The sequence below is a fragment of the Polistes fuscatus genome, unplaced genomic scaffold (genome assembly GCF_010416935.1).
Source record: "Polistes fuscatus isolate 324 unplaced genomic scaffold, CU_Pfus_HIC Scaffold26, whole genome shotgun sequence".
In the NCBI taxonomy this organism is placed as follows: Eukaryota; Metazoa; Arthropoda; class Insecta; order Hymenoptera; family Vespidae; genus Polistes; species Polistes fuscatus.
The window spans coordinates 2,202,863-2,347,041 of record NW_025113103.1 but is presented as its reverse complement, the minus strand read 5'-3'; the positions used below and the strand labels follow the sequence as shown (position 1 = coordinate 2,347,041).

The window sequence follows — 144,179 nt, the reverse complement described above, 5'->3', positions numbered from 1 at the left end:
ATAAGGTTTATAGTGCATATTGTCTTTATTCTTTTCGTTATTTTTTAAATATTAACGAGATACGTGTACATTAAATAGAATAATAGCATAAATTTTTATTTATTTAATAAATAAATTATCATATCAAGCTTGACTAGAGTGGTCATGAAGAAAGGCGAGTTATGTATGTGTGCGTGAAATACATTTCTATATGGTAAGGGAATTCTGATTGGTCACTTTACGTCCAAAATGGAAGACCAAAGATAATTAGCGAATCAGCGCTCTTTTTCGTTTTGGGCCGTCGTGGAGATCGCACGGATACTTCGTCGTCCCGTTAATCTCAGGTAATTAAAAAAATTTTCTAACGTAAATAATTTACCTATATACTAATAGATTCTTCTAGCAAATGACTTCCAAATGATATAATCGAAAAATTACGATAATGTCGAGGATAAAGAATATTTGCGTAGAAAAAAATTCCATGTACATTGGTATGCATTTTTCACGCAATATATATAGATCTTGTTTTACGATATCATTTCTATCGACTCGAACACTATCGATATCGACTTATAATGATTAATTTTAATTGTTTGGATTAATAAAGTATATATTTCGACAATTGTTATGTTCCTACATCCTATTTTTAAATATTCGATATTTTTCTATAATAGATTGAAAAAATGCAAAATCTCAAGTAGCCATTGGTCAACGGATTTCGCTACTTTTTTGAAAGTGGACTACCGCGCATACTACCGCGCGCAGCAGATGCGCAGCAGAGGCAACGCAGTGGCAACGGCAGGGGGCGCAGGGGAAAGGTAGAGGAAACGCCATTTTCTGTCAGCTGTATATGTTCCAACGTACTACGTCATTCCGTTTAATCCAGGTAATTAAAAAATAGTTCACACCTTCCTGTTATATATCAAACGATAGCTAAATACAAGATTTTCATACATGAGTGTTTTCAAAACGAAATATTGAAAAGTTCGATAGATATATGTGAAAATATAACATCGATATATCTCGGCGTCCCGCCAATTTCACCAATGTTACTTAACAATATTTCTTCTAATTTCCAGCTTTTTTCACGGTATCGATAATTACTACCTTCTCTAATGATGCTCTAATTAATTATCTTTCATAATTATGTCTTCAAAGATAATATTTCGTATTAAATAAATACACACACACATACAGGCATATATACATAAGTTAGGTTAACCACTCGTACACATACACTCATGTATTTGATTTTCTTTATATTATACTAATGTAATCTTTTTTTTTTCCTTTTTTAGGTTATCGACGACATTGGAAGTGCCCAACAGGAATACATATAATCAGTCTAACAGTTGTGTTTACTCTTTTTTATCTTCATATTCATCGAGGTAAGCGTTATTCTTTTTTAAGCTATATAAAAATGTACAGAAAGAGTAAGAACGAGAGTGAGAAAGAGAGAGAGAGAGAAAAAGAAAACAAAACATTCACCTACAAGAAACTATGAATGTGTATGTATATTTGTAGAAATTTCTCGAGGTGACAACAGAAGAATAACCGTCGAAACGAAACGTAAACAGTGGAGCACCGAGCATTCGATACCTCTACGAGATATACGCAGGAGATCTCCATTCCCCTTCCGTCCTTCAACGAGTTATGATCTAACGAACGCGTGACGTATTAAACTATTTATTGATTTTATTTCTAATGTTATCTAATTACAACATTCGACAACTGCTGATTAGACAACTTTTTAATATCTAGCATTGATTTTTTATGATAGAATATTTTTTAAAGTGTGCAATGCCTTCAGGAATGATTTCAGGGAATATTGTAATATTTAATTGTATGTAATATAATTTTTAGTATGTTTCAGCTTTTCAGAGATTTATTTAATTTTATTTTATTCATCGTCATCCTAAGGGTAGGATACCCATCCTGCAGTCATCAATGAAGACTAAAAGTAAGTATATTTTGTATCAAACATTTCTATGATAACTCTAATGGATTTTTATTATAACGATGATATTAATTGTTCTTTTTCTTTTTCTGTTTCAGAACATCATTGCAATCGAGCGCGTAGGCAATGAAGTACTCGTGTGTTGCATCGATAAAATAAAATATAAAAAATTCGGAAAGTAAAGTCAGTGTTGTACGCCGTATGTAAAAGTTTCGTTTGTCGGTAAAGAAACTCCGCAAGTTTTCTTTTATTCGGTTAAAACGTGTGCCCATCGTCATCCTAAGGGTAGGAGACCCATCATGCATTCATCACTGAAGGATAAACGTAAGTCAATTTTTATATTAAACATTTTCTCAATACTTATGATAATGTTTTTATATCAATGGTCTATATAATCTTGTTTTTATTTTTGTTTCAGATCATCGTTGGAATAGTGTTATAATTTATTAATTAAATTCATTTGGAAATTCGTTTAACACTAGATATTTTCATTATTGTTTTATTTACTATTTTTTAAAGACTTACAAAAATTGTTTGCATAAAGAAATGGATAGAGGGGAGGAATTAATATTTACATATATTTCATTAGGTATTGAAAATCAACGTATATTTAAAAAAAATAATAATAAAATTTTATATATATATAGCATATGTAGCAAAGAAATTTGATATGAGTCAAATTAGTTTATTGTTAATCCATTAATCTAGTGTTAATTGAATTAACTGCATGTAATGCAGTTGTAGAATCAGTGTTGGTGCATTGTCATCGTCATCGTCATCCTAAGGGTAGGAGACCCATCGTGCATTCATCGCTGGAGATACAAAGTGAGTATATTTTTGTATTTAATAATTCAACAAACATTTTAATTGTTTTCAGTAAGTAATGATATTAATAGTATTGTTTTTTATTTCTTTTTCAGATTGCAATCGTGCGCGAAGCAATATACGGGAGTGTTGCAATCGATTAAATATAATTAAAATCACGGATTAGAAGCACGTTCGTTCGCTCACTTCAATTCGTTCGTGTTACGCGATTGTATTAGAAATTTTTTATATTAAATTAACTGCGACCAAAGCAGTAATTGCATTAGAGCTTGTTCGAGTAAAGTTGTATTTTATCTTTAAACAGTCGCACAGACTGTTCGCGTATTAGAGGCAGTGCATCAATGAAGATTTTTCTATTTGAAGTGACTGTGTGCAAAGCAGTCTTTGAATTAGTTGTGTAGAATCAGTGATCGGGCGTAAAACAAATTAAAATCAAACGCGAATTAGAATCAGTGTTGTTCGCCGTATAATAAAATTTCGGTTTCGCGATAAGAAACTCTTCTATAGTTTCTTATTTTCGTTTATACCGCGTTTTTAGATTCACGCGAGGTGCATCGCCATGGTGCAATGGAATTTCATCCCATTGGAATGCATTGTAAGTATCTATTTTTATTTACATTTTATTCGATTTTATTTTATATGATTTTGGATTATATTGCAAATAACTTATCATTTTGTTCTATTTTATTTTACAGATATGACGACTGACTTTCTACCTTATCAAAGATGTGGGATGGATTCTTCGATGGATCTTCGATGGATCTTCGATGGATCTTCGATGGATCTTCGATGGATCTTCGATGGATCTTCGATGGATCTTCGATGGATCTTCGGTGGATCTTCCATGGATCTTCGATACTCGCATTTTACAATACTTGCTGCGAAGTAGGAGTGTTTTGGAGCCATCGTAGAACTTCTTATGCCGTGAGTTAAAATTTAAAGTCCCTCCGGTGCTCAATCATGTCGAGGATGAAAGGTCCTAATCGGCACGAGTTACTGGTTGTAATTATTCCAATAAATTAGTGACGAGCACATGAGTAATTCCTTTCGAGAAGTTACTCATGAAAATTATATATTGTATTGTATATTGTATTGTATATATTATATTAGTTCAGGATAGGTTTTCTTGTCTCACCGGTTAAATTCATTTAATTAATAATGCAATTAATAAATGCACTTTCTTTTTTATTACGTGTTTTGTTCGTGGTTAGTAGTGGTGAAATCGAGCATTTATTTACTCGTTTTCGTCCAGAAAAGCATGTAACAAATGTCTTACATGCATTGCTTCGTACTTAGTTTATCTAATCGCGATTAATTTTGATATATCGATACTTCGATATTATAAATAAATGAGCAAGAAGACAAACTCATTCGCGACGGATAGATTCTAGCAGTTAAGTGGTGGCTCGAAGCCCAGTTCTTTTATTAGAACAGCCAACTTAATGAAAGGAGTCGTCCGAGGTTTCTTTTTATATATTAATTAAAAGATATTAAAAGTTATATTAAAATTTAATAAAAGTTTTTATTTATCAAATAAATTGTAGAGTCCTTAGCCGCTTAGATGAATTTTTATAAAAATGTATTTATGTCTTATGTATATATGTGTTTTTAATCATATTTTTTAGATCAGGATTTTCAGCTTCTAATATACTAATCTCCCGTTTCTCCCCCCCATACTTTCTGCGTTCTCATCTATGCGTGTGCCCAGGTGTTACACGTATGGGTGAGAAACAGTTAGTGTGGGTTTAGTTTTAAGTTTTTCCCCTATTGGCGGCTGTTATTGTGCTAGTGGTTGCACGATGTACTTTACACCTGTGTGTGCGTATTAGGTAGTGTGTACTGTACATCGTTTCGCGATATTTTTTAATTATTACATCATTTAATACTGAGAGCACTACTTCTACATATCACGTGTGATATGAAAATACGCGTGTATATCTGTATTTTTATTTATATTAAATTTTTCTAATTTTTTTTTCATAATAAAATCGTTTTGAATAGTAGAGTTACCGCATTTATTTGTGGAAACTAAGATATACTCGTATATAACTAGTATGCAATATATACTAGTGTATACTTGTATTTTTGCATTAGTCATATTTGCAATAATCATTAGCCTTGACAGTCGATTACAGCATTGGTACGTACTCCCATAAGTTTAGAAAAACGCGTTTGAACTAGGGTGTCGGAGGTGCCCCGGGGCATGCTCTCTAGTTTAGGCTTTTGCACCCTGGTGGTATGTGAGAGAATCGTGGAGTGAGAGGGTGGGTACGTATGTGTATTTGCTCTTTTTAAATATGGGTAATTGGCAGGCAGGTAGCATACTTCTTTGAGCGAATGTGAAAACTTTAATTTTAAGTAGGTAGGATCCAGGAAAGGCACTAGGCTTGCTTCCACTCCGGAGTGGAAATTCCGCCTCCTGGTTTATACAGAACTGTTACAAAATTATATCATTTCATTCCATTATGCTTGTTTTGTAAATTTATTTTGTGACTTTTCTGTAATCTTTATTATGTATCATGATTCAAAGGAATTTGCAACGATTTGGAATATTCATTTCTATTTCGATTCTATCTCGAACGAGATTGAATCGAACAAATTCGCAAATACTTTGATGAATTTGATACTTAGTTTTAAGCATTATAATATTAGCACTTCGCACAATCGCGATTTTTTCAATTAGATATATAACGAATGAATGAAATTAAAATATTGCAAGAAAATACATAACATTTATTGCATTATTTATTTCAATTCTATTTTATTACTTGAAATTACAAGTGCGACGTGTTTTTAGGTCATCGATAATTATCTGCTTGGACATTCTTTTAATTGTGCTCGTGTATATGTCAATGAACTCTAAGTTCATTCATGGCCCACGAGCTTTAATATAACTAAAGGAAAATGTAAATTAATTTTTTAATAATCAAGTACTAGAATTATCAAACAAAATACGAGTTAATTTGCAATAAAAGTGTGTGAGATCTTATCTTGTTCGCATGTAGAAAATATGTCCAATGCAGTTTTCAGGGATGAAGAAAGAAGAGGCTAAATGCCGAAGAGGCTAATTGCCGAAGAGGCCCCCACTTAATTGTGGCTGAAGAGGGCAACTACTATTGAACTACTGAGTTATTTTCAAAGGTTCAACAATAAGTTCGAACTTTTCGAAAATAGCTCTTTAGTCATATTTAATATTCTTATATTATTTGCTCGTCAGTAATTTGTAATTGTAATTGGAGATGATGGATCATTCCATCTCCTTGGCACATCTAATCTGTGTCTAAATCGTCCAAAAGGTGCATCAGTTTTTAGTTAGTTAGAGTCAAAAATATTAGAATTCTCGTATTATTTAATTTTGAATTTTGATTAACGTTCAGTAAATATTACAGTCATTTCTTTTTCCTTGCTTCGCCTTTAAGATTTTTTAATGTGATTGTATATTATTAAATTTGCAATTTTTTTTTTGTATATAACGTAGTTCAAAAATATATATTTTTTAATAGTTAATAGATATTATTTTTATTAGTAACTTATTATAATACTTCTACTTTTCTTGTTTCTTAATTAATTATATTTTTTAATGTAAAATCACGCGTTTAAATTTAATTTTATTTTACAAACGGTAAATAGAGATTTGATAAAAATAAATAGGGAATTAAAATGAAAAGTGCATCTGTGAATTGGACCACTTATATGTTAGGCTATTGTATGACTTGATTCTATGATTAATATAGTCTTCTTTTTGTTTCAGGTTATCATCGTGGGACTTATCACCTACTCGCTATGATTTTCTTCTATTTGAACTTTTATAATAATTACATCTTTATAAAATATTTATTTGTAATGGCATTCCTGAAGGCACACACATAAAAACTAAATATTACATTGTTATATAAAACTTTATATCAATTATAGCTTTAAATATTTGGGAAAATACATCTTTTTTTTTTAAATTATATTCACACACAGACATTCGTTTTGCTAGTAGCAAACGGTTTTTTGGTACCGTTAGGAACATAATAAATTTATTACACCGTGTGTTCGCAAATAAAACCTAAGTTTTACATTGAAAATTACGACTCTCTTTAGACGATAATAGTTAAGATTAGAAAGAATATGCTAAGCTTTCCTTTTTTGAGATATATATATACATAATTGATGTAAAAATTTTCGATACACACGATTATTTATCTCTCTTACTTATATAATTTTAGTAAACTATCATTCTTTGAATATAAGTCGAATGATATTATTTTGAATTCATTAAAAATACGTACTCTTCTTATCTCTTGTCTCATTTAATTTTTTACCCTGTATTTCTTTCTCATTCCATCGAAAGATTATGTATAATCCAACAGGATATCGTCGTGTAGTTAGAAAATCTAAACTAGTCAATTAATATCTTAATAACTCGATAAGATTATCTAAAGAAGCAATTATCGGATCCACAAAAAAAGAAAAAAAGAAAGAGGGAAAAAGAGTGAGAGAGAGAGAGAAAATTACTTGATCAAGACATTGGTATTGATGTTCCTGAGTAAGAACTGAGATCTAACCCGTCCGAGGGGATAGCAAGTGGTAACCTTGAACGACCTCCTATCGCAAATACAACGCCTGAGGCGTCGAGAAGCGGGTTCGCGCTATCGTGCATTGACATGTGTATGTATGTGTGTGCCTGCCGACTAAAGATAGGCAGAGTTTATGGGTGCTGCTCGGTAGCCGGCAAGTGCGAACACGGTCCTCGAAACGCGGAAGTCCTTTTACCGGCAAGGCCCGTGCGGACACGAGCCTTTTATCGTTTTCTCTCTTTCTCTCTTTCTTTCTCTTTCATTCTTTCATTCTATCTTTTTCCTTTTCGAAGCTTAGTGTTTAGAAAATCATCTTCTTTAACTCTTTCTTACGATTTCCTTTTCCCTCTTCTCTATCATATATATTAACGAATATACATAAATAATGTAATTGCACGTGAATGTATTAATTAATAAATATTTCTTACGGAAAGAAATCTTATAATTAAAATACATGTCAATTATCTACTCGTATACGTATTCTATTAACACTTTAAACCTCGCGTCTAACGGAAAAGAGAAATTTACTATTTTTCATTGATATCTCGTATTTTCGAAAAATGGGAAACGGTTACGCTTATTTAATTAGAGAATGATTTTTATACTTTTCTTATATTTATGTTGAATAATGCAATAATGCGTTTATGTTAATGCAACGTGTTAATACAAATATTTTATTAATTATCATTTATATCTATGAAAATATTTTATTTTATATATTATTCTTTTTAATTTTGTAACATAGTCATGAAAATAGAAAAAAAAAGAAAAAAGAGAGAGAGAGAGAGAGGGAAAGAGAAAAGTAAGAAGAAATTCCATTGGTCGTCGGATGATTGCGTGTCGAACAAAGAAATAAAAGGAAGAAAAGATGGCGGACGTTGGTAGTAGCGGGTGGTACCACCCACTTCCGGTAGTCCTTAGGCCATCAGTTACCTATAAACATACACACACACATATACATGCACGCGTGTATCGACTTTTACACGGTTCTCGATCTCATGTTCATACCAACACGTTTAACTTTGGAGTCCTCTTCGTGCGTCTATTCGCTTCGCGTGACCAAACATTTTCTTTTGTTATATTTTCTTTCCTCGAACGTCCGCTGGGGCTCCGATGGAAAACTTGCTGAGATCCTTAACCCCGTTGAAAGAAAAAAAGAGAGAGAGAGAGAAAGATAGAAAGAAAGAGAACATTCTCAGAAGAGAAATTAAATAATAGCAACCGAGAGTTGAGGATTTTTCAAGAGCAGATTCTCGAACGGAGATACCTACTACTCTCCAACTTTATCTCTTACTCTTTCTACCTTTCATTTCTTGCTTTCTTTCTTTCTTTCTTTCTTTCTCAAGGGATCGAGTTTCAAACTTATTCCAGGACGATTCAGTTATTATTACGATACTCCAAGCAGAGCAGAGCAGAGGAGAGTAGAGTAGAGCAGAAGAAGTAGAAGAAAAAGATGAAGAAAAAAGTAAAGGAGAAAAGAAAAGAAAAAATGATAAAAAAAAGAAAAGAAATGAAAGAAAAACGTAAGAAGTTAATGTACGAACCGAGAGGATAGCGCGTATCCTGGAAGTCCTAACGACCGGTCGAGGGTCGAAAGAAACGCGCATCGCCTCGTTTAGCAGCGTTTTACACCGTGCTCTGACCGCAAAACGAGTCTCTCCCTTCACGCTTCCTCTTTCTCTCTTTCTCTCTCTCTCTCTGGACTAATGTCCGCTTCTGGCAATGCTCTTGGTCCATCGGGCTCGTTACAATTTTTACATTCTCTTTCATCATTTTCCTCATACCTTTTTATCATATTTACGTTTAAGAAGAAAACAAAAAAAAACAGTCGCATAGAAGTTAACAATCGTCACGTATATATGTAATAAGTATTAATAGTAATATTAAAATCGTTTAATAATGTTGAATAAATCACGATTAGGTTTGTTAATCCTTAATGTATTAAAGGGAAGTACAAGATGGTTTTTTCTTTTTTTATTTATTTTTCTTTTTAAAGGGACGACCAGGTCTACGTGTATAATATCTCTAACGTTGGTAATACATACATATTACTATATATATACATACATATATACATATATATATATATATATATCCGGTTATATTGCTCGATAACGAATCGTCCGATGTAATTTAAAGCGGCCGCGCAAACGACTCTGTGTTTACCAGCTGACCCGTAACATTACATTTAAACGTGCGCCGACATTTTTCACGTTATCACGGCGAGTATATATCGCCGTTATGCTCGCGGAAAGACTCGAGTGCTCAAGCACAAGCCGATGTTCCGAAGGAAATTCAAGGATTTTGATCCGCTTCGTTGGGCACCACCACCACCACCACCACGTTGTTGCACCTCCCCGTGCTAGCGAATCAACGAACGAGCGAGTTCGTTTCATCGTTCCATCGTTCCTTCTTTCCTACCTTCCTTCCTTCCTTCGTATATTCGTTTATTCGTTCGTTTATTCGTTTCTACACGTGCGCGTGCACAAACGCGTCTGACCAAATCGAATAAGTTTTAACCAGGTTGGTAATAAACTATCGTTAATACGCCCGCCGATCGAATACATTATCGCCTTAACGATTTGGAATGTAGAACGCTCAAGGGTTAATCGGGACATAAATCCTGAAACACGTAAAAGACGATACCTTTTAAAGGAAGACGTTTTATTCGTGACAGCTGGATGGAAATGATTTTTCCTAGAAAAGTATACCTACTTTTTCTTTTTTTATTATTATTATTTATTCGTTTTCTTTTTTTGTTCATCTTTTTTATCTTCATCTTCTTTTCCTTTCCGATGAAATTTTTTTACATAACTTATCAAACCTTTTCAATATTCGTAATCTCGATATAACGGTATTATAACACCAACATCATGACACCTAACATGGTACCACCGATATACCACATAGTAATAATAATATTTTTCCAAATGAAACACGTTGAAAGATTCTACCTGTAATTCGCCAAGTTTTAAATCTAAATGATCGTCGATTACTACGCACTTTCGATCAACGTAGTACACACGTTTGACTCTCATTATTCGCCAATTCTCCTTTCACGCCTCGAACATTTCTCTCTCTCTCTCCGAACAATAATGTTCTTCGAATGAAAGAAATAAAGAAAGAGAAAAAGAGAATTCATATTTATTCTCAGGAGCAATATACCTATGGTGTATATACGGATATATCTCGAAGCCTGAGGGCGGTTACGCAAGGATAATAATTATCCTTCCAGCATAGCTAGAGAGAGAAAGAGAGAGAGAAACTCATGAGCGGCAGTAATCAAACGGGTCTGCACCGAACGAGTCGTCGAGACCAGCAGCAGCAGCAACAGCAGCAGCAACAGCAGCAGCCACCACCACCACCACCAGGACCCGTCGAGAGAAAAGAAGTCAATGTGGGAAGGGGGGCGATAGGGGGAGGCCAGGGGGGAAGAGAAAAGAGAAAAACGGAGCCCGAGGGTCCGTGAAAGAAACGCGAGACTAACAACACCTGCCACGGTGGGACCCTTAAAGGTCCTCGAGGTCACGACACGCGGATCGATGAAAGAGAAAAAAGGACAGAGTGGGTTGGGGGATTCTTTTCTTCCTCTTTCGACTCCTCCCAAAATGTCCTCCTTAACGAACGAAAGATCAGAAAGGGGTAACGATAAGAATGATTCAAAAAAATTTCAACCTCGATGGTTACTTTTTGGTTGTTTTTTTTATTTTTTATATTCACGTTCGTAATAATTAGATGATTATTATGTTTCGTATTTAATGCGAGATTCTATTAGCTGATTTTTGATAATTGTTTTTTTTTTTTTTTCCCCTAAGTAATTTTCACTAATCCACGTTTGTAAGATTAGTTTTGAATTTGTAACTCTTACGAGAGATAAGGCTAGCAAAGTTTTAGAAAGGGGAAACGAAAAAATTCGTTAGCACACGGTGTGTATAATCTTCTCACCAAAAGCTACTCGCGTAGGCAGATAATTGCTAATAGGTAACCGAAGACAGAAGAACCTGGTGGTGGTGGTGGTGGTAGCAATGCATGAGAGAGAGAGACTCTCCTCTCTTATTCGTTATTTCTCGTGGGAACGAAGATTATTCTCTCGGTAGAAACTTCTCGCGTCATCTTGGCTCCTTCGTCCTTGGCCTTGGGATATCCGCGGTATACTGCTGCTGCTGTTGCTGCTGTTGCTGTTGCTGATGCTGGCCGCAAAGTCGGAAGCCAATGCTTATCACTCGATGAACTCGCGAGCGTGGAAAAGCAAAGTTTCTCTTCTTCCGTTTGTGTATCTTGTGTATGTACATATGTGCATATGCACGTATATATGTTTTTTAAACGTGTATGTAAAGTTTGTATTTACTTGAACGTGTTTGTACGCTTTGAAACCTGGATGCAGATGGATGCACGATTAAAAACGTCTCTCTTTCGTTTAGACGTTCGCCTGGCAATTAATGTCCATTGGTTAGAATATAATAAGAAATCCTTCGATAGTGTTTGATTTATACGTAGTGTGATAGTAGTTCTACACAATTCCAACGAGTACTCGACAAGTATATGCGATCAATGTTCAATTCGATAGGTAAAGAGAAAAATAAATGTTTCTGCTTATTGTATCGGAAGTATACTTAAAATTGATTAATAATAATAATTATATTACAATGAAATCATGTTTAGGATTATATAATAAAGATCTATCGGATATGATAAAAGGAAACGTCTATTTTATCGCACGAGTCTTTTTTTTTTTTTTTTTTTCTTCTTTTTATTACTTCCCACGATTACGGATCATCATCCGGTATTGATGAAAAGGGAAGGAAGAGAGGATCGTGAAGTAAAATGATCGAAATAAATAATCAAACTGTCCGAGAAAGTAAACGACATCGACAGGTTGCCATATCATTTTTTAAAATACACGACAAAACGTATTCTGCTAACATAAGTGAGAAACGCGATGACGAAAATAAAGGGACAACATCGTTTGTCTCGTTTGTCCGGAGGATAAAACTCGACCTACTTTATTTTTTTTCAATAAAACAGGAAGGGGGCGGGAATCGAGAACATTTTTATCGATATCCTTTTGTTACTTTTTTTCAATCGTTCGATTTGAAACATTCGTAACTTATTTTGTTGTCGTAGTGAACTAACGTAACGAATCTGATATACCTATTTCTACCGAACCAATCAAAATGACTGATCTTTAAAAAAGTGCTTAGTGAGGTAAAATTAACAATAGCAAAAAATATATTTGTTCATAAAACTGATTCTTTAGTTATAGCTACAAAAGTCATGATATCATTACGGAAAGAAAATATTACATGCAGTAGGAATTTTCAATTGAAATTGCAAGATCAGTCAAAATGATTGGTCTGGTAAATCTAGTGTTAAAGAGAATAATTTTCTAGTTTCCTAAAATTTTTCTTCCAACACGTCATATGTACGCATAATTCTCGCACAATTTTGTATATCGCTAAAAAGAAAAAAGAACAAAATTAAAAACAAAGTTAAAGATTTTCGAAGGGCCTACCTACGTAGGTGGGCATGTACCTATAATACGTAGGAGCTTGATCGTCTTAGCAATATCGGAAACTTTCTTACGAGGTCTGCGTCCAAGATATCGACGAATAGTCGTTCTCTCTTTCTTTCAAAAAAAGAAAAAAAATAAGAGAAAGAGAAAGAGAATCGAGGTGTGGACAGGGGCTCCGATCTACATGAGAATACCATGCGAGACTCACCATAACGAGAGAACGTGTAACGCCCACGCAATCGCTCTGCTATCCGCCACTCCAAGACTTACAGGACTCATATACGATCGTCTATAACACTACCACCTTCACCTTCACCTCCACCTCCACCTCCACCTCGTCATTCCCCTATCCCTTTTCTTCTTCTTCTTCTTCTTCCTTTTCTTTCTCTTTCATCTTCCCATTCTACCACCCCAGATCTTCCTTCTTTTTCCTTGTACCAAGAATGATGATGAAGAGGACAACCTACAGGGCGGATAAGAGGATCCGTCCTAACGAACATAGCCCAACGAGATTTATGTCGCCGTTTATCAAATACAGAATGAAAACGTAAGCGATCCATATACACCGAACGTTCGATAGCTTGGACGAGATCTCTGGACAAAGGGACAACGAGGAAGAAATTCGAATTTATTTATATATATATATATATATATATATATATATATATATATTGGTAGAAAACGAATTCCACTCGTATCTTCTCTTTTCTTCATAGTTGTCTAACTTCTTTAACTCTATCATGGTAGTAGTCTGAACAGTGGTAACTGAGGTAGCTCATTCTCATCGTTGAGGATGATACACCAGCTGGTGGGCTACCTATCTTACGTACTTGTGCGCTCTCGACCGCGAACCTAAGAAGAAAACGACGAATGAAAGAGTGAAAGAGTGAAAGAGTGAGTGAAAGAGAGAGAGAGAAAGGGATAGTGAGATGCTCGGAAGCCGTCCCACGAGTTTACATCGTTTCGAGCTCAACGATCGCACTACGAGGACGAGGAGGGACGTACCCTCACCACCATAGGTATCGTAATTATGGTTCATGTAGGTAAGGAAGGGACTCTCATTCGCATGATAACGCAACAATTTCTTTCTTCATTTTATTTCGTTTATTTTCTTTTTCCCGATCGAGAGAGAGAGAGAGAGAAAAGGTAATGAAACAGCACACGTGGCTCGAGTTTCCTGGTAGAAATTATGAAAAAAAGCGTGTACTACATCTTCATCAATTAGAGAGAAAACGGCGAAAGGGACTGGTAGAAAAGGGACGTGAAGGAAGGTGTATTACTTCTCGATTTAATCGTACTTTGATACCAGGAACTCGACCGGTCGTTTTGCAGCTCGTTGTTGAGCTTGCGGCTCGGACTTCTCTTAGATGGAACGATGAGAAATCGAGAAAACCTCCCCCGAGGGGAAACAGGGACGACGAATCAGGATTCCTTTGACCATTTTCAGAAGATCGTGTACGGTATCGAGAGATTTCATTTCTCGAAAGTGCACCACCCCTCTTTCTTTAGGACTTACTCGAGTACCAACGTTCCTTACGACGAAAACGGGAGAAGAAACCACTGGTCATTGGTTGCTGGTGTAATGCGAGACCATAGTAAGCATGATCTTATTCGATGAATTACGGTATTGGCCAGAGAGATGTAGAATTTACTTAATGGATTACTGCATTCCCTTTATTCTTTTGACTCTGATTTTATCCAACCGAGTTAAGTTGTTTCTTTAAAGCAAAAGATAAATATCTTTTTCTTGTGTGTTATTCTTTTCTTTTTATTATCTCACATTTCTTATTTTTCTTATTTAAATCATATGATTTTACGATCGTGCTCGATATAAAATATCGAATTCAAATAAAATTATAATAACAATCGTTATATCAGTAATTAATCAAAGACTTCAACTAATGACTATACTCTTCGTGAAACGTACAAGAGATAAATGTATAAATTCCTCTTTGTCCGTGACACCTTCATTACCATTACGTCTACTGGTTCTCGTACTTTTGCGGTATTTTCCAGCTTGGGTCCTGACGAACCGCACAAATACGTGTTGCTCGTTAACTTTACAAGAATACGCGGAGAATACTTGCGAATGATCGACGTGGTGGTTGTAATAGTAGTGGTAGGGAATAAAACTTATTACTAAAGCTCGAAACACCGTTGATAAAAATGTTTTCATTCGAGACGAGGATGCATCGGGATTATTAAGAATTATCGTAATAAATGCAATATCATTTGCAAAAAAACATTATTGTCAAAAAATTCTTTACGGATAATCATACGAATAATTGAAAATATAAGGGAACGGAGGGAGGAGGAGGAGGAGGAGGTGGAAAGGGGGTGGTGGTGGTAGAGGGGGGACACTTAACGTGTTGTTATCGTGTTTTTCATTTGGTATATTTTACGATTTTATTTACGTTAGACGTTAGAGATGCATTTTATTTGCAATAAGACGAGTCTTCGGGAGTTACTTCGATTGGATATCGAGAATCGATCGTACGCTTCCGGATGTCAGCAATGGACGTTACCAGACTCGTAGGGAACATCTTCTTGCGGCTCGTATCTGCTGAAAGATATGACGTTGATTGCTCGTCGTGAAGGACCTTAGGATGAACCGTGCAAGTCGACGACCTCGGGAACGGTCGACCCTTTACACAAGGGAATACGAGAAAGGGACGGAGAGAGAGATGAGTACGCATGAAGAAACAACAAAAAAAAGAAAAGAAAAGGATAAAAAGGGAAAAAAAAAAGGGGAAAGGAGTAGGATGAGAGAATATGGTGCCGGGACGAAATGAACTTTGACTCGCTGAAACGACACCTTTGCTTCTAGGTACCTATATAATACTATGAAAAAGAGAGAGAGAGAGAGAGAACTATAGAAAGATATGAACCAGGTATAATGTAAGAGAATGCGAAAGAATCTTAATGATTCTATTGTATAATTGTAAATTTTTGATAATCATTTCCTCTTTGGTATCCTCGAAAGAGGATGCGTGTAATATTCGTCGATATAATAGACGGGTGAATACCTCGATGACGTGGAAAATCACAACAAAGAAACAAAAGTCTTTATTATACATTAGATTTTTTTTTTTTTACTTACTTTCTTTTTAACGTTAAGAAAAATCGAATACAAATTGATCGGTTTAAGAGGTACGATTTTAACCGTTAGATAAAATTCGTATAGATTTAAAAGATAATATGAATATATTTGTCCCCGTAAGATCGAAAAGTATCTAATTTACACGTGGAAAGAATAAAAAAGGAAAAAAAAAAAAAAGAAGAAACACGGAAGGTGGAAAACACTTTAGAGATAATCGACGTTTCATGAATCTTTACCGAGTTTCGGTCGGCACGGATATTCATTTTAAGATGAGAAAGGGAACGAAAAGAGGTAGGAGGAAGAAGTAGAAAATACAAAAAAGAAAAAAAAGAAAGGTGAGGACGTAAACACGTTGTAGGTGCCTACTTCAGTAAGTTAAGAGAGGATCGGTCGTATTCGAATTAAATAAAAATACAAAAAATTAAAATACATCGGAGCTGTTCTTTTTTTTTCACGGTTGACTAGAGAGAGAAAGAAAGAGAGAGAGAAAGATAAGGACGGCACTTCTCGGGCACGAAAGACATCGTAAAAATTAGGATAGAAGGTAAAGGGACACCGCGGATTCACTGCTTAAAAATCGAGAGCCGACGTTTTAGTTTTATTTACGAGCTAGGTGACGGCAAAGCCGGTGGATGCTGCCGTAGACGAGATAACATTTTCTCACAGGAGAAGAGTGAGTGAAATGAATGTGAAAGAGTGAAAGAAAGAAAGAGAGAGAGAGAAGGAACGATCAAGATAAAAAAATAGATAAAGAGGTTTCGGAAGGAAAGAGAAAGAGAAAGAGAAAGATGCATTTTCGGTGAAGTAAAAGAGGCATAGAAAGAAGAGGAATGAAGGTAGTGTATACCCTTATATACATTTCGGGGCCTCTACTTTCAAGGTGAATTTGTCGATAAGGTCCCACGCCTACTCGTCCATATAATAATTAATCACCTGTTCCCGATGAGCTCTGACGTACCGTTAGAGGAAGCTTGCCTTCGGGGTATCCCCCGATCCACTCTCTTCTTCTTCTTCTTCTTCTTCTTTTGCTTCTTCTTCTTCTTCTCTAGCGGATGAAAAACAATTTTAAAACGTGTAATGGAGCCGCAACAAGAGAGGAATAATAAACTTGGATTATAATCTGGTAATACAGCCAACGTCATTAATCATGCGATTCGTAGAAGGGCGACTTTGTGGGTACCTCGTTTTACAATTTCTTTTTTTTTTTTTCTCTCTCTCTTTCTCTTTATATATTTCTATTATAATTATATTAACTTTTTTATTCTTTTCTTTTGTTTTTCTACTTTTAATTATCAAACAAATAAAACAGAAACAAATAGGTACACTAAACTTTGGTATTTCGTAAAGAACAAATCCACGAATTTTCTTTACACGCTTGTAGAGGCTTCTTGATTTTTTTTCAAACAAATTAATCGACTGTAAAAATGTTCATCTCTCTTTCTCTCTTTCTCTTTCTAGAGAGAGGTAAAATGAAGTAAAGTGAATTTCGTGGAATCTACCTTACCAAGGTAGAGACTATAAACTCTTGTGTTCTATAGACCGTAACTCCGAAGTATGTAAGAAGAACTCATGGGTAACTTGATATCACCGAATTTTAGCGGGAATTTTTATGAGTCCGCTTAATGGCGTTTTAATTGCGTTGGTTCGCCGCCTTGGCTGATTAAGCAGTAAATTCGCGTATTCATAAAACACCGTGGTTTACGAATGCGTACCCTAAATATACAATACACGTAAAAAGAGAAAGAAAAAGATATTTCTCTCTCTCTCTCTCTCTCGGTGTTTTTCTCTTGAATTGGGCGCACAATAATTTCTTTTCTTTTTTTTTTGTATCTTTCCTTCCTTCTCTCTCTCTCTCTTTCGTTTTGCCTTTTTTCTTTATCTTCTTTTTCTCGTACAATCGAAAAACGTCGGCTTACTTTTTTTCAGATTCTTTGAGAAAAAGGGGAGGGGGAGGGAGGGAGAGGGAGGGAAATCGTTTCGTTCCTTTCAAGATACGTCGCGAGTAATCGAGGAATATCGTCGTCTTATATTTTATTGCAGGATACGCGAACGGTGACATACTTCGACCACTAAAATCCATTCTAAATGTCGCTTATAAAAATTATTTGGTAGCAGAAGTGTCTTGTCTTCTCAAACGAGAGAAAAAGATAGGAAGAAAGGTAAAAAAGAAATTCGGGATAAGTAGTAGGTGGAATTAAATTAAACAACAGTATTAACGATACGGGATTGAACGTTTAGATCGTTATAAAATTGAGAATTCGTTTATGATGGTTTCAACATTTTCTTCTTCTTCTTCTTCTCTCAAAAAAAATTATATTCAACTCGATAACAATATTTCAGGCAAAGAAACATAACTATTAATTATCATTACGATTACTATTATTTAATATATTACAAAATAATACAATTTAACGTGTAAAATAATAGTATTTTTATTTTTAAATAATGACACAAAATATATCAATATTTCAGAAAACTTATATGTTTAGGTGATATATAATTGTTCGCATATTTTCCAAAGATAAAACGAGAAAAGATGGTAAAACAAAGTGGGAAAATGGAAATGAAGGAAAAGAAATATAAGAGTGACAGAATAAAAATTAAATAAAAAAAAAGAAAAAAACATAACAAAAAACGATAGAAGACGATCGAAAAAAGAGTATGGTCGATAACGAAGAAGAAGAAGAAGAAGAAGAAGAATAAGAAAGAGATGAGATGAAGCAAGAGTAAAAGAGGGCTGAGGAGGGGGTGTGTCCGAGACTCGGCTACCTGCAAAACCACTCTCGAGCGAGCTATATATCGCAGGTCCCTCCCCCGCGCAGGATATCGCTTTAATTTTAAATTAAAATTCATGAACGGTTTATTACCTTTTTGTCGGATCGAGTTACGCGCTTCTTTGGAGGCTCCACCATTGGATCCCACCTTCTCTCCCTTTGATTTCAGCCCTGCGTACCTTCTTCTTCTTCTTCTTTTTCTCCTCCTTCTTCTTCTTCTTCTTCATGCAACGAGTAATCTCAAGGACTTCTTTTATAGTCTTATAAATAAGCGTAATAATATTATTAGTTCTCGATATCGTCGAGAGCACGTTAACGATTACGAAAAGGATCACTTAAAAACCTTTCATGCTTTTGTCTCTCATTTTTTTCTTCTATATATGCATGTGTGTGTGTGTGTGTGTGTTCAGTCGGTAAATGCTTTTGTTGAAATGAGACCCTTCTGAAATGACATAGAAAGAGTTATACTTTACCAAGAAGCAATGTCAATCTGTGGTGAGTCAACGAGTGCTTTGCTAAAACGATCGATCGTTTTCACGTTAAAAGGTACCTTCGTTCAACGAAGGACAACGTTTTAAAACTTGCTAGGAGGCCTTGCTTTTCGAATTGCTCGAAAATTATTGTTCTCCAAAGATGAAACGTTCACGAATGCCAAGGACGCTTTTAACGCTAGTGAAGAGACCCTTTTTAAACGGGAGGTGTGTAACCCAATATTACAGTAGAGACATTACCGAAACGATCTTTCGAACACCTAGAATTATATACCTAGTTTCACTCTCTCTCTCTCTTTTAATATTTAAAAGCATTCTTAAATTTGTAACAACGTAAGCAAAGAATATTTTCAATGTTAGAAAGAAAGATATATATGTGTGTGTTCTTTATACAGGTATAAAAGAAAAAACATATATATATATTCAGGTTATTGCATTAGTGTAAAAAAATAAATCCACAATGGTGAATAAAAGTTACAAACAAGGTCGTTTCGTTTCTCTGCTCAGAAGAGTTCTGTATTTAAGCGAGATGAAGAAGAAGAAGAAGAAGGGTTACCATTACCACCACCATAACCACCACCACCACAACCACCACGTCATTAATTAGGTGCGCGCTCGCATCCCCACATCTTAGGATTCATTTGGTCCTGGTAATGGAACTCGAGCAACACGCAATCTCTCTCTTTCTCTTTCTTTCTCTCTCTCTTTGCTTGGCAAAGAGAGTAATCCCTGTCGAGGCATAAATAAAGCTAAGTAAAGTGACGCGAGATCGATATAGAAGTACCTACAACTAAAACATGCTTAATATTTTTCTACAGAAATGGTTTCGATGTACGTACGTAGGAAATACATATGTATGCATATAAAATATAACGATTCTATCGTTTATATTATTTTTCTTATCTTATGCGTGTGTTGTTTCATTCGAATAATATTTTTGTTTGTTTGTCTATCCAACGTTAGCTGGCTAAAAAATAAAATAATTTAAAAAAACTCGCATTTAATTTTAATTAAAATTTAAATTTAATTTAATTTAATTTATTTAATTTAAAAATATTATTTAATTTAAAGATATTATTCAATTTAAAATATTAAATGATTAAATTAATTTTTATTTAATTTAAAAAAAAAAGAAAAAAGAAACTAAGTTAAGAAGAAAATAAGAATGAAATTTATTTCATTTCATTTGATAGTTGATATCAAACGTAACGGAGATAGATAACTGAATGGAGTTAGATGAATCCGAATAAAAGCTAGCAAAGCGAATGAACTCTGGCCAATGCCAATTTACGATGACCATTACTTACTTGTACATTTTGTCGTATAGTCGAGTGGTATTCTTCTCCTAGTATGCGTCAAGGACGTTGTGAAAGCCACTACATTATCCTTAAATCCGATTTAACTTAGCCGGTTTCACCTTATTATTGTCCTGGAACATTATTACCCAATTAACTTCGCCTTATATCATCGAGCTCGCGCAAAACGTTCAATTCAATTTCACAATTCCATTCTATCCTTCCTCTATCTTTCTCTCATTTTTCTTTTCGCTCTTTCTGTTTCTCTTATTCTCTTTTTCTTTCATTCTTTAACATTGCTAGCACACCGGTGGACGTTTCAAACCGATAAGAACGATATATAACTCGTTTCCACGTTGTTCGTTAAAAAAAAAAAAGGCAAAAAAAAAGTAGAATACGAAGAAGAAGGAGGAAGAGGTGGAGGAGGAGGAGGAGGAGGAGATCGACGAAAATCCGGTAAGAATCGCCCACGCATAATTCTAAGCGTGTTTCTATTATACACCATAGAGAGATAACTTGCTTAGATTTAGTTGTCCTGCGTTGTAAATCGTAAACGGGGATTGAAATAGAAAATCAAAGGTGGAAAAGGAAGGGGGAATGGGTTGGGGTGGGTTTGGAGAAAAAAAATATAAAGTAAACGCATATCTAACGATTAAAGAGTAATTTTACGAAATATATGGTGGACACTTCTCAACGTGTATCCGCATAATACAGATGCCACAAAGTGAAACTACTAGTGGCACGCGAGAGAGTACTTTTAGAAAGAATGGAAGAGAAATAAAGAAACGGAAAGGGATAGAAATAGAAATAAAGAATAAGAAAGCAAGAAAGAAAGAAAGAAACATGAAAACTCGTTTTCATCTTGGAACCGGTGCGTGGGCGTGCGTAACGCAGCGTAACGTAAGCGTTCCTCCTCTCTTAGCATCGTGGTACCTGAGAAAAGAGAAGTAGAATGAGGCGAATATCAAGCAGCCCAGGTATTTCCAGATAATGAGTGGCACTTAGGCTCGTGTGGGTGGTTGAATGGTTCCGATGGAAGGAATGGCCTTACGCTTCTTTCGATCTCACGTTGACCCTCTCTCTCGTTCTCTCGTGAGAAGGAGGAGGAGGAGGAGAAGGTGGAGGTGGTGGTGGTGGAAGCCCGTAATTCGAGCCTCGGTCAGGTGCACCAGCTCTCGATTACCTTAATTCTCCAAACTCGTTCTCCTTTCGATTTACAACAGCACGATGAGGAAGAAGCAAAATAAAATCAAATAAAATAAAAGAGTATACACCGTATAGGTATCGAGAGGTATGCGCCACAACCACCATCACCATCACCACCACCCTCGTGTGTCTGCTTGTCCATTCTACTCCTCCTCCTCCTCCTCCTTCCCTCCCCTCTTTTACCTTTCCATCAACGTGACATCTTACCGAACTGCTATTCTTTTTCTTTTTATTTTTATTTTTTCGTCCAACGACAGAATAATACATCAACTTTCTATCATATATTTTGTAACATCGTGATTGGTGGAAAATAAAAAAAAATATATATATATATGTATCGTATATAATTGATGATAATATAAAGATTTAATTAAAGATGAGATAAATGATGGAGAAAGATGAAAGAAGAAGATGGAAGAAAAAAGATAATGAGAATGTATACCTAGATGAAAGATAATCTCCTAATAAATATCTATTGAATACTCGCGCGCGCGCACGTCTCTCTCTCTCTCTCTCTCTCTCTCTTTATTTTATTTTATTTTATTTTATTTAAGGGAATAGAAAAGATAAAAGCGAATTAATGGCGAAGGGCGATAATTACTTTTAACGATTCATCGCTATTCGTTTTTTTCTTTCCTTCTATCTATTGCGAAAGGAGGGTGGGAGGAGGGAGGGAGGGAGGGAGTACATCGACGATCAACGAAGGTCTCTTCTTCTTATCTCGAGAAGCAAAGCAAGGTAGAAGGGAATGAAAGTCGAAGGTATATAAAAGGTAGTAGGGCTTATTCCCAAGAGTCTTAAAAGAGTAGGGGGGCGGGGTGGTGGGGGGGAGTGCTTGTTAAAACTTTAGTTAATCACGACTCGAACATCGGTCACACGTTGTCGCGCTTAATTCGCAATGTGCACTATCTTTCTTTCTTTCTTTCTTTCTTTCTCTTTCACGCACGACACAAACGTACACGAATGCATACTCACACATATATACATATATACACTCCATATCATCGTCTCCGAATCCTTCGCACAAGCCTTCCTCACGTTCCAATAACACAACATTCTACATAGATGTATCTTGGTCTCCGTATCGCGAAGCTGAAAACTCAATTACAGCTTAATGAATTGGCGTTGGATGGAAAGAAAAAGAAGAAGAAGAAGAAGAAGAAGAAAAATAAATACAAATAAAAAGATCACACGGTGGTGGAAGACAAAGACCAGTTGAACGTAGTAAGATAAAAAGAGAAAGAAGATGAGAACCGGAGGGCCAAGGGACCTTTCGAAGGATCCCTCCCTTTCCTTCTCTCTCTCTCTCTCCCTTCCCCTCCCCTTTTTATTTTGCACACCCCTGCTTTCTTTCTCTATCTTTCTTCTTTCTTTCTCTCTTTCTTTCTCTCTTTCTCGTGGGAAAGAGAAACAGGCGGTAACGAGACTGGCACGTACACTTCGAGATACGAGATTCGAGATACGGAGATCTCGATAATCGATTTTCTTCCCGGCGCTGATAGTCCTATAAGTCTCACACATCGATGATAAGCGATTATCGTTTAGGTTGCGAAGAACGACTGATAGATTGAGTACGCATTAATACATTTCAAATATGCAGGATTATTTTCACGTGAGTTTTAATTCATGCCACGTGGGTCATTGATGATTCCACGTTGTTGCGTTAATTGTTAATTTTATTTAATAGTTCGGTAAATTTAATTATTATTAAGTTATTTCCTGTTATTTAGAATACTTAGAGAATTTTTAGATAACGTTAAAACTAGTTTAAACAATCTTAAATATTTGTAAAGTATATTACAATGCACAATATACCTGAAATGATTGTTAATTAATCGAAGGAAACGTGTATTGTTCATTAGATGAAAATTATCAATTAAAAAACAACACTGCGCATGTACGTTAAAACAAAAAATACTTTAGTTTGAATAGATACATAAAAATTATAAGAATGTACAAAATAGAACGTTATAATCGTAAATTTTATTGATTAGATGGATTATTCACTTTATACACATGCGCAACGTTTAAGAAAAGTAACATAAACAAAATTTAATAAAAGCATTTTCATAGAGGACAATGCGCCAGTCTGAAGGGGAATTTCGAAGAGAACGGTACTCCGATCATATATAGGGTGTTTTTAAACAACAATACACGTTTCCTTTGATTAATTAACAATTATTTTAATAATCCAATGCACTTTTCTTATATTACAGAAAGATCTTACCTTTGAAATCATAACTTTGTTTAAAATAATTAGATAAAAATGAAAAAATGCTAAAATATAAACGTTATAATTTTATATTCTATTTATTACGAATATTATTTTCGTTATAGCCTTAGGGTAATCTTAAAAACGATAATCAATAATAGAATTTTTTACTAACATTTATAGATAACAATGAGCTAGTTCAACGATGAATTTCAAACAGAACAATACATCGAATTATACTGCTTGCTTCTAGATTACAATATACACTTCCACTCTATTAATTAACAATCATTTTGAAATATGTTGAACATTCTAATGTGCTCTAATAATATTTTGGATTGTTTAAACTTGTTTTAATATTTTTTCCCAGTGATGATTTTCAGTTGATAATTTTCATTTCATAAAATATTTGATCAAAATTATTTCATATTATAAGTATAATATATTAACAGATATGTAATTTTTAAACAAATTTACTTTATATTATTTTTTCTTCGAGATGATAGTATTCAATTGATTTTGGTATTAAAAAACATTGAAATAACAGTAAAAATATAGGATGACGAATTATTAAACATGAAATAATCGAGTATACTAATATATAACATTTAAATATACATTATTTTTACATTTGTTTAATGCACTTATTGAAAATATTCCTTTTATATTGAACTTATGAAATGAAATTAATCGAACACACACTGTATCAATAATAATTTTCAATCATAACGGTGTATGATTTTAAATATAACACTCACCATACGTATATTATTTGATTAGTTTCATATATTTTTTTGTAATTTTGTTGTTTTGTTTAATACTCATAACACGTACCATATAACATGACGTATAAAAGATAAGAAGTAAATAGTATAAGCAATGTTACTTTGTATCTATAGTATTAACAATTACCATCGAATGAATATGAGTTCTGTGTTAATTGACAGAGTTTAACCTGAGTAGCATGAGCGTGAACGCGAAATAGAACTTCCATCGACAGCATTACGATTATGGTTGTTGCGGTCGCTAAGAAGATTTTCTCTCTTATAAAGAAACGACATTGGTTGAGTAAATTTATTGACTGGTCTATACACCTGGTGAAAAGTATATAGAAAGGATAGATATATTATAGTTATACCTACGTGTATAAGGAACACAAAGTTTTGATGTTACTTAGAATCGTTCGTGGCCAACATTGCGGCGTCATTTACATAATATAATATTATCTATGTATATGCGTCATATGTGTACGTTGAACCATTGCGGTCAATTCACAAATCACAAATATTCGCGTTTTCATTTTCTATTTATTTCGAATCGCATAACTGCACTTAAAGTGCAGAATTACTTCCAAGTTTCTCGGCGAATATTCATACTCGGATATTTTTGGTAAATTAGTTTAACGAATGATAGATAAAGATTAGAATGTTAATTAAAAAAAAAGGTACTTAGTATTATCTGTTTATTTTTTTTTTATAATTCACTTTTATCTGTTCTAAAGAATACATATATTTTTTTTGTTATTTTGTATACGAAAGTCAATTGAGAAAGAATTAAAATGATATAAATCGTTGTTGGAATTTAAATATCGTTAAATAAATTTAAATAGATAGCGTAATAACATAGATTCTTTGGAAAGAAGAACAAGGTTTATATGTAAACTACTTTCACCTCATTCGTGTGGATTCTAATGCGTATGTAAATTGTATCCTGGATGGAGGAAATTATAAGGTATCATATGGTATTATTAGCCCGTGAATCTTAGTATACATTTTGAAGAGCCTGGCACGAGCACGAAAAGATCCTTGTACGATAGCAATTACCGGATTCACTCGACGCACGTGTGTGTCTAGTCTAATCGTATAAAATCGAATCGGATTAAGATATTTCACGCGACAGGAAGGAAAATATATATATGTGTGTGATACACTCTCTCTAATCGTATTAAATATATATATATATTTATTATATATTATATAAAATATTTAATTATTATATATTAATTATATATTATATAAAATATATGTATATATATATGTAATTAGAAAATAAATAATCGGGATATCTAAGCAGGTAAATAGATATATTACTTACCTGGTGGATAAGAAAATAATAAAGAAAATAAGTAGAAAGAAATAATTGGTATTTTTTAGTCGAACCGTGGGAATTTAAACGACTTTTCGCGAGGAAAGTTCAACGCGTGGATAAGAAGAAAGAATTGATAAGTATAACTATATATATATAATACTTAGCCGTTGGCAAACGTGAGAAATTTCGGGCAAGTGGGATAAAAGTAAATTTTGAAAGAAATACTTCAAAAAAAGTTTAAAACACGAGATTTTAGTAAAGTAAGTTAATAAAAAGTTTCGTTTAGTACCGAACGGTAATATTCGTGGAATTATCGGTATGGTATTTTTCTTTTTTTTTGTTTAAGAAGAAGTATGAAGAAAGAAAGTAAAAGAGTATCGAAAGAAACAACACCTGGCTTGTTTTTTTGTTTTTCTTTTTGAACAACTCAACGCGACGCCTTCTTACACTTCCTGTTGAATTTTTACCAATTGCTAAACTCCACCCTTCTTTTTAACTTCGTTCGTTCGTTCTCTTCTTTATCCTCCTACTTTCTTCTTCTTCTTCTTCTTTCCACCGACGTAGATTTATTTTTCGGCGAAGAGTGAAATTAAGTTTTATATCCAGGGGCCGTAACGAGGCTACCCCGTTGGTGGGCGCCGGAACAGAAACGAAACTACCGTGCGATGATAATTCAGCAACGTAAAAAAGTGAACGGCACCTTGCATCGTTTCTTGACCGCCATCTTTGTGGTTATTCCGGTCCTCTTTGGACGGTGTAAAAAGGTACAACGAAAAAAACAACAAAATGTGTAATACGTTCATGAGAAAGTAAGAGAGAGAGAGAGAGGAATATTTGTACAGTTTCTATTTGGAATAATTTATCCATCGATATTTATTTATAAATGACAACAACAAAAAAGCATCGAACATAATCGAAACGATTAGAATTAGTTGCGAGACGCGAATGCGCGTTGAAATCATTTTTTTTGTTTGTTTTCGTGACTAAAATTCATTTATCTTTCTTTATTTCCATTTTAACTTTTAACATTGTTAAAATATATTTAACAAATAATTTCTTAACGAATTAAAAATGTACCTACTTTCGAAACATTTTATTTTTCACTTCTATTTAATTGTATTAATAAAAATCTGATAATATATAATAATAAAACGAATAAAAATCGTTCTCTCTGTTCGTTTCTGCAACGAAAAAAATGATTTCATCTCGCGTGGGTGTTCCTCGATAGAGTCAACAACGTTTCTTCGCACGAAACCAGAACAAATTCGACTCTTACGATTATTCTATCGATCCCCCTTTGTTTTATCTATCATTTCTATTATTTTTGTCAACATTGGTGTAACAAAAAACTTACTTACGATTAATTTTACGTCCTTGAATTTAATCCGACGAAGTGTGGAGGAATGAAAGAGGGTGGTTCGAGTTGTACGAAACTTATGCACGCCTGTTACATTCTCCACCAACGCAATCAAAAGACAAAATGGAGCAGAGAATACGTTTTATAATATGAATATGCAATAATACATATTTATAAACGTATTGGAAATGATGTGTGTACTACGACATTGTTGATGAATGTATGCATGTTATACATCGGTGATAAAAACGTGTATGTTAACCTCACGTGCTTTACACATGTATATCGAGGGTGGGGCACGTGGGTGACTTTCTGTTTCCACCCACACGCAGAACCTCACCTTTCCCTTCCTCCCTCCCTCTCTCACTCTCTCACCGTATATTTTTTTCTCTCACTTTGCATTTGATACTACATTTATACATTTATGTACATTAATTATATATTTATCTGCTTTGCAATTATTTTATATATTATCGTATGTGTACTTTATACTTGCAGATATTTCATTTTATTTATTATTTCATTATGATTTTTCTACTTTTTGCTTATTTAATATTATAAATTTAAAAAAATTTGTCTTATAGTTAGTAAAGTATTATTTATTTCATCGTTTCTTCTATAGTGCAACATAGAATATTTTAGGGTAGGATTAATTCTATATTAATAATTATTATAATTATATAATAATAAAAAGAAGATTAATTCTAGGTAAAAATTATCTCAATAATTATTTATTAATTATTAATAGTGTAATTTAAGAAAAGCAAAATTTTAATGTAACGTTGCCAAAAAAAAGGGTGTTCCAAAAAGAAAATAATTTGATATGTAGAAAAGAAGGTGTAAAGAGAGAGAAAAAAAGAGAGAGAGAGAGAGGTATGCAAGCCGTCTAACAATGGAACCGCGAGAATAAAGAACAACACCGTGAGTATATCGAAACGATACGACAATACACGTGCTCTTTTATGCGTTTTGCGTTGGCGAATTCTTTCTCGTTCGCATAAACTGCATCGTACGAGATAGGCCTCGATGCTCGTGGTACCCTCTCGATTAAAACTATCGATCTGCGTGCACACCCTATACGTTAACAACATTTTTTCTTTTTTCTTTTTTCTTTACACTCTTCCTTGTTTAACTTTTGAAACTTTATATTAGAGCGGATCAAAAGTTCGTGCGTTTATTGTGTCCTTTCAGATAGTGCAGCAATATTTTATTTTTATTTTTTATGTCAATAAAATTACTTTACATGCAAATGAAATATTAATATTTAATTATTATATTAAATTATTATATTAAATTATTATTAATATTAATAATATAATAATATTTAATTAAATTAATAATAATAATAATAATAATAAAAAGGCATAAACATTTGGTTCACCCTAATAATTCACCCTAAATCGTGATGTAAGTTGAGCAAACGTGTAATATAATTAAACCATTTGGGATTGTCATCGAGGATGAATCATAAAAAAAAAAGAAAAAAGAGAAAGAGAAATGAGGAACATTCACGAAATCCAAGGTGCTCGATACCGAGTTATGTCACGCAAGAACGCACCGGATTTATACACGAATCGTCGTAGGTCTGGCTTTGGCCGGCGCTTTTATCGCAGCGCATTCAGGTTTCCAGGGTTGTCGAATCGCTTTCGTTTATCTAAATTGCATCGGAATCGATGTCGGTGCCCACGGTTTTCACTGCGGCATCATAAACCAACACCTGTTGATACTCGAGGCTTACGCAGGGTGGTCTCTCAACGATGTTTTCATGTCCCACGCGAGAAAACGAACATTTTACAATAATAATTTCACCACGATCTAACTAATTATTTATCTTTTTAAAAAAAGATCCACGCCTGGATCTGGATTTATAGATACGAGATTAATCTCATGTTTCAAACGATTGAAATTATTTTTTGTTATACGAATAATGGGAAATAGAATGTTTTGTTGAAAAATTTGTCCACGAGAAAGATCGATAGAATATTATAATTATTTTTATTTATCAGGTTGAACGGATTTTTATATACGTTTTTTATTCGTTGTAATATTTTTATTTAATACTAAACGTACCGAGATTTAATATATGCATATTCTTACTGTGAATTGTTGAAAAATGATCGTTTTAAAAATGACATTTATTATCACATGGAATGAAATTTTAACCAATTGGATAACGAACAAATATATTTTATTTTATTTACTAATAAATAATGTACGTTTCTCAAGGAATTATTTTTGTATTTTAACAAATTACAATATGCAGTCATTTGACTGGTCATGGTACGTTTAGTGTTAAACGTATTAGTTACGAGTTGGTATTTCGTAAATACTATTAAAGTTTCATTGTTGATCAGACGTAGTGTACCGGCACGGGTTACCTGTTGGGTTGGATGCCTGTTCGGATCGTAAGTTGTGCTGCCGAAGTGAGAGACAGGCATTCCTCGAACTCGTCGACGTTCCACACCATCTACGACGTTCGAGGCTTTTAGTTCCTCCTCTTCGTGAAGCAAAACGCACACCACCACCACCAAGTTTTCCTTTGTGGAATATTTCATCGTGTGATTAACGTCGGTACTCTAATCGCTCGCACACGCGCGACTATTTCTTCTTCTTCTTCTCATCGGTGGGCTCGTGACCGAGCTAACTTTAAGTCGAGTTAACAGTCTCTTTCTCTTTCTTTTTCTCTCTTTGAATGCATCGAAAAAAATGATCAAAGTAACGTAATAAGATTAAAAAATAACGTAATAAATGAAATTTGATAAAAATGTAAAAGTCGAATGATTACGGTGTAAATTGTAATCTTTATTTTTCGTTAGTTAAATTAAACCTGTAAGACGGACTTTAAACTTGAGGCCATCGAGTGGCCTTCTAAGGTAAATAAAAAAGCTGATGGTTTAAAGAAAGAAGAAAATAAAAAATAAGGATGCGAAAATAAGTGCAGACCAAACACCGTTCCCTTTTTCTACGAATTTTTAACACGAATTATTTACGAATAAGCATCGTTAAACTTAAAGGGTTATACTTAGTTAAATATTTCAAAAGATTGATTTATTTTTGTCGTTGTTGTATTTTCGGAAAGTACTCTGTATTCTCTGAAAATTTCGAATTGATTTAGCAATTATTTTTCATTCCATATTTCATTCCATTCATCCAATATTTAGTAAAATAAAAAATACCAATAGAAAATTAAAAAACACCACTAAATATATTAACATTTCTATTAATATTCAAACAGAACTACACTTTCCAGAAAATATTTCTTTAAAAACCGTATTTTTTTAGTGTCACAACTAAGTATAACCCTTTAACGCAACACGAACGGAATTACTTGCAACTATTGACGATGATCGGACGATGATACGCGTAAATCTAAGAGTAACGAAAAGGAATACGCAGTTAGAAATTTATCTTGTTCGATAAACAGTAGTGTTAGTGAGCTTGTCTATGTGCCTATTCATCTCCTAATGCAAAACTTAATAATACACGGCAATCGTGAAAGAGAAATTAAGATCTATCTTTATCTTTCTTCTGAGAGATAAACAAAAAGAGAAAAAGAAAGCAAGAAAAAGAGAGAAAGAGAGATAGAAAGTGTGTATCTTTCAACGTTCGTAACATACTACTCGATGAAGATGATTTATTCGTAGATCGATGTGTACCCTAGTAGCGAAACCCATGTCGAAACATCGAAAGACAAAGAAGAAACGATTCTGCTGACCAACTCTCGCCGACTCATTAATTTTCTCTATTAATGACTGCAATCAGCCCCACTAGGAGTTGCCGTTGCAGTTGCAGTTGGTGCATTGCAGTTACTTACTGTTGCAGTTGCTCTTACTGTTGTCGGTTGATTGTTGGTGCGCGTTGCTTCTGACCGCTTCATTTTATTCTCGATTACGGATGATGTTAGCTGGAAGCGAGTACCGATGCCTAATCACCGACAGAGAAAGACTACGCTGCTAATCGTTGAACTTTTCTTATTCTTCATAACAGATCTCTCTATCGGTTAATATCCTCGATCTTTTAAACTCTTGCCACTAAACATAAGATCATCCCTGTCACGGGATGAGAATAATTTCATTTCTAGGTTGATTATTACACGAGATAACTGATAGTTCAATAAGAGTTTAAACGTAATTAACGGGATAGATGTTTTTCGTCAATTTTTATTGGAATATCTTCAATGTTTTTTCGAAATATTTTAGGAATTATTATTTATCAGGTATTTAATAGATTTGATTTGATTTGTTTTTCAATTTGCAACGAACGTATTTGAGAAAAAGAAATAAGATAAAAATCTAGAATATTAACGGTACGATCGTGTAAAGACGCAAAATAGAATTGGCCCCTTTTAAAAGAGGGGATGATGCAACACGTATCCCCTAAGAATTTGTCAGTGTTTTTGGCTCAAGGCCAGCAAGAGAATAATCTCGGTTCCAAGGGGAGCAGAAATGGGTGTAGAACGCCAGGGTGATCCTGTCTCTTGCGTAAATGTTAGACAAAAAAGAGGGAGGAAAGGGAGGAAAGGGAGGAAGGGAAGAACTCCTCTTCTCTTCTCTTCTTCTTCCTTTAAATTTCTTCCTTCCTACTCTCAGCTGTCCGCGTTTCCCACAGTTCCTTTTCGCGAAGGGGTGACCGGTGTTTTGGATAAGATGAAGGACTGACTACTACTACTACTACTACTTTACCACCGAATTACCAACTTCTTCCCTTACGAAAAACCATTGTGTCGTTTTTCACGATCCAAACGATTTATTATCGACGACGAGTTTTACCAAATGCGAGTTTTTCAGAAAGAGTGAGATAGGAAACTATTCGTGTCCGGTTCCCGGAACGACCGGTCCTTGGTTTAAGGGCTGCTTTAAATCACACCCTTCCGTTTGCGAGGGAAGATTTCACCTATCCCCCCCCCTTACCCCACTTGAAAGCGAAAAAACCTTGGGAGAAGAACACGTTTATAACGGGTAGGTTGTTTAATGAAGCATGGAAGAAGTGGCTAATAAATGTTTCAAATCTTTTGTTGTAACTTTTTATTCTTACGCTTATAACTAATAATAATAATAATAATTATTATTATTATTTACGATATATATGATAAACCGTTCAACGTTGATTTAACTTATTGAAAGTAGAAAAAGACAAATGTACAAAAGAGAAAAAAACAAAGATGATCGCGGTGATTTAGTTGGATAAAAAAGGGAGAGAGATAAAGGAGCATCCTGAAAAGAGAGAGAGAAAGCTTGAAAAAAAATAAAAGAACCGCGTGCTTTGAAAAATATCACACCTCTTCGGTTCGACATCTGCTCTTCGAGTGACGTAATCTGACGTATGTCAGTGTATAACGGATCCCCATGCGTGATGACGTCACTAAAATGCCGGTACTCAGGTAACTATGGGGTCCAGCAGGAAGGGGAGTACGATTCTATTCAAAATAACACATGTATTTATAAACAACATTCCTCGAGAGTCGTTGGAAATTATTTATTCCATAATATTGCGAGTAAGTTTAAACCCTTTGACTGCTATGGACGCATATATGCGTTTGGGAAAAGTTTGCCAAGTTTATACGCGTGTTTTTATCAATATGAATATAAAATAAGTGTAATATTTTTGTTGTATCTTGTCAGATGAATATTATATTGTGGGAAACAAATATTGTAATTATTAAATATTATTTATTATTAGGATTTGGGGTAACATTAATAATAATTATTTAATAATTATTTAATAAACTATTTCATTCATAGAAAATACTTCAGTTAAAAGTATTCAGCACTGAAAGGGTTAAAAAATGTTAGATTTCACATTATAGAGAAAGAAAAAAAGAAAAAAAGAAAAAAAATGAAAAAATGAATATAAAACGTTAGAAAAAGGGTTTTCTATTTTAATATGCGTTGAGAATAAAATGAATCGCGTTGGAAGGTAAAAGATGTAAGGACTTGTTTTTTTTTTGTTATCTTTTGACAAAGTATTCCCCATTTTTGTAATTCCATTAAAAAATTGTACTTTATGGAAGCGTTTAACAAGGATAGAGATAAAAATCGATTGAATGTCTTTCGGCCTACTAGAAGGAAGATGAAGTAGAATAAGATAAAGTAGAAAAGAGGAAGTTGTCCGTGTGCTCTGACCGTGGTCTTGGTCTTGGTCTCGGTCTTGGTCTTGGTCTTGGTCTTCTTGATCGTGGCCATGTTACGCGAATAAAAGAGGAAGAAAGAAGACGAGGAGACACTTACACGGAGTGGTTGCACGTTCGAACGTTCGTACGAAAGGGAATGCCGTTCGACAAAGCGCCGATCATCGGCTTGAAGAAACTATACGGGCAAAAGAAAACGCATCTCGGACGAGCCGTGTCTCTTCTACCATTTGGAGAGACGTACGATCTTTCAAATAGGAAATCACGAGTTGAGGCAGTAAAGCAGGAATCTATGAGATTTTAATTGCCAGAACCTGATACATTTTCAAGAATTATTTCCACGTGCGCGTGGTGAGGTACCAATGCCATTTAAAAGCCATAAGCGCGATCATTCCCAAGTCAGTATACCATAGAAAAAAGGGTATGAGCAACCAAGTATAAGGAACGAATACAAATAATTGATTTCCTATTCTACGAAAATCTTATACCATACCTACATTTTTATCTTCAAACCCGATTCATTTTATTCTTAACACACATTACTTTATTTTGTTTTTAATCATATATTTGTTGCTTTGAGCCAATACTACCATATACTACTATTCAAAACCAGTATACTTTTATCTGCTATATTCTTTTTAATTTTATCTACTTTCTGTGCGTTACTATTATTATAATGATAAGTTTAATAATAATTACATAATTTTCATTTCACCTATATATTATATTGTACTACGAACCCTTTTTCTAACGTTTTATATTCATTTTTGTTTCTTTCTCTATAATATCAAAACTAAGATTTTTAAAATTAAGAGAGAGAGTTGATAAATATTTATAAGTTCTCATTCTGATTCTGTTAATCTGTTTCTATATATCTCTTTTCGTTGATCTGTTTTCTCTAGAAAGATCAATAAACATTTAATTACACTGTCGATTATAACTTAGTATTCACTACGATCAGCCTCGATCGTATTTCTTCGTTCGTTCGGAATGAACGAAGCGTGCACCCCGTAAGTTACTTGTCGCCCTCGTCAAAATCCCAATAGCCGGGCGTTTGAATAATACAAGAACCGATATATTGAATATGGATGGGGGAACCCTTTGAGATGAAAGACAAAAGATAGCAAGCGGTTCTTCTCGAATGGAAAAGAACGACGAATGGATTCAAAAACGATTCGAAAAAGATTCGAGAAGGATTCTACGTGGCTACCGAGCCACGTATATTCGTCTCTTTTCTTCTTCCTCGTCCCTTTTCTTTATTTTCGAACGTTGCATTTCTACCTGTCGAAGGGTGGGGAGCGAGGGTGGCACGGAAAAAACAAAAGGGAAGAAAAAGAAAGCAAAAAATGAATGAATGGACGAACGGGTGGACCGGTGGTGGGCGTTTTACGATGGATGCTTACGAGCTTTTATTTTTTTCTTTTTTTTTTCTACTCGGAATCGTATAATAATATAAACCGGGAGCTCGTTAATGTTCGTGCAACGGAAAGAGAAAACATAATGCGTCTGTTCCAATGCACTGCAGTGCATGCTAATAGTCGTTTAGTATAAAAGACAAACTTCTTCAAATAAGTCCATAAGAAGAAGATTTCGCATTTACGTTAAAAGGAAGTTCTCTCAATTTTTTTCTCGTGAAACACCCACGCATCTTCCCGTGTACGATGATTCACCCGAGAAGACAACCACCTCCTCCTCCTCCTCCTCTTCTTCTTCTACTTTTTTTTTACTCAACGACGATTCGAATAATCCCCAGCCCTTTCTCCATTTCTTTTTCTTTTTCATTTTCTTTCTCGTTAACCATACGAATCACATAATATCGGGTGGGATTTAGAAAATAGAATATTTTTTTATGGTATACTCAAAACGACCACGCGATCTAATAGGAATCGACGATTTACGACTCGAGAGAGAGAGAGAGAAAAAAAGAATAAAAAACACACACAAGCCGATTAATTTTTCTTTTCTTTTCTATTTTTTTTTCTTTTCGTACAATTTTTTCGAGAACACCACGATAAACGTACGTTCCTTGCGTGTAATTAAAATACGAACGAAAACCTACTCAACGGTTCTCGCGGTAAATTCGATTCTTTATAACCACCATTATCATCGTGTCTACTTATGGAATAATATTAGAAAAAATAATAATCTTTCCCTTTCCCCATACTCCTACCCCATACCTTTTACTTTTTCTTCGAAAATATCGGATAGTAAAATAATGGAAAGTATATAAAACGCGTTCACGATAATTAGACGAACGTCGAGAATAGATTTTGAAAGGTTCTCTCTCTTTCTCTCTCTCTCTCTCTTGGAAGGATTTAAGGACGATTTAATCGCCATAATATCGAGAACGAGTCTCCCATAACCATTGGATTCGAGTTCGTGAAAGAATGAAGTAGACGTTCTGTGTGTTCTGTGTATTCTCGTACGAGGATTACAAGGATTCGTGTTAGTGAATCTTACGAACGTGGGCGGAAAGAGGAGGAGGAGGAAGAGAAGGAGGAGGATGAGGAGGATGAGGAGGAGGAAGAAGGGGGGACCGTTCTATGGTTTTCTTCTTTCTCTTTAAAACTTCGTCGAGATCGTGTCTAGTTTGAAAAATTGAGAAGATGGAGAAGGAGGAGGAGGAGGTGGAGGTGGGGGGGGGACCGAGATCGTGCGTCTAGTTAGAAAAATGTCTTTTTAAACGATAGAAATATCTTTCTTATTTTCTTGATTTGTCTCTATCCTCTTTCTCCCTACTTCAACTTAATCCTGTTGTTTTGTACGTGAAAATAACCTCGCCTTTTAATATCCTCGTAATTTTTCGCAAGGTTATCGTTGATTCGAACACGGACGAGTGTAACTCTCTTTGTAACGAGCAACGTTACCACGTCGTAACGTCCAAGTAATGGCGGTTCTTACTAGAACAATGGTGTTGCCGACACCATGCCAAGAAAAACACATCTTTTGCTAGCGAGTAAACCGACATTTCTTTATTTCATTCTTTCTTTCTCTCTCTCTCTCTCTCTGTGTGTTTTTAGTCGACCGATTCGATGGTAAAAATAAAAAGAAAAAAAGGATTGAAAATAAGATGGGTAAAAGGTAGAGGAGAAACCCATTGTACGTCGCGATTTTCACTGCCCACGCTAAGATGCTAAGTACAAGATGCTGTGTGTATGTGTACGTGTGTGTGTGTGTGTGTATCTTCTTGTTGGTCGTTAACGTAATGCGAAATCTGGTTCAACAAAGTTATATCGTCGTATAGAGTGAGAAAGAGAGAGGTGTTTCGATAGTTAGCAATTAACATTACCTTTGTAAATCGTAACAATAATTTTACATTTAGTTTTCATTCGTCGAAGTATACGTTTCAAGTATAAGGTACTATCGATTACTTGCAAATTTTATTAACATTTTATTAACGTTATTTTCTTTAAACGGGAATGAATTTTTAACGATTATTTATATATATATTTATTGTAATATTATGCAAGTTTCGTGTAACAATGTTTTTTTTTTCGATCGTTATGTACAATATTTATTTCTATGTTTAATAATGTTTAAATAATTGTCGATAGATTACAGAATTATTACAAAGATATTTCTTGTTATAACGTGAAATTTATTCTTGTAAAATTATGGAATAGTATTTTGAATTTTTTCAAATAGATTTGATTGTGTGTAGTAGTTATACTTGAACGATCATTAAATTAGTGTCATCGACCCCCCGGGTACATGAGGAAGGTAGGGGGGGGGTAGTCCAGGTGTTCAGGAAAATCCATAAGAATTTGAAACGTAATTCGAAGTGAACAGTACAAACTGCATTCCCAGAGAAATTTCATTCCTCCCTCTAGGAAATCGTAAGACACCATAGTAATGGCATATCTCGCGTAATAACGAGGGTGTGTCGGCATGTAGAAGAAAGAGAAAAGAAAAGAAAAGAAATAAAACGCACACCTTTGCATCCAATTTTGTTTGTTTATTTCGCGACGCGTTCGTTGCAGCTTGCACGCATTCCCACACATTTTCACCCTCTTCGAGAAAGTTTTTATGGGGAGAAAGGGGAAAAAGAGGGGAGGGACTATTGCAAACCCCATGTGGGAGTCTATGTTCACGACATATCGCTACACCCTTTCTTATTTGTTTAAAATATTACTTAAATTATCAAAAAAACAATCAAACAAAATAAAAAAAGAAAAACACTTTCCTTAAATCTCATCATAATTAAATTCAAATAAATCATTAGTGTATTACATAGAAAAATTTTCCTAATATTATTAATTAACAAATAGATAAATAAGTTAAAAGAAAACAAATCATTTATATCCCGATTAAAAAATGATCGTGATCTGATCATAGTTTGTCCCCTTCGAGGAAGTAAATCAACTCAGGAATCTTATAGCAATGTTTAGAATGTTAGAAACGTAGGAAAGAATCCCTTAGATACACGAGGGGTCTGAACTGTCATCATTTTTGGCGGGAAAGTACTCCCTCGTAGATCGGTTACACCTGGTTTCCGATGAGTTCATCCTATTGTTCGTAATACGGTCAGGACTATGACGTACCCGCAAGTGTATAACGGGTAAGCATGACGTAAAGGATCTCCTCTGAACATCGGTGCCTATCCTTGGCGGGAAGATGTAAGGTGTGTGTATGTGTGTGTGTGTGTATGGGGGGTAAGGTTTTTAAGGTGCGCCTGCGCAGCTTGCGCGATTCCCACAGAAGAGTAGGACGCATGTTTCTAGATTTTCCCCTTCGTTAATAACTCCCGTTTAACAATGGTGGAGTCTTCGGTTCTTCGGGGCTTGCTAGAAGAAGAAGGAGAAGGAGAAAAAGAAGAAGAAGAAGGGGGAGAATGTGTTAGGGGATATACCAACGATGGGATAAAAAGAGCCAGTTACCACCTGGAGAAACGCGGTAAACGTCAACGTGGGAGCCCCACGCCTATGCCACCCTTACTACATACTCCCTTATTAAGATTTGCGACCTTTGCTAATTCTTTTAACTAGGAATTTGAATACTTGAAAGCACGTTTCAAATGAATACGGTAATAATAATATTGTACTATGAATATTAATATGTTTATATAATAATTTATATATATTTTCATATTAATATATTTATTTAATATATTTATATTTTTATATTTTTTAATTATCGTTCGCATTTTTATAGTATTATTTTAATCATATTTTTCTTATAAATAATATTTTATAATTAAATATATTATAGTATCTTTAATTTATATTTGAAATGAAATACTAATATTACTATTACTAAAAATACCTATTACATCTATGCTTGTTGCTTTTTTGGGTGTTGTTGTCGTATAAGATTAATGCACATGTATTTTAAGGGGTAAAAGATAAAGAATCTTAACTAACATTTCAATCTTAGGACTACCGAAAATATATTTTAGCAGATTTTCGTTCGTCGAAGGTTAGAACGCATTCTAAACTCACCCCATGATGCTTATCTATCCTGACAAACTCTTATTGCACGAGGAAAGGTATCCAAGAAAGTCAACTTTCAAAGATAAGTTACTGCATGTCTAAGCGTCGGACGATTATCGTTCTTTTCGATCGAATTCGATTATCTGCAATTCAAAACGTCACGAAGACGACGACGAGAAACTACGATACGAGCTTTTGTAAAACAAAAGATCGTTTTTATTCGTTCGTTCGTTCGTTCTTTTTGATATTAACGTTGATCATATAAACCACAAACCAATGCAAATGATTTATTTTATTCGTCAATTAATAAAAAACCACTCAGACTATTCGCAATTATTTATACGTTTGCTTACTCTTTAAAGAAACTAGTTGAATATTTCCAACGTGCAACGTGCTTATTATACAAATATATATATACATATACACGAATACTTAAGTTTTATATGAAACGTTAATCGTATCGAATCGTGAACGAATTATGTACACGTTGTTGCAACCCGTGTAATTATCCCATCGATTCACAGGCTTATTACAATCGTATTTGCTTGGTAATAACAACGACAAGAAAAAAAGAAAAGAAAAGAAAAGAAAAGAAAAAAAAGAAAATAATTAAAGCCTAAGAGAAATGCAAAAGAGTGGTCGTCGTCATGGTGTGGTACGAACGGAGGGCGGTCGTGGGAAAAAGGAGTGAAATAAAGAGTAGAAGGATTATTCGAAAGAGGATATCGAGAAACTTTCTTTTCTTCTTACGAGGGTGCAAAACGTAGAGTTGAGTTAGTATATTAGGACCCTCAGGGTCAAACCCTTTCCTCTCTTCTTCTTGCAGAACCCTTTGGAGACGTGGACGTCTCTAATTTGCATGCCCAACAACCAACCAACCCTAATGCACAATCGTTATTTCTCTCTCTTCCTTTCGCACATTTTTCCACCACCATCACCATCACCATCACCATCATCAACATCACCTCCTCCTCCTCCTCCTCCTTCTCGTGTGCAAATAAACGGCAAGTAAACGTGACGTGACGTCAGTGGCATTGCAAGGACCGGCCAGAAACAGCTGCTTGCGATTTCTCACGCGTCCAAAAGCCATTGCGAGACAATTGAACTTGATTCCGGTTCGGTTGGGGTGCCCTAAGGCAAAGTGTACGAGGGAAGAAGAAAGACGAGATGAAGAAGAAGAAGAAGAAGAAGGGTCTGTTCGTAGGAGCCGAACAGTGAGCACCTTCCTACTACACGGGTAAGATGTTACGAGAGAGGAGTACTCTAGCTTCCGGAAAAATCGATAGACAGGTGACCATAGATTTAATGTATAGAAAGGGAAAGGGAATACACGTTGAAAATTCTTTCAAAGAATGAATCATATTATTTAACCGTTTATAAATACACTTGCAATATTATATATATATATAATTTTTAATTTATATTTATTTATCTCGTAATATATAAATAATTACAATATTAAATATATAATTTTTGACTTATATATACTTTATAATATAAATACTGTTGCAATATTTTATATATATATATATATAATTTTTAATTTATATTTACTTACTTCGTAATATAAATAATTGCAATATTAAATATATATAACACAATATAATATATTATCTTTAATTTATATACTTCATAATATAAATAATTATAATATCCTATTATTTCTCTCCATTCGATGCACTCTTAATAATTATCGATACAAATATAAACTTTCTCTCTCATAGTTTTCACATTTCTCAAACGTATCTACTCTACTAGTAACATTCTTGCTACATCAAGGATTCGTATCCTGATCGAACAAAACCGAAAACTACGACAACGACGACGAATGTTTATCGATTCTAAACGATCTCCAGACGATTCGGCGATTCGTTCTCATATTCAGAACTGAGGTCCTTGCATCCTGATCCCGTTTCTTCCCTCGTCCAAAGTATCCTTAGGTAATATGCATTCGGCGGACGGTCAAATGAATTATGCAGAATCCGCAGAGGAACCCGATATCCGCAGTCTTTCTTTATGCATCGATATCTCTCCTCTCGCACATTTCATTTCACTCGAGTTCAAACGTTCCCGTTGACCTAAAACCTAAGAACACACAATCTAGAAATCAATTCTGAGAATAAACTTTACTACGGTGAAAGGTGGGTGGGGTGGAGTAGAGGAGAGGGGTGTACGTTAAGACAAATTGGAATCAGTGAATGCAATATTGAGTATAATTATCGAGTATGCTCGATTAATTTAAATGGAAAAGATTTTGTAAAGATTATTTTTCTCTAACAGCAAGTAGAATTGAATTAATTTCGTTTGAAATTGATCTTACGAATCGATCGGAATAAATTAATACCGCATAACGTTAGACTAAAAACAATGGAAATAGATTAGGAAAAAAATGATAGAAAAAGAATGACTAAGAGGGAATATCTGTGTGTGTATGTGTGTTGCTATGAGAGGGAATGAGAATGTAGGTTCCCCAAGTTAGAGATAGAAGTTGCACTCGTACCGTTTGCAAATCTATATTCATTTATTCGGCGTTAACCCGGATCGACGCAGTTTGATTTCCGTAAGCGATGCAAATTCGAAGCAACGTCGCGTAAAGAGACGCCTTTGCAATTGCCTCCCACTCCACCACCACCACCACCACCACCACCTCCTCCTCCTTCTCAGCCTCCTTTTTTTTTCTTTTTTTAGTCACTCACGTTCGTCGAACGGTGGTTTTACATCGTCGAAATCGCCGTTGACGCTAAAAGAAAACGAAAAGTATGAAAGAGAAAAGGTAAAACGAGAGTTGTCGAGTGATCGAGCAGCGGTGATCGATCGATCCATCAAGATCGACAAACCGTTTACCGTGTTGAAAGAAAAGGTAGGCAGGCAGGTAAGGTAGGTAGGTAGGTAGGTAGGTAGGCAGGCACGAGGTGAAGTGCCCCGTGTGCACGTGAGTATTAAGTTGCAACGCAGCCTTCGCGTTACCGCAATCTGAAAAGGCTTAATTGCTCCTGGGATCAACGACGACGACGACGACGACTATGACGATGACGAGGACGAGGAGAAGGATGAGGAGAAGGACGAGGAAACACACAGCTTAAGGTTTATGCTAGTCGATCTCGTTCTAGCCTTACCGATAGATCACCCTTTGATTTTTCTTATTTTTACCGTATAGGTTGATATATATATGGTGAATATCAGTAGTTTTTTATCAACCCTATGATACGATTCTTGACTTTAATTTATGTTCCCTTCTACGATCTTTCTTTTTCTTATTTTCTTTTCTTTTTTTTTTTGATTATCTTTGAAAGAAAAATGTATTTCGAATTTTGATTGTATGACGTTAATATAAAAAATGATATAATAATTATATCTATATTTTTATATTTATTTTTTAATTTATTATATACGTATTGATACTTCTTATGTTCCCTTTCTACGATATTTCTTTTTCTTTTTTGTTTTGATATCATGTTTAAGAAAAATTAATATTTAAATTTTGATCGAATGACAGTAATAAAATAATATAATAATTATATCTATTATTTTTATATTTACTTTTTAATTTATTATATTACACGTATCGAATAAAATTTCTTAAAACGAAGTCAACACAGTCAAGGACCTATTTTGACTAGCAGATGAGCCAGACATCTATCGAATTCACTGATACATTGCGAACGAAAGTCCCCAAAAAGACATCTGGCATTAGAGAACTCGAAACATCGATCAATATCAATAGCCGTCGACCAATACTACTCTCTACCAACATATCTACCTAAGTAAATATCGAATAAATCCACCTTTCTTATTTGAAACGTTCGATATTTTATTTTTATCGATGACACAAAAAAGAACCCAGAAAAAAAGAAACCATAAAAATATCTCGTTCTCTAAGATCATAAAATATATATTTAATATATATATTTAAGTCTTCAAAAAAAGTTTATAAATACTCATGAACAAAAGATCGAGTTGCTGATGAAATCCCAATAAAAGGGACGAAACGTTCAATAAGATATTTTAACCCGTCCAAACTTCCTACGACACCTATTTTAATAATTTTATTTTCTCAACAAGATAAAAACCAATCATATATTTAACCAAACACCATAGCTTATAACAAACACAACAACCATAGTTTAAAAACAAATCTCACTAATATCGTATTTTATATAAAGTGTGTTCGAAAAAAAGATTAGAATACTAATAGGGTGGTGGTGGTGGGGGGTCAGGAGGTGGAGTTTTGGGGGGCAGGGGGTACGGTCGATTAATTTTCTGAAGCTCTTACGCTTCAGGTGGGTCTCTTGGATTCGCGCGAGATTTTCACTTGGGGCTTCTTGACGCGGCTTATCCTGTTTCTCTCTTTCTCTCTCTCTCTCTCTCTCTTTCTATCTACATATCTCTCTCTCTCTCTGTTTCTCTCTTGAGTATAAGCCGTTAATGAAACGTCCAATTGTCACGACGCTGATTAATTGTAGGTCTATCGCCGGGGCGAGATCTCGCTTTAATTTAATTGCTATCATCGGGGTCCGTAGGAGGCCCGCTTTCAAATTTTTCTCTTTCTCATCTTCGATCCTCTCTCCGGCATCTGTATATACATATATGTATTTATATATATGTATAGGTACATTTCATGTATTTGTATTGAAGTGTTCGTGACGCGTTAGTTAATTAACCGAGGATGTAACGAACTTTGGTGCTTCTTACTCGTACATCGTCATACAGGAATTTGGATAAGTTAGCGACGAGCATAGGTCAAGAAACGGAATTTTGTTCCGTTCCTTATTGCAAAGAAGAAGAAGAAGAAGAAGAAAAAAGGAAGAAATAAAGAAGGAAGGTTCCCCTCAAAGTCTAATTATTAGTCACTCTGTGGTCAGAGAATGTATTATAGGTACCTTGACTCGAATCTTGAACCAACCGAGAGACCAAGAACAAAATTCCTATGTTATTTCTCCTGATTACATTCATTATCGAATTTAAAGTTGGGTATAAACCCCTTACTTAAGAAACTTCGAAACTAACGTTCGAAGGTTCTTCTTGCTTTATTACGATGGAATTGAAAATAGAAGAAAAATCAGATAAATTATCTGACTGAATGAACGTTACGATATATTTGTCGATCGTATTATTTAACGAATATATATATCGTTTTTTTCTCAATGAAAATATTTCAATTTGTTAATTTCAATTAACGTCGAGTATAATAATCACTTTTGCGTGCCACTTTCCATTTACTGATATCGTTGGATCCTATTGGTTTGGTTAATGTATAAGCAAGTTCTAAATATACTATCTGTTATCGTTCGTTAGCGTGGACGCCCACGCACGATACGTACGATCGTACGTAAACGTAATCGCTGAAGTATACTTTGACAAAAAAAAAAAAAAAAGAAAAATATTCCAGTCGTTCGAAAATCTCCAAAGGTTTTTTACTTATCGGTGCAATCGCGTTAACGAAAATAATGACATCACGAAATTAGATAGGAACGTGAGAAACATTTGGAATAAAAAATAAAAGAATCGAGATAACATATGTATGTGTGTATGTCAATCGAATATGATTTGTTCGGGTCAAGGCCAAATAATGAAACACAAAATATAAAAATTGGTAAAAAAGATAAATAAATAATCTAAAAATGTGTTGTTACTGTTGTTGTTGTTAGCCTCCACTCGTGTATTTGCGATATAAGATTGAAATCGTATCGACGATTGAAAATACTCACGAATAAATTTTCAAGGCGAACACTATACTACGCGTTTGAGCGTTTAGCATCGGCATTTCAATCGGGATTGCTATTCGAAGATTGTCGCATTGTGGCCATGACGACGAGATCAATTGCGATCAATTGTTCGATGTTCTCGTTCCCTCAAACTGACGGTGGGTGGTGGTTGCTCGTTTAAAAAGAAAACGTCACTAAAGCAATGATACGTACTTTGACAAGGTCCAATAAATTATCGGAGGGAACGGGACACCGATTGAAACAACCGACGAATCTTCCTGTGATCGAATCCGACTATCATGATTTTTATTTTGTTTTTTTTTTTTTTAATACGTCGATGAATAATAATAAAACGCTTATCAATGAAATATTTGGCCGAAAAAATATAACAAATTCCGATGATGGACCATATTCGTCATATAACGTGTGTGTATGTGTATTTCATATTTTTTTATTTTTTTTTTATTTATAATAAAGTTGAAACAAAGAAGATTTTAAATAATCATGGTAAATGAATGACGTACACGACGCCCACACGCATAGCAGCACAAATAATGATAATTTTCACGTTATCTCTCGGTTTATTTATAAATCGTTCAAGAAAGTTTCTCCTCCAGTGTGAACTGCTTTTTTTTTTCCTTCCTTCCTTCTCCCCTGAATCTTTCTCGTGTACGTTTCTAGGTAATCTGAGAAATAAAACAATTCTATAATACACTTATTATAATTAATAAAATATTTCATGGCAATTATTTAAATACTGCAAGTGAGTCACTGTACACATAATAAATATATGCCCATAATTATGAAAGTGGTCTAAATCAAAATAAAAAAAAAAAAATAAGTTTATCAGTTATTTCAGACCACATTATTTTAAAGTTATTATTAATATTATTTTATAATATTAAATAAATTATAATTAAATTATATATTGATAAATTATGTTATTAATATTATTTTAACTTATTTAAATAAATTGAATGTAATTTTCACGATATTGTGAAAAATGAATCGTTAGAAATAGTATTAGTTATTTCAATATTATATAAAATTCATTGAATGTTTAAATGTAATCGTTGAAATTTCTCCAAACGAGAGATATATGATTTAGACCACTCATAATTATGGTCACATATGTATTATCATTTGACAAGTCTCGAAACTATCATCGGAAGAGAATTACTTACGTAAGAGAGACGTTCGCGTACCTCGATCATCCGTCATTTAATGCAAGAATTGTGCCGGAGTATAACCGTGACATAAAGAAAAAGATAAAAAAAAAAAAAAAGAAAAAAAAAAAAAAAGAGGAAACACACGAACCGATATCAAACCGGTTCGCACCTCTCGTCGATTATATGTACGTCGTGACGTATAATCACGGAATGGCGATCTGCGAAAGTAGTCTCATGCACCACCACACCATTGTCGCCTTTCCTTCCAAGATATATGGTAATCGAACAGGTTGCTCGACGACAACGACAACGACAACGAGGACAACGACGTCCTGGTGGTGGTGGTGGTGGTGGTGGTGGTGTTAAGAAGAACGTTGATCCACCAAAATAAAAGTCTTACGTGTATTTGAAGAAATTGAATCTTGTTTTTAGAAAAAAATATTAAAAATATTACCGTGCTCGACATGGTTAAAAGAAGAATGAATGAATAAGTGAATGAATGAATGAATGAATGAAAGAAAGAAGATATTCGAATCAATTACTACCTGTAATATATCAATGATTAATATATTATATTTAGGTATAATTAATCGAGATCAATCGAGGGAAAATTTGGATGAATGAGAGAAAGGGAGAATATGAGATTTTGTTGTTTGTTTAATTCGTTTCTTTTTAGTTTCATAGCAAATATACTCGTCATTCTTTTTGTTTTCTGTTTTTCTTTTTTAAAAGGGAGAGACAGTTTTCTTTATACGGTCCTCCTAATTATTATCGAAGGACTCGTGCGTGGGTTCGGCGAACGGGCTTTCGATATATCGGCAGGTACGAAGCTCTCAATATACTGCTTACCTGGCCACTATCGATACATTAATTAAAACATCGGTGCTCGTTCGAGCTTGACAGCGCGCTCACGCCCAACTTCGATCGACTCAATATAATATTTATATATATATATATATATATTTTATTATATATTATATTATATTATATATTATATTATATTATATATTATCTGTTTTTATCTTTTTTTGTACTTTGAAAAGAAATATTTTATTAATCGTGTTGCTTGATCATCTTTGAACCCACTACGTTGACACAATCTATCGTTATTAATTAATATCAATTTATTTAATAAATTAACTAAATTTTTAACATATACACCACATACAGGAGAGATGAATTAATATTATTGATTAATATATTATTGAGTATATATATATTTTTAATACTACACTATATATATTTGTGAATGCATTTGAGAAATGCATTTGAGAAATGCATTTATATATATTTTCTTAATTTTCTTCTTCTTCTTCTTACTTATTTCATTCTTTATCTTTCTTTCTAGTTTCTATCTCCCACTTAAAAATCTTCCTTCCTTCTATCAACTTTCCACAAGAGAATAACGCATTTTGGATTCCACAACTCGTGTTCGATGATCGTACCTATCGGTCATGCAAATTAATCCTCCTAGCGTTACACCGATAACTCGTTTCACGCAAGAAAAAAAAAATAGAAGGTCCGTTTAATATTACAAAACGTGATCCGTGAATAGTAGGGGGAAGAATGGAAGGGCAAAGAGTGGAAGAAAGATTATTCGTACGTTCGAAAGTGAACTTAATTCTTTTCGCGTTATTTGTGGTTTATCTTATATGCATTATGTACAGTATTGGATTAAATAACAAATAAGTAAACCGATATTAAACAACGATTGCATTTTACTGCTAAATATCAATAATTTAATAACCAATGAAAGAAAATTGATAATAATTAATCGTACTAATAACAACGATAAATAATTCGTAAATAATGATGATGCATTGGTCACAAAGATTATGTTACATCTTTTCAAATATCTTTTATAGTTATGTACAGGTAAGATAATAACACGTCAAAAAACCCATTATACCATTATACTTATCGAAAAAGAAACACACGTTGGGGAATAAATTTTGTAACCTTCCTTTTCGTAATTCCCCTTCCCCCCACCCCCCGAGGGTACGTGACAAGTCACGACGTAGAAAGAGAACGATAAAAAGAAAAGGAGAAAAAGAAATAAAGAAATAGAAAGAGAAAGAGAGAGAGAGTGAAAGAAAGAAAGAAAGAGGGATGTTACCGTTTCACTTCCATCGAAAAGGGGGTTGTTGCTTTGGAAAGGGAGGAGTCCAACGGGGATAGCAGCGGGTTCGTTGAGGAGGAGGAGGAGGTAGAAAAATCACGGCGTGGGAACCAGGAGGGAGGAGAGAACAACTCACCCTCTTACCACTCACCCTGTTCCTTTCTCTCTCGCATTCTCGTTCCTTTACCGTTCACGGGGGTTGAATTTTACGACGTAGTTTTCAGCTTGCTGCATCACGCGTAGTTTTCTACCGTTGACGAGCGTGAACGGACGAGCACGTGAGACTTACGTGTACGTTCTTTCTTTCTCTTCTTTTTTTATTTTCTCCCTATATTCCTCCCCACCCTCCCCCCTGCCACCCCATTTGATTTTTCGTCAACTATCGTACGATACATCATGCGGGTCGAGAAATAACAAACAATCTTAACTTTTTAACGCATCTGAGCATCGCGATTTCGCTTAAAGATTCCTCCCTCCCCCTCTTACTTTCCACCCCAATGTTTTTACCAAATCGAAAACCTTTCAAAATGGTAAGTGATCAGGATAGTACTTAAGAACGTGGTTTATTATCTCTCTTTCTAGTTAACCAAACTTTTTTTTTTTTAAATATCTAAAGTAAAACAAGCCATTAATAATCATACGAATATATATTATATATATTTTGTAATTTATTAATTTAATACATTAATAAGTATTATAATATAATATATTAATTTAATACATTAATAATATAACGAAACGTATACGATGCGGGAAGATTATTATTTTCTTTTTTCTTTTTTTTTATTCGAATGAAATATTACCTATAGAGAAAGAAAGAGAGAGAAAGAGAGAAAAACGGGAGAGATTTATAATTAAAATCAAACGAGCGTAGCTTTTTCTCTCCGACAGAGCGAATTTCCCGCTTAACGACTTCGGAACAAGGTGGATTAATCGGGAAGCAAGCAGGGAGGATTCTGGAATAACGACGATGCGAATGAGGGAGTGAGATAGATATAGAAATTGAGAGAGAAAGAGAGAGAGAGAGAGAAGGGAAAGAGAAACGAGGGGAGGTCATCCCCTCTCCTCGGAACGCGTTCTCCCCCTCCCAGTGGGCCTCGTGTCGCGTGTCCCACCTCCCACTCCTCCTACCGTGCTAAGCCATGGGTCGAACGTGCGCGCGCGCGCGAATACTATCCTCTCAAAGGGAAAAAGACGGTATCATCAACCAATATCCACGTTCCCTCGTCCAATGGTAAATCTGTGCTTCTGTGTGTGTGTGCTAGGTGCGTTTATACGTACATATATACATTTGTATGTATATGTGTGTGTGTAAATAGGTGCGTGTCGACGACTACGAGTGCGGTGGCGGCCGATTGCTGCAGCAGCAACAGCAGCAGCAGAAGCAGCAGAAGCAGCAAGTAAGAGAGAGAAAGAAGATACATCGTTGAATGAAGAAGAGAAAGAGGGAGCTGCCGACGCTTTGAGGGTGGTTGGAGGGGGTAGAAGAGAGGGAGGGGCAGCACGAGGTGTACGTGCAGAGAGGAGGTGCACTCACGCATTCGCGCACGCACGCGTGTGCTTCGCGCGACCAAACAGTAAGAGAGAGAGAAAAAGAGAGAGAGAGAGTGAGTGAGTTAGTGAGTGAGAGAGGGACGAGGAGCAGCTTCGGAAGAGAGGACACGAGAGAAGAGACGAAGGAGAGAGAGGTGACTCTCCTCGGGGCCTTAGTCGCCGACTGTCCGCTACTACGCGCGGTGTTACACCATCATTCGACCAAGTGTCCTTCTCTTCTTCTTCTTCTTCTTCTTCTTCTTCTTCTCCTACTTCCTTTTTTATTTTTCTTCTCTCTTTTTCTTATTTCTCATTTCTTCTTCTTCTACATCTCTTCCTACGAATCTTTTCGCATATTTTCTCTTCCTCTTCTCTTATCTTCTCTTCTCTTCTCTTTCTTTTTGTTCTATATGAATAACATTTTATATATGTGTATGTGTATATGTTGATAAAACACATAACTAACACATATATCTCTTTTCTCTTTACCAGCCTAACTTTTTCTCTCTCTTTCTCTTTCTCTTTCTCTCTCTCTTTCTCACTTTTTCTTCGTACTCTCACACCTGTTGCTGCCGTGTTCGCAGCTTCCGTTTTCTGTTCTTTCACCTTCGGAAGAAGTTTCTTTACTCGTTTTCATCGAAGTTCTTTCGGCGCGAAAGGTTTACGAGCTGTTGCTGTTGCTGTTACTGTTGCTGTTGCTGTTCGATGATATCATACACGCAACACCATCACAACCACCACGTGGATCTTCTCGCAAACGCGTGTTGAGTTTTGATGACTGATTGAAAAGGAAGACAACGATCATCACCCAACCACCCCCTTATTCTTCAGACGAATTTAACGAAAGTTATTTCTGTCGTTTGTTTTTTCTTTTCTCGATTGAAATCTAACGATTGATTGATCGATTGATTGATTGATTGATTGATTCAGTGACAGTTTGGTGGAATAATCGAAAAACTTTTGATATTGTGAACTGTTCTTTTTTTGAAAGTAAAGTTCGATAGAGTGAACTAGTGAAAACACGGAACACTTTGGTGATTTTATTTGTATTTATTATTTATTTGATTTTTTGAGATGATAATCCGATTGTATGGAATCCAGTGAGAAAGATTACGGAGATAGAAACTTGATCAAATTTATGATAGTTGGTTCGTCGCCACGATTGAACGACCGTCGACGAGTAAAATCACGCTGCCGTCTAAGCAGAAGGTGAGTTTAATTATACTATTTATTTTCATAATAACAATTTTTCCTAATGTATCAATAATTAAACGTAGATTATAAGTATCGATGAAAATTACGTAGACGATGATTGGTGCGAATTGAGTATCGTTTGCTCGTTTAAAAACAAAAAAAATATAAAAAAAAAAACATCAATAGGTGAGAAAAAATTAATTTGTATAAGATTGTGAACTAAATGAAAAAAAAAAAGGAAAAAGATAGATAAGAACGTTTGAAAAAAGCCAATTTAAACGTCGTAGTTAATCGTACGAACATAAAAAGAAATAAATTGGGAAAATATATACTTGTTGCTCATACATATACGAGATTATCACGAAAGTTAGACTGACTAATTGCTTTAATATGGGGGAGTAATGTCAGATTAACGAGGGAAGACATCATTAAGAGAGAAATAAATGTTTGTCCAAGCTTATCAAGAATCGTTAACAGCCAAGCATTGAATTTCTCTTATAGATAGAAACGATCTATCTCACTCTGAATCGTTGTATTTATTAACCTTTCCACCGTTGACAATTAAATCACGCTTTGTTCTATTTCATTCGTTCACTACGGTATTGTACTCGTGTTCACGTATAAACGTGCATACATACATATGCAGACATTCAGGGTACGACGAATCGGCGTAAAGAGTAGATAAGACCGTTAACTTTACGATTTATCCAATCTTCCTCGAAATGCATTCACAAATGCATTTCTCAAATGCATTCACAAATCACTCGGGATAGAGTGGAGGGGGTAAAACTTGCCGTACGGTTTCTTTCTGTATTATGGTTTATTGTATACCTATATATATATTGCATTATACATATTTATATATATATTATATATTAAATTATGATATTAAATATTAAATATTTTGCATATAATATATTATCTAATATTTGCCTTTAATTTGCCTTTTTTAATTAATATTATATATATAAATATAATATAATATAATAAAAATATAATAATATAATAAAATATAATATAATATAAAATATATATATAATAATAAAATATAATATAAAATATAATAAATATAATATAATAAATATATATATAATATATTATCTATTATTTACCTTTTTTATCTGACTTTTTTATTAAATTTATATAAAAATAAGTTTATCCCGTAAATAAATAAATAAATAAATTTTACATACAGTTAAGCATATAAAAGTAAGTTTAAAAGTAAGTAGATATGAGAGTGTACCTCGATAAGATCAGCAAAAGTATAATTAATATTGTCTACGATTAATCGATTCAGAAGCAGCTACAAGAAGAAGACTAGTTCGAGGATAGAAATCGATGATTGTGCATAGCTCTAAGGTATATTGAACTACCGTTTAAGCTCCTCGTAAAGTCGTATTAGCTTGGCGTTAGGATAACGTTCGTGTATCACCACAGTGGGGATAAAATACGAGCGATTTCGTAAGGAATGAGACCATCTTCGTAGGATAAGGGTTGGCATAGTATAGTGATCGGGAACGATGATCGGGTTTCCTGGTTATTTCTTTTTCTATCCTATTTTCTCCGTCTTGTTTGCGAGTACTGCACAACACACGACTAAGGAACAACTGTGTAAATCACAAGTTGCGAGTATGCGGAATAGAGAAAATAAAAAGAAAAATAATAGAAAAGAGAGAGACGAGAAGCGAGATAATGGCAGCACAAAGGAGATAGGATTGATACGAGAAACGCATAATAATAATAATAATAATAATAGTACTTTCATAATTCACCCGCAACTTGATTCAGTCAGTTTCTTACGTAACACGTGTCTTGCAAACGTGTGCACTGACAAACGTCCTAAGGTACCAACTCGAGTTGCGTTGTTTGTGTCTCCTTTCTTGATATACCTTACGTTTAAAACTTTTACGATTACGCGAATGGTCGGCAGGGGGAGGTGGGAAGGAGGAATAGAAGGGGGGTTTCAACGAGAGATGATATAAATTTCAATGGTTTATCGTCACGATCGAATCGTGAAATCCGGTGAAAATTCTTTACTATGGAGTAGGGGGTACAGAGGGGGGTTTAACACAGTTGATTACTATCATAGACATAAACGCTTTCACCCGAAAACTTTTCACTACCGTCATTGCTATAGTTCAACATCTTTTTTCCATAATTATATTCGATGATCCACCGATTCGATAAAATGATCGGACAATAGAGGAATATTTGATTTAGTTTGAGTACGGTTGGAATATAAGTATTGGAAAATACGTTTTCACAAATCGGTTTACCAACTCTCTCGTAGGTAACCCAAAGAAATTGTTGACCTGGGTAACACTCTAACCCCGGTTGAATATTCCGATTGCATAGCAAATAGTAACCGATGTACCTTGCATTCGTTATATCGTTAGCAAGTAACCTTGCATTCGTTATATAGTTTTTTTTATGCACAACTATCTATGTAATAGTTTTGTTCGCATTTTTACTGGTTCATCGAAACGCATACGTATTTCAAGAGTAGGAAGTAGGTATATATACATAGAGGAATTTTCAATTTTTAACATGTTTAGATATCAAACTCGTGTTCCTGGTTATATTCATTCTTTCGTCCGATCACGTTCATTCGTTGAGGAAAGAATAATTCACGTCGTACGTATTAGATGAATTTCTCTCTTGGCCTAGTTAGAAATGATTTTGATTTTAGTTACTTGAAATTTGTCCCGATGGAAGAAAATTTGAATACTATTTTTCACGAATACAATGAACACTTTGTTTTCTTTTTTAACCAAATAAATTCAGACACTCGTCTCGAGAAAGAAAAAAAACAAAATTTGAATATTTTTCACGAATAAAACGAATAATTTGTTGTGTTTCATTTTAACCAAATAAATCGGACACTTGTCTTCTCGTGGAAAAGAATAAAAATAAGAATAAGAATAAGAATAGGTAAGAAAAACGGAAAGTGATCTATCGCGAAGGTGTAGGTTGACTTCAAAGAATCCGCGTTGTCCGTAGTACGTCACTTGTGTAGTCAAAGGGAAAAGAAGGATTCGCGATAGCGTCTGGAAAACAGACTCACCGCCGCATAGAAATTCACCATAGACGACGATATCGGCGGAACCACGAGCATGGTATACCAGTAGCATAGCAACTAGTGGCTGGATGTTCCCGACCTTATGTACACGCCATATATCACCACACGTATAACTCTCGCGTGCCCGAACTCGTTCGTCGAAACACACCTATATATAGATACACATATACATATACACATAAACATACATACATACATATATATATGAATATGTATATATAAATACATAGATATTTTTTCCTAGTAAGAACCTACATATACATACTACATATACATATACATACATATACACATACACATATACATATATATATATAGATATTTTTTCCTAGTAAGAACCTATATTCCTGACAGAGAGATAAAGGAAAAAAGAAAAAAAAAAGGGGGGGAAAGAAAGATACGTGTAGGTGTGTGAATAAACGTACGTGGTTGGCCCCTAGAGTTGAGAGAAGAAAGAGAGAGGAAAGAGAGAGGAGAGACAGATGCGTAGTGCGCACGCATTTGCGTACTCGACACGCGAGGAGCCAGCACCTCTTTTGGATTTTTATTTTTTTCTCCTCTTCTCTTCTTTTGCCTTCCTTCCTTCCTTTACACGATCCTGACAAGAAAGAGTAAGAAAAAGAAAGAGGGAAGAGAGGAATAAAAACTTAGGGTGACCGTCGAGACAATTGTAGTAAGGGGGGGTTTTGGTTGGCACGCTTAACAACAACCATTCCTTTAGGGAGTACGTAATTCACGCGACTCGTTTCGTTTCAATGAATTCAATAATCAAAAGAAATGAACAAATAAATAATCTAATGAAATACGTTTATTCTTTGTAAAACGAATTGAAAGTGAGTGTGAGAGAGAGAGAGAGAGAGAGAGTGTCATATTCTTTTTGTAGATCTATCTAATCAATATAAAATATAATCAATTAGTTGTTTATAACGTTCAAAAATCAAATGATTAATAAATGTTTCGCAGGATAGTTGGATAGGGTTGCGAATTTATAACGTTATTTCGAGATTGTTGAACGTTTCGTACCTTCATTGGGACTTCTTCAGCAACTGAAATTTTATTACTACTTTTTTTAAAAGATACATATAATTTATATTATAATAAATTTATATAATAAAACATTGAAAACATAGTTATTTAATATTACTTCGATAAAGTTCACAGTCAGACATACATCTTTATATTATTTTTTAAATAATAAAACTGTACTTAGCATATTTATAAATCGTTATATCATAAATCGTTCAATTTAAATACGTAATCAGAACAATATTGAAAAATTTAACGTTCTTAATTCGTAAAAATTAATACAAATAAATAAATCAAAATTCTTTCCCCCTATCCAACTTTCCTCTACGACACATTTATTAATAAAATATAATATTTGAAAGTGAGATTTAGTTAGGGGGGTAGGAGTAGGGGTAAGGGAGAGGTAGAGATGTGTGTTTTTCTAAATTCTTCTCCACGAAAGATTACTTCGAAGAGAGTTCCTCCTCGGATAGATAACAAAAAAGAAAAAGAAAAAAAAGAAAAAAAAGAAAAGAAAAGATCACCCGAAAGGGAAGTCATTCGAGCACGTGCGCGAATAGATGGATGAAGGGAAGAAGAATCGCTAATTCGATCTTTCTAACGTGAGAGCAGCTGTTCTCTTCTATTCTCTTCTCTTCTCTTCTCTTCTGTTCTACACTAAACATTACTACCGTCGGTAAAAAGTAACGCGATAAGTTAGAAAGAAACGATTACTCTCTTCTTCTTCATCTTCATCTTCTTCTTCTTCCTCTTCTAATAGCAAACACTGAGGTTAGCAAAAACGAACGGGAATAGTCAGACAGACAAACAGACAAACAGACAGACAGACAAACGTAGAAAAGAATTCGAATAAAGAAAAAGAAAAGGGTCTCTCTCTCTCTCTTTTACTCCCTTGTACTCCCTTCTCTTCTCTCTCTTTGGCTTTTGGTCGTAAGATTACGACATTGGTGGTGGTAGCACGTGCCCCATTGAAGAAAACGGGAAGAGGGGAGCCCAGCCAGGCCAGTACCACCCTCGTAACTTAAACTAAGCTAATCCCCTGCCCCCTTACCGATGCTATTCAAGCTCCCTTTTGTAGTTCACCTTGGATCAAAGTCCTCCCCCACCTCCTCCTTCTCCTCTTCCTGCTTCTCCTTGATTCAACAGCTTCTTCTTCTTTTTTATTTTCTTTTCTTTTTTCTTCATCATGACCACCCTCCTCAAACTCCTCTCCCCTTCTCCTCTCTTTCTTCTGTTCATTCGTTCTCTCACTTTTTTATCACTCCATCAAAATCAGGAAGCTGCAACGAGATTTCTTCGGGACTCCCCACCCTCCTCCTTTCCTCCCCATCTGCCTTTTTAATTCCCTTTGCATGGTTGCTTGCTTTTCTACTAAGAAAAGTGTCGCCTATTGGAACGGATTGAAAAGAGAAAGAGATAAAGGTTGCGATAAAAAGAGGGAGGGGGAGGTAGGGTGGGGAGGGGTTAGGAAGGGGGTAGTAATAAACGGTAAGATGAAGAATACTCATACGTAATGATCGTATTTATTTTACTCGTTTTTCATGTACCAGTATGAGAAATGACTTTGAAATTGGATCGGAATAAAAAAATGTTGGGACAGAGAGAAAATGAGAGAGAGAGAGAGAGAGGGAGAAAGAAACAGCATCAACGGCAACAGATGGAAGGTCGTTGTAACACGCGCGTGCAACGGGGGCTACCGTGTAGAGATAGAAATCATAACCAGCTCGTATTCCAATCCGTATCCTCTTTCTTCTATGAAAGTTAGTAGAAAATATGAAATATAAAATAGAGAAAAAAAGGAGGAGAAGAAGGAGAAGAAGAAATTCGAAAAATAGATGTACGCGTAGGTAGCACCGATTTGTTAGCAACGTGGTTTCTTGGACACTCCGAGCAAACGATCGTCGCGTGCTTGTAGCTGCTACTCGCGTTGGGAACTTGGCTATAATAAATCAGAAGAAAGTTTAGGATAGTTAGAACGTTTACACGCCCTTCGGAACCCAACGGGATTCCATTTACCATAGTCGCGAAGAATTGCTTTTTGCGGACTCCCTTCTCTTCTTCTTTTTCTTTTTCTTCTGCTTCTTTTTTTTTTCTTTTTTTTCTTTTTTCCTTTTTGACTCCTCCTATGTGCGCCTACGACTTTAAGAAGACCCTTCCTTTCCTAAGGAAAAACGTCCTTAAGAAAAAAGGACCACCCGTCGATTTTGTTTGGTCCATTTAAGATCGGGCACAATGGTAACACGCCTTGAAATCACTATGGACACTATCCTTGCTGACTGTGTTACTCGACCATTGTCCATTCTAAGGTACCACAATGACCGTTGGATGTCCTTAGGTTTGAAAGAAACTTCACCGACAGGACTAATTTGTCACTTGGAAAATCGTTTCTTTATTTCACGGTGTTGAATGATTCGAAATTTTGTTTATTTGAAATATAATTAATTTGATTAATTAATTAAATATTATCATCATCACGATAAAATTGGAAGGAAATGAAAATTATTCTTGTTGATTGATATATTTCAGAGATTTAATAATATAATTAAAATAATATAATTAAATTGAGACCAGTTAATCAAATATTACCACCATCACCATAAAATTGGTAGGCAATGAAAATAATTCTTGCTGATTAATATATTTCAGATTAAATATGATTTTTTAATATTATTAGTTCATTTCTTTTTTCGATAAAAAAAAAATTAGGAGACGCATGATACAAAGGGGTGTGAGGTGGGGTGGGGGTAAATTTTCCATGAACATTTTGCGTCGGTGCCGTTGAATGGTAGACACTCGCAAAGCAGAACTACCGAAGAGGTGCCGCAGGCAAGCAAGCAAGCAAGCAAGCAGGCAGGCAGTGCTATAGTAACAAGGCTTTATTATGGGTAGTGAAATTAAAGTGTAACATGCAATTACGCGTCAATTCTGTCAACATACTTCGTAACGCCGTAGGACGCCTTTCCGTTCGTACGGCCTAAAAGCGTCATTTACGTGATACGCGTCACTGCGAATCACAATGAGCGTCACGTTGCAATTCTTTTCTAAGGATTTACCGTACATACATACATACATACATACATACACACGTGCATAGAAAAAATGCACATTCGTAGAACATATGTTTCTACGTTGACGTAGTGCAACGAAACAGCCTAACTAAAATAACTATACTTAAACACTTCTTTCTCGTTGGAAATTCACATTTTTATTCTCACATTCTTGTATATAAAATAGTCGCGAAAATTGATGAAATATATTGATTTTATATTTTGTTTTTTTTTTTTCTTAAATTATTCTCATTAAGAATGCAATTTAACACGTTCGTAAATGTGAATATAATTATAGCATTTATTTTCATTGTGATGTAAAATGAATGTGCATGAATGTGCATGAATTCACACAGCATTCAAATTTACAATTTTTATTTTCAATTTTATTTGATATAACTTTAAGTTTTAGTAATTATTATACCTGTAAAGGTAATAACTAACTGATTATTTAATATATAATAATCTGACTGCCCTTATAAAAAATGTTTAATCAAATGTTCGATTTCACAACAAATTTAAAAACTAAAACAATTGTCCCTTTTTTTTCTCCTCGCTGAAACTTTTAAATGTCCACGAATGTTAAAAAAAAAAACGGTCACGAAACATTAGAAAACCCTTTTTTAAAATGTACTCCTTCTATTTTTTTCTGATGAATGCATGAACCACCAGATAAACGAGTACATCGATCGTCTTTAACGTGAAGGAAAACACGAACGAGCTGCTTTCGGTCTGGTTATTGCGCCCTAATACGGAAAGAACAAATTGAGAGAGTAAAGACTACAACGGCACCCCCTGCAGCTTTGTTATTTTTCCCCTATTGTGTTTCTGAGTAGAAACGTATGACAAAGAAAGTGAGAAAGAAAGAGAGAGAGAGAAATAAATAAATCTGAAAGGCACACACGGTAATACACCCACGTATAAACACATACACGTATCACATGGGGGTGGGGTGGGGTGAGGCTGAGTCTGAGTCTGGGGCTGAGTCTGGGGCTGAGTCTGGGGCTGGAGTTGGGGCTGGGGGGGGGAAGGAGGCAAGCTGCAACAAGCAAACTTCGTCATAACGGTCGTCCTCTTCTCGATGACTATGACTACTATGACTAGGACGAGGAATACGGGTGACAAGACCTTCGTCCAAGCAGCCCCATTATTGCGTACAGACGACGACAATCTTTATGTGAGATCTTACACGAAGTCTTATGGGGTTCCCGTGGCGCACGCACGAACGCACGCACGCACGCCCAGTGAAAGATGAAAAGAGAGAAGAAGAAAGGGGGATGATACTTGTTGCCTCGTGGTTTCGACTATTTTTCTTTTCTACCTTTTCTACCTTCTCTTCTTCGGTCTCGGTAATGTTACCTTCTTTTACCTTCTTCTACCCTCTCTTTCTTTTTCTCTTTCGCCGCCTCGTAAATCTCTTCGGGTGTTGAAACTTTCGAGATAGAATGGATTTTACGAACACCGAGAAAGAAAGTTGTGGGTTAACGTTTATGAATCGTGTTACTTATTATCACTACTATTAATAATGGTAATTACTGATACGTATAAAATACGATTATGATCGATAGATCGATTTTTTACGAATAGTAATATCGTCCGTACCTAAAAATTTACTAATCTAATAGGAAATAATAAAATTACGATATTAAAAGATAGACAACTGGTATGTGGTGTACTGTTTTAAACAAAATTTTATATTCGAGGATAAAAAAATACGAGAAATTATTATTACATTTCATATATATATATAAATATAAAATTATTATTATTATTATATATATTATTATATAGTATATATACATTATATATATATTTTTTCTCTCTCTCTCTTTTTCTCTCTTTCTCTTTCTCGTTCGGTATACGTTGTTCAAAGGTACCCAATGATATTATTTTTATCGGTAATAAGTTTGCCTGATAGAAATAACCAGAAGTGCTTCGCATAGTCCGGTCTCGCGTCATTAATTTACGAACACGCTGAGAGAGAAGTGGTGGTGGTGGTGGTGGTGGTGGTGGTGGTGCAAGAATATCATCTCCGTAGGATTATTTAGCTGTTAAACCGGAAGGTTCGCGAACCCTGGCGTTCATCAAATTCCGTGCTCCGCGATGCGTTTTCTCCCCCTCCTCCCCCCTCCTCCCCCTTCTCCTTCTTCTCTTTGGATGCTAGCTTCGCATCCTTCTTCGGTGATGCTGTTGCTTGGGCTGGTGTTGGTGTTGGTGTTGGTGTTGGTGTTGGTGTTGGTGCTGGTGCTACCGCTGTCGTTCGTTACGGTTACGAGGAAATCTTTCTCTCTATAGGGGTCTCGTAAACGAGAGTAGCAACAGGTGGCAAAGAAAAGAAGGTGCCATGTACGTGGGAAAAGCGTAACCAACGGAGATTTCCTTTATTGGACTTTCAAGAATAATTCAACGGGTTACGTTTCTTAACGTTTCTTGCGTTAACTTCGATTAAAATTCCCCTATTTTTTTTTTTTTTCATTTCTTTTCTTTATTTCTAATTTATAATACTTAATGTTGAAATTTTATTTATAGGAAATATTTTCGTCTATTGAGAAATTTTTATTTAGGAAAAAAATAATCCACACGCGTGCATAATTGAAATGAAAAAAACCTTCGAAAAATTAAACTTGGAGTCATAAACAGCGTCAATTACTGTTTTCAATTTTGTTGCTGATTCAAGTGCGACCTGTTGCACATTTTTCAATTTAATTTGGTACCCAGGAACTCAATCAAACGGGGATACAAAATTCACATTAGAATCGTTAGAATTTTACTGTAATCTTTTTTAAAGAATTCTCGATACTTCTATACCTTATTAAACGAACCTGTAAGTTAATAAACATTTTATTTTCTTTTTTCATTTCATCGAGTTTCAAATGGCAACGATATTCTAAAGAAATTTTCCTATCAAACAAAAGAAAAATCAAAAGATAATAATAGTAAAAAGAATCGAATAGGACGTCGTTAAATCAGGTCGAATCTCGTACGGCCGTGAAACGGAAGAAATTAATGGCTGACACGTATCGTCTTTTCTCGTTTGGATTGAAGAGGTAGTAGTAGAGAGTAGGTGGTGGTGGTGGTGGTGGTGATGGTGTTGAGATGGTGGTGGTTGGGTAAAGAAAAAAGATAGATAGAACAGTCACGGTTCTCGTAATAAGAAGTAGGCGGTGTACTTGGTTGATACGTGTAACCAATCGTTCGTCTCGTTTCCTTCTTCCGAGTGACTCCGATATCAAACAGTTTCCTCTCTCGTTCAGCCTTCGCAGGTGAGAGGCGAGGTAGTAGTCATCGGTCTCTTTAACGCTTCTCGTAGGTTGTAGGTTGGTGAGTTTAACATATATGCATGTAAAACTTATACACACACACACACAGACACACATATATTTCTATCTCTTTGCTCTCTTTATCTGTGTGCGTTTGTCTTCGTTTCTACTACTCCTCTAAAGCCGGTCTGAGATCTTAGCTTCTCCCACCTCGTTTCGTTCGTTCGTTCGTTCGTTTCGAACGAGAATAACGTGAAAGAAGTTCATTAATTGGCCGACGTACGAAGAAAACGATATATGTGTATGTGTGTCTATATGTGTGTATGTGTGTGTATTTTTTCTCCTCTCTCTCTCTCTTTCTATTTCTCTTTTTATTTCGTTTTTTCTTGCTCCCTTTTACTCTTCACCCCTCGAGTTTATCGAGATCCAAAGGAACGATGGTTAGAACGAAATGGTAGGGGCTCCTCATTAGGATTTACCCCTACCAACTACTACCTACTGCCGGCGCAAAGTAAATGAGCAGGTGCCTCTGGTATGCGCCCCGCCTACGCTTTCCACTTGCTCTCTCTCTCTCTCTCTCTTTCTCGTCTTTTTCTTCTTCTTCTTTTCTACGTTACTTCAACGACGACGATGTCTGTCCCCCTTCTTCTTCTTCTTCTTCTTCTTCCCTCCATATCCAGATAACATCGTGGAAAAACGAAACGTGATGTATCATCTGGCTAGTGACCATAGGATACCTATATAAATACATTCATACGTGAATACATACATATTAACAGTAGAGATACATAGGTTAAGTCCAGGAAGAAGAAATCGGCTTTCCATTTTCTTCGAGCTTAGGACGAATGCATTTAGAATGCATTAGGTATGCTAACGTCGTAATTCAGAGCGTACGTGAAAGTATACATATACCTATATATATATATATTATCTATACCTATACATATACCTATACATTTTTTAACCATATTTTTTTATATTTATTATATTAATAATAATTAATTAATATATATGTATACGTATGTTCAGATACATCCATTAAGATATCGTAAAGTTATTTACGAAATAAATAGTATTGAAATATAATATATATTGCACATGTCTTCGTGGCTCAAGTGGTAGAGCGTTCTGTTGGTATCCGAAAGATCCTGGGTTCGAATCCCCCCGAACATCTCGACTTTTTTTAAATTAAAAAATTGAAGCTCAAATTTATTAGGAGAGTTCTTTGAACGAACAAATCCTTTTCAGGGTTGCGTCACTAAATAATACCATATTGTATTTGAATAATTAGCCTTTAATTTCTATAAGTTTAACGTTATGTTTGAACCCACGACCTCGAAAGAAGGCTGAGTGAGACCTTCTCAAGGCGAACGGGCAAGGAATTAAAAGAAAAAATAGAAGATAGGTTCTACAGTAGAAGACTAAGCAAGCAGATATATATACGAGAAGAGAGAATTCTCGGAGCTAGACTCTTCTTCTCTAGGGTGTAGAAGTCCCGCGAAGTGGTCTCCGAGACACAGAGCAAATGCGAATATTTTTTAACTTAATGCTTGTATGGCAGTGCTATGCCGTGACCACATTGGCTTGTATGTACGTACTATGTACGTGCTCTCGCGCGAACTTCGTGTTTGCTTAAAATCTTGACGCATGACCGTGCGACTCGGACGAGAGGAGAGTAGTCTCTGTTTTTCAGGACTGGAACGAACTCGAAGAGAGAAAGCCTTGCTTACTTACTTCTCTCTCTTTCTCTTTCTCTTTCTCTCTTTTTTAGAGACTCTACGATGTCTATTTGGATTTTTCTTCTTATTATATATTTGTCGTTTTTTATAATTTATAATATAACGCATTTTTACGAAATTCTATTCGAATATCTTGTTGTATATATATAATATTAATTGATATATATATATAATATTAATTTATTATTAATCAATGGAAAAACAGTCACAACAAATGATAAACTATTCTATCTCTGTAAAACATTTCACTTAAAAGTATTCAGAACTCAAAGGGTTAATAATCTAATAAAATATAATAAAATTAAAGAGAAGTATATATATACGATTCTTAAGATAAAGAGAAGAAGATGAAGAATAAGCAAGAGTTTAAGTTTGTTTAAGATACACCTCCGCGTTTATCCGAGCTTGGTGAGTCAACGTAGCTCTAAAACGCGTACCATAGTCGAGGTTGTCGGTTCACCATAAGAGAGAAGAAGTCATCGGCCGTCCTTCGTTCGTTCGTTTCTCGCGGTATCGGCGACCTTAACTACGCGTGCATCTCCTCGTCCTTCCTTTTTACACGGTAGAGAAAGAGAAAGAAAGAGAAAGAGAGAAAGAAAGAGCCGTCTTCGTCTCGCGGTATGTAAATACGGACAACGAAGTAGAGAAGAAGAAGATGGAGAAGAAGAAGAAGGTTCTCTCTCTTCTCTTCGTTGGACCAACCAACCAACCAACCAACCAACGAACCAACCAACAACCGACCGACCGCGGTGCATCGTATCGTATTCTGCCGCCATTTGTCTTCGCGATCCCGGATTACGTTACCACGATGATACACGATGACATTTATTTTGGGATTTGTACGGGTCGCCGTATCATCTCTCTTTCTCTTTCTTTCTTTCTTTCTTTCTCACTCACTCACTCACTCACTCACTCACTCACTACCTCCTTTCTTACCCCTCTCATACTTATTCCCCATTCTATTTCTCTCTTCCTTTCATCCTTTCGTCGGCAAACGATACGATCCTTTCACGAGAGAGTACTACGATTATTACGCGAGAAGGTGTGCGCACCCGATCGAAGAATCCACGATAAATTTATTTCGAAGAATATTAACCGATGGACGGACGATAAATCCTTACGAACGGTAGCCCTTAATTGCATTTACGAGCGCAGTGTCTGTCCCTTCGAGAGTAATTTTCACTACCGGGTGTGTCCGTTTAGTTACCGACGTTGGTAGGGCGGCGAAGAGAAGTGGAAGGGACAAGGGGGGTTTGCTGTGGTTCTTAGATTTTTCTTTGCATTTCCAAGGATACGAATCTTACTCGTTCTATTATCAATTATCTTCTTATTCTTCTTTTTATTTAATAAATTTTATTGCTATTTCCGGAAGCGCTTTATTGTTTTTACCCGAGGGTAGGATTGCTTGCTAGCCTTCATTTCCTTGAACGGACCAGCTAGGTTATTAAAACCAGGCGAAATCTTGCAGTCAAAACGGCACGAGGTGTAATTCCCAAAGCGGTCACCCATCCAAGTTCTAAACTTGACCACCGCTGCTTGACTTTAATTATCGAACGAGTACTCGTGCTTCCAGCTTGGCATAGTCGTTGACATCATTATCATCATTATAATTAATATTATTAGACATTGAATTTTGGTTTGTAATCAATGAACGTATGAAGAGGAAGAGGAAGAGATCGATCTATCGATCTATCGATCGCGTGAAAATCGTTTAAACGCAGATGTTATATCAAAGTAACGGGCAAGCAAGAAGAGCCGCGGTGTGGCATTGGCCAAGATACGAAAAAAGGGAGCGCGTGGCAAAGATCAAACAGCTGGATCATCTCGTGCGTGCACGCCTTTAGGTAAGGATCTCTTTCTTGCGGAAAAAAAAAGAAAAAGAAAAAGAAAAAGAAGGTGGGTTACCCTCGGCCTCGACGACCCAGGTGCACCATCAAACCGTCGTAAGCATCGAGGGCGTGCGTGACAATAAGCGCCAAGAACACGCGCGTGGAATATTCTTATGTTAGTATGATCGATGTATTATAATAACCCCTGTGTAAGAAGAAACGTTTAATCAAACGGGGGTGGTGGATGGGTATCATTGATGTTTCTTTTTCTTTTTATGTTTCTTCTTGTTTCATATGAAACTATTGAATGTTACTTTGGAAGATCAAGATTTTGAAACTTCGAATGGAAATTATGTTGCTGTAAAAAAAAGGGGAGAACGAAGAGAAATAATTTTTAGAAAGGGTGAAAATGAATTTTTGAACGATGTGATTTTTACAAGGGATAAACATAACAAGGGATGAAGATAACATAAAGATAATATCAATATAATACTGATAAAAATAAAATATATAAAAAAGAACAAAAAAAGAGAAACAAAGTTGCACGATTAAAGTGAATTTAGATAAAATTTAATGGACACGCAAAATAAAATTATATTCTATAAACGAAAAAATAAAAATTTATTTATATAGATAATATAAATAAGAAAATATTGATGAAAGAGAAAAGCGGCCAAGTAAGTGCAGAGCACCACAGTCCTTCCTCTCTTCTCCTCGTATTTGTCTTTTTCGTAACTAGAGATGACACGTTGCGTGGGTATCCTAAAGAAGGAGAGAGAAACTCGATTGGAAAGTGCAACGGGTTCCTAGGAGGAGGCGTTATATCCCGACTGCCAGGCTCATTAAGGCTAATGACGCGGATCGCGCAATTATTCCAATAAGAGGTGGCCCACCGCTAAGTTCGAACCGAACCTATCAATTTGTTATAATTATAACGGCGATATACGTTCTCATCTACCTCTGTACGCACTTACCAAATTACACGTCTCGATTCTACGAACGTCATGAGAGCAGAACGTAAAAGCCTACGTCGGAGGAGTCTGATGATGAGAAGAAGAAGAAGGAGGAGAAGGTGGAGGAGGAGGAGGAGGAGGTGTTCTTTCACGAGGGATAAGAAAAAACGTGCCCTGGAAATAGCTTTCTCTTAACGATGATCCCAACGACCATATCTAGAGAGATCAATTTTTCTCTTTTATCATCTTTCATTTTTATTTTCAACTATACAAACGAGTATAAATTATTAAATGAATAATTAATATAACGAAAGGATAAATTACGAATTATCGTTCGATGAAACATATTCATCTGTGGGAGGGGGGGTAGGGGTTATTATTTGGGGTCAAAACGTAGGTTTGCATCGATGCAAATGCAAGTTGCATTATCCGGTGTATCAAAAAGCTCAAATGAGCTCGAGAATCGTGCTCAGCAGTTTCCTTCCTTCTTGGGAATGGGAAAGGAGTAAAAATAAGGGGAATAAATAGAGGAAGTTTTTTTCTTTTTTTTTTTAATGTATTCATGACACGCGAGTGCCTAAAATAAATCGTGTCTTTAAGTATTCCGCACTTTACTGTTATCCCATCTGGCATTAGAAGACCGATGACGCGCGTCTCGAGGCTTTTGTAAAAAAGTAAATACGAAGGAGCGTCTCGAAAAAATTCAAACGTGGCCGAGCGACCACTTAGCGAGTACTCTCGAGCCCGGCGGACACGTGTCCAAAGCGTGGCCGTAGGCGAGACCACGTGTCAACACTCGCAGGACTAGAAAAAGGTTTGCGGAGGAAACTTCTTGGAAAAAGTAACCGAGTCTCTGACCCTTTCCCCCACCCCCGGTTGTTTCAAACAAACACAAATCGATACCACGACGAAGTAAAAACACATGATATGAGATCGAATCAACCCTGTTTTTCTCAGATTTCGGAGATAATTAGGTGAATTAAATAAACACGCGTGTATGGTTTTAAAACATTGTTGCGTAGTAATTTTATCAAATCAATATTATTTTAAATAATAGAAATATGATTGATTTCTTAATCAATAGAAAGATAACACTACTTATAGTGTCAAGGAAAAATAATACAACTAAATTAGCGTAAGAAGCGTTCAAATTCAGGCAAAAACGTAAATACACGTGGACCGTCCGTTGTGTTAATGCATCAAAAAACAAGATACACACATACATATATATATATATAGAGAGAGAGAGGAAAGAAAAAGTAAATAAGATCTTATAAGAGCTTAGATCTTCGCGCAAGCTCCGACACCCTTCGGCGCGTGGGCAGAGCTACGAAGAAAAGGCGTCTATATGAGAGACCTTCCCTCAGTTGTTCGGTCACTCTTTCGAGTCACCTACGTGCATAGAAGAAGAAGAAAGAAAGAAAGAAAAAAGAAAGAGAGAGAGAGAGAAGACGAGGATGCAAGAAGAGTCGAGCAGCGAGAAAACGAGCGAGGTCGTGCGCGCGCGCGCGCGCGCGCACTGGTAAAAACTGCGAGAGGTGGCCGGCGCGTGCAGGAAGGTAGGGGGAAATAGGCGTGGTTCGCGATGCACGTCCGTAGTCGTACTAACGCGAGACGGGCTCGTCGTGGGCCCACCTCGAGAGGGTTCACCGGGACTCGAGCGAAGGGGGAAGAGACTGCCCGAAGAAGGCCGAAGAGTGGGGGTAAACGGCACGGGCTCCGATACCAGAATGGTAGGGATGAACGAAACTCTGCACACATCGAAGAGGACGCGTCTCTCTCACGTATTTCTAGTTGTAGTAGTAGTAGTAGTAGTAGTAGACTATAAGCAACGGGTCTCTTAAAGTTCACGCACACACGAAAATCCACTTGGGCGCAGGCTACGCACGTGTAGGGAGCTTGCGAACGAGAGAGAGAGAGAGAGAGAGAGAGAGTGCATACAGCAGATAGACGTAAAGTGGAGTGGGGATGCCGAGTGATACCGAAGAAGGAAGAAAGGGGAAGGGGCCAGAGAAGTAGTAGGTTGAGAGGGGGTAGCCGAACGCTGCCGAAGGTGAAACCCGCCAGCCGAGGCACACTCGCAGTTGGCGCGAGACCGCGCTACTGGAAGGGTCGTTGTTGTTGTCGACGTTACTTATTATTATTTGTTATTGTTCTTCTTCTTCTTCTTATTATTATTATTATAATTATTATTATTCTTTCTCTTCTTCTTCTTCTTGCATCGTGTTCTTCCACGTATCGTATGCACGCACGAGTAATCGTTTCTATTTGTTTTTTTAATTATTTTTCTTATCGCTACACGAACACGCAAAAACGTTTAACCTTACGCTAAATTAATTCCTCATTTTATTTTCCTATTTTCCTCTTTTTTATCTCCTCCTCCTCCTCTTCCTCCTCCGACTCGCGACGCGAATTCTTCGATAAAACGATAGATAAAGAAGAAAAAGAAGAAAAGGGTTGGATACACACGCTCGTGCTCGAATATAATAATCATCTTCTTTACCTTTCCTATTACTCCTTGTTCCTAGTTGAAAAATTTTGCACCCTCCTTCCTCTCCACGGTTAATCTATTCACCACCTCCCTCTTCCTCCTCCTCTTCTTCGTCCACCTCCGTTCATTCGTGCGTGCGTTCGTCGCGTCGCTGGTTTCTCGCGCGCGCGAACAGACAAACATCGTCGTCGAGGCGGCTGCACTGTTGTTGCACCCACCAACGTGTGTATTAACGTTGTTAGAAATCCTCAGGAAGAAGAGGATAGGAGGAAAACGAAGAAGTCGGAGAGAATTCTGTGATATCACTCGACGATACGTGCCTCTCCCCCCGTCCACCACCCACCCTAATTTCTTATACTATACACATATAAATATCTTTCGTCCTTTATAATACTCGCTCGTCCTTCTGTTTTACTCGCACGTTTGGTGTTTAACCCAATAAAAGGGTAGCGCTCGTGTCGTCGTCATCGGTAACGAAGAAACAGAGAAGGGGAAGAAGTCGTCTAGTGTCTCTTCCTTTCATGTGACAAGCCCAGTGTTCTTTGCATTAGGCTACAAGTGACTGAAATATGTGACTTTACAAAAGCAAATAGAACGAAACTAAGGTCAGAGATACTGTGAAGAAAGAAAGATAGAAAAGAAAAGAAAAGGAAAGAAGAAAGAAAGAAAGGAAACGTGTATTGTGTGTGTGTGCGTCGTGTACTCTGTGCAACTCTGATTCTATGTATATATATGTGTGTATATATATAGATACACTTGAATCAAGTTTACGTTGTTATATTGTTATTTGTTGTTGGTTATCCAATTTCTTATTCTACGGGAGTCACCCCGAAAGGATCTTAAACCCCGGAGGAGGTGGGAGGAGGAGGGAACGGGGAGGGAGGGGGACGTTCATTCGATTCTATTGCAAATGAAATCGATTTTTCGTCGATCCTTTCTTCTATTTGTTACAAACCACCGGTGTATTCCCGATTAACTGTGATAATAAATACTCTTTTCAAGGATAATTACGGAAAATTGAAAAATTAGGGGAAAGAGTTAATACGCTTTTTTTCTTCAATGAGATACACACAATGCGTTGTCGTCGTGGTCGTCGTCGTCGTTGTTCAGTGCCTGTTTTATTACTGTGATTAATCGCGTGAACTATTATTATTGTTATTATTGTTGTTGGATCATCGATACGCGAAACGTTCGACGTCTTCCACAGCTTCGAAGGATTCAGAATAAGAATAAGAAGAAGAAGAAGAAGAGAGGAGAAACAAAATTAGGGAAGAAGAAACAGGAGATAGTGGTGAAAGAGAAGAAAAATAAATTAATAAGAAGAATTTACGTTACTATAATCGAAAGGAACTGAATATCGAAGCTAACAAATGCTCGAGATCGTTTGAAATTCGACCGGTAAGCTTTCACATAATTATTATAATCGTCGTTCTTATCGTTACGATATTAGAATAATTTTTTTTTTCAACCCTTCTACCTTTCCCCCCCTCCCACCTATTCTGTCATCATTCGTTTATTTACTTATTTGATTAACGAAATTCGAGTGATAATAAAAACTCGCGATATCAGAATGAACGCACGTTTGTTGTACGTTATCATCTAGGGGAAAAAAAATATATTTATAATTTCTTCATCTTAGATATTATATTCGTAAGATATTAATATCGAATTCGTATATAATATCGACAAATCTTTATGCTAAGACACAATACGAGATTATTTCCTTGGTCTATACTTTGGATATTGCGTGTTTCTTAAGTGTTATCTTTCGTTCGAGTGAAAAGTGGAACGGTTTTAATCTACGATACACGTATTACCTTTGAGAACGATATTATCGATAGGAATCTAAGACCTTGTCGAGATTACCTTGTTCAATTGATTAGATCCATGCGCGTTTTAAACTTACGATTTAGCTAGCTAGCTTCATCACTTTTTCTCTATGTTGTGTCGTCGCAATATTTTTAACGAAATTATCCAAATCGGATGGTTTATAAAACAATAATAAATTTCTCATTGATAACAAAAAGAAAATAATAAAATAGAATTTCTTAAAGTTCATCGAAGTAGTATGAATAAAATTTATACTCGTAATAATTAACATTATATTAAAACATTTCTCACATAAAGAGAAAGAAAGAGAGAAATAGGGGGTGGAGAGAGTGAGTGAGAGAGAGAGAGAGAGAATGAGAGAGATGTATCAGGAGAAAAGGAAGAAAAAGGAAGTATTCTGACAAAGTTCAGAGAGAGAACAACAATAAAAAAACAAAAAATGTGTATCGGTTAATATCAAAGGCTTTTCTTCTCTTTTCCCATAGCGAAGCAACCCTCGTTGACAGAAGAGTGCGTTTATAATATCGATTGTTGTGTTGGATAAAGAATCGTGTATTTATATATGTGTGTTTTTAGGTGTATCTGTATGTGTATGTGTGTGTAAGTTTATGTCGTAGGTGATCACGTGCGAGGGCGGCTTTTAATAATGGCATATGTACGAGCCGTTCAACCATGCGTCGCGACGCTAAGCGTCGGAAGTGGAGCATACTCGAACAAAGTGTGAACCTAACGTGTTTTACGTGTATATATTTGAGTATATGTGTGTTTAGGTGTATTGTATATGTGTTCTTTCGTGTATATACTTTTTACCTAACGTGTTACGTGTATATATTTGAGTATATGTGTGTGTTTAGGTGTATGTATGGTGTATTCTATATGTGTGTTGTTTCGTGTATATACTTTTTATTGGTGGTTGTGCTATCATCGTATCTTTGTGTCGGTGGATGATCACATCACCGATCGAATCCCTTTTTACACCCTCTCTCTCTCTCTTTCTCTCATATTTTCTCTGTTCACGGTCGACCTTTTCATAAGGTAAGATAAACTTGTCTCTCGTATTATCGGATTTTCAAGTTGCCGCCGCCTGTTTGCTTTTAGATATATGTCAAAAATTACGAGATTTCTTAGACGAGATTTGTTTATTATTAAAAAAGAATAAAGAAGGAGGAGGAAACAAATAAATCAAATAAATTTCTATGGGGTTTTTTTATATTAGTAGTATATATTATGTTGGTTAGATTATTTTCTCGGATATTTATCGAAACGTCGAATTCATTAATTTAAGTTTAGCAGAAAATTGTTCTGTAATCAGCAGTCTCATCAATTTTTTTTAACTCGTGTTATAAAATATACGTTGATTGGTGTTTTATCTTCTGAAACAAATAATATACGTTTTGTTTATCGTACCAATCATTTATTCATTTCGATTGAACATTAATCTCATTTATTTATCTATTTATCTACAGTTACAATGAGTAACAAGTTTAAAATAATTACAAGTATATTAATTAATGTCATATTTTTCACAATAGGGGTGGTTTTCATCTTTAATATATTTTAATAATAATAATTTATATATTTTAATAAAAATTATATTTTAATAATATTTTTCAATATTAAATAATACAATTAATGAAGATTTTTTTTTAAACAATACACGAGTGTGAACAAATTAATTGTTTTTAATTATTTCTTATGGAAAGTGCATAGGAGACAAATTTTCTATTCTTCGGATACCCTGTCGAAGAAAAATGATTTATTTGAACAGTTCAGTTTGCTTCCGGCTTCGGGGAGGAAGAAAAGGTGGGTGGGAGAGGGGGAAGGAGGGGGATCACGTATAAGGGTGGTTTTCACGGATCGGAAACAAACTTGGTTGCTTGCTTGCTTGTTTTGTGGCCGGTACTCGTTTCTTATCGAATCAGCCGCGTAGAACGATCTACTGCGACCAATCTCTTTTACGCGTGTCCCTTCACGGCTGGTGACTTTGGCGTGTGCGAGCGTGCACGCGCGCGCGCGCGCGAGCGCGTGCTAATCCTTTTCTCCTATTTATCTCAATTTCTTCCCCCATTTTTCTTTTTCTCACATATTTTTCAATCCTTTTTTTATATCATATCCTCGTATCAGACACGGTAGAAACGCATAGTTTTCTTTTTGATTATGATTTATGATAAGAAATAAATGAAAATAATCGTTCATTTAAGATTGAATAAAAAACACAATACAACAACAACAATAATAATAATAATGATAATGATAATGATAATGATAATTTGTCAAATTCGTTGACGTTTAATAATTTTTTGTAACTTCGTAACCATTTTTAATTACGTTTTAATTAAATTGTGCGTGCGTGTGGGTGGGTGGGGAGTAGGAGGGGGCATATTAATCACGCGAAAAAGATGGTTCCATTGTTTTAATCGAGTGTGTTTCGTTGACACGAGCTTCGATCGGGGCCAATAGCTAAGTCAGCGGCCTTCGTTTTGTGCGTACGTGCATGAGTATTGGAAAGAGGGTTTTAGTGCGTGAAAGAGAAAGAAAGAAAGAAAGAAAAAGAGGGAGGAGACGTAAGACGAATGGTGCACACGAGAAGGAGGTGTCAGGTGTCACGGCTGTCCGGTTTCGTTTGCAAACAACACACCGGTGCTAGCGGCAAAAACATTTTCTCTTCGACAGTTCGAACCTTCTTCTTCTTCTTCTTCTTCTTTCATAGATCTTTAATGTGTTATATGTGTTTGATATATTTTCTTTGTGTTTGTTATATTTAAATAATATCAGAAGAAAAGTAATGCTTACGGGGTATATTTTATCAAAAGTGCAATTTGTTTATCGTACGATCAATTGGGATTATAAATGTTTGTTTCACCTTTTTTTTATCTACGAATGAATTATTATTTCAATTAAACGTCGACGTTGGTAAAAATTCATTCATTTTTATTCATTCGTGTTAAAAATGATTTATAACAGTTATAATTGTTTAACGATTATAAATATTAACGATCGTGGAAACGAGTTAGCAATTTTGTTTCGTGCCAAACGATAAAATCGTCTACTTATTTTTGTACGTGCAATTTTTACGTGCTAAATATCTCACGTGGTTTGGAAATACTTTTATTTATTTATTTATTTTTATACATATTTTTTTATTTTATCAAATTGAAATAAAATAATAATAATAATCAAATGATGATATTATAAATGAATGATATTTTTCCAATAAATAATTCATATCTCGAATTTTTCAGGCGGGTGGGTGGGTGAGGGGTAGAATGCAATCCAATCCCAAAAGTATTATTACGAAAATATATACACATATATAAAATATATTTCGATATTTCAGTGACATTAAAAAGAAACAATTTCATTCTAAAAAACAAATAACCAAAGAAAAAAATCGTAATAAAATAATTAATAATAAAATTCGATCAAATCCAAAGTATCATCGTAGAAAAGTTTTCTATGCAAGTGGATGGATAATTTGCATAAATTGCATCGTAAAATCATCTATCCGTGTATCAACGAAATGCTATAGTTTAAATGATTAATAATCGATGGTCTTTGGGTGCCGTCGCATCGGCGTTTGGCGAGCACCGTTCGCCGTCGTAAACGTTAAAACGTAAAACGACGAAATGCGAGCAGCTGCATTCGTGGTGGTGGTGGTGCTGCTGCTGCTGCTGCACTCGTTCGTTCGTTCGTTCGTTCGTTTGCTCGTTCACTCACAAATGCACATTTGCTGCGACCACATAACTTCCCCGTGCCGCCGCCCTTTCGCGCATAATGATACATCGCACCGGACACGAAAGTTATACGCTTTAATTCGAGACTCAAGCTTGGTGAGCGTATATCGATCGCCAATTTGCTATGCAGATCGCAGCCCTTTCGAAGCTGCTCGCTCTCTCGTCGATTGCATTCCCTGCGATTGCAGCACCACCGTATGCGTGTATGTATGTATAATATGTATGTGTATGTGTGTCTTTCTCTCTAACTTCTTCTTTCTATCTTTTTTTTTTATTTTTTTCTACCAACCTTTCTTTACGTATGTATATCTTTTATTCACTACTATAAAAAAGTATAAAGAAGATAACAAATAAAAGTATAAAGAAGTATAGTTTGATACCAGCTTCGCAGCACCGTATGTGTGTGTCTTCCTCTCTAACTTCTTCTCTTTTTCTTTATTTTTTTATTTTTTTCTACCAACGTATTATATCTTTTCTTCACTACTATATAAAAGTATAAAGAAGTATAGTTTGATACCAACTTCGAACACTAAGAATGGGATTGCAGTATCACCATATGTGTATGTATGTATATGTATGTGTGTCTCATTCTCTCTAATTTCTTCTCTTATTTTCTTTATTTTCTTTTTTCTTCTTTCTCTATGAACCTTTCCTTCTTCACTACTATATAAAAGTATAAAGAAGTATAGTTTGATATCAGCTTTGAAACACTAAGAATGGTAGCCGATATCGGAAGATAAGATTATGGTGTCGTTCTCTTATCCAAAGACAATTACATATACACATATACATATATATATGGTGTGCTTTTATCTCTCGAAAGTGCGAGCATTATCATCCTCCCACAGTCCCGATATAGATCGCTATTATCGTATCCAGTTTCTAACGATTGTACGAAAATTTATTCGAAAAGGGGCTCGTAGCACGAAACGATTATAACGTCCGATCCAATTATCGGGAATAGTTATAAAGCTTCCGCCACAAATCAAGAGAAAGAGAGAGAGAGAAAATGAGAGAGGAAGAGGAAAGAGGAAGAGGAGGAGAAGGAGATAGGGGTGGAGAGGAAGTGTTCGTTGATTGCTTCGGTGTATCGACGTTGAACGAAGCAACACACTCGATGGATCGATCGATCGATCGATAGATCGATTCAGATCGAACTACGGATAGCAAAAATCTTCTTTTGCTAACCGACCATACTCGAGAAAGCTTCCTTCCTATCTTTAAAGACGCGAACAAGAAGAAGAAGAAGGTGGTGCAGGTGGTGGAAAAGGGGGAGAATGAGGTGCACGAGAAGGAAGAGGAAGAGGTGGAGGAGGAAGAGGAGGAGGAGGAGGAGGAGTCTTCGATATATCCCGATTTTTGTTGATCCATCTCGCGAGAGGAGATCGAACGTGAGTAATTTCTGGTTGGTGGTTGGTACGCCGGCGCAATTAGGAAATCCATTTGGCGTAATTGCGCGAGAAGAAAGCACAGCCGGTAGCGTGGCAAGCTTCTCTTTCTCTTTTACTCATTCTCTCTCTCTCTCTCTCTCTCTCTCTTTCACTCATTCTCTCGCATTTTCTCTACCTAGGATCGCACGAATCTCTGTGTGTTAATCTTACCGTGTAGTGGTAGTTGCTCATTTATCTATCCTTTTATTTTCATACTTTTTATCTCATTTTTTGTTCTTCTTGTTGATTTTTTTTATTGCCTTTATAATATATCACATTTAAGAGGATCCTTTTTACTTTAGAGAATTAATTAAAATAATTTATTTATGTATATATATGTATGTATGTATGTATGTGTTTCATTTATAGTCCTGTTGTAGTAAACATTTTTGAATGTAATTTAATTTCTTTTTGATCTCACACACATACATGCAATCAGTAATACGTAATGTAAGTTGAATTCTAATTTTTTAAAACACTCTATATACAAAGTGTACATACAAACGTGTGGTCAGGAATTAATTTTTGTTCGATCATCATTTCGATTAATTAAAAAAAGGAAATTATTTGCAATGATTTATAAATCTTGACGAAGATAAAATTAAATAATATCAAAAGGTAAATTTGAAAATTTGTTTGTCAATAAGTCGTGGAGAATGAAAATGTTCATTTGGTGAGATTAATTAAGATTTAATCGGCATTTAGATCGAGAGAAAAATTTCTAAATAAAATGAGATTTATTTTTCGGATCACGCCCCCTTTCGAGGCGTATTCTTTTTTTTTCTTTTCCCCTTTGATACTTTTTCGTACGATTTCATTTCCCGCACATGTATTACGATTCCTTAGACGTACGTACGCCCACGGAAATCGAACGACGGTGCAACGTAATGATCGGCTATTATGCTAATCCACCTTGAAGACGATTCTCTGGCTGATGATGATGATGATGATGATGATGATGATGATGATACCAGCTGCGAATTGTCAGTCGCGTTTAAATCTTACTTCTCGTAGTTGTTGTTGTCGTCGTCGTCGTCGTCGTATCGTTCGTTGTCCCCTTCTCGTCGCGCATGTAAATTGTTTTTTTAGTTTTACTAGTAAAGAACATATACATGCATACATACATACATACATACATACATGTAAATACATTCGCATAGATGGAATTAAAGAAAAATTTAAATTATTGGAAAATGCCAGTGTTGCCTTTTCTTTTTCTTTTTTATTTCAATCAATTGTTCTATCAACGATACCTGCAAATAGACAAAAGAATACACGTAAAAATAATTAAATATATATATATATATAGTAATACATGTAGAAATATATATTAATTAATTTATAATATATAGTAATGTATAATAATTAATTAATTAATAATAATATAGTAATATATATAGTAAGTATAATATATACAATTTTTCAAATGAATTCCAACGCGCATTAATTATGCTAATTGTTCTTGCTAATTCGTCTTTTCCAAGTTAGATTTATTTGTAATTTTTTTTTTTTTCTTTACCTACAAACATAAATAATTTTTGCATTATTTTAACCTCTTCTTTCCTGCCTCGTGTCAAAGTTCATACTTATAATCATCCAGACAAGTTTTACCTATATATATATACATATTTAACATACAAAAGTAGGTTGAAAAGAAAAGAAAATACAATACGAAAATATCGATATACGAACATTAATCGAATTGAAATTAGAAAATTCATTCTCACCTTTCGAGAATATCTAATAATAATAATAATAATAATAATAATAATATCAAAAAAAACAATCCGATTCGAATGTTATAAATCGATCAAAAGATGGGGGTTGGGGTTGAGGTTGGGGTTGGTTACAAGCGAGCCGATTTTAAAGGGGAAGAAAAATGAGAAAAAAATCAACAACATCAAAGAATCATGAATGAAATGAAACGAGCCCGAAAAGATCGAAGTTATATTATTTCGTTATGGGGGAATAGTCAGGAAGAAAACCGGATCCCACGAAAGAAGAAACGAGTTGCGTTATCTAATCTAACATGCTTTAGAATTTCGACTTATTTTCGATTAGTATAATATACCAAAGAGAAGAGAGGAGACCATAACGCATATTAATTTTCTATATTTTTATTTTTTTCTTCTTTTTTTTTAATATTCCTCATTGGTACGACATAAAAGGTGTATGTGTGTGTGTGTTTTTTTAACTTTGTCATTGTCATGTTCGCGTGTCGTGTTACATAAAACGAACATGTTTTAATATTGGTGAACGTTTTGATTACTATGAGGAAGAGGGGTAAGGTAGGGGGGAGGAGGAGGAGGTGAAGGTGAAGGTGGTGGTGGTGGTGGAGACAGAAAGTCGTATTCGACGCGACCGTGTGAATCGTTCCTTAATTAATTCTTAGAGTGGACGTTAATGATTGGCCGAGCAAAGTGCGCAAGCGTAGGTGGCTTGCTGCGGGTTTCTTCATCGTTCGCAGGTGTTGCCTTCGTTTAATGAACGACCGATTTTACCTTTCGACGAGATATATTTTATATTTCTTTTATTTTCTTAACTATTATTATTATTAATTCTCTCGTATTTCTTTTTTTACCTTTTTTTCTTTTTTCTTCTTTTTCTATTCACTTTTCACCCCCTCTCGTATTCCACGTTTCTGTTGTTACGATCATTTTAATAATAATAATTCTTCTCTTGAAATTTCTACTATCCCCTTGAAAAAAAAATATCTCGGAGAATTATTTCCATCCTGCGATAAAAATTACCAAGTGTGTTTCGATTGAAATTGATCAAGTATAATATCTTTCTTATGTTTATTCAAGTACAACACACACACACATATACACACACACACAATTTGAGTATTATTTTTCTCATTTCATTTTTTCTTTCTTCTTCTTGTTCTTTTTAACGAAAGAAACACCCCACTGGACGCACGAATATTGGTTTTACCATATATTTTATATACCATAAACCATATAACGTAACGGATCGGAGAAAGTACAAGGTAATGTGATAAATATACACACACGATAACGGAGGAGGATGGTGGTAACGATTAATCGTCTTGCGAAGCGTTATGCGTTCCGTGGGTGTATGTGTGAAAATACGAGAGTACTCTCTCTCTCTCTCTCACTTGATGTATATAGAAATGGCGTTGAAGCATGCGGAGGGGTTGTTTGTCGGCCTTGACCGTGAATTCATCCCTCTAACGAACGACGTGCAAAAGAGAAAAAAAATGAAAAGAGATAGAGTGAAAGGGGTGGTGGGTGGGGGTGGGGGAGGGGGAGAATCAGGTTGGTTGGGTCTAACGGCAGGATGCACACCGAGGTTATCTCCTCTCTCGTAGCTTTTCCTCTGGAAATCAATATTACTCTCCCGCGTAACACCACCACCACCACTACCACCATTAAAGCCAGGGCTCGTTTCACCCTTCCTCTTCAGCTCCCCCTCTCTCCTAACTTCCATCCTCATCTCTTCGCGTGTTAGAAATTTTTCCTCTCGTATGGTGTAATACATAAAGCTCATTGCAATTTTTTTCTAGCGAAGTATGTGTATATCAAAGGTTGTATATATGTGTATATGAATATGTATGTAGGTGGTATGTGCGCGTGTGCATGGGTGTATGTATATGTGATATAAACTCGATACTCAATTCTGTCGTTGTCATCGTAAGAAGGAAATGGAAATTTCATTGCGAACTATTGCGATCATTTTTTTCTAAATTCGAACGTTGTTCTATTCGTTTATATTCTTATAATTCGATTATTTATTTTGTTATTTAATTATTTAAAAATCACTTTAAAAATCTGAACGTAGTTCGTACGATCATTTTATATTGTTGCATTTGATTTTATTATTTTGTTATTTAATTATTTAGAAAAATTCATGACGTAGTATTTTTTCGTAACTTTTGTTTCCATTCAACGTTATATTCCCATGATAAGTAATATTTTATTTTTCTAAAATATGAAAAATAGATCTGTCTTCTTTAACACGTCATTTCTAGGATAGCAATACTTTGTTTTACAAACTCGTGTAATATTTACTTTTATCAAAAATGATTTATTCCCTTTCTATCATATATACATTCTAACCTACACATACATATATATAAACTTTAAATTCTTTTTTTTTTAATACGAATGCACATGCACTATGCAGAAAGGAACAATGAGATTCGTGAAATTTATGCCCTGTGTTCTCGAACGAACGAACCTTTGGATTACGGGCGCGTGCTTCGAGATAAAATTGAAGAAAAAGAGTGTGAGAGGGGGCGAATGGGGGGGCTGGGGGTGGAGGTGGAGGTGGAGGAGGAGGAAAAAGAGTTATAGGAAAAGGATATCCACCGGTTGAGAGCCATAACCCGTTGCTGGTTACAACGTCTTTCGCGTATGGTCGTAAGTATCTGTCGGCGGTTTATGTTCACGACTCATGTAATACTCCCACTAACTCGCGCTAGATTTAACAGAGTAATTAACGCCCACGCTTACATTTAGCTGCCAAGCGCGATTGGCTTTGCTCTCTCTCTCTCTCTTTCTTTCTTTCATTTTATTTGATATTTTTCTAAATTTTTTTTTCCTTATTCTTATTTTTATTTTCTACGAACACGAAATTCGACACTCGTATCAAATATCTCGTAAAGTTGATATTTAAAAATTATTTATTAAATGAACTTTGTACTTTTTAGTTACATTTATGAAATATTACTTGTCTTCTTTTTTTATATCGAAAGAACAACAATAAAATTACGTTAAAATATTGTAATTTGTTATTATAATTATCGATTAGTGTACACCGGTTACGAAGCAACGATTTAATTAGGACGATTGATTTGTTTGTAAAAATCACACATTTTCTTTTTGTTAAAAAAAAAAAAAGAACAATTGTCAAAGTAAAAAAGTGTATTTATATATTATACTTGTTCTGTACTATCCCTGAATGTTTATTATTTAGGTCAGGAGGAACGCCTGGTGGCTATCGATAGGCCCTAGAAAGGTTCGAGTTCAAGGTCGCGCATCTCGTTTTAGAGACTGCGCAGTGCAGATGGATTCTGACCCATGGATTCCGGAATCCCTTCGAATGATTGCGTTCTACTTTAGTATAGGGAAAATGGATAAAGGGTTTGATTACGTAGAATAAAAGATTTGAACGATAAACTATCATCGAAAAACATGCATAAAGTTTCAAATTTGGACACATTCACCCAGTAGAATTTTTCCGAACGCATTGTCCAACCCCATTGATGAAGAAATTCTTGATGGAATTCATTGTTGTCTTCTCTTCTAATTTTCTAAATTATTCTATCTTTCTATTATCTCGAATTAACGTCGGTCATTCTCTTACAAAAAACGTCGAATAATGAAATTTTTCAAACTAAACCTATCGTTCAAAAATAATACTTAAAACAGTCCAAATGTGTAAGATACACGCGAAAGAAAAATAAAAATATGAAAATAATAGAATAGAAATATATTACCAAAAAAGGAGAGTAGTGCAATCCTTGCACTATTGGTGCATTATTTACTGGTGCAATATAATTTTACAATAATACACGTACACTTTTTATATTTATTTTTTCGTTCATTCGTTCGTTTATTTCCTTCTCCTCCTTCGCAACTAAACTAGCTCTCTCTCTCTCTCTCCCACTCGGTAAACTCGATACTTTCTACGTTCTCACTCCGTCCTTCCTCCTCCCCCTCCCCCTCCCTTCACCCCATCACTCTTTCTCTCTCTCTCCCTCTCCGTATCTATCTTTCGCGGTTATTCGCTTCCGTAACGGCCGTTGAACGATCACTGGCGCTAGGAAAACGATCATTCTCTATGGTCGAACAGGTAGCTGGGTTGGGCCAGGTCGTTAAGTAGGTGTACATACCTGCCGCAATCGTGGAGTCGCCAAAGAGCCTGGCTACCGGAGTTAACGAGACTTCTCTCCGTGCTTTTCTACTCTCTCATCGTCTTCCTCCTCCTCATCCTCCTCCACCACCTATTCTTTTTTATATTTTTTTATTTCTTTGATTTTTCTTATACTTCTTTCAATGCAGTAGTAGAGAGTGTAGGTTCGCGAACAGGTATCCAAGCTTATGTGTGTATGTATGTGTGTGTGTGTGTTTTTTTTTCTTTTTATTTTTCGTCTTCGTGTGGGCAGAGAGAAGATAGAAGCAGAAGGAAATGCATCGAGATATCGATATCCAACCACGCGCCTCCAGCCGAAGATGAGGAACGTCCACCTTGTCCTCCTCCTCCTCCTCCTCCTCCTCCTGGTGCTCTCGTATTCGCGGCTCTTGTATATATGTATATATATATATATATATACAGGAGTCTCTTCTCGCTTATCTTCAATCTGATCTTCTTCGTCGTCTTGCTTACTTGCTTGCTTGCTTGCTTGCTTGCTCTTACTTTTAAAGCGACCGACTAGCAGGCAGGCAGGCAGCCAGGCAGGCAGTTTGACGTCTCACGACGGTCCTTCTTCCTTAACAGTGGTGCTCAAAGTGACTCCTATACTTCGAGATGAATGTAAATGAAAAAAAAAGAAGAGAGAGAGAGAGAAAAGTGATCGTAATTTTCTTATTTTTTTATTTTTCGTTTTATCGTACGAGTTAAAAGATTCTTTTAGCCTCAAGGTGGTATCTTTACTTCAATTATCCTATCGGGAGATCAATCGAATCGAGATTGTTAAATATGTGTACTTAATATATTCATCTATGTATTGTATATATATGTAGGACGAGTATCTTCATGTTAAATACTTAAATAGAGCATTCGTGAAGAGATTGGACGGGTGGGCCCTGGATAGCTCAATGGGTTAAGAGCAAGGCTCCCGAAAAACGAAAAAGATCCCGTGTGGGTTCGAGTCCGGTCAGTCCAGTCCCAACGGGTCGAATTTTTTTCACGAATCCTATAAATGGGGGCTCAGTTGGGATTAAGGTTTGCTTTGTAACACACTTCTACGATCGTGTAACAATGAGAGAAAAATAATTCATTGAAAATCTATCAAAAAGAGGTTAGGCGACAGTAGCGACACTTAAGTTGGTTTGGTGGGAAACTTAGCAGAGGCTTTTTAAGCGCCCAGCAGCGCATTCAGGGATTATAAATGGACGGTACAGAAAAGAGAAAAAGAGAACATTTTCGGGGTCGAATGTTGTTGTAGGGGGGTAGAATGTGGGACGAGCGCTTCCATGCCCAAATACTTTAAATAGGTCATTTGTGAAGATATTGGGGACGGGTTTGGGTCCTGAATAGCTCAATGGATGAGAAGATGCTCAAAAAATCTTCCTGGAAACGAAAAGAATCCTCCATGGTTTGAGTCAATTTTTTCACAAATCCTGCATATATAAAAGAAAATAATCTGAACTCCTATTATATTGTTGAGATTTTTCAGGAAAGTAAAACTCAATCGGTTGGCTTTGTGACAGAGTTTTACAAATTTATTTATCTTACCTGCAACAGAGAAACGACAATTAAAGTTCCTTTTCCCCTGTTACATTTTTATTTACTCTTTCTTTTTATTAAACTCCTTATCTTTATTATTGCACTAAAAATCACACACGTGCTTTCTGTTCTCTTTGTTCGTATCTGTATGTTCCTCTTTATTCATCAATTCATGTTGCCAAGTTTACTACCCAACCGCGATAGCGCGGCAAATTCAATTTTAAATAAAGTACATTTTCTTTACATATATATATGCGTGTGTGTGTGTGTATGTATGCTTCGTTTAACTCGACTCCTTTTAAAATTGCGGTTTACTTTTTGCGGTTTTAACGAGAAGGGGGGGAGAATCTTTCTATCACTTCATCATAGGAGAGTGAGATTACTCTCTCATGGATGAATTTATTCTTCGTTAACATCCTATATACCAGTTTAAAAAAATTCTAACTTCCATAGTGTAATTATTATTCTTTTCTAATTTAGATAAGTAAAAGAAAGGATTGACGATTTACGTTAGACTTCGTAGAAAAGTATTCCCCTTCGCGTTAACACCGATATACATCCATTCTCGTTCGTTTAAATTACTAATAATAATTAATAAGATTACAAGGTAATCGTTTGCTATCCATATCCAAAGTCATCGATAATAACTACTATTAATTTAATGGTCGATCGTTAAAACGAATGATTCGTAGGTTAAAAGTTGTGAAGCCTGAAAAGTACGAAGTAAGAAAAAGAAAAAAAAAAAGAAAAAAAGAAAAGAAAAAGAAAAAAGAAGAGAAAGAAAACAAATCGGCAAGAAATGTCTTGCCGTTCTTTCCTGGTCCTTCTCAAGGACGTCGTCGTTCGGTAACGGTAATAATCTAGTTCTCGAGAAAGTTACAGAAGAGACGTTTCAATTCGACAAGTATTACAAACGATTTTTGGTAAAGAAACAAAAAAATAAAACAAAGTAAAGATAATTACTTATATTAAATAATTAAATATTTTTAATCATTTTCTAACAACAGACGTGTAATTTTTACAACCAAATTTCAATTTTATACTTATACACCTGGTATATATATAATGATAATAATTTACATTTAAAAACATTTTATTCATGAAACTAAAATAGCCATAGAAAGTGTGGGTGAGTTTCGATATATAACAAATCATGGTTACACACGCATATATATTAGTTCGATGTTATTTTTAAAATAAACACCTACTTAAAAGGTGTCAAGGGAAATAAGGTTTATCCGTGCGTTTTGAAAAACACAACTAATCGCCAAGAAAACTTGGCAAACGAATTTAGACTCGTGTTACTGTTGGTAATGTAAATATTCCAACTAAAATGAATAAGATTATCAACCCTCGTAATATTACAACCCAGTGTCATTCCTGGAATCAGAATCCGTAAGGAAAGATTGTAGAAAATAAGAAAAAGAAGGAACAAAAAAAAAAAGAAAAATGACGTGTCCGCTGAGGTGAAAGGCGGAATCGATTTTTTTTGGTGTCGGCTAGGATCGATCGAAGTTTCGTTTTTTGTACACCTGTTGCCGGGTTGTGGTGGTTTGTTGGTGGACCAACAACGTAAGATCTTTCCTTGGCGGCTCTTTCTCCTCATTTGTAGACACACCGGCCCTCCCACCTTCGTCTTATTTGTACATGCAGGTATCCTAACGGCTTACGCGTTCTCGCTTACTTGTTTTCTCTCTTTCTTTTTCTTTTTCCTTTTCCTTTTTCTCTTTCGTTCGGTTTCTCTCCGACAGTAATAAATTCTCCGCCGCTTCTTCTTTCATTCTTCTTCTTCTTCTACTTCTTATTTTTCTTCTATTTCTTCTACTTATTCTTCATTTTCTTCTTCTTTTATTTCATTTTATCTCTTTTCTTCCCTTGTTTCTTTCCTCATCCCTTACGACTTTTCTTATTCTTCCTTCTTACTCTCCCGTATTCGCGTTATTCCATTGTGTTATTCATTTCTAAAAGAAAAAATAAAAGTAAGAAACGAGTCCGGTCGTTTGCACCTCGGCTGCATTTGCTTTTCTTTTATTTTCTTCTTATTCTTATACCTGATAGGAGAGGGGAGGGGTTGTGCTTCGTTGCAAGCTCGAAGTAACGTCAATGGGTTAGAATTGAACCTCGAACTCAGGTGTCGAAGGATAGAAATTTTCTTGACTTTTGTCTTTCGTAAATCGATATTTTAATTTGACATCTTTCGTAATCCTTTTAATTAGAACAAAAATATCATTTATGATGGAATTTAATTTATTATATAAAAATTGTTTTATCAAAGGTAACAATAGGTGGATTTGATGAAACTTCGGCTTCCCATTTTTATTTAATAATTATTTATTAATTACTTTGTCACGTTTTTCTTTTCTTTTAACGCAAACATTTTCACGGGGTGTATATCGATATAGATATCCAACTGTGTGTGGGTTTATGTGTGACACCATATAATCACCTTTATCTATATTGATATGCGCGCACGCGTATTACCGACAAAACTTTATTGAAATTCTAGCTTGTATACTTTTATTATCGACTAAATCTTATCAACTATGCGTGAATAGTTATGTCATAGTTTTTCATTAATAAAACACCTTGCAAATATATATTATGCGTTATATATATAATAAACGTATATGTGTGTGCGTGTGTGTGTATAATATTGCATGGAAAATATATATGAAACTTAAAAAGAGCCGAAAGTGATGTAAAAATTTGTAAGATTATTACACGCTTGATTACCTGCCGCTAATGACATTCGTAAGTGACTTTTTTTCCGACTCTTTTTCTTTCTTTAATGCTTTTCATATTCGTTCACGGTATTTCGAGCAAAATTTACCTCTCTCTCTCTTTCTTTCTTTCTTTCTTTCTTTCTTTCTCACGCAACCAACCTGCCCCATAGTTGGAATCCATTTTATTTTATTTTATTTTATTTTATTTTTCTTTCTTTATTCCTTCCTTCCATCGTATTACTCTACTCGTCCAAACGGGGAACCACCTGCTGCGTTATTGACACGCATAGAATTTAGTTTCGTCCAATCGAATTCTAAACTCATTCAAAATGGAAGGAATAGGCCAATCTTTTTTTCTCCTTTCCCATTTATTTTATTCAACCATCTGTACGGGAATTGAGTTGTCAAATTTCGCGTTAGAAACAAAATCTAGTTGAAAATGTTTACAATTGTGAGACAATTGTTGTAATTGATTTTTATTTCTCGTTAACATTATTATAATTAATTAATCATCTTTGTGCGAAATTAATTCTTTAACAAAATCTTTATAATCGTTAGTCTTATAATTAGAAAAAAAAAGAAAGAAAAAGAAAAAGAAAGAAGAAGTAAAAGGTTCGATATTATTCATTCATTGTGAGAAAATTTAATTCACGTCTCGTTGGACTGCGAATTACGGGAAATAAAATAAATATAGAATGGAATGGGAAAGAATAGAAAGTATGAAATATTAACGATCGGTCGATAATAATGAATAAAAGCTTACTCTTAACTCGTTAAATAAAATACGAGATCGAGTTATGAATCGTTAATATGGAAACGAAGTTTAAAACGTCACGAAAATATTTAATCAACTTTTGATACCCGACCAATCTGCTGCTACTGCTACTGCTGCTGCTGCTGTTCTGTGGTTTAATCAGAGAATCGAAATAATCACGAGACGTTTTTAACAATCTATGATCGTTTTAAAAACCCCATCGACGAAAATTCAACGTAAGTGTAAGCGTAACTCGTTACAATATTATTTAAAATAATTTCAATAGACGATACGTTAATTTCAAATATAGAAATCCACGAAGTACTCTTTATTCAATTTATTTATTTCATTTATTTTAGTGAAATCAATTTAATTAATTTAATTTAATATATTTAGTTTTAATTTTTTAAATGATACATCATTAAAATATTACGAAACATGTATAAGATATCTCAGATTGTTTTGAACAATTGATTTAATTGTTCTATCTATGTTAAAGAATTTAATTATAATCAAACTATACTATGAACAATGAAAAATCTAAAAGAAAGTTGTTTTTTTCGATCAATTATTCAAGTGATCATCGATATTTCGAATACTTTGACGAAAAGATTGAACCTTTTGTTCAAACACAAAATAAAATAGGAATAAATCATAGATTTTGTTAAAATTTTGAAAATATTTTTCGTAATCCATTGAACAAATGATTTTTATTCGAAATCACGATCGAGAGTTTTGCGATTTGGTTTGTGTATTTTTTTTTCTTTCCTGTATATATCGATCCAAAAGGAAAACGTTTAAGGGACTTTGCCCTTAGCTGGGATTGGTTCGTTTCCTTACGTCATCGCAACTACCTGCAGTCGGAAAAGAGACTAAAAAAAGACGCACCGCCCCGGGTCCGATGCAAACGAGCGAACTAGGTCGTCCTCCTAAACCCTCGTTGGTTAACCGGAACCCTACGAGACCCTTCTACTTCCCCCAGAGTTTCTCAATCGATCTAAACAAAATAATAATATTTCAATTAACCTTTTTTGGTTTTTTTTTTTGGTATCCCCTCCCCCGAATCGATTCGATTCCCGAAACGTCATCCTAATAAGTTATTCTTTTGATATATTTTTTTTCCCTGTTCGATAATTTATCGTTTCTTTCTTACAGTTATCATAAAAAATCCATCCGGACGTCTTTACACGACCACCACGTCCTTCCTTGATAAGGGTTGCGTCTTTATTTTGAATTAAATGTAATCTAGAAGGAAGCGGCTAACCAGATACGGAAGTTGGGAATGCTCAACGAAATCGTATATTAATTTAAATAAAAATTTCTTTATTTATTTTCTTCTATATATATTTATTTTATATTTTATATTATATTATATTTTATATATTATTTTTATTTTTATTTTTATTATATATAAATAAAACAAATATACTCGTGTTGAAAAGATAAGATTATTTCAAATTGAAAAATATAAAAGAAAGAAAATGAAGAAAAACAAACAAAAATACAAAGAAATAAGAAAATCGTAAGAATTCTTAAATTTGAATAGAAAAAAAAAGTCGGTTGAGAACCAGCACCGGTCGGTCGTCGTTTCACCTGCCAGCACGAAACGGTGGCCTGTTAATTACGCGTGGTACGAACCCAGAGAGTTAACAGTAGTGATCCGCTATCATCTCCGGTGGTTCGGCTTCTCAAGCAATTCCACTTGGAAGTTTCCTCGGTCCTCCTCCCTCCGCACCTTCGGGAGCACCTTTTACCTTCGAATTCCTGGATTCCTCGGGCCAACGTTTACGACGAAAGTCCATCTAACCTGCGTCGTAGAACTTAGGCATTTTTTTTTTCCCCTTTTATTATTGACAGATAAGAACCAACACTACTACTACCACTACTAATACTACCGTCATCATCATTATCATCATTATCATTATCATAGTCATCATCTTTACTACTACTACTATTATTATTATTATTATAATTATTATTACTACCATTGGTGTTTCTTTAGAGTTGACAACAAGTTTACCGAACTATCGCATTAACTCTTACAATCCATCAGCTATCTCTTTCAATTATTTTTCTTTTTATTTCCCTTTTCGAAAAATTTCATTTGACTATGTCTTCCCCTCCTCCTCCCCTCCCCTCTAGGGTTTTCATTATGCTTCTTCCGCACTTAATTTCTGCTCTAATCTCACCAAACTTCTCGAAACACAGAGTAGTGTAATTAATAATCATTAGTACGATACTAAAGGTGGATGGGGTTTAAATGACTGAGACATCTCGTTAGATGAATCGATTCCGGTTTCGGTCGTTTGCTACGAGCAGTCTCATCCACCTCCTCGTCGTCGTTGTCGTCAACTATTGCTCACCAAGAATCTTCTTCTTCTTTTTCTTTTAAAAGAGATGCTGAGTTTCAAGATTTTAAATGAATTATCACAAGTATATTATCCCAGCTGAATAATAATTTTCGTATAATGTTTCGTACTACTCAATGTTCGCTAATTTTTTTTCAATTCTATTCTTCTTTACTGCATTTTCCTTTTCACTTCACTCTTCCTACGATATAAATTCATTTGATTGATTTTAATAGCATTGAGTTTAAGTTTTCTGTATCAACTGCATATGTGTCGTTTTACAAAAATTAATAAATTAATTAATAAATTAAATAACGATTATTGTTTGGTCCGTGTTATAAATTAAATGAAGTAATAGAATAACAAATTCAATTCTCAAACAAATTTTAGCATAACCGTATCGAATTAATTAACTCGGACACCGTAAGAAACGTGAAATAAGAAAAAAAGAGGAGAGAAAGAGAGAGATAAGGGTCGAGAAGAGGGGGAGGAGGAGGGGGGAGAGGGTGTACCTGTTCTTCTAGGTTTTAATGCATCCGTTTGAACGACTTTACGATCGGTCTGGGAAGGTCGTCGACGTTTCCTTCCTCGAAAATAGAACTCCGTTCTTCGGGACAATGTCTCGCATTTCGTCGTCAACGCAAATCTCGTACCTAGAAGAAGAAAAAATAAACGAGAGAGAGTGAGAGAGAGAGAAACCGCGAAACGAAGAAATACTTTGGGGGGATGGGAAGGGAAAAAGGAAGAGAAATCTTTGCGTGGTATCTCGGCAGAAAGAGACGGAGAAAGCTGCGAACGGAATGGCACTGAGTGATTTAGAAAGCGATGTCCGCCAACGCTTCACTATGACTGACTTTGTGAGAGAGAATGAGAGAAAATGAGAAAGAATGAGAGAGAGAGAAAGAAAGAAATAACCAAAAGTATGTGTTGTACTCAACGTACGTCGATTTCCGTGATGAAATTTTCCGTATCCTACGTAAATCGCATATCTTTCATTATTCTATTCGTTAAAAAGAAAGATAAAATGATAAAAAGATAGAAAAAGAGAGGGGGAGAGTCAGATACATGTGTTTTGTACTTCAACGTACGTCGATTTCCGTGATGAAGTTTTTTCGTATCCTCTACGTACATCGGGGTATCTTTCTTATTCTATTCGTTGAAAATAAAAATAAAAAGATAAAGTGGATAGAGAAAGAGGAGGGTGAAGGAAAGGGGGAGGGGAAAGTCACAAGCATGTGTTTTGTACTTCAACGTACGTCGATTTCCGTGATGAAGTTTTTTCGTATCCTACGTACATCGGGTATCTTTCTTATTCTATTCGTTAAAGAAAAGATTGAAAGATTGAGAAAGAGGAGGAAGAAAGAGAGAGGGAAGAAGAGAGAGAGAGACAAGAGCCGTTAGAGAAGCCCTCAGGCCACCCTTTTTTCTTCCTCTTTCTTCTCATCCTCCGAGATGTCGCAAAGACCGTGCCGCTACTCCCACGAGACCGTTTACGATCTTCCTCGTCTTTTAGGTTTCCTTCACGCATAACTAACCCACCAACGTCTGTTAATCTTTTTATTATTATATTGTTTCAGGTTTTTTCTTTTGCGAGATAATGCTTTTACTCTTTTGTTTTTTTTTTATTGATTTAGGTTATACGTTCTTTACTTTATTTTATTTTATTTTATCTTTACTTATAATGAAGTTTATTTATTAATCACGTTATTTGTATTCTTATTGGAATGTAAGTTTTGATTAATTTTATAATTTATTGGTATTATTTTTTTTTATGGAATATTTCAATCCGATTATTGATACGTATTATACCTTTCTATAAATAACAGTATTAGATTTTAATAATGATGAGAAAGGATGATAAGTGACCGTGTGAAAACAGCTTAAGAAGTTTCTTTAAAAGCATACCAACCAAAGTGGAGGAGGCGTTCGGATCTTTTAAAATACGAGAAGATCGACGCTAATGCTTTAGGTTTGTCTTCAGGGACAGAGCATGGAATCCAAATGGAACGCGGAGTCCCTCATTTGCGCTTTCGTATAACTTGTTACTATGAAACGAATCCTTCAAGGATTTCCATGGCCGAATCAAATTCCATTTGCTTATGGGTTAACAGTTCTCTCTCTCTCTCTTTTTCTTCAAATGTTTCTTTTTCAAAATAAAAAGAAACGAAATTATATTTTTCATCGTGATATAAAAAAAAAAAAGTAAAAGAAAGTTGCATTTCATTTTTAAATGTAAATCACTGATGTTCGCACTAAATTTAAGGAGAGATTCATCGGCTAACTTCATGCTGTTAATTTCGTGTCGCTGTGCTGCGCGCGCATCGTAATTACCAACTAACTTCATTCTATTAATTTCGTGTCGCTGTGCTGCGCGCGCATCGTAAATATCGACTAACTTCATTCTGTCAATTAGTTGTTCGGTGCGCGCGCATCGTAAAAATTCACTCCCATCATTTTTTCCCAAATGCGCGCCAAAAGAAGTATAACCTCAAAATAAAAACAAAAAGGAAAAGAAAAAAAAAATAGAGAAAATAGATAGAACGTCGCGTGGGGTCCGAGATTTCAACGAATAACTCGTAGAAAATGCCGGTTATATTTTGCGATAGTGCCCCATGAAAGCGCATAACGTAATAATGTGCAGACTTTATGCGTCGATTATCGGCGCAGGAGTTCTCCAAGAAGATCCTATTAAAACGTAGCTCTGTAAGCTTCTCTCGTTCATAGGTGGCTCAGCGTGTGGCACCTGTCCGCCTTTTCAATCGGATTTCTTCTATCCCAAGGATCACAACGCCTCTACTACCTGAAACTCCTATCACCAACACTCTTTTTTCTTTCGTTTTATTTTATTTTATTTTATTTCTTTTTATCGCACATCGATACTTATAAAAAATCTCTACGCAAAGACCGGATAAAAATAATCAAATCAGTTTCTTCTACGTTTTTTTTTTTTTGTTGCGGTTTCAATTAATTTTGTATTCTTCTTCTGTATTTGAATTCGTTGACTATACAACTATCGGATTCGATTTCAAAACGAGATGCTTTACTTTCACATTTAATCTTGAGATCTTTTTCATTCGAATAAAGAAGAGATTATAATTGCGATATGGTTGATCTGTTTGAAACATTGATTCCTTCTCTTATCTAACTACTCACAACTTTCTTATTTCATCTTATATCAACTGTGGAATGACACGATTTCTTAGAAATCAAATTGATCTTCTAGATACGTCTGGTATAAGCGATTCATCTTATCTATCTATCTATCTATCTATCATCGGTTAGCTCACGTTCGAACGATACACTGTAACAAAGTGATAATAATCGCATTCAATAATGATGCATGCCGTGTGCAGTGATAGTCCCGTGATACTGTTCCTACTCGGATACCAGTAATTGAGGGCGGGAAATGAAAGGAAAGGGAGAGGAGGGGAGGTGTAAGGAGGGAAAGGAAGAAATAATATCGATGAAGATATATACCTACAAAAGAAATCAAAATCAATAAGAAGAATGAAATAGAGAAAAAGAAATATAAAAAAAAATGTAAAATTGAAGTGCAGTAGTTAACTTGTTGAATCAACGTGTGTATCATCTATAGGGTATCCTCTTATTACATAGTAATAGTCTAACGCTAGAATATTTAGCTCGAGTAAAGGTGGAAATACTCAAAAGAAACAAAAATCAATAAAATAGAATAAAATAACAAAAAAATGTAAGAGAGTAAAAAGCAGTGAATTTGTTGAATCAACGTGTGTATCATCTATAGGGTATCCTTTTATTACACAGTAATCGTCTAACTCTAGAATATTTAGCTCGAGTAAAGATGAAGATACTCAAAAGAAACAAAAATCAATAAAATAGAATAAAATAAGAAAAAATGTAAGATAGTAAAATGCAGTGAATTTGTTGAATCAACTTTACATCATCTATAGGGTATCCTTTTATTACGCAGTAATAGTCTAACTCTAGAATATTTAGTTTACCCCTTAGCTCGAGTAGGTTTCTACTGGAGCAACGAAAACTTAATGAGATACTTCGAGTTTAATTTGTTGCACCGTGCTACTCGACCGTTTTCATACTATATCTATCTCTCTCTCTCTCACTCTTTCGCAAATGCACGTAACGACTTCCACATCTCGAGATGAGTTCCTCCAGAATTCTTGGCGATTCAACCGGAGATGAAAGCGGTGCATTTTGCGAAGTAATAAATTGTCTGCATTAACGAGCCACTGCCGCCACTGCCACCGCCTCTGTTGCTGATGCTGGATGCTGGGTACTGGGTGTGCTGGGTGCTGATGCTGGGTGCTTGCGAAGACTCGCGTGAAAAAGAGAAAAGAAAGAAGCTGAGGGAGGAGGAGGAGGAGATATAGGATGAAAGTCGGTGAACCGAGTCGATAATTAGCCCTTACATTTTTCCCCCCCCACTCCCTTTTTTTCTTTTTTTTAAACATCTTATCGTTGAAGATCTACCGAGGATAAAGAATTATTCTGTCGACGAGAGGAATTAGATTTCAGCGTATCTCAACCGTGGTATTCGTTATATTCCCCATTATTATTTATTAATTCCAATTTTTCTATACCTAATTCGAGATCGTTTATAAAAAATAAACCAACTAATATCTTCGGAGGATTTTTGTGGAATACCCCTAAACGCGATCGTTAAAAGAGTGTCTCGTCATTCTAACGAGATTATTATTGTTGGAAATTTGCCAGGAAATATCTCACTCACTCATATTTTCTTTCTGATATTTGATCGAATTTTTTAATCCTCATATTTTATATCTTCTTTTTATAAACACCATTTCCGATCCTAAGCATCGAGTAATTTAATGAATGGGGAAAAGGTTGATCCAAAAAAAAAAAAGAAGAGAAGAAAAGAAGAGAAGAAAAAAAGAGTAGACGAAGAGTGGGAGTATAAAGTGGGTGACGAAGCGATTTCATAATTAAAACATGTTGATTCAAGTTAATTAAATCGAACTCGGTTGAAATCACGTTCGGCTCGGGACACGTTTTTAAATATGTACTCCTTTGATGTAGGAGCTCCACCCACTGATCTTTTCCTCTCTCTTTCTCTCTCTCTGTTATATTCTTTCTTTCTTTATCTAACATAAGACGTTATTCTACTTTATTTTTCTTCGTTACCGTGGACGACAGCTGGTATGATCGAAAAGTCGTTCGCGATAATTAACGAGCGGCTTCGCAAGCGGTTCTTATCTTTCGTAGGATCGTTGTTAAGAAGATTTTACAAAAAAGTAAACTGGTGTTGGTGTTCATGGTGTTCATGGTGTTGATTGTGTTGGTTGTTATAGTTGCTGCTTCATCAACGTCCAAGTAAAAGTTAAAATAGCAAAAAAAGATATATTTATTTTGTTGTTAAATAATTTAAACTGTGCAGGAACACAACCACTCACCCACTCATTCAACTTTAATTTAAATCGATCGGTTTTTCCAAACACACGTTCTCGAAAAAGCTCTCGGGAATCATTCGAACTTGCCGAATCAAACGAACGATACATTTCTTCCTGCTGTTGCTTTTTTTTTCTCTTTAACTTCTTTAACTTCTCTCTTCATCCCCTTTCCCCATTTTCCTTTCTTTATTCCCGAGTTCAAAAACCCATCTTTCTTTTTCTTTTCCATCTTACAATACGAAAACATGAAAGGAAACACGAAAAGCACACATGTAAGATGAAAAGAAAAAAGGGGTTCAAAGGGGGAGAGTTTTATTGCATCGATCATGTGATGCAATTTCCCCTGGGGAAGGGGGGAAAGAGCAGACTGGTTGAGGGGTTAGAGGGGGAAACTGAAGATCAGCAGAAAGGGTCGGGTTAATCCGTGGCACGAATGAAGTTGTAAACCGCGATAAGTTGGAAGAAAATAAAGAATAAAAGAGTCGAAAAAAATAATAGAGAAAGAGATGAAAGGAGTGATAGAGATAGATAGATAGATAGATAGATAGACAGAGATAGAATGAATTATGAAAGAAAGAAAGAAATAAGGAAGGAAGATAGAAGAAAGAGAGGAAAATACGAGGTTGGGTAGCATAAATCAGTTTCCGTTATGCGTCGGTTGGCTGAGCAATGCTTTTGCGTGTCAAGAATAAGAAGAGGAATAGAGACACGACCGATGAGAGGAGGATTCTCTCTCTCTCTCTCTCTCTCTTTTTCTCTTTCGTTTTTCTTTCGTTTTATCTCGCGAACTCTCGAAGGAGTAAAACCGTGCGGCACCTTTTTCGAATGCCAACCGTGATCGCATTGAAACGGACTTCTTGGCCAGATTTACACGGCGATACTCGGCAAACGTGTCTACCATTTGTCGACGACGAGTGCTACTAAGTAGCGGAGTTTCTTTGACTAATCGTTTTACCATTTTTTCCTTACCTCCAACCAGCCCCCAACTATTCCCCTGCCACAGTCATCTTTTATCCCTCGTACTCGAGAAAGCAAAACCTCATCGATCCTCTTCGATTCGATCAGCGTGTGTTTTTTTTCCTTCACTTTTATGACAAATTAAAGTAGCGTTAATGATACTTTTTGTTGATCTACGTGCATAGAAAGTAAATAATCAAATAGTAAATACAAACAAAGAAAGGTAAATAGAATCTTTAGAATATGCGACAGGATTGTATCACAATGTTGCATTAGCCTACTTCTAAATATTGATTATGAAAACTTGTCAAAACGATTTTCATCGTATCTTTCTTTTATTTATCGTAAATACACCCGACAAACTTCGTGGTGTCGCTCGGACTAAAAACACACTCCCGTCACATTTTTCCTAAACGCGCCTAAAGAAGTATAACTTCGATAATTATTTGTGTTAGATGTATAGAGAAATATATATATGAAGTGTCCGTTTTCTCGATGGCGTTAGCAAATGGTATTATACATCCAACTATCATCTATCAATCTCTTTCATCGGATTGACAGCTGCAGAGTTAAAGTTGGCAACTGTTCGAGGAGTAGGCGAAGGAATTGTTGTTGGTGTTGGTTGTTCGGTTCAAAGAGAGGAGAGTAGTAAGTTGATGTTGATGGGGTTATGGTTATGGTGGTGGTGATGGTAAGCTCGTGGCGTGGCGCGAGCTATACCACCATACACACTCTTACGAAAAGGATTACTTAGCACGGTAATGACGATCGCACGGCAGATGGCGGCCGTGATAAAAACTCGTCTTACCACCGTGCCCGTACTCGGGTATATAATACACCACCTCCCCCTCTCTCTCCCCCCCTTCTTATTTACCCTCTCCCACCTCATCTCTCTCTCCTCTTCGTCATCATCCTCTTTCCAGGCTTTTTAACACGAATACTCTTTTACCTAAAGCACCGATGTACTCGCCGTACTCTTCGAACGGGCGTGCCCCTCTTAGTTTCATGACTTTCGTGCTTATCTAAAACTTGAATATAAAACGCCATAATCATTTTCTTATAAAATTTTTCTTTTTTTTGGAGGGGGGAGGTAAAGGGAAACGTATCGAGAAAATGCGATTCGATTTAACACCTACGGTAATTTATATGTATATGTGTGTGTGTGTATGGGGTTTAAATATCTAATTTAGTGTATAAATTAAAACAAAAGTAAAAAAGTAAGAACGATTGGGAAGTTAAGCGTGAATGAAATTGTTTTCTTTTCTTTTCAATGTTTAAGTGAAAAAAAAAAAAAACAAGGAAGAATAAGAGGATAAGCTGGAACGTTTATTCCATCGAAAAGTTCAATTAATTTAACTGTAAGAGATAGGGATGAGGTAAATTAGAGATAAATTCGATTATATTACACTGGTTTGACTGTTATTTATAGTACTTTTATCGATGTTACTTATTTACGGTACTCACTACTGTTATAAGGATATCTGTACGTTTAGTTTAGTTACGAAGTAATAGATATCTCGTTATTTAAGTCGAGTTACTACTCTCTTACAGTTGTTCTACGTTTATCCGCCGGCTTGGTTGTTTTCCGTATGCACCGATGCACCTCCGATGCACCTCCGATGCACGCGTGCAACATCGTAAAGATTACGTTTAGATGTTGTTGTTTTTATTTATTTTTTTTATACTTCAACCATACTCTCTTCCATACATTTTTTTGTATTCTTTCTTCTTCTTCTTCTTCTTCTTCTTCTTTCGCTTCGTCATAATCACGAGGATAGTTGGCTACGGTGAAACGAAGAAAACGATCCCCCATATTGATTCTTCTATGTGTATTCGAGATTTGATCTTTCTCGTCTTTGAAAACACCATAAGCAAAATTTATCGAACATATTCGTGTGCTAATAATATTAGATGGAAGTTATTTCAAATTTTAAAACCGAGTCTTCCGATAATATACGTCTGGATTTTACCTATGTTCGTATATATGCATGTGTATGTGTGTGTATGTTGATGGGGGTTGATCGGAATGTATTGAGAAACATTCTTATGAGTTATGATTTATAAATGAAAGTACAGATACCATCTATACACAAATACTTATTCAATGTATTTAGAATTTGTGTGTGCAACGTGTGTGCATGTTGTGTCGTTGCATGTGCAATGTCGTTGATGTTTCTTCGTAAAAGAAAATAGAGAGAAAACAAAAAGATTATTAACGAGATCAGCGTGAAAATGGGATTTGAGAATCACTGTCCCCTGTGTTCGTGGTTTTAATCAACACTCCCGACGGACGAGATATACTTTTTGTCGTCGTCCAATGAGCAGCTCCGTTAATTTCTTGCCTCGTCGAAGTTCAGTGGGGTATGGGTGGCAGGTGGGGAGGGGGAGGATTATCATTTGCTAACTTTACGATCGCCATGGAAAAGAAAAATTAACAAAAAAGTATGAAAAGAGAGAAGAAAATAAAAAAGGTGCAGTTTTATCATCACTTTTTTCATTTTTTTTCAAACCATATTACGTAGTATGCGTGTACATACATGTATTCATGTGTGCATGCATGTGTGTTTCCATTGATCGGTATCGATTTTTTTTAATTTTTCTTTTTGTTTCCATTAACGGAATGAACGCCTACGCCCAACGGTGTCGAGTGTCAAACGAACTTAAAACGGTTCGGTTTGAAAATTCATGATTGATTTACAGATTGAGAAATTTCGTTTAGTTATTCGACGACGACGACGTGTGAAGTAGTTTCTTCTTTTTCTTCTTCTTATTTTTAAATAAATTCTCGTAATTATTCGATCTTGTCTCAACAAGAACATTTTCTGTCTGACAAACAAAATCCGTATACTTCAAGATTTGTTCTTCTTTTTTCTTTGATTTTTCATCCTACCGGATTTGTAACATTTAATTCTTATCGTTCGTCAGGTTTTTTATACGTGATTTTTATGAATTTTTGAAGTTGTAATGTGCAAACAATTTGAAGAAGTATTACAAATATATATATGTGAGATTATTAATTATTAATAATTATTTAAGAGACCAAATTATTTTGACACGTTTCGTCACGTGTAGGTGATTTACGAATTTTCTTTTATATTTTTTAAATAATTCAAAGATTATATTACATGTAAAACATATGTGTGTGTATGTATGAAAGTATCGAAAGATATCAAATAAAAAAATAAAAAAAATGAAATGAAATGAAATGATAAAATAACAAAAGTATATAAGTAAAGTATCGATATAATATATTCCCAGCTGAGAATATGTTTCTCTCACATATTCGAAGCATGTAATTTGAAAAGGCACTTGATGTCTCTAGCCATGATTTATGTAGGACGCGTAGCATCTTGCGGTATATAGAAACTACGATATGACGACGAGGAAAACGAAAACACCATGAGAAGAGAAGAGAAAAGGTTATAGCGGTTGGTGTTACTGGCACTGTTCATCTAAGGATAATCCTATAAACTGTAGCATATTTCACGTTTACTATCCCGCGGCTTCCTTTCGTTCTTGACGCTTCTTTACATTTTGATAGAAACCCATAACGTAAACTGGAACTATCATATATGGGGAAATATTTCTATTTCTTTCGTTTTTTTCTTTATTTCGTTAGATTACTCAATCAAATATTTCCAAATCTGATGAAACTAATTTCCAAAGTGTTTCTTTCTTTTTTTTATAAATTTATTAATTTATTATTATTTTCCATAGGATTTTTATTAAGTTGTAACATTCGCAGTATATTTTAAGAATTAACATTTATTATTTAAATCGAAATATTCGCGAGATAAAACTTTATTTGACATCGCGTGAATGAAAATAGCATAGGAAAGATGAAGAAGAAAGAAAAAAAAGAATTAAAGGAAAGAAAAAAGAATGAATTGAGAGAGGAAACCAATGAATTTGCGATTTCATTAAGCGTTCGCGTAATCTTTCTCAATGTTTTCCCTTTCTTCGAGTGTTTTGCCGTGGAGACCGCAATGGGGGAAGTCCCTTTCCGGTTTGTTCATTTTCAACTTAAGCGCAAAACTTCGTGGTTCTTTCTCAGCTTCTGTTCTTCTTCGCAGCAACGCGTCACTTAAATTTCTTCTTCTTGTTTTTGTTCTCGTTGTCCAGTCCCTTTCGCAGCGCTTAAAAAAACGCGAATTATACGTGCGTGCTGGGTCCTTTGCTCAGCATCTGTAATTTCAACGTAACCAGTGTAACACTCACGCGAATGTGGAAGTTCCTCTCTTGTAAAAGAATGAACAAAAAACTTTTATTTCATTTTTTTTTCCTTTCTTTCTTTCTGCTAGGAGGAAAAACTTGATTTCAATTTTGTGCTTTTTATTTGAATCCCCTTCGCGTTATTTTATTTTTAATATTTTCCTGAGAAAAAAATCGAGGAATCAATCAATTTTTATTATTATTTTTTTTATTCTTTCCCATTCGTATCTTAACTTTTTATTTCATTTAATTTGTTTGAATTTAGATACTTGTATCTTATTTTTGTGTAATATTGAAAGATCTATGTTTTCAATAAATGTCATCGATTTTATTTTCGTACACGTGTTGGAACGATTTATTATCGTTTAGTTTAATTATTTAAATATACATTCGTATATGTAAATGAATATATTATGTATAAATAATAAATTCATTTTTTTTTAAATCGTATTCGTGTTGATAATCGGCCTTCGATTGAAGTATCGTTCTGTTTGTAATAATAATAATTTATCGTATACGATGAAATACGTATTATAAAAAAAAAAGAAATAAGTTTGGGTCGATATGACATCGAATTATAAGAATGCGTAAACAAAAAGAATGAAAGGTAAGAAAAAAAAAAAGGAATTTATTGTAAGATTTTTACGCATCGTTCGTGCGACTCTTCGAAATATGAATTTCGAAACGTTCGCAACACAGACGCACGCACGCAATCCGAGTAATCGAGTAGAGTCACGCAGGAATCTAAACGGACTTGATAAAATTCGCATAATAAACTTAACAGATATGCCATAAGCTGCGATCAATGACGCACGAGGAAGTAATACCAAATTGACGGATTATCACGTAGAGTTGTTTCATTATTTTTATACTTTTCTCTCACACGTACGTATTTCATTTTTTGTTTTACACTACTACTACTACTACTCGATTGTAGAATTAATTATTATTTAAATTATTATCCTCGCCATTTTTTGATTGCGTACAATTTCTAACATTACACAAATTTCTTATAAATATTATAAATATTATAAATATTATATATACTTGTGGGATGCGAGTACTTTTAAGACAATCACTTAAATAGGCATTCGTGAAGAGATTGAACGGTGGGCACTGGATAGCTCAATTGGTTAAAGAGCAGTCAGTCGCCCGGAAAGCGGAAAATCCGGGTTCGAATCCCGGTCCTCCAGTCAGTCTCCAACGGCCCAATTTTTTCACGAATCTTACATACTTTTTATATACACGTGTACACAAGAGAAAGTATTCGTTCAATGTAGATTTGTTTTATGAATGAAATATATCGAATAACTATACAATTAAATCGATATATAAAACACATTATTAATATTATTATTAACAAAAATATATATTTCTACGATAAAGATCGATTGAACGTTTAAAATAAATATTTACAGTGTATTTATTTAACGTGTATCTCTCTTTCTTGATAAGAATCTTTCATGTTCATAAGCAGATCTTGAAATTTAATGCAATGTCAACGATGAACATTGCGTAACGACTTCGGGTATCTTCGTATCGAATAGTAAAAGGAAAATTTTTCACGTATATATATATATACGTACATATAAAACATATAATAAAACAAGAAAGATGAAGGGGGTATTACGAGCTGTCGTTTATCAAGGTAGAATACCTGACGATAGGAGAGGGCTCGCGGGCTCTTAAAGAGCAAGCTGATATACTTGGTTACGCGTATCTAAACTAATGTAAGTCTCATTACATACTATAAGCAACAGGATCGACGCGAGCCACTCACCAAACTCGTTCCACCGACGAGTTTTATGCATAAACAATCCACCAACGGGAGAGGAGCACTTTATTAAAACCATCCTACCGTTCTTATGCATTCTGTGTCTTACATTACATTATTATTATATATATGTATATATATGTGTGTACAGGTCAGAAAGAAATTTATCTTTACGATATCGATTTTCGGATATAAAAATAATCATTAATTTTTACGATAAGCTATTGAACAAGAATATATAATATATACTCGTAAATAAAAATGCATTTCGTCTTGTAACAGCAATAATGCTTGAAGATTCCAATAATAATAATAATAATAATAATGATAATAATAATAAACTCGTAAATTTTAGAAATTTATTAAACTATTTAAACGATTGTAAGAAATTTGTGTTCTAGCGTCGATTTAAATGATGTGATGATGATAATAATAATAATAATAATAATAAAATACTTAAAAACATTTGAGAAAGATGCAAAAGATGTTAGATATTATTGAAGAAAATATAAAAAAGAAAGAAAGAAATGTAATTGAAGAATAAACATAACAATTGATTAAAAAGGGAAACATTTTCTGTTCTAAGGGAAAAAGGTATTCGTCTATGGGTGTAAGGGCGGAGAACGATTTTAACGCTCGGGATGCACCTTGCGACGGGTGCACTGCTCGCGCGCGGCACGCGACGTTCATTAAGGGCCCCGAGGGCGACTCTCACAAGAGAGAGAGAGAGAGAAAGAGAGGAAGGGACTTTTTACCGGAGACCTTTCCGTCGGCATCTACGACTCTCTCTTTCTTTCTCTCTTTTAAGTTTTCTTTATTTTTCTTTCTTTTTCTTTTGACCACACACACACACACACTTTCTAGTTGCATACACGAGCCAATGGTCGTTGTTATATTCCAACATCCACGTATCTTTTCTTCGTGTTTGTGTTCGTGTTCGTGTTGGTGTTAGTGTTGGTGTTCGTCATCATCGTCGTAGTTGTTGTCGTCGTCGTTCACCACCAGTGCTGGTCGGTTCTCTGTTGCCTTTTCTTCGTCGGGGGTGGTGGTTAATTTACGTGCCGGCTAATTTACGTCGGCCACTCATCATCTGTGCCGCCTTATTACTGCCCTATTCTATCTTTCTCGCTTATATTTTCTTTCTTTCATTCTTTCTTTCGTGATCTACCTTCTACATATTCTTTTTCTCTTTTTCTTTCTTTTTTTTTTTCTTTTTTTGGTTCATTTTATTCTTCTTCTTCTTCTTCTTTTTCTTTTTCTTCGTCTTTTATTAGCGTTCCTCGGTGCGGGTGGAAATACATTCTCAGACAAAGTATACCATTTTGTTTCTCTTTTTCTTTCCCCCCTTTCTTTCTCCCTCTCTCCCTCTCTCTCTCTTTTTTTTAGTCTCCTTTTTTTTACCCATCGTACAAATATGGGTGACGTCTATTACTTGCAGCGGATGCAACTAAATCGTTGTTTCCCGTTTTTTTTTCCGAAGTAAAAAGTAGAAAGAAGGATGGTACTAAAAGTGTGTTTATTGTGTTAGAAATTGTTAATTATAATATAATACAATTATATTATTATTTTAATTTATATTTATTTAATTATATATATATATAATTATATATAATAATTATACTATATGTAATGTTTAATAATTAAATTAAAATTAAACTATATATAAATTATTAATAATAATATATATATAATATAATTATTATATATATTAATATGTAAAAAACATGTAATAATGTAATGTTAATCGTATTATAAACTGCATAAATGAATTATTTTTATTGGTAATATTAATTTAAATATATATATGTATCTGTATAATATAATTATCTTTTCTCGATTTTCTATTTGTTTCATACTAATAGTTTATACACATGAGTCATAATTATTAACTTCAAAATATCTAATCATTTTCTTCAGAATATAACTTACGTACAATGAAAGATATTTATTATCCTTAATACCATCAAGCAAATTATGAACATTATCTTATCTTTCTAAATAACTGCAAAATGAGTCATTATTCTACTCGTGGGTGGTGTGTTACGTACCGAGCGGTCAAAGGTACAAATAAATAACAACGAATGGGAAAAAGGAAAAATACATGGGGAGAAATAGATAGAGAATGAGAGAAAGAAAGAAACACACGATGAAATATAACGGCGTCAATGAGTCGAATCTTTAAGAATGTTCAATGTTTTCACAGCCTGTGTGTGTGTGTATCTATATTAAAATGCCACTGCAGCACACAAACAAACCTTAGAATAAAATATTTGCAAAGATTTAATGTTTATTCACGTTAAACACTATGATGAGATTCATACACTGTTATAACCAATCATTTTTATGTTTTTATTTATTTGAAATATGTTAAAAAGAAACTGAAACATAACTATACTTTTACAAACAACAAATAAAACATTCTACGTGTGTGTATGTGTGTGTGTGACACAAGTTATACCAACTCACGAGATTATTTTGAACGTTAGTCCCTCATTAAAATTCGTCTGAGGTTGTTTGAAAAAAGAATATAAGGAAAGAAATCGAGGGTAGGTGGGTGGGTGGGTGGTTTGTGTATACATTTAAAACGTGTAATTCGAAGGAAGAAAAGAAATGGTAGCAAATCGCTAAGGACTGCTTTACGGGATAGCGTGCAAACTGTTCTCGAAAGAACGAATAAGGTAAGAAAAAGAAAAAAAGAGAGAGAGAGAGAGAGGGAAAAAAGGGAAAGGGAAAGGGAAGGATAGAGAAAGAGAACGGCTGGTGATATTTGCATACGGTTTGATCGCAACGTTCGCGTATATGAGGGGAATGTTTACGATATTCGCATAATGAGAAGTGCGTGGGTGTTTCTATTAAGGCATGGGGGTTTTCTATACCTGACCATCCCATCCTATCCAACGTAGATCTTTTCTCTCCTTTATTTTACTCTCTTTCTCTTTATATCTCTTTCTACATTGACGTTCATCTTCGTTCTGCATCATCGTCTGAACAAAGCAACATTGGTAGAACCTTTTCTTCCTTGGCTTTTAACATCGATTAGAGGAAACTGATGCAAAAGTCTATAGGAAAAAGGGCAAGGATGATGATGATTATGATGATTATGATGATTATGATGATGATAGGATGGAATATGAAGGTAAAGAAAAAGGAAATAGAAAATGTAGGATGGGTATTTCATAGGATTTTTCTAGCTCATCGTGTTTTAAACAGATACCAACCACCACCACCGCATCAAATCAGGTGGATTAGAGAAAAGAAAGAAAAAAAAGTATCTAATACTTTTTGCAGAGTGATTAAAGAGGTTTTCAGATATCTCAGGTAGGACAGTTCATTACTTTGCAAGTTTTCATTCGTGGTATACACCCTACTAACCCAAATACGTTTGGATAATAGATCGAGTACGGGAGATTGGTAGAAAAAAAAGTTTTACGAATCGATTTATCTAGGAAATATATAAATGTACTTATTAACGAATGAGAACAAACGAATGGGTGGTAGACGGATAAACAAGTATTATAGTTGTCGGTTGGACAGACGTAATTGGGAATGGCAAACGTTGTAAAGTATCGTATTCGAGTTTCGTGACACCCACTATATCCGTATTCCAACTTCTCGCCGATAAGATTACATAATCGAATAGAATCGAATCGAATTAGATCGAATCGATCGGTCGAACGCGTATCGGACGGCTAGCAAAACGTGCCGACGTTAACGTTTGACGTGCGTTCAAAGAAATTAAGGAAAGAAATTCTAGAAAAAAAAATACTTGATATCAAATATAAATGTGTATACGTATAATATTATTTTTTTAATTTATTAATATAATAATTTACTTAATTTATTAATTTAATTATATATATGTATAATAATATTATTTTTTTAATTTTTATAATCTTAATATATAATTTTTTATTATTATTTATATATATTATTTTTTCAATTACCTAGATCTACTTATCGTTCGTATTATTTAGTCTCATGGTCGATAAGTAATTATCGTTTTAATTAGTATAATATAATGAACGAATAAGTGATAAATGTACGCGTATCCATTGTTAATCTCATTTAACTTTTTATCTTTAATTTTTATTATACATTTATTTATTATAAGTCGACTGATTAAAAATATCTTTCTTGGATTTGTTTGATGTTAAAACGTATCTAAATGACTCAATGCAAACCTCGATATAAACTCGCGTACCGAGGACAGACGTTAACTCGTAGACGCATTAACACCTCGATAATCTCGGCCATCGATGACGAAAAGAGAAAAAGATAAAATGAGAACGAAAAACAGATAAAGAGAAAGAGAAAAAGAGAGAAAGAGAGAGAGAATTAGTGAGAAAGTTCAAGATGAACACACATAACAGTTAAAAACTATCGTAGAGAGTTAACTTTGGTGATTTTTCCTAGTTGCGATTAAACTCACGCGAATAATAAAACGAGCAAGTGTTAAATGTGTGTATGTATGTGCGTATGAGTGTGAGTGTGTTGAGAGAAGAATAATCTTAGCAGAGATTCTGAGAAAATATGTTAGAGTAGACTAGTCTTCTTCTTCTTCTTCTTCTTCTTGTACACTCGATCTTTTCTTTTTATTTTTCTTTTTCTTCGACCAGAAGTGAGAAAGAGATAGAGAGAGAGAGACAGTTTAAAAGTTTAAACGCTTGCGTGCCGAGTTCGAGGGCGACAAAATGAGACAGGCTTAAGGAATCGCCCACGCCTTGTACACTGTCGCCTGTCAGCTTCGAATTAACCCGCAATTACGCGATAACGTTCGTCGTACGAGTGCTGCCTTCGAGAGAAGGCAGTTTCTTCTTTTCCAACATTCGTGTACTTCTTCCCCGTTTGTCTGTGTGTAAGTGTGTTTAAGTATTTGAGTGTGTGAGTGTACACGTTCGACGTGTCACACGTATGTATGTATATATATGTGTATATATAAGTAGATGTACGATTTAAGTAGGTGCGTTAAGAGTATGTACGTGTCTCTCTGCGTGCGACGATTTGAAATTCCACGGAAGGTCGTCCCTATCCGTGAATAAATCGAAACTCTCTTTCTTTTTTTTTCTTTTTCTTTTTTTACATCGGTCAGTTGTACGTAGTGTCCGTTCCGAAGGAATACAGAATTTGATATCTCTCCTTGACGAGTGCTACCAATACTTCGTTCTATTCGTATTACACGATCTTATCCAAGACACGTGAAAAGAAAGTTATTTATTAGATTTATTATTTATTCGAAATAATATATAATATTATATTATATTATTAAAATTATTTATAATAATATATATAACATGTTATATATAACATAATATAATGTATAGTAATATAATATATATAATAGTATAATATATATATCATTAGCACCTTTTAAAACTTTAATTTTAAAATATTCAATCAAATTTATTGTCTACAAAAGATAAGATAATATAAAATATAATATATAGTAGTATAATATGTATATATAACATAATATAATATAATATATAGTAATATAATATATAATAGTATAATATATATATATCATTAGCACCTTTTAAAACTTTAATTTCAAAATATTCAATCAAATTTATTGTCTACAAAAGCTACTTAACGTATTCATTTTACTTAGTACACACTATTCTTTTCCTTCTCTCTCTATCTTTCTCTTTCTCTCTCTCTCTCTCTCTATTTTTTCTTTCTCTTTTCTTTTCTCTTCTGTACGATCAATGCTTTCCACGTAGTATTTATTTGCGGCTCATTTGCGCGAGCGTTGCATTCATTCGATGCAACCCGTGTACGATGCAGCAACACGAGAGAAAGAAAGAAAGGAATAGGAACGAGCATATCTGTTATATACTTCTCATGCTTATGTATATATATATATATATATATGTGTGTGTGTGTGTGTGTACATATATATACATAGAAACTCGACTCTGCGCAACTAAATTTCGGAATCTGCAGTTCTCCTGCAGTGCAGTGGTGTGTGCCCATTGGGTGGTTGCAGCTACTGCTGCTTCTCTTTCGATGCAATTACGAGACACAGCAATGCAAAATAAACCGCAATATACGTTAACAGGTGTTATAATAATAATAATAACAATAATAATAATATATAACTATAGACGATGACAGAGTTTTTCTTCCAACTAAATAGAAAAAAAGCTAGAAAAGGAATCCCCCTAGTCATTTTGTTCGAAAATAATTGCAAAGGTTCCCTTCACCTTCCCCTCTTTCCCCCGGTTGGGTAAAAACATAATCAAACTAAATTGTTAAGGATCGATAAACAACTAACTTACGCGTTTCAATTCGCAATACTTCAAATGACTTTTTTCTCATCGTGGATGTCAATTTTTATCACAACTTCTTCTCTACACGCGTAATCTATGTTATTCATTGTTAATACATTTAATATTAATGATCAAATCGAAATTCAATCGTTCGATTACATATCTCTCTCTCTCTCATTATTCATAGAGAGAGAGAGAGAGAGATATACGATCGTGTTGACGCGCCTCTTTATATCAGTAAAAAGAATATTTTAAACGTCCTGACGTACGTAAATAATTAATAATAAATTAAAGATTGCGATAGCAACAAGGGCAAACGTTAGACACCAACCTGTTGTTTATTGGATAAAACGAGATGTCGTTTCTGGAATCCCCACCCCTCGCTCTCCCCCCACTCCTCTTCCCGCCACTAATGTTGAAGAAAAAAAATCTGTCTCGGATACTTTTACAATGGTTGTACGTGTGCATATCTCTTTGTGTGTGTGTGTGTATGTGTGTGGGTTTTTTTTTAGTTTAATTTATTGTTTCCTTTTTATTAATCACCGAGTGTCGTCGCGTACATACCGATTGGTACATAATCGATAGGTTAGTGTAATTAAAGCGAATTAGTCTAATCGTATGGATTGATATTTCCATTGAATTATCAGAACGATCGATTTATGTGTTGGGTACAACTCGTTTTAATTATCGTCACAACCGTTTATTGTCATAAATCGAATATACAATGCAATGTTTTTTAACAATCGAATGAAATCATTATTTTATATCGATCACGTTTCGAACATTTATATTTATTTGTGTTTAGATTTTTCTGCCTCTTTTTCTTTTTTTTTTATCGTTTATTTTATCGATAATAAGTGTTAATGATATTAGAAACGATTGATTATTCATTCATTTAACGAGGAAAAATAATTCAAATATTCGTAGAAAACTGTGTAAAAAACAATTTGTACAATCGTGGTATGATTTTTCTTAAACATCATAATGATGGTGGTGGTCTTGCACGACGAAATAGGGGAAAATTATTGAAAAGTTCGCACCTGTTGACGCTGACGTTGAGAAAAAGGGTAGAAATTGGGTATAATGAGAAAAAAGCTATTTAATTTCTTAAAAGAAAGATAGAGAGAAAGAAAAAGGAAAGGAAAAAAAAAAAGAAAGAAGCTTTATCGGTGTGTACGTGTTTGTGTCGGTGCCTTAATCGCTTTCACAGCCGGTACAGGTGACTTCTTAGGTGAGGGCAAGAAGAAAAATAAGAAAACGAAGTAGTAGACGAGGACGAGGACGAGAACGAAGAAAAAAGAGTAGAACGAGAGTGAGGATGAGAAAGAGGAGAGTAGGAGGAGTAGGAGGATGAGGTGAAGGAGTAGTAGGGGGGTGTAGGGGGAGGAGGTTTTCATGTAAACGCGCCAGTCAAGTTGGTGTACGCTCGTATATAACTTTCAGGTGTTCCCTCTTATGCTCTTTTTGAATTCTATCGAGCATCACTGACGGTGCTGGTGGTTGTGGTTATGGTGGTGGTTATGGTGGTGGTGGTGGTGTTTGCGATGGTTAAAGTTGGTGGTTGCTCGTTAATGATTCTTCGCCAGTTTTACACTCACGCTCCCCCTTTTACTCGAAGTGGGAGGAAGAAGAGAAGAAGAAGAAGGAGGGGGAAGAAAGGGAGGGGGAAGGGGGTGACTAACGCAAGGTGCAACAAGCCATAAAAAGGCAATGACGCGCGAGGAACGACGACGACGACGACGGTGACGGTAAAATCGCGAGAAGTTTAATTATCGGACCGAGTTGAGCTGAGTTTAAAAGAAAAAGATGATTTCTACTTGGATCGAACGAGTAACTCTCTGCTTATCTTACCAACGAGATTCTCCAATCAGATAACTATCTCGTTTCGAGAACTAATTCTAAGATACGTTTTATACGTTTTACTTTTCGTTTGAAACTAAACAAGGGATTGGGAGGATGAGGGGGGTGGATTTTGAAATAATTCGTATATGGATGGACAATGAACAAGTACGGGGGAGGGGTGAGAGATAAATGTAGATAAGATCGAATAGATTCTTCAATGAAAATCTAGTTTTGTTTAACGATCGTGATACGTTCTAATCACTCTCGATATATTTTTATTATTTTTTTATTTATTTTGTCTTCTTCTCTTCTCTTCTCGTCTCGTCTCTTTTAGAATACAAATCACCGAGCGTTTAATTGCCGTCCAATATCCAATGAATAGTCATTAATCACTATACCGATAAACCATAATTTTCCGGACGACGATAAAATCTGTCGCGCGACGTACGTACACTCTTACCTACACACACGCATATTATATACACAATTATTATACTTGTACTCTGATAGAGGTTCGTTTAACTTCGCCGATAATACCATGGTCGTTTATTTTAAATTTTATTCCATGGTGTAGAAGTTTGATTACATCTAATTTTACATTCGCGTAATTTCTTTAAAGCTTTTTAATTAATTCGTCCGAAATGTTTTCGTTATTCTATTCGTTTCATAAACAATCATCAGTTAAACTCATATATTAGTTTGATTATTGTTTCGAAAATTATATTAACAAACGAACAAACAGTTTAATTTATTATTAATCAATATTAAAAACAGTCACCGTTAATGATAAACTATTTCGTATATAAAAAACACTTCGGTTAAAAGTGTTCAGCATTGAAAGGGTTAAAAGAAGACACCAAAAAAAAAACACGAATCGATGCGAAAGACCTTCTCGGTACGAAAAAGAAGATTCTCAGCGATCCTTTATCATCTAAAAGTCGTCGTATCCTATAGTACGAAAGAAAAGAAGATAAAAGAAAAGAAAAGAAGAGAAAAGAAGAAGAGAAGAGGAGAGGAGAGGAGAGAAGAGGCATCGATTTCTCTTCGGTAGCCCGTCTGGTTTTTTGGTAGCAGTTTGCCGTAGCTTCACCGCCACTGAGTGAGTAGGGGGATAGCTCGTCTGCCCTAAAGGGCCAGAGAGAGTACTCTCTTTCCTTCCGAAAGGGAGGAATGGTAGATAGATCTGAAAGTAGTAGTAAAAGATACGAGATACATTTACGATTAGATCAAATAAAACTTTATTCGAATTTATCTAACAATAAATGGGAATTAAAGAATTATATATTTAAAAATATATTAATAATTATATATAAAATATAATAAATATTATATATGCAAAATATAATAAATATTATATACATTAAAAAATATATAATATATATAATGTACATTTTAAAATATATTATTAAACACACATATCATTATTTATAATTTAATTTTATTATTATTATAATTATTATTATTCATTCGTACGTATTTTAAAGTATAAAATTCGTTAAAGTGTATCGAACAAAAAGTATCAGAGTCGTGTTAAACCCATCGCTGGATTTTATACGGTACACCCGGTATATATCGGTAGATCGTGCGGGAGAAAGATCAAGCGTTCCACCCACGCCCACGTCTCAACCTGTTCTGTATTTCCTCTCAAGTCGAGTCGTGGTTACAGGTGCCTCCTTCGGGGCATTCCTTGCCAAGGAATTCTTCACGGATGATCCTCTCCTCGCTTCTGCTACCTTGCAGAATCCTTTCCCCCCTGTTCCCCCCGTTCCCCCGTTCCCCCTTTCCTTAGATCGACGTTTCGTCCTCGACCACCACGTCGAGTCTCATCGTTCTGACCGATGTATTCGATGATCTCGATCCGAGATTCATCTTTAAACTCGTGGGATCATTTTTCTTCGAGCTTCTTAACATTCATTTTTTTTCTCTCCCCCCACCTTGAGAATTAGGGTACATAGATAAAAATGTCCAGTGTGTTTTTAATATTTACAATTAGCAAATTAATTTTATATATTTGTTGTTGTTGTTGTTGTTGGCAAACAATATTTCTAATACTTTTGTTTTAAAGTTGATAGGATTGTTGAGAAAAAAGAAAAAGAGAAAAATCCAAGTGATTAAAAATATCGCAGTAAAAAGGGGTAAATAACGATGACGACGTAGTTGATGACGACAACGATGACGACGGACTGAAGGGGAAAGGGGAAAGGAAAGAGGGGGAGGAATGAGCCAAGTACGCCCACACCTTTTTTCTCCTTGGGGACCTGTTCTCGGCTTTTACGTTCTGACATCTTTTCACTCCGTTTACGAGTCCCCTTTACGTTTTACGACCGATCATCGGAGCCCTTTCTCTCCGTGAGAGATTCTTTTACCGTGCGGCGGCAGGCTTCTCTCTCTTTTTTTTTTTTTTCTGTGGACGACTATCGTATGACGAGAGAGAGAGAGAGAGAGGGAGAAAAAAAATAATAATAAAGATAGAGAGGGATAGGGGAAAGTAAAAAAGAAGGGGGAGCCGGCTTTCTTTGCTTAAATGCAAAAAAAAAAGAAAGGAAGAAAGATTTAAAGGGATAAAAAGATACACATAACGATCATTGTAAAATCAGCCTAATCGATAGCTCTCTTGTATTATGAAAATAATTTTCTTTATGTTAATTAAATTCATGTTACTTTTATATATTTTCTATTTTTTTCTTCTTGTTGTTATAAAAACTAACTGCACGTATATGCAGATTTTCGTACGTCTAACTAGAGAAAGAGAGAAAGATTTTAATGACTTTGGTGGGAGCAAATAAACGAGAATTAAAGTTTCTTAGGCAAAAAGTTACTAGAATCCAATTTACAGAGTAGCGATCTTAGTCGATTTGCTGCACACCATATGATGTTACTTCTAATCTAAAATTTAAATTCATTCGTGACTGTTATCTATTCGTTTAACGCGCGATTTTATGATAGAACACTCGATGTCTCGATAAATGAAGACGCTAAAACTTTTTCGAAGCAGATACGTATAGAAAAAGTAGTGTTTATATTAATTTTTATTGCGGGTTTTTAGGTTAACTTGTAATTAGTATCGATGAAAGCGACATCTATGTTCTCTCGTTTTCGATTCGTTGATATTAAATATAATATCGTGACGGAAAATCAAAAATTCACTAGAATTTAGTTATACCTTCTTTTATTTCATGACAAATCGCGAGAAAATAGCTCAATTTTTAATCCAATCGAATCGAATCGAATCGAATACCTGATGCTATCTAGAGAGAAATACTTCGATCGATTTATTTTTGACAGAGCGTTAACGAAAATAGAAAAAAACAGTTCTCGATCCAATTCTCTTCGCGTGAACATTTAACGAGCTCGGTATAATCCGGGGATGAGTAAAAAGATTCAAACAGTTACGAGAGTCTATTTTTTGTTTGTTGGGTCGTAAAATAGGTTAGATCAAAAATTGAATTAAAAACGTTGAGAGAGAAATGTAAGAGGACACATTAAATAGGCTAATTATTGAAATTACATGAATATTTGTATATCTCTTTGGTGAAATTTAAAGTGTTCCACCTTTTTGATGACATTTTTAGTCCCATTTTGAACAACTGCATGCGCATAGATACGCAAAAAGAAATATTGAATATCTATATAAATTGGAAATTGTTGGTTGATTTGTTGCAGGACGAGGTGGGAGGTAGTACGACGGTTGTAGCAGAGGGTGTAATAGGCGGCATAAGGGGCCCAGGCGGCGGGTGCCGCGCATCCTCGATGACTATGGCCGAGAGCGCCGTGGAGGACGCCGCAGCCGCGCCCCCGGGTCCGGCAAAGCCGCCCCCGCCCTCCTGTACGAACAATAATACCCTGGCGGCGACGGCTAATAGGAATCATAGAAATCCGAGAAAGAGGAAACGACTGGCCCAAGTACTCGACATATTGCAAGCCCATCGGAGTTCGCCGTCGGAGGGGGAGGTTCTGAGGTTCGAGGGCAACGGGCCAGCATCCGAAGAAGAGGAGGACGTGTTCAGTTCGCCGAGGTCGTCTTCGAGGTCGGCCGTCGACAGTCCGTCAGCTTTGAACATTCAACCGTTGAGGCTCAAGGACGAGGATTCTCCCGTAACGCCAACGGGAGGGGAGGAGGAGGAAGAAAATCCGATGTCCAGCTCCACGACGACGACTACGAATACGACGACTGCGACTGCGACGACCACGACGGCGATGACGACAACAACGACAACGGTTGGCGAAGGAGGGGAGGATCAACGAAATCATCATCGTCATCATCACAACCACCATCACCATCACAATCATCATCACAGGAGCCGTCATCATAACAACCGGAACCTACCGTACAACAATAAAACTCGGCACAACCCGAATCAGAAATCGTCCGCGTCGAATCGTTCCTCTTCGACAACGGGCAAGCCGAACAACGGTGCTTGTGCCTGCGCGCAGTGCAGTCAGTCCCCTAATTCGATGCTGCATTCACCGACGTCGCCGTTAACGCCGCTGACTCCGTTGACCCCGCTGACACCATTGTCCCTACCACCACTGACGCCGTACAGCTTCGAACAGTACATGCACACCAAATACCTGCCGGATATATTTCGCGGACGCAGTCATTCGGACACCGATGTGTTGTCCAGCTGGGAACAGAGGATACCACCTGCCTCGACGTCCTCCTCGATGTCCTTGATGGTAAATCAAAGTCATCCGCTGCGCGGCGGCTCGTTGGAAAGCGAAACGACGACGACGACGTTGGCGACGACGACGACGAGCACGACGACGACGAGTCCGCAGGAGTTACCGTTGGATCTTTCGATGAAAAATTTAATGGCGTCGGCGGCGGCCGCGGCTGCAGCGGCCGCGGCAGCAGCAGCAGCAGCGGGGGGTAACAGACCTCCGGCACTTCGACTATTACCGGCTGGCATCGTGACGAGGGGCTCCGTGAGCGTCCCGGTCGTCAGAGGTGACGTCGCATCGCCGACGACGAAGGAGAGCGTTGCCGTGAGATACAACCTTGAAGTTTCACCGGTGGTCGAGGAGATGCCGCCCGGTGCCGATTTAGCTTACGTCTGTCCGGAATGCGGACAGATGTTTAGCCTTCACGACAGGCTGGCCAAACACATGGCCTCGAGGCATCGCAAACAGGGCCCACATGACGCCTCGGCAAAGGCATATCTCTGCGACGTCTGCCAAAGGAGCTTCGCTAGGTCCGATATGTTGACGAGACACATGAGGTTGCATACAGGCGTAAAGCCGTACACGTGCAAAGTATGCAACCAGGTGTTCAGCAGGTCCGATCACCTCAGCACTCATCAGCGAACCCACACTGGCGAGAAACCCTACAAATGTCCAGACTGTACCTACGCGGCATGTCGCAGGGACATGATCACTAGGCATCAGAGGACCCACAACAAGTTCCTCGAAAGCCAAGGAAGAGCTTCGGGAGCAAGTGGGACGACCAAAACGGAACCTGGTTCGCTACCATCCGATGGAGCCAGTAGTCCAACCTCTTATGGACAACCCATGCCATCGTCTCCTTCCTCCACTGGGCCCCCCATCAAAACCGAATGACGACGAGCCGTTGGACGACCTTGGTTCCTCTCATCATCACCTCGAGCTCCGATCTCGCGAAGAACTCGCGGACGTTCCTCCGTCTTTGCTGATTCTTTCTCGACAACTTTTCGTGAACTCGAGCGTGGAACTTCGCGTCGTCGTCAGCGCGAATCTCGACGTTGAAAATAACACAAAAGGAGAACACTCCTATCTCGGACTGTATTATCCCTAATCCTTTATCCCTTTTTTCTTTCTTTCTTCCTTCCTTCCTTTATCCCTTTCCTTAATTATTTTTTGTCCTCGTACACGATAGATCGCGTATCGAAGGAAAATTCTAACCTAACCTAAAAGACTCTCTCGCTCTCTTTTTCTCTTCGATCGATCATCATACTAATTCTCCCTATAAGCGTAATTCAATCGAAAAGCGTACTACAACACACGTGCCAAAACTCGTTTTCCTCGATCAATTAGAGATAGATTGTTATTCGGGGGAAAAACTATAAATATGTCTTTTAATCTGACGTTAAATGATTTGACATAACCTATAAGTATAAGAAAACATTCGATACACTTTTTTTTTTTAATGCACAGCTGATTATTTGACGAAAATTCGAGTGTTGTGCCAAACGCGACGATTAGTATAGAACTAATCGAGAAAATAATTATTTTCCTAATCGTTCGAGATTTATTTAATTCCTTTTCAAATTCAACGTTACATTGTTCGATACAGGAACGAAAAAAAAATATATATATATGAATATATATATTTGATTTCATTTCTACGATATATATATCCTACATATAGAGATATGTATTTTTTATTTTTATATAAATTAATTCCCACATTAAGTCGTTTGTTATTGGAAATATATTTTGAGATTTACAACGAATCTCTTCCCGAACTTTCAAGAGAGTTTCCATTAAATTAAACAACATTAAAAATCATTATGAATGAGGCAAAGAGAAGGGTTACAAAATAATGATCGATAGTTAACGAATTGTACCTGCCGAACGAGAGAAAACTACAAGTTAAAAGGTTATATAAAAAAACATGTAGAGATAACGTTAATTAGTATGTAATTATTATTATTATTATTATTATTATTATTATATTACTATGACTATTACTATTATTATCATCATTATTATCATCATCATCATCATCGTTCTCATTATCATTATAATTATAATTATAATTATAATTATTATTATTAATATTATTAATATTATCGTGCGTTAATTATTACAATGTTTGTTAACGTTATCGTATATTGCCGTAATGACTACCGAGAAATATAGTATTTTTTATATTATTCTTACGAAGAGAGAGAGCTTGGGGTTTCTCGAAGTACGAGAGAACTAAAACTAGAATGAAAGAAAGTAATGTGTAAATGCGACCACTGTCGTAATCGAGCGTGTTGTTAGAAAATATGACAAAAATGATCTATAATAATTAACGATTTTAAATCTGAAGTATACCCTTCTCTGAGATAAAAAAAAGAAAAGAAAAAAAAAGAAAAGAATAAAACAAAAAAAGAGTTAAAAGTAACACGGGAGGGAATATCTCTTGAAATCTCGCGAATAGTTATTAGAAATGAATATTATTAATTAGGCGAACAACAAATTGGAGACGAAAAGGAAAAAGAAAAAGAAAAAAGAAAAAAGTAAATAAAAGAAATCGTTTGTAAGTATATAATAATAATAGTAATTCGCATCATTTTTTTGATATGTTAAATAACGTTGTTTCTATTTTTCTTTTTTGTGTTCATATAAAACGAATTCCAAGATATATAACGAATCATTTGATATGTTTGTGGGTTTTCTTCTTGATTTTGTTCTAATTTGAAAATAATTCTCGTGTTTCTTTGACCTCGTATTCTATTCTCGTATTCTTCCTTACTTTCTCTTTCTTTCTTTCTTTCTTTCTTTCTTTCTTCCTTTATTTCTTTTTCTCACTTTATCACGTTAAATGAATTTTTGCTTCGTAAACGCGTGGATATAAATATCATAAAATGAATAATTGATTTTACGCATCTAAAATCTTGGTCGTCCAACCTTGCCATAATTCGATCCGCACGCCCACGCATTTTACGAACACCCGTATACGAGACGTTACTTTCATATACACGCAACGTACACCTAAAAAACAACAAGAGAAAAAAGAAACAAACATCTAACAAAACACAGAGAAAAAGAAAAAGAATTACTTCGACACACCCTTGCCCCCACCATTTCCTTCCCCCACTCTTCACCATTTCCCCTTCCAATCTTTTTTCGACCAATACACACCCGATCTGTTGTAGCGTGTGCGCATGCGCGCGCGCGTATAAAATAACGCGCATGTATTTATTATGTATGTATAACTGTATTTTTGTATATCGAGAATTTTTTCTAATTATAATTACCGTTTAAGCCGTTTTGACGAATAACGAGCCGAGCCGAACCGAGCCGAGCCGAGCCGAGTTAATTTAGCCGTTAATGAGAAAGTACCGTCTGCTTGCCATTTTGTCAGCTGATCACCTTGCAACGCGATTGGTCGTTATAACTCGCGTGACGGTGATTGGCTAGTTAGAAAAGGATGTACGAGTGAACAACACGAAAACTCGACGTGACCAAGATTTCGCTGAGATATTGTTATTATGACAATTCATTCTTTTTTCTCTCTCTTTGTATCTTTCTATCTTTATCTTTAATATCTCTCTCTCTCTCTCTCTCTCTTTATCCTTTTTCTCTTTAGCATGATTTTTATCGAATTTCTAATGAAAATTGTAGAAAGAAATATTTTCTATTGTCAAGTTTAACTATATAAATCTAAAACAAAGTCAGATATATGTATATAATATATATAGGGTGACTCGGAATGAACGTATCAAACTTTAGGACTGTATTCTATACAGTAAAAATAATTTCAAGAAAATTCGATTGGCGTTATTGAATTTTTAACAAGTTTTATTACCTGCATAACAAAATTCTTCATAAAAATTGTTCTAATCTCGTCGCGTGTGTTATTTTAAAAAATAAACTTTCAAAGATGTGTCATAATTAGTTTCTAATTATTGTTTTGCTTTGTAAGAAGATAAATATCGTATTAAAATTACGTATTAAATTATTTTTATATACGTGGAATATATTTCTAAAGTTTGGGGTGCTTTTTCCCGATTCATTCCCATTTATATCTATATATACATCAAGTAATATCGCGAATGGTTGAAAATTATTCGTAATACGATCTTTTTATCATTGATGTTAATATCTTTGACAAATTTCAAGTCATTTACCACGTATTTAATATTAACCAGCGACACCTTAGGTTCGACGAACGCGTTCCTCGTGTTATTTCAGCCCTTCAAATGTGAATCTCTTGCGTAATAATGAATTCGTCATTATAATGAACGGATTCATTAAATAATGAAATATTATAGAAGAAAATGTCGAAGGCAAAAATGTAATGAAAGGAACGCGTACGATGTGTCATTGGGCAATCAAAAAATGATCGCCGTGCCAAGAAAAAGAAAATCCGCTCTTGTAATTATCAAACTCATATAGCCATTCATTATTATTATTATTACGAGGAACAAACAACAAAATATTTCTTATTATTAATTATTAATATCATTCTTTTATTATAATAATTATTATTATTATTATTATTAATTTTAATATTATTATTATTATTATTATTATTATTATTATTATTATTATTATTATTACATATAACTATATAATGCATAGTTACATTGTTAAGTGATTAATCCTGTTTAATGCTTCTATTATTTATTTTGTTATGCAGTTCACGTGTCGAGTTTCCTTTCTTCTTTCCCCCTCCCACCACTCCCACTATTAATATTTTTTTCTTTTGTTCCTCTTTATTAATATGGAGAAAAATAAAATATGTTTTGTATTTAATACAACATCTATTTGATTTCATTTAAAAGAAGAGATAGTTGAACGTAATATCTTTTCCTTTCGTTCGTTTATTTTTGTCAACGAAACAATTATTTCCCCTATTTTCCTTCATTAGAATTTCGATTTAGTATAAAAATTTGTATTTTTGTATATTTTTTTTCTTTCCTTCCATCTTTTTATCCTTTTCTTTTATTGTACACCACTCGACCGTATTCTTTCTCGACGTGCTAAGAGCTTCCCTTATCAATCAACGAGACTAATTTTCGTCTCCCTTATCACACTATTCTTTTGTAACGATATATATATATATAAAAGGAAAAAAAAAAAAGAAAAAGAAGCGCTACGCGAAGTTTTTGTGTAAATTATTATTGACGATGACGATTGTGTATGTTAATTTATAAATTATGTTGTGTTTACGAATCGTGCCAGAAAAGGAAAAATGAGAAAAAAAAAAAAACAAAAAAAAAGACAAACAAAATATAATTTTTCAACGAAACACTGATCCACGGTTTTTCTTTGGTTCGTTGCTGATTTTTTTTCTTACTTTTTCGTTGTTTTTCTTTGTTATTTCGTCAACTCTTTCCGTCGTACTGTATTCTCTTTCCATTTTTATCTCATAATTTGAAAGAATTTTTATTCTAAGCTCCTATCCTTGATCATTCACACTTATCATTATCATTATTATTATTATAATTATAATTATTATTTTTGCCATATATTTGTGCTTCGCCAATCGACGATAAGCGGAGAAAACGAACAAACAAACAAAAAAAAATTAAAAAAAATATGAATCGTCAAACGTGCCTTTTGCAACGTGTCAGAAATCTACGAGTGTTTCGAAACGTTTTACACGGTAGGCATTAACTTAAACATATCACTTTAAGGCTGAGGGGATGATTTAGGATGAAAAAGAATGAAATACATATATGTTTAAATATAATATACACGTATATTATAAAGGAAAGGAAAGCGTAATAAAACGTTCAAAGGGGAAGAAAATATTTTTTCAACAGAAAAACAACAACAAAAAAAAAAAAGAAAAAGAAGCGAAGTTTTCATATAACTTACGCGATTAAATTCGAACGAACGAGTTAAGTCGTAGTTTTGTTTCAATCGTTGCTGTCAATTTATTCACGTGTGAGACAATCCCTTGTCCATTATATATTTGGATGAATAATATTATTAAAAATATAATAAAATAACGCGCGAGCATATGTTCGTTCATTAAAATCGTATTCTCGAACTTCGACAAAAGTATATCCGTCAGACCTTTGTACCCAATTTCTAATCACGACGACTCATCAAAATACAAATTTTCTCTTATCTCTGTACATCGAAATAAAACATGAAAGCAAAAACAATCAGAATCCTGTATGTCGTTGCACTTTAAATGCTGGAATATATATATATATATATATAAATATAAATACATACACATACACATACACACATACATACACATATACGATTAACGTTTATTATTATAATTATTCCGATTGGTCGTTTCAATAAATACGAACTAAAGATTTTTCTTCAAATTCTTTTACACATCTATATCTTAGGTAAGTAACCAATCCAAAAGTTTATATTGTTAATGTAATATTTGATAACAATGAACGTTATCAAAAATTGTATTACGAAAACAAATAATATAATCTATCAATTTAAATCATTTTATGGGAAACATTTATGACAATAAGTCGAAGAAAATTTACATGACACGATTAGAAATAATATCATTCGTTTCTTATATTAAACATTGAACAAAAATCAAATACAAAAAGTGAAATATTAATTAAGTAATACATCTGTTTCATCGTAATTGATTAGATATATATTTCTCTCGATATTATATGTTAAGAAATAATGATTATAAATTTGATCAATAGAAGATATCCATTTATTTCGATGAGAATAAGAAAATCTACGTTGGTAAGATGGGTTTTTTTTTTTGAAACGAATATGTAGGTGGTTTTAACGTTTCACGATCAATACGCTGTAATTATTGACTCATATATATTGGCGTGTTTTTGTACGATGGTCAGAAGAGTACGCAGAGGTATCCTTTGAGATCGCAAAATTATTGACCTCGACGTGTTTCGTTCGTATCACCTGTAAGATAGAGAGTCGAGTCACGATTTTTAATCGGACACAAAGCTAACGTGAATCTCTTTAAATCGTTCTCACTAAGATTCTCTCTCTCTTTCTCTTTCTCTCTCTCTGCAGTGTGAACTACTCTTTTGAGTGTGAACGAACTCAATTTGAAATGAACAATTAACACATCTTTGCACTCGAGCGGCGCCGATATGGCGCCCGGTAGCCTATTTCAAGTGTCAACTCAACCAAAACTAATTAGAGAGTGTAGTATTTATCAAAGTTTCTTTTTTAATGAATAAACCGATGATATTTTATTATTTCTATACGCTTGTTTGTTTATAAATGTTTTTAAAGTATCTGTAAAATGTGCAAAGGGTTAAATTACACGACTTTTCGTATTATATTCATTTAATTTTCTTTTCTAACCACGTGTAGTTGACATACTCGGCACATGGTTGTTATCATCACGACAACACGTGATTCAGGTATTTAATAGAAAATAAAGTACGATAATCTGAGGATGCATTAAACGATATACAACAGGGGGTCCTTTATCTTACTGGCGCATAATGATGTTCGGCTTGATTTACGCACCACTCGGGATTTCAGGTAGTATCTCATTATACGAGAATTATATGCAGTTTCCAATCGTACACACATACATATATATATGTATATATGTGAAAGTATACATTCGTAGGATACCCTGTTCCATTGGGATCGATACTTCGGATAAGTGATAATAGAATAATCGACGTTTCGTGTAAAGGTATGATATACGGATAATCGGCTTTTCAATATATCCTGATATCTCACCGTACAACCAATATTCTCTGACACACTTTTTTTTATTTTTTTTTTTATTTTTATTTCCAACGTCCGATACGTTTTCCTGACAACCCCTTGATGTTGGTACCTATCAACTTACTATATGTCTACCTTACTAATTGTAGAGTGGATAAAAGCTTTTTGTAATTGAATCAACCCAGATGCAACAACCTTTCTGTCTACGAAAATGAAAAAAGCGATACGTAAATACATATAAATGTAAAATGGAGAGAAAGGGAGAGTGTGTGTGAGAGAGAGAGAGGGGGGGGGGTTGAGATGCGATAAAAAAGAAAATACATTTTCATGGATCAACGATTAATCGAAATATCGAATAATTTCATTCGTTTTCACTGACGATTGTCGCTCAACTTCCAGACGTCAAAGGAAAATAGTCGGAAAGAGATAGTGAATGAGTGTGAGTATATCGTATCTCGTTATCGTACGAAGAACGTGACGATACTATGATATCCTAGAAAGAGAGATGAGTAGCAGCCTTGAAAATGTGCTGATCTTTGCAGGTCGTCTACCTCGAACCTTCGCGCATCTACAAAGAGGCCGTTTTGAACGGGGGAAAAGAAAAGAAAAAATAATACATTTTATATATGTCCTACTCTTCGCGTCGTGGAAATGTTGAGTTCTTTTTTAAATAAATAAAATAAAGAATAAGAAGTCTGGGGGGGTCACAAATCAATCTATCTTGCTTAAACGAAGCGAAACGGTGTCTCGGCACGAGAACAAACGAGATTTATAAATGTTCAACTAACACACCGAGTTGAGTTTAAGTTTTCTTATTCCTCGAAGTTATATATCGAAGATAGAAGTGTATAAGTGTAACAGGTAGGTAAGTGTAATAGTAGTAGTAGTAGTGGTATCGAAGAGTTGAGAAACGGCACGATGCCGTCCCAGTGTTTTCTAGCTTTTTCTCACCTTTTCTCGCGCGAGATCGTCTTTTCCACCATCACCACCATCACCACCATACATCGGAATAGTATGGTGTTCGATATAAATTATTACTATCTCGTGGGGGCACCCAGTAAGAAGTGTACCGGCACGCATTAGAAATTGTGAGCATCGGTTGCTCGACTCCTGTCGACTATCTTCTTCTACTTTTTTTTTCTTTTCTATTTCTTCAACCTTTTTCTACCCGTCTTTCAATCTATCTATCTCTCTCTTTCTGATTTTTTTCTTCTTTCTTTTCGATCAAATCGAACAGGTCGATCTCGCGAACGTTCCTGTCACTGGTCCCCGTTCCACCCACACACCACACGAGAGATCACCTTTCTACGGGCTCAGACCGGTCCAACTTTTTGTCCCGACCACTACTTTTCTTTTTTTTTCCACGTTTATTTTACTTTTAACCATCTATTTATTCCATCTTCCTTCCTTCCTTCCTTCCTTCCTTTCTTTCTTTTTTTTATTGGATTTTAGTTTTGCTGCTGCCTTCTTCTTCTTCTTCTTCTTCCACCTTTCCTACCTTTCTCTTTTTGTCTCATTTTTTGTTGGTCTTACGCGAAGGTGGATAACGTTGGTGATGGTGATGGTGATGGTAATGGTGGTGGTGAAGGGAGGAGACCTTCCTTGCATCATCTCACGTAAAAGTATCGATCGTATGTCGCGATAAAGTTACTCGTCCGAAATAACTCGTCGCTTTCTTTCAAAGCGGCACCGTCATTGCCAACTGTTATATTTTTGTCGGTTTAATAACGGGTTTAAAACGTGAACCTTCTCTCTCTCTCTTTCTCTTTTTCTTTCATTCCGTTAATAATCGATCATCGTTTATTCTTTTCACTTGATATCGGAACTTACTGTTATTTGTTTCGTAATCAGCACTAATTAGATTAGATTATTTAATAGAATAATTTTTAAATTATTTAATTTAATATAAACGTTCTCTCTCTCTCTCTCTCTCTCTTTCTCTCTTTCTTTATCTCTCTCTTTCATTTCGTTAATAATCGATCATCGTTTATTCTTTTCACTTTTTCATATGATTACTGTAGTTTAATGAGTAACATATCCGTAAAAATAAAATCTGAAATATTATGAGAAGGAAGGAGATGAAGTTGTGAGAAAATCGAATGATGGAAAATTGGAATGGTGGATAATATATCTCGGTGGTAAAATAGGAAAAGGAATAAAGTGAAAATCGTCGATAATTATTATCTGTGTCGATGTAAACCCGCGAACGGGTTGAAATAATTATCAAGATAAGTACACCAAAGGGGGAACATGATTCCCGTGATTCAGTGGGAGAGAATTCCAGGAAAAAGTATTTTTCAACGAGCTACGATAACCGGAAATGGTCAATACAAACGCATACTATTAAAGGTGAAGATTAGCGTTAGAACGATTAGGGGAGGAACAGAATGATATGTCAGATGAGAAACAAAAAAATGAACGGAAATCGATTCCCTTTAAATGATTTTTCCATTTTATTATTTGAAAACGCGATTAAATACGAATTATTTTACACAGCACGATCAATTTATATACACAAATATTATTATTTTATTCTACGTGAGATAAAAATACGATTATTTAATACAAAATTTCAGATAACAGATAGAAATAATTACAGATAATTTAGACAATGATTAAATAAATCTATAAGCCGATGAATTAACATTTAATAATTTATTTATTTTATATATTTATTTATTTAATCAGCAAATACATCGAATTGTGTTAAATTATACAAAGACATACGAAATAAATACGAAAATTTTATTATTAAATTCACCTTTTTCCCTTTAACACCCATAATTCATTTAAATATGTGTATAAAATTAATTATAAATCTAACAATATTGAAATTTTCGTATCAATAATACTCGAATTATAAATTTATAATGTTCTTAGTAGACTTAATTCATTAATTAAATGAATTATATATAAAATATAATTATTCGAGGAAGTTTCCTTCATATCTGCGAGAAATATAAATCAAATAATTAGAAACAATTGTCCCCCCCACTCGTTTAATCGAAGATTAAACGAAATACACGAAGAGAAACTTTCGTTCTATCTGTCATAACTCGTTTACAATTCACTTCTTTTGTGTTTCTATTTTATTTCTAATCGTATCAAGCTTCATTGAATGCTCGTAATCGTCAAACTAACAATAAGTCGGATGAAAGATAGCGGATATCGTTTAATCCTAATCTCTCGTGTACACACTTTTCTATTCGTAGAATGACGAATTAAAAATTTGATTTGAACAATGATAAAACGTCAAAGAATAATATTTTCGAATAATAGACGATGACAATGTAGAATGATCGCTATTATTTGAAAAGAATGTAACAAACAAACTTACTGAGAAATAAATAAGGTACGATGATAGAGATATTTTACTTATTCCACTTAAGTCGAATAATTGTACGCGTTTTCTCGAACATTATATTGTAATTATCTGCTATTTGCCGATGGAGGACGAAAACCACGAGTGGAGCTTGTTGTAAAGCCTTTCAAATGGGTGCTGCTGAGTTGAGTGCCGGTGGTTGTTCATTCTGAGAGTGAACGAAAGAAGAATAAGAAGAAGAAGAAGAAAAAAGAAAAATCAGCAACAGCAGCAGCAGCAGCAACATCAGCAGCAGCTAGGTAGGAGAAAGGTAAAATCGTAAAGTGCGTGTGTAAGTATTTTCAGTTCAAGAAACTGTTCGTCTCTTTAATATCTCGGAGGCGCCAACGATGACCGAGAAATAAAATTCTTTTCGATCGATACGACGACAAGATTATTTTGCTGTATCGATGATATCCGTCCGAGAGACAACTCGGTTTAATATGGATTATCGAAAGGAAACAAAATATGACAAAATAAATAATACAAAATAATAAAAAGGTAAGCGGTTAAAGTGTGTCGTCGATCGGTTAAAAATCAAAGAAGATATTTATCGTCGAATTTAATACGCCAGTTTCCTTTTTCCAATTTATTCTACTTATATTTTACATATACTTTTATATATTATACATACACGAGCCTCTGTATAAATAATAATTTATATATTATATATATAATAAAATTGTCACAGATTTTATATACGACTATATATATTATTAATATAATATTTATTTAAAAAATATAATATTATATATTATTTAATTGGTTTTTATCTTGTACAAAAAATAAAATTATTGAACTAGGTGTCGTAGGAAGATTGGACGGATTAAAAAATCTTTTCGAATGTTATTTTGATCTTGTTGAACTAATTATATATTAACTATATATTATATATAATACTATATGTATAATAATAATAATAATAATATAATGTATATTAAAATGTATAATATAAATTACTACTAGTAAAATTTGTGAAAACTTTTTAACTAATAATAAGGTCACATTTTATTACATTTCATCAAATTTAATATTATTATTGTTATTATTGGTGCATTAAATGATTCATTGATCATTTATTATTCGTGGATTAGAAAGGAATACACTTTCGAGTGAAAATTTTCGTTGTAAACTATTCCTTTCGATCTCTCCTTTAGCCTTCGAGCATAGAATCGAAGTTGAAGATAGGATGGAGAAGGATTGACCGGAAGTCTCGCAATTACGGGAACGATCGAAACGATCGAGAGAATTACCGGCAACGGTGTGTTTGAACCTAACCACGGGAAGAATTATATTATCGTGGCGTGTTTCAGAACTAATCGGCAATGCGTCAGAATTCTTCGATAAGATTCGCATAATTATTTTACGCAATTATTAGATCGATATCATGAAATATGTGACACGTGAAAATGATGTCATGTATATCAGAGAAAGTTCTGTGTGCTCGTTTTTAGAATAATTTATTTTACAACAAATAATTTAATATATTTATTTTAAAAATATATAATATATTATTATTTATTTATTTATTTATTTATTTATTTAATAATATTTTATTGACCCTAGAGCCTAGGCTCCCTAAAGGCCATTAATTACAGTAAAGTACAATATAATGTATAGATAAAACAAAACAAAAATTAAATTATGTAATTATTATTAAACTTATCATTATATTAGTAGTAACGCACAGTAAGTAGATAAATGTAAAAAGAAAATAGTAAATAATACATATTGGTGCATTTAATGATTTATTTATCATTTAATATATTTGTGGATTAGAAAGGACTATAATTATTTTATATATATGTATATATATAAATAATAATATATTTATTTTAAGAATATATAATTTTATAATAAATACCATTACAGTATAATGACTGGTAAAATAATATTCAAGACCACACGAAGAGTTCTACTCGAAGATTGGTGTTAATTAATCGTACTTCATTTTTTCCTGTTTCACCATGAGTCAAATTTAGATCTTCGATCGATGGTATATAACATAAAAAACGGTTCGATACTTTAACGAACGAGACGAAAGAAAGAAAGAGTTAGATGGGGTAGGTAGGTAGGTAGATAAAAAAAGGAAGAGGATAGTAAGAAAAGAAAGAAGGGGGAGGGGAGAGAAAGAAAAAGATAGAAAGATAGAAAGAAAGAAAGGAAGAAAGAAAGAGTGAGAGAGAAAGACAGAGATGACCGTAAATTTCCGTTATGGGACTCCTCGTAAAGCCGGCTCCGTCGGCGCGATAAAAAGCCCCTCTCCACCCGTCCCCCTCTCCCTTTAGTCCACCGGCAGGTTGGTGCTCCCGAGGATGACGTTTTTTTCTCTTTTTTTTTTTTTTTTATATCTCCTTATTTTTCGGCTGAAGAGAGAATCTCTGGGAAAAACTGTCGTGAACGTTAGAGGAACCAGGGGCGGCTGTCGTCTTCACAAAGGTGTCTCTTAAAATTCGTGGGACACCTCCGATCGGTGGGAGGAAGAAGAAGCATCGCTGAATGACTTGGAAAGGAAGAAAGAAAGAAAGCAAGCAAGCAAGCAAGCAAACAAGAAAGCGAGCAAGAAAGAAAGAAAGATGCTCGTTAAGGCGGCTTTGCTCATCGGCTCGTAGCTGGGCCCTCGTAATTGCTGGCACTCGCCCACGCGAAATCGCACCAGGCGTAAATACGGCTTAATGTCCTTCCCCCTTGTCCCCCCCTTAAACCCCCCCACCTCACCCCTTTCTCATTTTCTCTTTCCCTTTCCCTTTCCCTTCCCCCTACACCTCTCTATCTTCTTTCTTCTTGTTTTCTCTCTCTTTCTATCTTACGCACACTTTCTTTCAGTTCTTCTCGGCCCTTTTAGATTACTCCTCGCTGTTCCTCGTCCGAATACCGACGAACCTCCTCCGAGTTCTCTGAATTTTTATCTTGTTTTTTTCTCTTTCTTCTTCTTCTTCTTTCTTGACGGAGATTTCTGCGGTGGCAACGATTTGATTAAACCGAACGATAATTTGTATCGTCAATGTTGTTGGGAGACCAAAGGAGGTAATTTAATGTTATTACTCGGGTAAAGTTGTTTGACCCTTTTTTTGAAACGAGGTTTCTGTTTTTTTTTTTTTTTTTCATTAATATTAATACTTATTTATTTATTTATTTATTTATTTATATATATTTTGTTTAATAAGAGTAACGTTGTAATCTTTTGAAATGTAAAAAAGATTAGATAAATTTCATATTAATTGATACAACAGTTCTGTTTATTTATAATACTACTATCTTATTTAAACATACGTTTAATATTAAATCGTGTTTCCTGATTAATCCGATTTTGACAGGTGGCTTGTACGAGAAAGGTACGATTTTTGTAGGGGTTGTTTTCTCGATTGAAGCGAGAATAATAAATTTTTTCGAGTGACCTAGAGGATACCACCGACTAGGCGTGTGTACCCAAAAATATATGGGGTCGGTCGATGTACAACGAAATAGCATCTCGTCGGTTAATTCACGTGAATTATATTCGCCATGGAGGTAACGTAAATAACCATTGACGTAGATAAATTTATATTTCGTTTCGATTTTTTCCCTTTTTCGTCATCTAAACTCGCGAGCAAAGAATATTTTTTCTGTTTTTACGAACGATTAAAACCTTTTCGAACGGATTTGAGGTGGGCTGTTGGAGGTGGGAGGAGGAAAAATCGATTATTCGACTGGCTGATAAACGAAAAATTATTTCAAAGTTATTCCACCCCAGATAAGAATACTTCGCGTTGTGATCTATTAAAAAATTATACACCGTCGTCCTATTTTTCTAAAATGCTTACACCGCGACAGATTTTATTCGGAAAAAAAAGGCGAGACCTTTTTTTAACTGGTCTAGCAAAACCGGATATGAAATATCAATTAAAAGATTTAGGTCAACGATTCCGTACCCACAGATGAATTAGTTTGAATTATTTAACGTTAGAATTTCACCTGTCTTATCAACCTTTCTCCCTCCTCCCCCTTTATTTGTCTCTCTCTCTTTTTAATCTATTGTATCATTGTTTATACGTTTAATTTTTAAAATAGATAAAAATAGTTTATATTAAAATTACACAGTTGAAGTTATAAAACAATTATTTATCTTTTTGGATTGGTATTATATAAACCGTAGACGATTGGATCGAATGAACGATTAAGAATGAATGTGAAGTATAAATAATGTTGAATCACCGGTCGTTAGGTTTTAAAAGGGCTACCTCTGTTTTCTTTCTTTATTTCTTTCTTTCATCTCCATCATATATTTCATTGGACTCTGGTGTATTTTCATTCTTTAAATTAAGGTACGCGACCTATTATACTCAAAGACAGATTGTCGTGGACTTCGAAAATGGATTTAACGGTAATAACGACGATTCTTTCGATTAAAAAGAAAACTAATGACATTATATAGATCGCAGAAAAGATTCGTTCAATTATTTACTAGTTCAATTTGAAAAATTTATCGGATATGCTCGGATATTTTTGACTTCGTGAAAAATACAAAATTGTCATAGAATCGTGACAATTCGGAACGCGTTCGTTCGACATTTTTACTATAATTAAAATCAAATATAGAATTTAAAACGATGAAAAAAGTAACATGACACCGATCTATAATAGTTTTCTATCCAATTCTTTTTTTATTTTTTCATTCTATTGTAAACGTGGAACGAGTTACTCGTTTTATCGCTTAAATAGAATAACGAATATCATATGCTTTTATCTTTTATGTACGTTTCTATTGAGACGGCAAACTTTTTTTCGAAATGATCAGCGAGAGATCGCACAGCGGGGATGATTCAACGATAGATGATGATAGATCCGATAAGGAATGGAAAAGAAGAAGTTTTGTAGGCTTTTACAAAAAGAAAAAGAAAAGAGAAAAAAAAGGAAAGGAAAGGAAAAGAGAAAAATGACGATGGGTGTCGCAGATAGCAGCAATTTTTTCTTTTTTTTTCTTTTCGAACAATAATAATTCAAAACCTCCCGCGCAAATCGGCGCAAAGGAGGAACGCACCTCTCTCGTTAGAACGAGAAACGTCGGTGGGGTCTTATAGAGACCGCCTACGTCGAGACCAGATTCTGTATTTGGCCGGTTACCGGGCCCCCCCTTTGACTCTGCTGTACGCTTCGATTAGGTTTACTTACGAGCGATCTGCTAAGGAGACGCCAGGTTCCACGTCCGCGGGGTACCTGAGCCTCCTCCTCCTCCTCCTCCTTCTCCTCCTTTTCTTCCTCCTCTTTCCCTTCTTCTCGTTTACTCGGTTACGATCTCTTTACCTTTTCTAAGCGAGTTTCTACAGGGTGGACAATCGAAAGTAATCGATTAGATGATTCTAACCTAACATTTGAGTAATAATAATATTAATCATATATAATTAGACATTTAATTAATACAAGTTTATATTTTATGTGTTTCCTTGATGTTTTACTTCGTTTGACGCGTTAGGAAAAAATTGATGAGAGTACATTTTTACGATGCACTCTCTAAAATTAATAGGATGAAGTTAGTCGGTAACTGCGATGCGCGCGCATCACAGCGACACGAAATTAACGGGATGAAGTTAGTCGGTAACTAAGATGCGCGCGCAGCACAGCGAGACGAAATTAACTGCACGAGGTTAGTCGATAAATCTCTTTAAAATTTAGTATTGACTGATATCTATATGCAATATATTTATCTTGGTATTTTTATATAGACATTAATAACATTTACGTTTTAATTATTACCATTTACATTTTATTTAGAATAAATATTTGTGATCGTAATTTAAACGATACATTTGATCGTGTATAAAACTGTCATTTCTATGATAAAAGCTCGTACTTCAGTTTACCAGAGATTGTTCTGTGATCAACCAGCCAACTCCTCTCCCATTAGGAGTGTGTCAAACCCTGCGACATTTATTGAGCGCCAGCGGAATGCCCTAGACTAGGAGCCGACTTTACCCGTCGTGTCGGCGCAGAACGTTGCTGCCCGCTGATTTTGTCCAGATGTGGACTGAACGTTTGCGCCAAGTCGCAACTAACCTAAAATGGCATAACATAAGCTCTTGGCCAATCTATAAAACATCGTACGTTTTATCGACGCGTGTGTTGGTATCCCTACTACCTAAACGTTCTCGCTTCGTTCTCATTCGTTTGATCGAACCACAGTTTTTTGTCAATTGTCTTCTAGTCCGAAGTTGGATCACCGATATCGATCTATGACGTATTTCAGGACGAAAACGGGAAGGAAGAAGAGTCAAACGAATCAAAAACCTTCTTCGATCGGTCACTGTTTCTTCGAAACACGTCGTCGAATCTGTATGTACTTATATACACAGACACACACACACGCACACATGTATATATAGATTTATATAAGTAAATACGTGGAGGTAGAACTTTAACGAGACGACGGAAAGACAGCAGTTGGGCTGACTACCGTCGATCTTCGAACGCCGCATTGACATTTTCTTGTTAGTTAAACGTCTTAATATATGGATTCGCGTAAACTTACCGACACGAGGGTTTGTCAAGTAGCGTTAAAATACCTAGATCCAAATTATGTTGGATCTTATGCTAGAGTATACTTCAAATTCTCCTTTAAACCATACAACGATAGAAAATCTACGGTCAACGTACCACCGGAGCTTTTAATCGATCGTTTGTCATTGTCAGTTGTTCGATAGTGAATTGTAGGAAACTACCGATCAAAGTCGTCCTTTATGTTAAATAGTAGTTAAACCATGATCGTAAAAACCGTTGGTCGTTCTAATGAATCTTTTAGAAATAGATTTTGTTCGTTCTATCGTATAAGATCGATAAAATCTTTGAGACCACCATAACCACCACCAATAATGTATTTCAATGTTGTCATTCGATATGGTTTTTCTACGATTGACAATCAAAAAGTTGTTATCTACTTTGCTAATCGAGGAAAATAGTTTTTAAATGAAATGCGTTAAAATTCTATCTCTCTTTCTAATCCGTTATGTCCATTTCTGTCTCTTTTCCTCTCCCGACGGGTTCTCACCGTCGCGCGGACGGTAATTAATGGAAAAATGCTGAGCGGATAGAGCGCAAGGACTTCTTTTCTGTATCGAACCTCGGATAGGAGTTACGAGCGCAAGAATAGCACTTTTTCTGTGACACTAAGCCGAGTTAGGCGGTCGTACGCTTCGCAGAAGAAAACCTAGCTGGAGAAAGAAACTCGCATTCGCTATAGCTCTTTTCTAGTGCCACGAGGCCGTGCTTGATTCTCAATGACCTTCGAATTCCGTGGAATACCTCCTAACAGATCGTATTCCCTTTTTTTTAACATGCTTTTTATTATTTATCTTTTTCCTTTTTCTTTTATTTTATTCATATCACGGTAATATTGATTTATAAAAAGAAAAAAAAACAGAACCAAAATCCGAAACTTTAAATGCCACGATTGAGTTTGATTTAAGGAATAAAAAAAAAACCAACTAAAGTAATTTATATCTTTTCAACGCGAGATTCGATTGACAATTCGTGGATAGTGATACAAGATTTTTCTCGTTTCTTTGAACCTTCTCTCTGACACAATAAATGTTCTCGAATCTGTCTGATTTTTTGTTGTGCTTGCTTCTTTCTTTCCTTCCTTCTTTTCGGATTCCACGCGAGCGAGTATTTATTTCTCGTTGGGTGAATCGGCGGGTGATCGTCATCTCCGAAGGGAGGATTTATTCCGAAGGTCGATTTACAATGGTTTATGGTGTTGGTCTCGTTGCTCCAACAAATAATTGCCAATTAAATGTACGGTGCATCGATCGTTCGCCGTTCACCAATTGCGCAAAATAGAAAAATACTATATATATATATATATATATATATATATATATATATATATATATTTTTCTATTTCTCATGCTTCCTTTAAGTGAATTTCATTCTTTTAATTGAACCAAAGATAATTATTCTGTTATCCGATAAGAATATTATACAAAAACGACGAATAATTCGTTATAAAGTTGTGATACTTGACGAAACAACGATCCAAAATGATTTCAAGTTTTCGACGAGTGTTATATACATTGGTGACAAAAAATAGAAAAAAAAGAAATAAATAAAAAAGGAAGATTTTTTAGTATAAACGACCCCGTCTCCGACCAAAGAAAGAAAATACAGAGAAGAAGACGCCCCCGTGCATTGTTTACCGGGTCGACCGAACGGAATACAATACTTACCGCCTGGCTAACATGAATAAATGTATTTACGATTTGACGTAGGTGTGCCCGCATACCCTTGTCACCCAGAAGAAGAACAAAAAACGAAATAAAAAAAATAAAAAAACATAAACAAGTCAGCAAGGTACGAGCCCCGCTGTTGAATTCCGCGCATAGAAGACTCGTCTCGCCGTTGTCGCAACGTTTCCCATCCCCCTCCCACCCTCCCTGCCACCCCCCCACTTTCCTCCTCCTCCTCATCCTCCTCCTTCTCCTCCTCCTCATTCTGCCATCTTCTCTTCGTGGAAAAAGATCTTTGCAAGCAGGTGGAGAACGAGTTTCACCGTGTGCTGGACAAGGACAAAAAAATCCTCTCTCTCTCTCTCTCTCTCTCTCTCCTCTCGCAAGAGTATCGACAGCTCGATCTCTTTGATCCTTACGAAATTACCTTTAATCATTCTTCTTTCCATTTATCCTCGGTATAATTCGCCAATCCAATTTTCCTTCGAACGCTTCCTCCTTTCTTTCGGTATATTTACTCGTTAGGTAACTCACTAATCAAAAGTGTTACTTAGTAAGAAACAATAGTAGACTGTTATGGTAGATATGTACCATAATTTACAGTATGTATCACTTTCATTTATACGAATATAGTGTTCATTTTATTTTTCAATCATTTCATCTAAAGTGTTACACTTAGTAAGAAACAATAGTAAACTGTTATGGTATTATATGTATTATAATTTACCGTATGTATAACTTTCATTTATACGAATATAATGTTCATTTCATTTTTGAGTCATTTTATTTTTGAATCATTTCATCAAAAGTGTTACACTTAGTAAGAAACAATAGTAAACTGTTATGGTATTATTTGTACTATTTGTACTGTATTTATCAATTTAATTTCTTCGAATATAATGTTCATTTCATTTTTAATTAGAAAGATTTTCTTTCAAAAAAATATTTCACGAGTATTATTCCCCACAATATTATTCATTCACTTTTTCGTTTTATTTTTTTCCGATTTTTTGAAGTACCATTTTTGGCAGGTTTCCCGTTGTCCTTTGGATTATTTCCTTTTTCTCTGAAAAAAAAGGTGCTCCTCCGAAAGTTTATGGTTGCAGAAAAAGGATGAAGAAGAAGGAAAGATATATGTGCTATACGCACCACGTATTCGTGTGCGTATATGTGTATAAATGTATAGGTGTATACAGGGATGGTGTGCGTAGAGTCAACGAATAAATATAATGGTGTTCTGAACGGTGCAACTTGGTGCAGCGTGGGCGGCCATTGTTCGCACGCATAAACTCGAAACGCCAGAGAAACTGAACCGTAAATCGAAGATTTCGAAGTTAATGGTCGGGTACCGCGAGATACGTTCCTTATCCCTATCCCGTGGGAAGACCTCGTTCGGTTTTCTTCATCCATAGACGAGGAAAGAAACAACACTCGTTTGTACTTTCTGTTTTCCTGTTTCTAAAACGATACCAACGACTTTCGATATCCTACGAGAGTGGTAGACCAATTATAGACAATACTATAGTACTTCTAGTATCCTAATCTTATTGTTTAAGAAAAGAAACGTAATATTCTTCAAACTATTCTTATCATTTAACATAATAATATTACTGATCGATAAATTACGAATTTAATTTAATTAGGCATACGAAAAATAAGATCAATAGGAACATAATTATTAATACGAATTAAAAAACATAAAAAACATGAACGATTTAAATATTATCGAACGTTCGTTCAACGAAAATAATTCTATTATATCGATAAAAGGAAAGTATTATACATACACATTCCTTGCTATCCTAATAACATTAAATATCAAATATCAATAAGAAATAAATCGAATTGACACGATAAATTGACTCGAAAATAAACTTCTCGTTTAATAAACTGTTAACTTTATATATCTCACATCAATTTTTCTAACGAAAATGAGAAATAATAAAATCGTATAATCCCAAAAAATGATCACAGACGAAAAACCGTGTATGCTCGCATAATTTTCAGTTCGATCAATGTTACAAAATACATATACACATACATACATACATATATGTATCTCGTAAATCGTGTTCTCCTAACCCTTATAAAGTATAGCTCATGGTATTGCGATGATACATCGATTTTCCACGGGTGTATTAGCATGAGCTGACGAAGTCAAAGGGTAAGCACGAGATCGGCGCGGTAGCAGGCGCTTATAGAAACGCTCGAGGAAGATGCTCGTCGCAAGGTGTTACCATAGAATGATGATGATGATGATGGTGGTTGTTGATGGTGGTGTAGTCCGAGATCTCTCTTTCTCGAGCAGGAGTTACGCGTGTATCATGCGAGTTACGGAGTCTACTTCTACACGAGAGTATGAAGTTTGCGTGAAGGGGAAATGGGGTGAAGCAAGAAAAGAGAAAAGAGGAGAGGAGAGGAGAGAGGAAAAAAGGTGAGGAAAGGAGTAAAGGGGGGAAGGCTGCTTATTACCGATGCGAAATCAATTTCAATTTCGCCCGGGTTCACCACCTGCGATGCGAGACGGCGACCTGCACGTTACTCTGGCTTTGATTCCTCTCGCACCTTGCTTCCAACCTCGCAGATTACCTCGCAGACTCGCGTACTTTGGTATTAGGAGGCCATGAAAGCTACGCGTCTATTACCTGTTCACTCCGATCCTTTCCACTCGAGTTCGTCCTACCTATACATAGATATATATTTGTATGTGTGTATGAGTGTATGTATGTATATGTATATGGTCACGTATTTACGTAAGTACGTCTTCTATCATCGCTAGAGAAATACAAAACGATTGGCTTTTAAGAGATCGTAACGAATTTGCTAATTGTTCTATTGGTTTTATTATTTGAATAATTATTATTATAATTTTTCAGATTGATTTAATATATATTTTCGTGTTTTATTTTTCAATATTTAAATCGTACCCTCGTCTATCTAGAATTCAATTGATTTCATTCGTTCTTTAATATCTTACACGATCAAATATTACGTGTATAATAATATTAATAATTGGAACGTTTATTTTGTAATCTATATAATCAAATTGCATATCGATAAATTAATAAAAACATTGTCAAACTTGATATAATTATTGAATATTTTTCAATTAATCGATATGAAAACCTTTAATTTTCTCGAAATAACAGAAAATGGACTTCAGTTTCCAAATAAACGATTCATTTTATTAATAATAGATACGAATTATTTTTATTCGCGTGTTTGATTTCAAATTACGATTCTCAAAGTCAAAAAAAACTTATGTAAATATGTACAGGCGAGATAGAAAATAGGGGATGGGTGTGTGTATGTGTGTGTGCATTTAATCTATGTGTTCACCGAGAAACACGTAACGAAGACAACCGTAAAGATCGGAAGTAAAGGGTGGAACGATTCTCGAATGTTTTCTCAGTGGCATCGTTCTACTTCATCTTTTCTCTCTACTTCGTCTTATTTTTGTCTTTTCTTTTGTTTCATCCTTCTCTTATGGTGGATCGCTCAAAATCGCATTTAAGCGTAATGGTCAATGGTTGTTGTTGCTGCTGCTCGTGATTAGAGGGCATTACCGGCTCTGCTAGCGTTGGGGCCACCCACCAACCTTAATCAACCTCGACCGAGAATCCCCTTTTTTCTTTTCCTTTTTTTTTTATTCTTTTACTCCTTCTTCCCCTTCTTCTTCTTTTTCTTTGTCTTGCGTGTCTTAGCTTCGTGAGCTTTGGTATTTGTCTATTTTTATCAACGATGATAAAAATGAAATGTTAACAAAAAAAAGGAAAAAACAGTTCATTTTCATAATCTTATTCGAGATATTTTTTCTTCGTTCTTTTTTTAATTTTTTCTTTTTCTTTCTTTGCTCTCGTCAATAATTTATATCCTACAATGTACATACAATATATATTTGTGGTTGATATTTAGGTAAAAGTTCGCAATCCCTGAAGGTCCCACTTTCCCTATAACACATATATATATTTTCTTTTCTTTGTTTTTTATCTTTCTTAAAAAATAACATTAATTTTAAACGACGATCTTTCGAGCGTAGCGAGATCGTTAGAACGTATCGAGCAATTTATTCGATCGAGCACGAAGGAGATAAATCGATGTCGATACTCAACTACTGTGGCCAGCGAGTTTTCATATAAAATTACATCTATCTTCTCCCCCTTCTCCCTCAACCCTCTTCCACCTCCTCCTCCTCCCCTTCCCTGGCCCGCACCATCACCGTCGTCGTCCTATTACTAGAGTAGCACATTTAATTCTAGAAATTCTCTTAGATTATACCACAGTAAGTTTCGACGAATGGTAAATGTAAGGGAAAGAAGAGAGAGAGAGAGAGAGAGAGAGAGAGGGAGAGAGAGAGAGAGATTGCCATTCCGAGAAGAGAGCACGTAAGATATGATGGGATTTTTACGTAGGTAGAAGACAGAGAGTTGAATCGTTGTATGGGGTTTTATCGCTTCGACCAATTTCCACCTTCGCCGGTTATTCTCTTTTTCTCTATTTCTCTTTTCTCTCGGTTGGTTACGTTGGTTTGAAACGTCTTTCACGAAGCGTTAGCTACGGAATGGAAATACGCCGCGACCAATAGGCTTTATGGTTATTGCCAGGTGGATAGGCGAGCACAATCCACACTCTCTTTCTTTCTCTCTCTCTCTTTCTCTTTCTTTCTTTCCCTTTTATTCTATTTCTATCTCGATCTCCGTACCTTTCTATCTCTTTTACCGTTTCCTTCTTCACCATTCTGTTTTCTACGTTCGTGAGCGTCTTCCTCCTCCTCCACCTCCTCCTCCTCTTCTTCCTCCTCCTCGGCGACGACGATAAACTCGCGCGAAACGTCTTTTAGACTTTCACCATAAAGATCGAAGTAGAAACGTAGCGTCGAGATGTTGAGGTGTCGTCGAGAACGTTTTCAAATTGCATATATGTATATCTATACATGTATTGTAATAATTACATCTTTACAGTGTAGTTTTATTTAGGAAATTGCATTAATATTAAAACAATGCTAAAATGACTTAAATTTTATGTATTAGGAGTATTATTTATTACCTTTATACACATGCGAATAAAATAGCAAAGAAAAGTTAGGAAGTCAGGAATTGCTCACATTGGCTGACCCGAAACCAGGCATTGGTAGCATTGCCTGACCCGCCTAGGCCCCTTTTAAACAAATGTTGATCTATTTTTGTTTGATTATACATTGCAATAAATAAAAGTTCAAAAATATTTTATCTTTTAATGTTTGTTAAGGCTACGAAAGATACAATAATTAACAATAAAATTATACATAGGTAGATATACTTATATACATAGTTAGAAATAAACCTATATGCATATTGTTCTAATGATTATGTTCTAAGTAAACCTAAGTTTGAAATTATTGCGTTATTTGATATAGTAGTGTATTTAAATTTCAGTGTTAGGTTTAACGTTACCTACGTTATATTATAAGTACCAACAATAAATAACTATAGTGGCACGTGCGATAATTAAGTAACGGGATAGGGTTGGTAAAGCCGGATAGGAATAACGTGCTTCTTCGGAAGCTTTTCTAAACATCCTTGTCGAACTACTGGATGTGGCCAATTTTCCATAACTCTTTCCTTCTCTTTCATTCTTTTTCTTTCTTTCATTTCTCTTTTTTTTGCTTATTCCTCCCGGTCGTTTTCTCTTTCTCGAAGCACGATCGGTCACGCCAACGCCGACGATGATGATTTCGATGCCGGTAGCGGAATTATGAAGCGTAAAATTACTCGAGAAGTACAAGAAGACGGGAGTTGGATGGGGGAAAAGATGAAGGCGTAGTTTTACACGAGAGTCGCGTAAAATCTTCGACTACTACCTTCCGTAGGTAGGCAGGTAGATAGATAGGTAGTAGTAGTAGTAGAAAGTTGAGTTAGAGCGAGTGAGAGAGATGGAAAACGATCGGTTTGCGTTATTCCATGTACCAAAGTGGATTGTAAAATGTCGTGTATTGATTTATTGGAAATCGCTTTAATACCAACCGCCCACCAATAAACCCCTTAGGCTCGTTTTCTCGCACAGACGTAAACGTTAGGGTTCCCCCACCCCTCCCTCCCTCCTTGCTCCCCGCCATCCCCCTCGACATTTATCGCGGAAATTGCGAAAGTAAAAGACCCAACGAAGACTACGTCAAACTATCGTACCGCTTATAATACTTCTTTCTCGTCTTATGTTAGTAGTCGTAGTTGTGTCGTAGTCGTCAAACGTCGTTCCACGATTTTACTGTACTCGACTCAATACCGTAAAGACGCGTAAGTAATTCGCGATGAGGAGGGGGAAGGGGCTAGGGGCGAGTGGCGAGGAACGAGAGACGGGGGGTGGAGGGTGGGGGAATAAAATGCACCCGGTATAGCAAATTCTGCGGTATAGACGGCGGAAACGAGCCGCGAAGATTACGACAAAAAAGGAACAATTTTAACGCGTTTCTCTCTTTCTCTCTCTCTCTATCTATCTCTCTCATTCTTTCTTTCTTTCTGTCTTCCTTTTTTTTTGCCCCTTAATTTCCGAAAGCCAACGGGGTTTGGCACGAAATATCATTATTCCCTCTCTTTTTCTTTTCTTTTCTGTTTTTTCCATCCTTCCCCCCCCCTTTTGTGCTTCTTTTTCTATTTTTTCTCTTGAATTTTTAATCTGTCAACAATATGATCCTTTACTGAAATATTTTTCTGAACGATTAGAATTATTGTTTTTTTTTTTTATATTGATCGTGAGAGAACGTTTGGCGTTAGTGCGAAGATCGTAAAAAAAAAGAAGAAATGTTTTGAGATAATTTTGCGGTTCCCCTTCGTGGGGTACCGTACCACTTCTTCCTTTATGGTCCTTCCCCCGTAACACTCCCCAGTCCCATCGGTTTTCTATTGACTCTCAGTTGGAAATAAAATTGGAAGTTACGGGTATTCGAGACCAAAGAGCAGCAGCAGCAGCATCATCCTCCTCCTCCTCCTCTTCTTCCTCCTTCTCCTTCTTCTCCTCCTCCTTCTCGGCGTACCGCAATCGGGAACGCATTGTGACGAGTTTACGATACGCTCGTGGTTCGTCGTCGAAAAACGAAATAATTTAATCGTCAATTAATGTTCGTTCGTTCGCTCGTTCTTTTAAAAAAAATCACAAAAAATATTCATCTCAACGTTGAGCGTTTAAATCGGTACGTGTACGTACTTACGTACGTAGAATTCATTTCTCAATTACTCTCGTCCCATATATATATGATATTTTTCCATAAAGATTTATGCATAAATAAATGAAAATAATATGTACGAAAGAAGTTATACTTCTTTACCGTACATAAAACATATACGGTACACGTGAACAATAGCCCCAAGCCGGCTATGACGCGACTAACTTCATTCTGTTAATTTCGTATCGCTGTGCTGCGCGCGCATCGTAGTTGTCGGCTAACTTCATCCTGTTAATTTCGTATCGCTGTGCTGCGCGCGCATCGTAGTTGTCGGCTAACTTCATCCCGTTAATTTCGTGTCGCTGTGTTGCGCGCGCATCTTAACAGCTCACCCTAGTGATTTTTTCCGCAAACGCAGCCAAAAGAAGTATAACCTCAAAAAGAAAATGACATTTTTTCACAAATTAGATCATCGAACACATTTTTAGGATGTAAAATATTGTTCGATAGAGTAAACAAAAATAACGACCACCAAATGTAGTCTTATTTAAAGTTTCCTCGAGAATATACGAGGATCGAGAAGGTCTTTGCGCTACCGTAAACGAGCACAGCTTCCTTATAACACCGATGGTTCGTCTTCTTAGCGGCCTTGTCTCTCTCCCTCTCTCTCTTTTTCTCTTCTACTTGCCGGTTTCCGAACGGGAATAATTCCTGGTTGTTCGGCGGATAGGTGAAAAACAATCGTCATTATTCGCTGGACGGTAGCACGTGCCGATCGCAAAGTTAGCACTGAAAGCTTCAGGTTTCAAAGTATGGCTATTCTCTCACTCTCTCTCTCTCTCTCTTTCTCTCTTTGTCTTTTCATCTCTTTCCTACTCTCATGTAAATCCGTACGGGACGCGTACCGTGTCTCTCGATGAACGGTAGGAAAGTGTTGTTGGTAGTAGTGGTAGACTAGCAATAGGTGCATAAGGTTCGCATAGTACCTTTCTCGCATGCGTTCTGTCGCGTCGGCGGCCTTGTAAGGCCACTCGCCTTCGGTTTCTGCTCGTGTTCGAACCGATCGGGTAAAAGCACGCGTGCACGGATCGTACAAGCGAACGATCTAAGCACCGGGTGCACGCGTGCCGAGACAGACACGTTTCGTTCCCCTCTATCTCTCTCTCTCTCTCATTCTGTACCTTTTTCTTCCTCTTTTTCCATTGATTACGCTGTCTCACCTACACAGATACAAGTTCCGTTCTCGTAAATCGGATTCCAATGGGAAAGAATGAAATAGCTGGGAGACAAGAAAAGTTGCGTGATCTTTTTCATGAGAAAATTTACCCTGCCCCCCTCAGCCCTCAGTCCCCCCACTTCTATTGTGCATTTCAAATGAAAATTTGTCGATGAATCGATCCATCGAATGAAGAAACGATTTATCGATCGATCAAGATAATAATAAGTCGTGAAAGGTTTTCCTTTCTCAAAGGATTGAAATTGGGCTGGTGGTGTTCGGATGGTGTGTCGGCTGGTGGTGTTGGGGGTTTTTAAGATCGGCACAGTCGATTTTCTCATGTAAATTTCATCCTCGACGATGCTTACGCGGGATCGACGGTTACGATCATAACACGGTAATTTAACGAGCGCGTCGAATCGAGATCACGATCCGAGCGGAAGCGACGGATTCGATCCGGGCCGAAACGAATCGAGATTCGATGATCTTTTCGATGAAAGTCGGCCACGTTCGGGATAATTAACGATCATTTTCTTGTCTCCTTCTTCTCGTCAACGTATAATCGCGTGAGAGAACAAAACAAAACAAAAATGAAGAAGAAGAAGGAAGAAAAAACAAGGGGAAGTCAATCATTCTGCGTAAAATCTCGTTGAGTTGAAAGGGTAGGTAAGTAAGTACAGTTCAATTTCCCATAACACGTTTGATATGGAAATTCATAGTTCATTATTCATTCGCTTGATTATTTGAAGATTATTTACTTTTGTAAATATAATATGTTTAAGATAAAAAATAATCATGTTATCTTCAGTGTTGTAAGAAGTACACTGTTTTATTATACAAAGGTTTGTTGCAATTTTCTTATCGTGTTATAGGTTGCAGTATAGCAGGAGGTTTTATATGTATGTTAAAGGAAACCCATGTCACTCTCAATTTTATATTTGTCGTGTTGTTGTTTATTTCTTAATCAATAATTATCAAAGAATAAAGATACAATTATATGCGTACATCATAAAAAGTATTACATATACCTACGTATTCGAAAAATTGTAGGAATTAAACCATTCACGTTCATTAATTGGATAAAATGAATTTCTTTTTTCCGAGACAATTAAAAATAAAAAAAGAAGAAAATAAAAAAAGATAGAATCGTGTCGGAAAGAATTTGAAAGTCCCCGAACGATTCGGCGAGTTCTTTGTAGTACCTACGAGATAATCTCCAATACACAAATACGAATACAAAGATGGTTTACCTATACGAAGATAGAAAGAGATAGAAAGAGACACGCGTAGAAGGTTCCGCTCAATTCTTCTTCTTGTTGTTCTTCTTCTTCTACTTCTTCTTCTTCTTCTTCTTCTTCTTCGTATCGACTTCGATCTCTTCGCCATTTCGCGATATCTTTAGCCTTAGGCTCAGAGCCGAAGAGACTGTCGAAAGTGAAAGGAGCCGAAGAAATCAAGATGGATCGTGCGTTCCTTATAACGCAGGTTTTATCGCTCCAGCACGCACCTCCACCTCCATCTTGAAACCATTGAGACGAGGAGTTGTTTTCCAAGGACTCGAGATGAGAATGCGGATCGATACCTCTGATCTTCTATTTTTTTTTCCTTTCCTTTGTTTTTTTTCTCTCTCTTCTTTTTGTCAATATATATCTTTTATTTTCTATTTTCCCATCGTTAATCTCTTTCACCGAGAAAATTCAAACTGAATTTGGTACACGTAATAATTTCGCATTGTCCGTTAATGATATCGATTAAATATTGAAATTGTTTTTGTTAGGCAATTAGAAAGAAGGTTTAAACAGGTGGGAAAGTAAATACTCGTATACGTAGTCACGTGTCATGTAATAAAAGGAAAGAAAAAAAAAAAAGATAAAGGAAAATAAACGAATAATTACAATAATTGGATTGTTCGTGTTTAAAAAGAAGAGTTAAAAGTACGAACGTAATTTCTGGCGTGGCGCCAGGATACGACCATTAGCAACGAACATAAATGCAACGTATCGAACCTATTCTACATTCCTGTGGGTTTGCAATAGTAATGATTCAACGATCCGTGGTATTATTCGTGTTACTGTGTGAGTAACCAATATATATGTTTTCTAGAAAAAGATTATTCTTATAACTTACGCATTGTTCTTGATTTATCCGCAATATTATCTGTTATTGATGAAATGGGTATCCTTTATTTCGTTATTAAATGTACAAGGTAACATCGAATTCCACTAACTTTGACCAAACTATTATAGATCTCTTAACGATTAATTTTATGTACGAATCGTGTTACCCACGTACACAACAGTTTAAGATTATATCATAGTAGTCGTTCCATCTAACGATTAATTTGCCTTTCCCTAATGATCCTTTTCGTAGATAACTTTGAACGTCGGTTTTACGTCATTATAAAGAGAGAGAGAGAGATAGAAAGAGAATCAATGAACATTCTTCAGAATTTTGTTCCTAAAGAATCATCCAACGATCAAAAAGAAAACGTTCGAACTAATGTCTACTGAAAGTTATCGGATTTTTTAAACCTAATCATCTAACGGAATTCTTTACTTTCTCGTTCATAAAAAAAGTAAAAAGATTCGTCAAGATGGTTCGACAAATTTTCCATAAGCACAAGTTTAAACACTTCGAGCAAAAATATTATTTTCTCGTTTGATTTGGGTGGTTCGCGGCGAAACGAAAATCTGCCCCAAGGCTAGAACATTTTCTTACTCGAGACGAAAAAATTCATGAGCGAGTTAAGATGGATGGACGTGTGCGAAGAAATAACAAGAAAAAAAGGACAAAAAATGTTGAGAAAGCACCAAAGAGAAAGAGAGAGAGAGAGAAAGGAACGCGGTAATTTCGTACGTGAGACCGAACATGAAGGATTGAAAGACGGTTTAAGGAGGTGGGTGAGCAGCAGCAGGGGGCAAAAGGAGGCAAGAAGGGGGCAAGAAGGGGCAAGGGGAAGAAGAATCGAGCCGGTACCACGAATTTAACGATTTTGCCGGGTTTACGATGGTGATCCCCGCCCTTATTATAACGCAACCGAGCCGGTTTTTGAGATCGCCCTTGGGAGACACGTTTGCTCGCGCGCGCGCGCGCGCGCGAAGTATCTTCTTCGATGAGAGGCACCCGCGCCAGCTATTACGTCATTAAAGCGTCCAATAAACTTCTT

General features: G+C 35.3%; 1 protein-coding gene across 1 annotated transcript; it reads left to right on the top strand.

The window, feature by feature from the left end:
• Positions 1-69,375: 69,375 nt before the first annotated feature.
• On the top strand, positions 69,376-115,310 carry LOC122518689 (Krueppel-like factor luna; the record flags this gene model as incomplete). Its single annotated transcript, XM_043637721.1, has 2 exons — positions 69,376-69,459; positions 112,419-115,310. Coding segments are annotated over 2 exons (1,977 nt in total), but the record flags the coding sequence as incomplete, so codon positions are not given.
• Positions 115,311-144,179: the final 28,869 nt, after the last annotated feature.